Source organism: Dendropsophus ebraccatus, chromosome 7 (assembly GCF_027789765.1).
Source record: "Dendropsophus ebraccatus isolate aDenEbr1 chromosome 7, aDenEbr1.pat, whole genome shotgun sequence".
NCBI lineage: Eukaryota > Metazoa > Chordata > Amphibia > Anura > Hylidae > Dendropsophus > Dendropsophus ebraccatus.
In genome coordinates this window covers 54,922,170-55,066,348 of record NC_091460.1, presented here as the reverse complement: position 1 = coordinate 55,066,348, position 144,179 = coordinate 54,922,170, and the positions used below count along the sequence as shown (strand labels likewise).

Here is a 144,179-nt window from a genome sequence, read left to right as displayed (position 1 = left end):
GGGATACTGGGAGAGGGAGGTTTTTATGTGCGGGGGCGGGCATGCGACAACCCATGTGCAGTGCTGGTTACGTTACATTAATGATGTTTTGTTTATTTGGCAGGGGTCACCGTCCCAGTTGGGGGAGTTCATGAGTGAACTAAATAACAACGAAAAAAACATCAAACTGACATATACATGGAGTACCGAGAAAATAGAATTTTTGGACATCAAGATAGAGAAAGACATTCATGGACTACTACAGACTGATGTCCATAGGAAAGCAACTACAACTAATTCCTTGCTACATGCATCTTCAGCTCACCTAAATTCAACAATACGAGCTGTCCCAGTAGGCCAGTTCCTCCGAATGAAAAGAATTTGTTCATCGGAGGAAAGTTTTGAAAGACAGGCAACAGATTTAAAAAACAGATTTATAGAGAGAGGATACAGTAAGAAATGTATTCGAAATGTATTGATTTTGCTCGTCTGTATCCAACGGAAAGACCTGTTAAAACCAAAAATGACACGGAAAAAAAGTGAGGATATTGTAAGATTTATATCCACCTACAATTGCCGCTGGGGACAGATGCGTCGGATACTGGAGAAGCACTGGTCGGTGCTTCCGCGATTTGCTAGTGCGCAGTCATTATATAGCAAAACCAAATACAATTCCTGGCACAGGAAGACCCAGAATTGGATGTTTTCCTTGCGGTGACTGCGTAGCCTGTGAAAATGTGGTACGTGCAACGACTTTCCAAAATATAGAGGGTACGAGGGAATTTGAGATCAGAAACTATATTTCTTGTAGTTGTACCATGGTTGTATATCACGCTACATGTGGATGCGGCAAGATTTATATAGGACTCACTTCAAGAGCACTACGAATCAGAGTGAGAGAACATGTGAGGGCAATAGTGGCGTCAAAAGAAATGGATGATATCTCACAACTGAAAACAATACCGAAACATTTTAAATTGTTCCATGACAGCGATCCCAAACCTTTTAAAGTAAAGGGGATAGAGAAGGTTCACTGTGGCATCAGAGCGGAAAATGTGAGGAGGATCCTCGCACAAAAAGAAACACGATGGATAACCGTACTAAATACAGTTATGCCAAATGGTTTAAATGAACAATGTAGCTTTGCCCCATTCTTGTAAAAAAGTTTTAATTCACGGTTTTAAATGTCTGATGTACCGATTTTAATATTTGTGTATTTGTATTGTTTTAGATTGTTTAACATCATGGGGAACTTTTGAGGTATTAGAACTAAGGAAAATAGAAGACATCGTTGGTGGAGTTGCAAAGATGAAGAGCGGTGGAGACTAATTGATTGAAGTTAGCACTTTTTAATAGTATGGATTTTGGACTTATGAATTATGAATAGCATAACAATTCATTAAAAAAAACCTTTTTTCCCCTTTTTTCATGTGTTTTATATGCGTTTTGCATGCGTTTTTTGTGCGATTGTAAAATGTATTATAATAGGGTGATATGGTTATTATTAGCACGTTTGCAATTTAATTCAATCTATTTTCTGATTTTGGCACAATATCATGTATTTTATTATCATCGCATTTAGGACTATTTTTTCACTGCACCATGCACCATTATATTACCATTAGTTTGGTATCATGTTTTCGGTCTTTATAGCACTTGCACTTTAACACTGATATCAATATATAATGCACTTTAGGTCAACGATTCGGTTAATGTTTTCTTTTTGGATAAAACACAATAAATTAGTCCATATGTATCTACTATTAAACGGAACCTTTATGGTGTTATGTGAGGTACAACTTCATTTTCTGCCCCCGCTCCCGGAGTGTGCATGTAAGCGCGGGCGTCTGTCCCTCTCGGCGCCATATACTATGTGCACATAACCGGAGGTTATTAACTTCCGAGTCATCCGCCTCAGTGGATAGCCGAAGGGGGTCGGACGTGATTCCTGTGTGACCCATGCGCAGGCGTTCCGGAAATGTGGCGGACGCCATGACAGCTCTCACCATATAAAAAGACCCCTCGGAAGGTACACAGATAGCTCCTCCTGAGGAAGATACGAAACGTGCGTTGGGGTCCCTTGCGTTCACATGATGGGTAAGGTGCAATAGGAGCATACATATATGTGATGTTTTAATAACTAGGAGTTGGTGGTTGGCAGGATTGTGCATAGGAGATATTGATATTATACTACTCAGTGTTACCGTGTCTTGATATAAGCATTTTCTAATAGTATGTAATATATGTCCCCACACTATTTATTGGTTATTTTATGCTCCTTTATTTCATATGTAATTACAGTGATGTTATTTATTTAATACAGTGGTACCTTGGTTTAAGAGTAACTTGGTTTAAGAGCGTTTTGGTTTAAGAGCTCACAGTTTTTCAAAATTGTGACTTGGTGTAAGAGCATTGCTTTGGTTTAAGAGCTTCCTGTACTGGGTAGGAGCGTGAGTGGGGGAGGGGCATGGTCTGCGTAGCGGGGTCTACAGCCCTGTACTCTGACCCCGGAAGTCTCCCTCACCTTCCAAATCATGGCAGATCCACTTCAGGCTGGGGCTTACATCAGGGGACAGGACTGTGGAGGTAATCTCTTCATAGCTGTAACCCCTCTCTCCCTGGACAGAGTGCTGCTATACTGTGCCCACATCTGCCCTGCTCATTCCTTCATGCTCCCTGCAGTCTCTGTCAGCCCTTGTGTTTCCCATCCTCTCCATTACTGTACAGTAACTTATAATATCACATATTCTGCTGTTTCTGAATGTTTGTTTCATTTGTTTTTCATGTTATTCAGAATAATAAATCATTATTTTTGGGGTGTGGAACCAATTGTCTGCATATCAGTGATTTTTTTATGGGAAAATTTGCTTTGGTTTAAGAGTGGATTTGGATTACAAGCACAGTCCTGGAACCAATTATGCTCGTAATCCAAGGCACCACTGTACATATATACCCGTCACGGAAGTTATACAATCAAGTGCTGGAGTGTTGTTTCCTTTTTTATATATTTTAACAATTTTTTCTTCAATAAAATATGTGATTCTTTGGCTATGATCTGGTAGTTTATTTGGTGTAAAACTGCTGCGGATCCTGTACGTGTGAACGCAGACTTAGGATGCCTTCACACACACCGGATCTGCAGCAGATCCGCAGATTTGATGTTGTGTTCAGTTATTTAGATTGAATCAGCTGCGGATCCGCAGCAGAAAATCCACTGTGATACGGTGTGTGAAGCTACCCTAAAGGGTGTGTTCACACGAACAGGATCCACAGCAGATTTAATGGCGCAGATTTGAAGTTGCAGATTCAAGGCAAATCCAATCTGGACCACAAAATCTGCTGCGGATCTGCTGCAGATTCAAATCTGCACCATCAAATCTGCTGCAGATCCTGTACGTGTGAACGCACCCTCAAGCACCCTGTGGCACTCTAAAAGGCCCAGATACACATTATACATGTGTCTGCCCAGCATATCTTGACAGTTTACAGGTTGTCAAGGAACAGTAAAAGGGTATTGTCTGTACTGCATTATTAGACAGTCTATGGACAAGCATAGAGCTGTTTCAATGTGAAACCCTTATATTTCAGCCAACCCCTTTAATTAAATTAAAGGGGTTAATTTAGCCTTGTGTACCTTCATTATTTCCTAAGGGAAGAAAAAGACCACCCATGTCACAATTCTTGTAAACCCTCTACTCCAGAGGCGTCAAACCTGCGGCTTTCCAGCTGTTGCAAAACTACAATTCCCATCATGCCTGGACAGCCAAAGCTTTAGCTTTAGCCTTGGCTGTCTAAGCATAATTGAAATTTTAGTTTTGCAACAGCTGGAAGTTTGCGAATTTGACATCTGTGCCCTAACCAAAGAGAACAATGGGTTTACCCATGGCTTTACAGTGACTTTTTAATAACCAGAAGTTGTCATAGAGCCCTTAGTAATTCTATTTTTTCTGAAGCAATGTTTTATTTGCACATATACAATTATTAAAGATGGAGGAGTCTTTTCTTTGAGCCTGGCGAGCTGTATTTCTGCACAGCCTGCTAGCTTAACAGATGGATAGAATGAGAGCTCCATGCCAGGAGCGCAGTGTTCCATAGGGACCAGCCAGTTAGAATACTTTCCATGCTTTTTTCCGGAACAATTTGCCATCTTGAAAGTCCTGGCAGTAGTAAATCCAATCCCTGCTCTTCACTGACTATTACCAAATGTAACAACAATTGAGCAGGTGGCTTGTCATTATTACATACAAGAACAATTGACATTTTTTCTTCTTCTTTTTCAACCAAACCTCCCTTCTTCCATCAAAACACAGCTGAATGCGTACTGTCTATATATAGATCCACCCAGTAAGAGATCAACATGTACATAAAAAACAGTCGCTCCACAAATAGATATGACTATATGGGTTTGTCATGTACATTATGGTTTCCATAGAAACTCGAGTTTAAAAAAAAGAAAAAAAAGAAAAGGTATTTCAATGATATTTGTTACTGTATTCATTTTCTGTACATCACTCCTCTAAAAACATAGAGTTCATAAAGCAGAATACTGGTAGTACACCTCCCTAAAGTCTGCATGACCAGGACTCTATAGGGGATTGATTGTTTGTTAGATTTTTCTTTTTCTTTTAACGGACAAATTCACAGAACATCTAAAATAAAGTACTTTAGTAAAGGGCAGGAGATCAACTTTCAAGGTGGATACCTGACAAATACAAAATAAAGTAATACATGAGTTTCACACCTGAATGCTGTCAAGAATAAGGGCATATTACACAGCCTGTTTATCTTTAGAAGCGAGCGCCAATCTTCTAGATCGGCACTTACTTACGGAGTCCATTACATAGCTTGAGAATCGTGTGGGCAAGGGCATTGTTAGCAATGTCTGTGCAGCCCCTGGTTTATATAGAGAATAATAGATTATACTTACCTGTCCACGCTCCCTGGTGTCCTGCTGTCTGTGCCCCGCTCACTGCAACCGTCACTAAAGCTGGGGTGGGATAAAATGGCACCAGTATACTGGGAAACCTGGACAGGTAAGTATAATCTTTATTATTCTCTTTACACGTAGCGATGCACAGACTGTGTTTTCAAATATGTTGAAAGAAAATGATGAGCTGATCATCGTCTCTTTGGCTCATCCTTGTCTTGATTATACAGTGATATCTGCCTGATTCCGCAGTTAATCGCTCTGTATAATAGGGCCCTAACCATCAAATATGCTGTTGCTTATGCATTGATATATATTGTCACTCACCATTGTGTAATTATGAGCCACTTTGTGTAAATCTGCACATCCTTGAGCGTCGGCAAAAGAACGGATACCCAAGCAGTTGGAGGGGTGAAGCTGTTTCATTAAGAACTTACAGCAAGCCTCAACTACCTGCGACAACTGCAATAGACAAGCAGTGGACAGGAGACTCTCAATGTTGTCTTCTTTTAACTCCAGACGGCCTGCAGGAAGGATGCAAATATAAAGATGTGTAAAGATCAACCCATTATATCGTTCAGAAGAAATGTGTGAAGAGTAATGGCACCAAATATCTTTTGACAAAGATGGAGAGAACATTACCAATCACACCAATGGTACATCTTCTTGAGATGTCAGAACTTCTTATAGGATGTTTTTTAGGTATACGGTATATAAGTCAAGTCTTCTCCATTTGTCTTACAATTTTTATTAGGTTCCTTAGAAGTCTTGAGCTACTCTACTTGTCAAAACAACAGAACCCAATGGACTCAATTATAAGTAAATGGGATCTGTCAGGTGCTGGTAGAATTCATCCTATAAGGGATGTGGCACAGGGTTGTGGTTTTCATTATAAACTGAAACCACAATGCAGATGTGAGCAGGAGCCAAGCTCTATAGACAAGTGCAAGAACATGCAGAGAATTTTACTTCAAAGGAAAACAAATCTTACACTAGAATATTTCAAATCTTTGGCTCCGGGCACCTGATTAAGATACAACCTAAGGGCAATAAAAGCATATGAAAGTACAGTATATTTGTTTCAGGCATTCCTAGCAATTTGGGGGGGGGGGGCGGCGAGGGAGGGGGGCAGGTAACATGGTCAGGGTTTCGCTTTATATACAGCAAAAAAAAACAAAAAAAAAAACAAAAAACAACACACAAACACAAGGACTTCTCAGTTTTTCTTTGTTACTGAGCTTCCCCTAATGTCTACTGTAATGCATATTAGCATTAGAATAGACATCACAACTGGGAAAGCTATCTTTCTGAAGAGCGTTGCAGCTGTATAATAGTATGCAGTGTGAGCAGTGGAGGGAGATGAGGCCCCAAAACAGGACAGCAAAGAGTTAATTTACAGCTACATCACCCGGCTATGTTCTCTGACAGTCACCACTGACCTCTCTGAGCTCTGATTACAGCTGTCACCCAGCTCCATGCCTGTAATCCTCTGTTATCTGCTTTCTGCTGTCGGCTAACTCCCTCCTTCCTCCTCCCCCCTCCCCTCTCTATAGACCAGACAGGGTTGTGTCTGATGCAACAAGTTACAATTTCCTGATTTTTTGCAGTGGATGGAAAAGAGGAGGGAGGGGGGGACCTGGGAAAAGTCTTTTTGAATGCAGATAATGGCATATTTGCCTAATAAACCCAATTACAAAGTTTCGCCTGGACTATTGATTTCTGCAAAAAAAAAAAAAAATACGACAGTGACTCTTTAGCGGGATCAGGGCTTCTGAAGCCCTGCAATTCTTGACACAGCCACTGGTGGCAGCAGAGCAACCATGTCACCCCTTACTGCTGCCAGTCAATGAAAACATTAAAAAACTTTTTATAAAGTTAAATTACAAAGTTATCTAACTTTAACAGAGATATGTAAAAAAAAAAAAAAAAAAAAAAAAACCAAAAACTACATATTAAATAATTAAATACATTTTATTTCTCTGGAATACCCCTTTAACTACAAAATCTGATTAAGTCTGACACCATCCATTGCCTGGTTTACATTAGTTAAATATTATTCAAATTTATGCATCAAAGCAAAAGAGAATAAATTAGCTGAATCGCTGCGCAGCAACTCCAGCTCTGACTTAATGCACTTGGTCTGAGAGCAGGAGGGGGTAAAACAGGTCACATCATTAAATAGGAGAGACAAAGTCATGAAAATTCACCTTAATATTACAAGGAATTTTCAGGAAATTGCAATTTTCACAGACCTATAAGTAGCAATTTGTAATAATATGTATGTAGTTCCCACTCCCCTGCTGTGATCGGGTGCTGCCGCACAGAGGAGTAAGCAAGAGGAGGCCCAGATAGTGGCCAGGCCAATAAATATGCCCCCTGAGCGTAAAAGGGGTACTTCAACAAATATTGTTTTCTTTCAAATGAGTTGGTGTCAGAAATTGCCCAAGATTTGTAATTTACTTCTATCAAAAAATCTCAAGTCTTCCAGTACTTATCAGTTGCTGTAAGTGCTGCAGGAAGTGGTGTATTCTTTCCAGTCTGACACAGTGCTCTTTGCTGCCACCTCTGTCCATGTCAGAAACTGTCCAGAACAGTAGCAAATCCCCATAGAAAGCCTCCTCTGCTCTCCAGACTGTAAAGAATACACCACTTCCTGCAGAACATATGGCATCTGATAAGCACTGGAAGACTTGAGTTTTTTAAATAGAAGTAAATTAAAAATCTCTGGCACCAGTTGATGTGAAAGAAAAAAAAATTGTTGCTGGAGTACCCCTTTAATATGATCAATTTTCTTAATTTTTCCTATCTGGATACTAGTGATTATATTGGTGTTCATAGCAATCACAAACACACTTACAATGATATTCTATAAATGGTCCATTCTGCTCAGCAGCTGTTTTCAGCCTGGGGCCCATATATTCCCCAATCTAATTATATGCAATGGGAGACAATTCATTTGCACTGAGATTACATTCTTACAGAAGACCATACAAATATATTACCTGTGTACGAATACTGAACTAAGGCCCAAAGAGCATTTGGTTCAACACCTTCCATTTTAATTTCCTCCTGTTTGGCTTCTCTGACGTCACTGGTGAACATTGCAGCAAAGTAATCTGATACGGAGGACAGAACCAGCCTGAAAGGACATAATGAAGCTTTACATCTCACTTCTCAGTTATTCTTCACTATATAATAGTCCATTTCCTGATATATGATCGTTTCCTACAATAGTGATAGGATGTGCATTGCATGTCTGTGTATGACAACTGATTATAAATTAGAGAGGTACTCTGTCGGAAAAAAAAAAAATCTTTCAAATCAACTGGTGTCAGAAATGTATACAGATTTGTAATTTACTTCTATTTAAAAATCTCCAGTCTTCCAATACTTATCAGCTGCTGTATGTCCTGCAGGATTTACTACTGCTGTGGTAAGTTCTTGTCACGGACAGAGGTGGCAGCAGAGAGCACTGTGTCAATCTGAAAAGAATACATCACTTCCTGCAGGACATACAGCAGCTGATAAAGAATGGATATTTTCAAAAAGAAGTAAATTACAAATCTGTATAAATTTCTGACACCAGTTGATTTAAAAGATTTTTTTTTTCCGCTGGAGTACCCCTTTGAGCTGTTTTCAACTTAAAGAAGCAGTTCACAAAATTCTTTTATCTTTAGACATCACTTAAAGTATGATGGTTGTTAGACTTTTCACACGTCTGACGTTTTGATTTGTCATGTCTGGGTGCTGCGATATCCACCAATCACTAGAATGAGCAGGGGAAAGCTCTCAGCTCAGTGCTTCTCTCCCTGTTTCTCTCCTGATTGCAGGAGATGGGATACATACATTTATACAGGAGATAGGATCCATACATTTATACAGAGTTAATCTACTGAAGCGAGACTCAGTACTTACTCGCTATCTCTCTGATAACTCTCTTCTTGACCCTCTACAGTCCGGCTTCCGACCCCTTCACTCCACCGAAACTGCTCTCACCAAGGTGTCAAACGACCTCCTGAAGGCCAAGTCACAAGGAAACTACTCCTTGCTGATTCTCCTGGATCTCTCAGCAGCGTTTGACACTGTGGACCACCAGCTTCTCCTCTCCATGCTCAGCTCTCTTGGTCTTAAGGACTCTGTTCTCTCTTGGTTCTCTTCCTACCTCTCTGACCGCTCCTTCAGTGTATCCTTCTCGGGCTCTACTTCTTCTCCCTTACCTCTCTCTGTTGGGGTTCCCCAGGGATCAGTCCTGGGTCCCCTCCTCTTCTCCCTCTATACAGCCCCCATCAGACAGACCATCAGCAGGTTTGGTTTCCAATACCATCTTTATGCTGATGATACCCAGTTATATACCTCTTCCCACGACATCTCCCCTGTCTTCCTGCAAAATACAAGTGACTGCCTATCTGCTCTCTCTAACACTATGACCTCTCTGTTCCTCAAACTTAATCTCTCTAAAACTGAACTTCTTGTATTTCCTCCCTCTAACAAACCTAAACCCGACATTTCCCTCTCAGTCTGTGGTACTAGCATAACTCCTGTGCATCAGGCTCGATGTCTGGGGGTTATGCTAGACTCTGATCTATCCTTTACTCCCTATATCCAAGCTCTTACACGCTCCTGTCATCTACATCTCAAAAACATCTCCAGAATCCGTCCATTTCTCACCACTGACACTGCTCAGACTCTGACTGTCGCCCTGATCCATTCCCGTCTTGACTACTGTAACTCCCTACTAATCGGTCTTCCTTTCTCTAAGCTTTCCCCTCTCCAGTCTATCCTGAACGCAGCAGCCAGGCTCATCTTCCTCTCCAGCTGCTATACCGACGTCTTCTTTCTGTGCCAGTCACTGCACTGGTTACCCATTAAATATAGAACACAGTTCAAACTCCTAGCCCTCACCCATAAAGCTCTCCACAACTCTGCCCCTCCATACATCTCCTCCCTCATCTCCACCTACCATCCTTCCCGTGCTCTGCATTCTGCTAATGACCTCACACTAACCTCTTCTTTAATCAGAACTTCTCATTCCCGCCTCCAAGACTTCTCTCGTGCTGCACCAGTTCTCTGGAACTCTTTACCCAAAGACCTCAGACTTATTTCCAACATCCCCAGTTTTAAGCGTGCCCTAAAGACCCATCTCTTCAGGCGTGCTTATAACATTTCGTAATCTCGTCTGCCTTTGCTATCCCTTCTCCATCCTCTCTATAACTTCTTCGGTGCTAGTTACACTGTCCTTGTCATCTGAGGTTAGAAAATGGCTTGTGACTGGCTTGCCCAGCCGCCTATAGGCACTTAGAGAATCCATGTACAATGACTGGAACATTGACAAATAAAGCACTTGTTGCCTCTCGTGTTACTCCCAGTCATCCTAGCCTGTAAGCTCTTGAGAGCAGGTCACTAATTTGTTGTTGTAATTTATTCATTGTATAATTTAATATATAACCTGTAATGTATTTATATATATTTAAATAAGCGCTGCGGAATCTGTTGGCGCTATACAAATAAATATTATTATTATTATTATTATTATTATTACTTCTCCCTGATTTTAAGGTGTTTTTTTTCAGATGGCAGTAACACTTCTGATTACCTTCTTGGTATAATTTTAGAGAAGTAAGAGCTCAGATTTCTTGATGCAGAGCTCTAAATTCTATGTGTATCAATAGCGTATGCCATCACGTTATGATGGGTGAGAAGGTTGACCTCTAGGACCCCTACCAACCCCAAGTATGGAGAAGACAAAGTGCAGGTCTTGTACTGCATTTTCCCATTCATCCGCCTTCCAAGCTACCTGCAGCCCAGCCTTATCCACACTGCAGGGCCCTGAACAGGTTGGGGCCACAGTGCAAGGTAAGAATAGTAAACAGGAGGCCACACTTTACCAATGCTGCCTTCCCTTCAATCTTAAGATCAAACACAGTTCAGAGGTCCTACTCCATCAATGATAAAATGATGCCATACCTTATCTATATGAGATAAGCACACCCTTTACCCAGAAATACAAACACAAAACTGCTTAATTCCAAAAGTATTACAATTTAGCTCCATTCACTACAATAAAAAAGAGCTGCAATACCACACCCAAGCTGAGGAAAGGAGTGGCGCTGTTTTTGGAAGAAATCAGCAATGGTTACTGTAATCCTGGATAACAGCTATGTCTATGCAGCGGCTTTTGAGTTCTGTATAAAAAAAAGAAAAAAAAAAAAAGAACTGTGCTCCCTCCCTTAAAAGGATTTTAATCTATTTGAATTAAAAGATCAAAGCTAACTTCCTGCTGGCTTCATTTGAAAAGGAACAGAATTAGTTTTTTATAGCTATAGTGATGCAATATTCTATATACTCTTAACATCAATGAAAAGGAGACAAAAGGCAAGCATATTATGGAAACAGCACAATACACTGCCATATGGGAAGAGTAAGGCAAAATGACTAATTAACTATTTCTTATCTCATGTCATCCTCATTTCTTCGTAGATTGTAAGCTCTTGTGAACAAGGCCCTCACTCCCTGTGTTAATTGATCTTTGGTTTGTTACTACTGTGTTTCCCTGAAAATAAGTCTGTGTTTTGTATTAATTTCTGCTCCCAAAGATGCGCTAGGTCTTACTTTCAGGGGACGTCTTTTTGCATGAAGATGAATTCACATTTATTGTTGAACAAAAAAACAAACAAACATTATATACTGTACAGTATGGAGACAGCAACAACCTCCCACAGCAGTTCCTGGACCACTTGTAACGCAGGGATAGCGTGTACGGTATGGGTGCTTCCAGCCACCAGGGGGAGCTCACCCCAGCACACTGGTACAGCACAGCAGGGACAGAGTAGGGTATGGCGGCAGGTGACGGGATAACAGCAGACTGTGTGCAGCCTTACATCTGGTGGACAGGGATGGCAGCAGGCGACAGGCCTCTTGATGCCTTACTTGCACATTTACAAGTGACAGCTGCAAAATGGAACATTGGGTTTGGAGGCAGGTGACGGTCTTCATGTCCTGCATGCTACTCTGCAACGGACGGTGAAGGTAAGGAACACAGCTGCATGCCCTGGTGTTCTGTTCGGTGGGCATACTTCCAAACACAAAAGTTTGCCAGCTCTTACTTTCAGGGAGGCCTTATATTTAGCAATACAGCAAAACCTCTACTAGGCCTTATTCTCAGGGGATGTCTTATTTTTGGGGAAACTGGATATATAAATGTCTATGATTTTATCTGTATATGTCCCTTCTGTGTTGTGCACTTCAGTGGAATATATAATATATATTATTCCTTTGAATCTACTTCTAATAATATAAAGCACATCAGACATCTGTACAAGACCATAATCTATCCATTAGCGTGCATTAAGCCTTATTGTTAAAACGTTCCATATATAAAGTCATCTGTGTAAAATCTGCTATTATCAGCTTACCTGTGTGCGGGAATTCTCCGATCGCCAGCGATCAGGACAACATCACACAGCTGCTTGTGCCGCAAGTAGTTTTCCATCTTCTTGAAAGTCTGCTCAGCATGGTTGAGGGACTGGAAGAACTCATCTGGGGCACAGGACTCCATTGTATGGCAGGAAGATAACGTTTGGCTGCTGTTTGAGGTCCTGCTGGCAAGAAAAGAAAGATCTCAATTGGAATTAAAAGAAAGCTATATTTAGTAGGCCGGTTAAACAGTTTGATGAAAAATCATAATAAAAAGGAAGAATGTCATATTTTATGCATTACTGTGGAATTTAGTCTGATCCTGTCTGGATGGAAAAATGGAGCTGAAATTGGAGTTCATATATAATGTAAGTATGTTACCATACCCACCCTTTACAATTATTCTATATACAGTACATGGCACAAAGTTTCCTCAAAGTGTCTATATATCCTATATTAAGAAGAAGAGGTCTATATATCCAAACAGGGTTATGCACAAACAGACACATCCTATGCAAACAGAACCCATCAGAAATAGGTATATTCACATCATGCTGGCTCAGTAGTTCGCTTTGCTGCACAGGTTCTTCATTTGACTTGGTTTATTGTCCCTGTGTTTGTGTGGGTTTCCTCCAAATTCTTTGCTTTATTCCCACATCCTAAAAAGATACAGAAAGGCTGACTGGCGTCCTATGCAATTGGCCCGTGTGTATCCGGGATAGGAAATTAGGATTGTGAGATCGACTAAAGACAGAGGCTTATTAGATCTCACCGATTGATCCGATTTAAAGGACCTTTATACAGCTTGATCATCATGTGGCCAGGGCTGCACAAATGGCTACTGGATCATTCAAGCAGCACTCCACTTACAAAGTAGTTGTACCTGTTCGGCGGATATGATATATAGAATCTAAAATTCACAAATAAAAATAGCCTTCACTATGGCCGTAAATCCAGTACTGATCTCCAGGTAGACGTTCTATCCAGGTTGAGGTTTGTTAGGTTCCACTGGCTGTATCCCCTCCGAGATCGCTTAAAAAGAAACTAGCAATCCTGCTAGCTTCTTTTCACACTATCCCAGAGGGGATACAGGTAGTGGAACCTGACAAACCTCAACCTTGATAGAACGTCTACCTGGAGATCAGTACTGGATATACGGCCATAGTGTAGGGCTTTTTCAACAGTCTTTTTCAGATTCTATATATCATATGCGTGGAACAGGTACAAATACTTTGTTTTTTGTTGGTACCATTATTGAGATATTCAGGTGATCCCATCTAGTTCACACAGACAGCGCTTGAGTACACACCCACTAGTTTTCACTCTAATCTCTGTATAGTGCTGTGGAATATGCCCATGCTAAATAAACATAAATAAAATATTCAAAGTATTGTGTAATTTGATCCAGTCTTTCCGATTATTGATGAGGAAGCCCCTCCACTCAGCTGAGTGCACTGTAAATGCCTGAAAATTTCCAATGGGAGTACTGTACCACATCCTAATAAATCAATGGGTGCTAATGGTTTACCAATCATGACCGTACTTGTATGTCCTGTGGGTTATAGAATATATTGGCTTAGTATGTGCAGCCTGTACTAAACTGTAAATGGGGAACTGAGAACTATAAAAATAACAAAATGACATTGGAGTTAGGACAACCAGGTCTATATAATTGTACTGTATACATTTCTAATTTTTATATATATATTGACCACAAGGCCTCCTTAACCCCTTCCCTCCCAGGCTAATTTTCGTTTTTGCTTTTCGTTTTTTCCTCCTCGTGTTTAAAAGGCCATAGCACTTGCATTTTTCACCTACAGACCCACATTTTTTGCGCCACTAATTGCACTTTGCAATGACAGACTTAATTTTTGCATAAAACATGCTGCAAAACCAGAAAAAAAAAATTATATGTGCAGTGAAATTGAAAATAAAATGCAATATTTTTTTATTTGGGGTGGTTTTGTGTTTACACCAGTCGCCCTATGGTAAAACTGACATGTTATATATGTTCATCAAGTTAGTACAATTAAAATGATAGGCAACAGCTTTAAAAAAAAAATGTTCCTTAAAATCTATTACCGTCATTATAACGCTTTTATTTTTTGGTCTATGGGGAGGTGTTAGGTTTCATTTTTTGCGCCATGATCTGTACTTTCTATTGATACCTTACTTGCATATATGCAACTTTTTGATAATTTTTAATCACAATTGTTTTGGAGTTTGGTGTGATTTTTTTTTTTTATCAATAAAACATTTTTTTTTTACATACACATTAATTAGAAGTTCCCCTGGGGGACTTCTAATACAATTAGGGTCATTCAGACACTAAGTCCCGGCCCAGTCAGTACAACGGATTCCCCTCCGCGATCACATTGCAGGGTGGGGGGAATCCAGCCACTAGACACCAGGGATGGGGACTATAGGAGGAGTTTTTACTCACCGTAAACTCTCTTTCTCGTAGTCTTCATTGGGGGACACAGACACCGTGGGTATAGGCTGCTGCCACTAGGAGGCTGACACTAAGAAAAAACAAAACAAGTCGGCCCCTCCCAGCAGGCTATACCCGCCCACTGGCACTGAGCTAATTCAGTAGTGAAAAAGCAGTAGGAGGAGCCGAAACAACCATAAAGAAAAAACAGTCCACACTCAAAATCTGAAAAAAACACAGGCCAACAGGCAACCTTAATCAGACAACAGAGGGTGGGTGCTGTGTCCCCCAATGAAGACTACGAGAAAGAGAGTTTACGGTGAGTAAAAACTCCTCCTTTCTCGTGCGTCTTATTGGGGGACACAGACACCGTGGGACGTCCAAAAGCAGTCCCTTGGGTGGGAAGAGACAGAGTGGAGCTAAGAAGAGGAAGAAGCCACTGCTGCCTGCAAGACCATGCGGCCCAGACTCGCATCGGCCGATGCAAACGTGTCCACACGGTAAAACCTAGAAAAGGTGTGCAGCGAGGACCACGTGGCGGCCTTACAGAGTTGAAGAGCTGAGGCCCCATGACGAATGGCCCAGGAAGCCCCAACCGAACGAGTCGAGTGAGCTGCAATCCGGAACGGGGGCGACTTACCCTTACTCCGGTAAGCCTGAGCGATGGCGGAGCGGACCCAGCGAGCCAGGGTCGCCTTAGACGCTGCTGACCCCTTTCGAGGACCCTCAGGGATGACAAAGAGTGAGTCCGAGTGTCGAAGAGACTTTGTCCTGGAGAGATAGATGCGCAGGGCGCGAACCACATCCAGCTTGTGGAGCGCGCGCTCCCTTGGATGAGAGGGGGCCGGGCAGAAAGAGGGAAGAACAATATCTTCGTTGAGGTGGAAAGGCGAAACCACCTTGGGCTGAAAAGAAGCCACGGGCCTAAGTACCGCCTTGTCCTGGTGCAACACCAGCAGGGGAGGACGGCAAGAAAGGGCTGCCAATTCCGAAATCCTCCGGACAGACGTAACCGCCACCAGGAAAGCCACCTTAAAGGACAAGATGGCCAAAGGCACTTCCCGGAGGGGCTCAAACGGAGGGGACTGCATAGCATCCAGGACGAGATTCAGATCCCACGGGGGAACTGGGTGCCGATAAGGAGGTGCAATGCGCGCCACTCCTTGGAGAAAAGTCCTGACTTGAGGAACTGACGCCAATGGTCTCTGGAAAAAAACTGAAAGGGCAGAAACCTGGCCCTTAAGAGAGCTCAGAGCTAAGCCTGCGTCCAGACCTGCCTGGAGGAAGGCCAGGAGTTGCGCCAGAGAAAAGGGAAGTGGAGGCGCAGAACAGGCCTCACAGTGACGGAGGAAAGCCTTCCAACAACGATAATAAATCCTTGCCGATGCAGGCTTCCGGGCCCTGATCATGGTCCTAATGACCGCATCAGAGAAACCACGTGATTTCAGAATCCAGGTTTCAACAGCCACGCCGTCAAACGTAGCGTGGCTAAACGCGGGTGGCAGAGCGGACCTTGAGTGAGAAGATCCGGTCGGTCTGGTAGACGCCAGGGGACGTCGGCGCGAGGTTCACGAGATCCGTGTACCAGGCGCGCCGTGGCCAGTCCGGGGCCACGAGGATTACCGGAAGTCCTTCCGACTTTATCTTTCTCACCACCCGCGGCAGAAGCGGGAGAGGAGGAAAGATGTAAGGGAGGCTGAACCGACGCCAGGGAATCACCAAGGCGTCCGAGGCCAGAGCCAGAGGGTCCCTCGTCCGGCAGACGAACTTCGGCAGTCTGTGGTTGAAGCGAGACGCCATCAGATCCACATCCGGTGTCCCCCACCTGCGACAGATCTGGGAGAACACCTCGGGATGCAGGGTCCATTCCCCTGGATCCACCCGTGCACGACTCAGATAGTCGGCCATCCAGTTGTCCACACCCGGAATGTGAACAGCGGACAAGGCAAGCACGGTTTCCTCCGCCCAGGAGAGGATCAGCGCCACTTCCATCATGGCGGCCTTGCTGCGGGTCCCGCCCTGATGATTCACATAAGCCACTGCAGTGGCGTTGTCTGTCTGCACCCGAACGGGGAGACCGTGGAGCTGTGTCTGCCAGTGCAGAAGGGAGAGCCGAATCGCCCGCAGTTCGAGGATGTTGATGGGGAGGCAAGCTTCCTTGGCCGACCAGGTTCCCTGAACCGTCAGATCGTTCCAAACCCCTCCCCAGCCCCGCAGGCTGGCATCGGTGGTCACAATCTGCCAATGAACGGGAAGGAAGGAGCGACCCAGAGAGAGGCTCGGAGACCGCAACCACCACTGAAGGTCTTGGCGGAGGCGAGCCGGTAGTTTCACCCTCCGATCTAGAGAGGGGAGTGACCTGTCCCACCGTGACAGCAGGAAGAGCTGCAGGGGGCGGGAATGAAACTGGGCAAAAGGGATCGCCTCCATAGACGCCACCATCTTCCCCAGAACCCTCATACAGGAACGTATGGACACAGGGCGGTGGCTGCAAAGAGCTCTGATATTGGCCTGAAGGGACTGCAACTTGTCCTCTGGAAGGAAAACGCGGGCCTGTACTGAATCCAACCGCATCCCCAGAAAAACGATGGACTGGGCAGGGACCAGGGAGGACTTGGAACGGTTGAGCAGCCAACCGAAGCGGGAGAGCGTATCCAGGGTGATGTGGAGGCTCTCTAAATTCTGGTCCTTGGATGGGGCTTTGACGAGTATGTCGTCCAAGTAAGGAGTTACTGAGACACCTCGAGCCCGAAGAAGAGCCATGACAGCCGCCATGGTCTTCGTGAAAACCCGCGGAGCCGAAGCCAGGCCGAACGGAAGAGCCACAAACTGATAATGCTCTTCCCCTACTGCAAAACGCAGGAAACGTTGATGAGGAGGATAAATCGGCACGTGAAGATACGCGTCCTGAATATCCACCGAAGAAAGAAACTCGCCTGGCTCCAGAGATGCGATCACAGAACGCAGGGACTCCATCCGGAAGTGAGATAGTCGGACGTGACGATTCAGACGCTTGAGGTCTAGAATTGGACGCACCGAACCGTCCCTCTTCGGAACCACGAATAGGTTCGAATAGAACCCGCGGAACCGTTGAAGAGGAGGGACGCGAACAATCACTCCCTTCGAGAGGAGGGAAGGGATGGCCTGGAAAAAACCGTCCGCCAGGGCAGGGGACCTGGGAGGACGAGAAAGGAAAAAACGATCGCGGGGAACGGAAACAAACTCGATCTTGTAACCCTGTGAGATCAGTTCTCGCACCCAGGCGTCCTGAACATGAGCAAGCCAGACCTCCCGGAACAACAGGAGGCGGCCGCCCACCTGAGGAGATCCGGGTGGAGGAAAACCTTCAGGAGGAGGAGGGCTTGGAGGTGCCAGGCTTAAAGGGTGGGCGGGAGGCGGCAGATCGCGCCTGCCAGGAAGAACGGTTCTTAGAGAAACCGGACCTTTTGTTCTGAGGGGCCGCCGACTTTCCGGAGCGAGACGGCGGAAGCGACCGAAAGGAACGAAAGGAGCCTGGTTTGCGACGGGGATCCTGACGCTTGGGGCGCTGCTGGGGAAGATTGGTACTCTTCCCCCCCGTGGCATCGGAAATTATGTCATCCAGACGTTTCCCGAAGAGACGAGAGCCCGCAAAAGGAAGACTGGTGAGAGAACGCTTGGAAGCGTTGTCAGCCCGCCACTCCCGAAGCCACAAGGACCGGCGAATGGCTACAATATTGGCCGACGCAAAAGCCGAACAGGCTGCAGCGTCCAGAGAAGCCGAACAGAGGTACTGAGCCGCGTCCTGAACCTGTTGGGCGAGGTCGGCCAAGTCCTCGGCCGATACGCCAGATGTAAGGCCGTCCCTCAGTTGCTTAGCCCACACTGAAATGGACTTAGACACCCAAGTGGAAGCAAGTGTGGGAAGGAGAGAGGAGCCAGCGGCCTCAAAAGCTGACTTAGCTAAGGACTCAGTGCGTCTGTCAGTGGAATCCTTAAGAGACGACGCATTGTCCAGCGGAAGAGTCGTGACCTTGGTCAGCCGAGAGATCGGGGGATCCACAGAAGGTGGACCTGACCAGCGAGACACGAGGTCTTCGGGGAAAGGATAAAGAACCGACAAGTGTTTAGGCTTAGAGAAACGCTTGTCTGGGGTCTTCCAAAATTTGGAAAACAGGTCATCAAATTCCTTGTGACTGGGGAAAGTGCTGCGGACACGGTGGCCGCTTTTATGGAAAAAGACCTCATCAGCAGGCGATGGGTCCGGAGCATCCTTCAACTGGAAGGTATCGCGGACTGCGGCCACAAGGCTGTCCACAGTGGAAGCCGCGTGAGAAACATCTTCAGGATCAGAGTTGGAAACCGACTCTGAATCCGACAGATCTCCTGGCGAATGGGATCGCCTGTTAGGAGAGAGATGCGTGGGGGCCAGGCTAGTTCCAGGGGAGCCAGAGGAAGAGCGAGAAGAGGCACGGCGAGGACGCTTGTGGGAGCGGGCGCTGAAGAAGTAGCAGACAGGCGGTCGAGGGCGGCCGCCACAGACTGAGACAACTGAGCCATCTGCGACACTGACTGGCAGAGAGAGCGCGCCCAGGCCGGGGCAGACTCCTCAGACTCCGGTGGGGGGTCCTGAGTAGGGGACAAAGACGAACAGGACTGCATGGAGCAAGCAGCGCAGAGAGGCTGAGAGTGGCCAGAAGCAGATTTAGTGTTACAAGACGTACAGAAATAGTAGGTAACAGAGGAAGGAGGAGGATGCTGGCGGCGTGTGGATTCAGATCTTGAGTCAGACATAATGAAAAAAATAAATATATATATCTATATTAGTAAAACCAGCCAGCTAGTGAATTCCTTCAGGCAGGCAGCTGTTGGAGACTAAGAAGTAACCAAAAAGCCTGCAGAATAACAGAAAAACATACAGTGAAAAACTCAGGACAGTAATAGAAAAAACAACCAGGCATAAGAGTCCCAGAGAGGCCTTACCAGACAAATCCGGACAAAAAAAGGCCGAGGTCCGGTCAGGGCACAGGACGGCTGCTGAGGGCAAGATGAGCAGAAGAAGCTGGCCAGGAACGGCAGGCTGGGGGCTGTAGTCCCACAGAATGAGGGCTCTTGCGACCGGGGAGCTGCAGTCTGCTGTACCGACCGGGCTGCACAGGAGCGCGTCACGAGCGGAGTGACGCGTCACGTGCGTGCGTGGTGACGTCAGGCGTCGGCCCGCGCGGGAGAGAAGACCGCGCGCGGGAAATACAAAAAAAGACCGGGAAGAGCGGCGTGCGGACAGAGGAGGCCGCGAAACCGGAAGTCACGGGCCGGACCCCGGAAGTCGCGGCCCGTAGGAGAAGAGGAGGCCCCGCACCCGGCACCTACAAGACCGGCATCCCAGGACCCGACTCCCGCATGCGGTGACGGTAGTAAGACCGGAACGCCGCAAGAGGATGCGGGGGACACGGGAGCCGGAAGCGCATGTGAGGGGCCGCCGTAGGGGGCGGCGGGAGAGGGCGGCGGGCGGGGGCGGCGTCCGCTGGAGGGGACCGGGGGACCCGTACAACCCACGGGAGGGAGGGAAGAGAGAGCCGGGGAGGAACTACTTACCCCTCTGAAGCCCATAGGATCTTCTGCCGGCACTGTGCCGCGCTGCCGCGCGCAGCTTTGGGGGGCTGGGCGGGCAGGGGCTGGCGGAGCAAGTCCGCATAAGGAGCAAACAGACAGCAGGGCTAGTCTGTGTCCTGGGCGCTGGGTCCGGCCGGTGGCAACCTAGGGTAAACAGCCCCTTTCCAGTTAGGGTCTGTGCCCTGGTTGCATGAGGGGGGGATCAGGGTGAGTCTTTAAATGACCCACCGTGCCCCGACCTGTAAAAAGAAAGAGTTAAATTTACAGAAAAAAACACAAGCAGAAACTGGTCTGGAGCAACCAGACCTGCGTCTGCCTCCTACTGACACTAAGCTAAACTGAATTAGCTCAGTGCCAGTGGGCGGGTATAGCCTGCTGGGAGGGGCCGACTTGTTTTGTTTTTTCTTAGTGTCAGCCTCCTAGTGGCAGCAGCCTATACCCACGGTGTCTGTGTCCCCCAATAAGACGCACGAGAAAAAGGACATTTAAAGGATATCTGACAGTTGCATTTAACTGTCCTAATTAGCGGGTGCCGCGGTTGGCCGCACCTGCTAACAGTCGCGGTCCCGGGCTGCAGAAAGCAGCTGGGATCGCAGTGGTTTAGAGCAGGGTTGTGGTGCGACCCCTCTGAACCTTCCCACCCGCAGCAGGACGTGCTGCTACATCCTTCTGCGGAAAAACATGGCTACTTCCTTTCAGAAACAGCACCACACCTATCCTTACTTTATTGTAGATTAGTTCCATTGAAGTGAGTGGAGCACAGTTGTAATACCACGCACAAACTGAGGGCAAGAGTGGTGCTATTTGTGGAAGGCGGCAGCCATGTATTTGTAACCCTGGATAGGGGTTGAGCACAGACTTTACAGTGAAGCTACATGCAATAGGTCGGAAAAACGACTTTACATATACTACAGGTAAAGAAATTTAGCAAAACACCTTATTTCTTCACGTAGGAGGATTCATAGATATGGCACAATTCTATTTCAAAGATCAATCCTCAATCTCCCACTCATCCAGAATAAATAGATACAATACAATGGGTTTATAAATAGATGTCCTCAATCACAGAGAAAACACAGACAACCCATACTTGGTCATATCCAAAAATATCTCTGAAAACATTGTAAACAACAATCGCCTGTGTTTTAGGAGATCATTGTGGATAACAGAAATAGTGGAAGCTTTTATTCTGTTCTATTCCACAACAGGAATGGCAGGACAATAAGTGGTACTGCTAATTGTATTGGCACACCTTTTTATAGATCATCCGCTATATTATTATAGAACATATTATATGTACAGATGTACCTTGCCTACAATCTATCTGGTTGAAGGACACTGCCACAATTGTGTACAATAGAAAAAAATGTAAATATTGCGTCGAGTTACTATACAACTACAGAGAGCAATAGGAGGGCTATAGATGGGAGATTTGGGAAGAAAGGTAATGGGAGCTGGCTAATAGACATACACATAGAAAACAGAATTCTCAGATGTTTTTAGCTGATGAATCACACTGATATTACAGGTTTGCCAAACCTTATTAACGGTGTTGTCTTATCACTGATATATACATTAACCCCAGTTATAGCTGTATTCCTCCAAAACAGATCTACACTTGTCCTCAGGTGGTGTGTAATATTACAATAATTTTGCTAATACATTGCGTTAAAAAAGTTATATTACTTTGTAATATCATTAGAAAAAAATATATTGTTTTTTATTTCCATATTCACTTCTATTTATACATCTACGCAACATGCTTCACGGCTCCCTCTGCTGCCCCCTAGATCCTGCTCTGTATATAGCGCTAGAACATAGTAAGAGATTGGGAACTACAGGGCTAAGGGCCTTGCGGTTCCCGATACCAACGTTGCAGAAGAAGAGCAGGGTCGCCCCTTACTGCTGCCACTAAATAGAAGTGTATATGTAAATAAAAGCAATCCTTTTTACTATACTTTTAATTTACTTTGTAATAATATTACAGAGTAATATTACAAAGCAGTATATTGAAAAGTAATTTTTAGTCTCCGGAGTACCCCTTTAAAGAGAATCTGTCAGCTGATATTCACTTTCTAAACTGCTAACAATGTTAGAGCAAGGAGACACATGGTACCGTCCATAGATCAGACTGTGCTTCCACAACCTAGAAAAAGGTTTTAATTCTCTGATGCAAAGTGTCAAAGAAGCATTCCCAGTATCTTAAAGTGCTGAAGGTTGGAACACTTCCATGTTTCGGCCTTATAGCTCTGTTCCTGTGGTGAGGAGGTGAGGGAAAGTGAGAAGGCGTTATAGCTGTCTGCACTTTAGGGACGATCCTCAGATCATCCACCAGCCCCTCCCGCAGCTCCCCATGGCCCCTCTTGCTGTTCCCAGCTTTTGGCCAATAAAGTCAGTGGTGATCAAGATTAAGATTTTTCAACATGTTGGCTGATCATGGATTTTTAACATACGCTATTACACCAAACGATTATAATCCGGATCGGGCAGTAATCGGCTAAGTACAGCCGATAATCGTTTGGTGTAATAGGACCTTAACGTGTCTGATCAGATCTCACATAAGATCTACTGTGTTTAATACCGGCCATAAATGACACATGAACATCATATCTGTACTATGAAAGACGGAGGTTAGGTCTGAAGAATCACGTATTCCTGTACACCATGTTGATGGCCAGGTGCCATGTGTGTCATTTAACCGGGGGGGGGGGGACACTTAGTAGGACAAGTTGGCGGAGGGAATGTGATGTTTTGGACAACACTATGATACATGGAATCTTGCATTCATGCAGATTTTTTTTTTTTTTTTTTGACACGTCATCTACCTTAACATTAAAACAGAGTAAGAAGACCACTTCATGTGGTCTTATTGGCATCTAGATAATGTCCCTACCACGCTGCAAAAATTATTCAGGAATGATTTGAAGAACATGACCATCCAAGGTTAATCCAATCGAGTCTTTGGGGAAAAAAAAGTAAATTCTTGGTGACCCATCTTACAACTCAGTGGTCTTCAATGTCTCTGGGAGTTCAATGCTCGACAGGTGAAGCCTGTTTTGGTAGAACCAGTAGGTTCTACACAATGTTAGTTTTCAAGTTATGATTGAGCAGTTTATAAATGCGCTTGTGTTAATAAAGAGGATTCAGAAACAGGGGAACACTTACTAGACCTGTTTCATACTTTCACCCCACTTACTCCCTATACGTTCCCAGTCACTATAACATAAGCCTCCGGGCATCATTTTATAGCCTATGATCTTTAGCTAAAAAGAGACAATGGAATAAATGCACATTCCAACTAGAAAACAAACAAACCACAGGACAGAGTAAATTCCACCTCAAAGTCGCTAAGAATTTTAGGTGATTTCATTACATGCCGGTAATGATATTTTCCTGCTGAGATTCTATGAATACATCTAGGAAAGTATATAGTGCCAACCACAACAAAAATACCTAATAAGATGGAGTGTTAAAAAGTCTCGCCTGTATACTGCTTATGCCACCTAGAGATGTGTTACTCCTCAGCCTTATTGTCAGGATCACCCTGATGTTACACTTTATGGGGGCCTAGTCACATTTAAAAAATGTAGTTTATTAAGGAGGTATCATGTTATAGTGCAGCCTGATTCACACACACACACACATATACATATATATATATATATATATATATATATATATATATATATATATATATATATTTTGGTGCCAGGATAAATTGTCATTTATTCATGTAAATCTCTGCTCATTCTGTGCTAAGTAGTCAAGTAGGCGGTCCCACTCAGTGATTGACAGATTTCTAAATATGCACACTAAAGGCCCTATATGCCTTCAATAACAATCTCGTGCCCGTCCTCCCCACATACAGGAGCATTTGTCACCTGTGTTGTCTATGGGGTGAGGTAAGCAGCAGCGAGAGCGCTCTCGCTGAGGCATCTCTCTTTCTGAGCTATCATCTGTCGGTGGTTGATCACGGAGGGCCAATACACCATAGATTAATATGGTGTATGGGCCAACGTAAGTCTAAGGTCTATGGCCATGTGACAAGTTCCCTTTAATATCAGTTCCAAAAACTGCAGTGGACAATAAATACATTAATAGTAGATATAAATGATCTTATGGTGCATATTGCTGGCCAACGTACCCCCAAATACTGCACTGCAGAAATACTGACTTATGGGTGATTGTCTGTGAATAAGAACAAAAATGATGATTCCTCATAAACCCTGTTTCCAAATATTGCCGTGTCCCTCAGATGGTGGTTCTCTTCAGTTTGTGTCCTCCCAAAAACTTTAGTGTCAAGAAATCACACACACATATATATATATATATATATATATATATATATATATATATATATATATATATATATATATATATATTACACACACACACATGGATCTATCAAGACTTCCAGGTTATGGAATAAAATACAAATGTTCACTCCCTTTGAGAGATAGACTATATGGCTAATAACCGAAATGATATTCTGACCTGCAGGAACTGCTTTCGGAGTCAATGTCTTCCTCGCTGCCTCCTCCATCTTCAGGTTCTGGTTTGTTAAGCCAATGTCCTGCTTCCGAGGCACCTGCTGAAAGTTCAGCGGTGTTCTGCTCAGATGAAGATGCCATGGTGCAAGGAAGCAAATTTTGGAAGCCCTGACTGCTGCTGCTTCTTCTGTATTCTACTGACTGCAAGGGCAGAGGGAGGTTACCGGAGTCCAAAAACTTTCTGTCCCCGGCCACAGGGCTCTGATCGCCTCCTACAAAGTCTCCTTGCTGGACAGCGTTGACAGGTGCTGCCTGGTGACCAAACCACCTCCATCTGATTTTTAGTATCTGCTTCACATCAAAGTCTTTGCGGTTGCCAGACATTCTCTTAAAGAGCAAATGATTGTCTAGGCAACTAGGGGAGGAAGAATAAAAAAAAAAAAATACACGTCGCACACCAAAGATCTACATATTCAACCTGATAGAATGAAGGGACCAGCTGCAGACGAACACAGGATCTGAAGACAATGGGAAGATTCCTTTCCTTGGATGCTCGATATTAATCATTATCACTTGATGTCATGCAGATGCCCTGTAAGGAGATGCAGTCTATATGCCTCCAGTGTGAAAACAGAAAAAGCACAGCACTTTCCACCGCATTCTTCCTGTGTCTGTGACTATTTGCTTTCAAAAGACACTGACAGCGTTCATTAAAGTCTTTCAGATGCTCAACACCTCCCCCTTCCCCATCTCCACAAATGACAGCACCATTCACATGCTGCATCTTCTGAGGCCACAAAAAGCTCAAATGCACCAACAATTAGGTTCTGGAAAGGAGAACGAGCACATGTAGCTGGTGTTCTCAGAGCCGGACAGACTTGTTTACATCTAATGGACGGTTAATTAATATTTCAGTCTAATGGACCAGATCAATATGTTATTCAGTTCTACAACCAACTAGATGTTCGGAAACTATAGACTAGTGAAGGCCACAGTGCAGAACAGTAGCCAGGAAGAAGAGTCAAAAATCACTAAAATAAGGTGTAATGAAATGCCTACAAACAACACAATATAATTGTTACTTCAAATAAGTCATTTACTTGATCCAATAATAGTACAGTATATGTCGACTAAAGGAGAATAAAGGATTCAAGGGACAGTACTCGAGTGCAGCAGAAGTCAAAGTCCAAGAAGCCAGAGGACAAGCCACCCAACAGGGACCCCACCCGGCTACATCTGGCTATATATCAGTCTTGCTGAACCTTTGATACAGTTGTACTTGCCACCTGAACTGAAGCAGTATCACATTATCCCAGCCTGGGAGTTGTATTTTGCAACAGCTGGATAGCAAAAGTTCCCTACACCTCCATTACATGTTATATGTTCAAGACAATTGTAGTGTGAATTGATTCAGGTATATACTCAGATTTCTCATTCCAAAATGTGCCAAGATGGGGGGCTACTGGAGTATGTGCACTGTATGTAAAGTTTTGCCCCAGGTGAAGGAAAGCCTGAAGACTCACTGCAGCAATGTCCATTAGTATATACACCCAGCTACTATAATATACAAAATGCCAGGGAAAAAGACTGTATATTATACACTTTAAAAAGAGTAAGGCCTCATTCACACATCCGCAATAACTGTCCGCATTTGCAGATATGAATTTTTTTTTAAAGATAGAAGCTATGCTGTAGGAGGACTTCCTGTCTAGAATGTAGTGGTCCATCAATTGTGGACCGTAATGGAGGCACAAACTCCAGTCCACAATCGTGCGGCCGTGATTACGGACAGCTTTGTGGATGTGTGAATGAGGCCTAAGGATTGAGGACGGCATTTGTCCAAGACCCGCAATACATATATTAAAAATAATAGCTCAGGGTGAATTATGAAGCAGTCAGGGTCATTTATATTACTGGTTTCTCTATATGGCATAAAGGGACTTTTTGGGTATGGTCAGGGTCCAGGGCACAGGTGCAACTGCATCTTGTATAACTTCCACATTTTTATGGAAGCATTAGCTACATGCAATGAAATAATTTTGTATATGACCTGGTGCCTTACATTCTCTCTGCTAAACAGCAAACTTTCCAGCTTCTTATATAGACCACTCTAAAAGAAGTATGTTGGTGAGGGCCGGGGCTGTGGGGTCGGTAAGCCGCAGCTCCGACTCCCACTCTGACTCCTGAATTTTATCAGGACCAACTCAGACTCCTGCTCCTTCATAAATGTCCAGTCATATACCAGGGGAGTTATTTATCACACTGGCTCAGCAGCTTCTCCCTAATGTCCTACATGATCCTGGGGCGACTTCTGAGGGAATAAAGGAATACTGTATATAAAGCAGCTTCTCCTGTGTGTGCAGTGGATGCAGCTAGTCTCCAGCCTCCATGTCCTGAACTACTCACAACTAGACTAGATGGAGCAGGTGGTCTTTTCCTGCTGACAGTCTTCTATGTTTCTAACTTAATATTCACCGTACACACAGAAACACTGCTAACAATGCCAGATACCTGTAATATAGATGTAAGCCATAGTGATATAGAGGGGGTCATACATAGTGATATAGAGGGGTCACACATAGTGATATAGAGGGGTCACTGTGAGTGTGGGGGCACGCCACAGCGCGCGCGCGCACACACACACACACAGCTTGCTGCAGCCATAGCATAAACACACACACACACAGCCTGCTGCAGCCATAGAACACTGAAGAAAAACACCACATTGAGGACTGAGGTTACTGCTACACTACTTATGTCTTCTTCTCCTCCTCCTCTATATTACACAGGATATCTTCATATTACACTGCTGCTCATATACAGTCATCCAGGAAGAGAACAGCACAGATCTCCCCACACACAATGGACTCTTCCAGCTCAGAAACAAACTGCCAAATAGTGACTGACAACTTTTCCCCGACCACCCTTATCTAATAGGGCCAGTGTCCTATTAGAATGTTGCTCATAATATATATTGATGAGCAAACTTATAAAATTCATCTCAAAACTCAATTTTAAATAGTTCTAAGATTTTTTTTAAAGCTAGAGTCTGAGTCGGTAAATTTTTTCCGACTCCAACTCAGACTCCAGCCAAAACTAGCTACAACTCCACGACTCCAACTCCGACTCCACAGCTCTGGTAATGGCTGAATGTTATTACAGCTAAACAGGTCTATCCACAATGCTATGTGACCATTAAAGGGAACCTTTCAGCAAGATTTAGGTCCTCAAACCATAACTAACCATTTATTCAGTGTGCAATAGGTTGGCAGTGATGTTCTTGTATATTATGTTTAATGCAACATAAAGCAGAAAAAGAACTTTAGAAACTATGAGCGGTATAATAGAATTACCTGTAAAGAGTTATTAGCAAGGAAGGGGGTGCTGGTCCCTCTCCGCATAGATCGGTGCCCCTCAGGCCGGCTTACATCATCACGTAACCGCATCTGCTATATTTTTAGATAAAGGTGAGGGCAGAGCTCCTACCTTTAACCTGCTGGAGCTGGCTATGGTCACACACCTCAGCCAAGAGCGAAACCAGCCTCTCAAGTGACCCTTGAGAGAAGAGATAACTCCTTCATGGCTCTATACAGTAGTCCGATTACCTACATTCTCTTTTCAGCAGAATATACAAGGCCGTCACTGCCAACCTGGATACAGGTTGCTGGTGGTTTGGTTGGGACCACTAACAGATTCCCAGTTTCCTTTAACAAAGAAACTGTTACAACCTATATGTTGGCAAACATTTTGGCTTCATCTCAACTTGCAACATATGAACTTAAAGTGTCCCTGTCGTTATAACTTTCAAACTCTAAATCAACAGTAGATGTGATATAAAGCAAGTTATAAAGCTTAAAGCAAGTTATCATGCCTTATAACAAATCTGTACTTATCTGAAATCCAGGTCCAGTCTCCTGAAGGCAGATTTTTAGTCTTGGGCTGGTTGAAAAAATAAAAAACAGACTAAACACATGAAGTCACAACAGTACAAAGAGTCGCGGCTCAATGTGTCCATCAATCATATGACTGCCTTCTCTGTGAACGCTCTGATGGCCTGGGTCCTGGGATACATAGGACTTCCTGTGTTTAGACTCTTTGAAGGAGGGGGAAAAAAAACACAACACAGGAAGTGCCGTGTTTTCCATGCTAACTACAGAAATTTAAATACAATAATAAATGTAAATTGCAAACTTGCTTTATATCACATTTATTGTTGAGCTAGAAGGTTGTAACACTGGGGCACTTAAAAAAAAAAAAAAAAAAAAAAAAAAAAAAAATTATATATATATATATTAGTTAGTGTGTGTGTGTGTGTGTGTGTGTGGGGGGGGGGTATATAACCATATGGGTATATTTTCCATGTGGGATGATGAGAAAATCTTTATGGCTATAATGGGCCTGAGGGTATATTTACATACAGAGCTTTCTGCATTACTTGTTCTTGCGGTTATCCATGCACGAAAAACCACATCAGCAACATTTTACTTATTGGGGATTGGAATATTTTTTAAAGTCTTATTCATACTGTATTTAATGATTAGCATGGTTTGTATGAAATTAAATTATTTTCATTAATAATAAAAATAAACAATAAAATAAAAAAGCAGCTAGTTACAGGTCTGGTGAAAATCGATATATATGAATTAGGCTAAATTACTGACTATATGAGTTGAGTGCTGAGCCATGTCAGGTGCAGAGGTTACGGCTGCCAAGGGTCCATTTGCTATATAAGAGGAGTGCTGTATTATAAATGGCACGAGACTCTTCTGGAGGCCCCACTGCACTTACATATATGTTACTGTATAAATCATCAGAAAGACGTGAGGAAGCATTTAGCTATGTAGTAAGAAAGTACAATTGTGCATGCTCATCACATACGGTAAATGTCAGGTTTCCTCTAAATGTTAATCATTTTAATGGTATTATGTGACATTATTGAGGTCAGAAGTTTTCCGCTATAATCAATATTCTTTCTGAGGGTAACGTCAGACTGTCCATTTGTCACTGGAAGGTTTTCTCACAGCAGGGGAAAAAAAAACAGCAAAGACTTCATAAAATATTTAAAAGAGATTCTGCTGAAGATGAAAATGACTACTCTGAAAAATTGTTTCCTTTGGTTTTGCGGTTTCTCATGAAAATATAAAGGCACTTATAAAAGAAAACATATATTCTCTAAAACACAAGAAAAACGCAGGCATGAACAATAACAGCTAAAAGGCTTTGTACATGTGAATGTATCCATCTAGCAATGCTTGCCTAAAAATAAATAAATTAAAGCTATGATATGAGTTGTATGAATCTGCCTTGTTATTTTTGGCAAAGCCGGGGCTATTAAATAATAAATAAAATAAAAAAAATTATACTAACTTACGGACGATCACCCAACACTGTCATTCCAATGGTACTTGGTCCATGTTGCTCACCACTTCTATGTGACAGCTTGACAAGAGGAGGCAGCTGCTCTGCCAATCACTGGCTACAGCCATGACCCCCAGCCCACGCCTCAGGCACTGACTGGCTGAGGAGGTATTTCTTAATGTTTGGAGGGGAACAGAAATTTTTTTAATAGCCCAGCCTGATCATTTGAATAGAAACAGTTGAACAACCTCTAACGATTTCCTTTGGACATACTTTTTGCATTCATTTTTTTCCCTTAACTACTACACATTACAAAGTTATATAACTTTGTAAAGCGTGTTAGTCATCTGCCTCGAGGCTTTCCGCCTCTCCTCCCCTCCCCCCAAAAGCCCCCCTGGAAGTAAATAAAAATACACTTACACATTTACTGTCGACCCGTCCTCTTCTCCCGCCGCCATTTTGTGATGATGTCGTCACAAGTGGGGGCGGGCCTGGTCTTCAGCTTCTTCTTTTATAATGAATGAAAGCGAAAAGGCTGCTGCTCTGATTGGCTGAGCAAGCTGAAAGCCATGTGATGCGTCGTTGTTTAACATCCCCCCCCCCAAACACCACTAAAATAATACCAAAATACTGTATATTAATATATACACTTTTTTTGTTGCGGTTTGTCTCTTCTATTAAAAGAATTTGATAGAAAAAGCCACCTACACACAACTGCCCATCTATACACAGACTGGGTGGGGCAGCGCCTGACACTTACCCCTCCTCCTCAAAATATGGTAATTTATATTTTATATATTTTCAACATGCCCACGCATGGGGCATGAAGAATTGAAGTGAACACACCTGAAACAATAACTGCAGAAGCAGCTATCTGACCATCAAGACTTATGCACAGGTCTAGTAATAACAGTATAATCATGCAGGAGACTGAGTGCCATATGGTTTCAGCAACTTTACTAACCAGCATGTTTACTGCAATGGATGGGAATGAAGTATAAGTGTATGTTCACACAGGACGGAAATGCTGTGGATTTTCCATCTTTTTCCGACTACAGTAGAGTTAAGCTGGCTATAAGACTCTATTACACCAAGCAATTATTGTCCGTATTTGGAAGTTTACCGGCCATTCAGGCTAATAATTGTTTGGTGTAATAGCACACATTCAAAGGCAATGATCAGCCAACATGCACAATGTTGGCTGATCGTTCTCTTTCAACATGTTCAAAAAATTAATGAGAGATGGAGGGAAACCTACTTCAGAGTAATCCACAGAGCAATTTATGTTTTCAATTTCCCAGCGTCTCTACACATTTTACTGCGTGTCCAAAATGCAACGAGAGTGCCACTGACCTTTGGCACGGCCTATGGTCCTGCCCAAAATCACAGGAGTATTGGCAACACATTATACTGTATATTAAAACACACTGGACAATTGAACTAAGAGCTGAACCACAGGCCCTGATTTTTCATTCTACTGACCCCACAGAAGAGGTATGTGTTCCGGTGAAAAATATTCCCATCATAATACATGTGGTTTTATTGGCGACCAAGAGGCGTCTGCTTAACCACTGTCTGCAACCAGACATCCCATCTACAATTAAATTGGTTAACCAGCTTAAAACCTTACTTGGTATTGACAGAGTGGAGAGACATAAAAAGGGAACATCAGTCTTTTTTAAGAAATGGAGGACAATTATTCAAAGTAACTACTCGGCCTCAGAAATTCCCCACATAGTAAGGCCATTTAGTTATACCACCTGGTACTTGAAGGCAGATACAGCTGGCTCTCTGAGTCTGCTACGATTACCTCCCCCCCAACTCACAGGGGATGCAAGCAACACCCATGTGCTGATACCTCCAGATCCTAACTGAACTATGGTAGTGCAGGAGGACTCAGTGGCGCTCTCACAGGGGAAGCATAGGACAATACATGTAGACTCCTTTTTATAACTTTTACTCATACACAGAAGGTCCCCCCTGCCTCATTTCCTTCTTGTGCCCCCCCCCCCCCCCACACAGGTTTCCTAATTCCCTTTATATGTGATTTATATGCAGAGTTTTTCCTATTATGGAGCTTCTTTCCCTTGTTGGGAAGTTAAACATGCAATGGATATGCGATAAGTGTATTTTATACTGATTTATTATACTCTTTATACTCTTTGCGCTGTTTGTCTGTTAATAACAAATAAATGTTCTAAAAAAACAAATAAAAAGAATTGTAAAAAAAAAAAAGAACGACAACAATTGCGACAATCTGATGGCCGTTGCCCCGCGTAATGGGAACGGCGGCAGCAGACCGCTTGTATCTTCTATGGGCCGCCTGAACATTCTAAAGATTGTTCAAGCAGCCCCTACCACAGCTCCTTGTGGCCCCCCGCTCACTTTTGGTGCATGTAATATCACCGATAGTGCTCACTTGCTCCTTAGGCCCCTTCAATAGTTGATAGCTGTTAGCCGACAGTTATCTCTCCCATCAGGCCGCCGTGGCTTATCTGTCCCATCACACCCAACCCCTATCTCCACTCACATCATCTAACAGTGGACCGCTGGAAGAGACCCATACACCCTACACCGATGGCAGAACCCGCTGCGAGCCATACTTACAGGCCAAAGAAGTATAAGGTATATGGGGGACCTCAAGAAATTTCATCCTCTGAAGTCACCAAACGGAAAAAGAAGTATTACACAATAGCTATGTGTAGAGAAGAGCTGTGTCCTGCACAGACGGATAGAGAGATATAATTCCTATCAGATTGTTCTGTCAGCAGAGGTGTCACGCTCCGTCACTTGCCAACACACATGGTGTAAGACCACTTTGCCTAAAGTTCTTTTATTGCTCCTCATCTGGAGCATTACCGCTGTAGGATACTCGATATCGCCAGAGCCATAAAGGGGATATATTTGACACCCTGGAAAAACAAACTTCATAAAGGACTATTAACTTGTTTTTCCATTTTAAGGCTCATAAATCTTTCAAGAGACTCCGACTAGGATAGAAATCAATATTACATATTGTCCAGTGCTTTGGGGGGGGGGGGGGGGGGGGAGATAAAACATTATTGGATCAATGAATGCATATTTCAATATTCAGGTCTGTGGATTGCAGAAAAAATGTGATATATTATATCATACAGGAAGATTGTAAGGAGCCGGAGGAATATTTTCTGCAGTACATTTGTGGAAAATAGGCTTTGCGGCTGCAGCGATTATGCACACTGCAAACATATAAATGATTTATGTGCCTGTGCCCTACTTTCAGTAACCCTACAACGACGAGTTCAAGGCAGGGTTTTCTTCCCAGGAAAACTTACACAGATTCAAATTTTTATCTACTATGTATAGTGAGTCAGTATATCCTGCTACATCATGATGTCTATCCATATGGCCAGTCAGCTCCTTGTAGGCGGTTTCACGGATAAATTGAATAAATTGACTAAAAAAAGACAAAAAATAAATTTCAAAAAACCTTTACTAACCCTGCATCCACCACTGCCCCAGTGCCTCCCACTGGGTCTGTACATTGCATCATAAATACAGTTCATGCAGACCACAGCCAATCCCTAGTCTCAATGGTCCTTGTGTGCCATGTGAACAATGATTGTGACAGTAGGGGAAAAAAATAATCAAACATACTGCAACCATGACAGAAGCTTGATGAACCCCATTACGAGTCAAGGGAGACCATATGGATTCAGCAGCATCTGTCCAACAATGAATCCTCAATAGCAGTTATAACTCAACTTGAAACTTGGTACGTCCATGTTCTCAAAACGATTTTCACAGGTGATTTGATACTCAAAATAACGGATATTGTTTAACATACTATGGTGGTCGTCATTACAATGGAGCATCATTCAAAGTTAGGCTTGACATGGCTTCTTTTTAACGCTCTTTTGAGTGTGGCTATTTTAAGGCATAAGTGCTGCACATGAATAGAATGGCGCATATGCGGGAAAGCGGTCTATTACCAAGCACCGTCCCGGGCTTAAGCACTGGAGGTGGGCCGGCCCGCCCCTACTGGGACAAAACCCTCCCCTCTATGAAACGGCTCCATTGATTATGATCGTACATTCGCTTTAAAGTTCTATCAAACAAGCAAAAAAACACTCTTGCTCTGGACAGTTCCCGACACAGATAGAGGTGGCAGCAGACAGCACTGTGTAAGACAGGAAAGAACAAATCACTTCCTACAGGACATGCAGAAGCTGATAAGTATGGTAAGATATTTTTAAACAGAAGTACAAATCTGTATAACTTTTTGAGACCAGTTGATTAATGTTTTCCCCCTCCTAAGTACCGATTTAATACTGCTCCTCTCTCTGCAAGGGCAGAGTAAAGAATGAAGATTTTTACAAGTTTCTGTTCACTATGGCCTGTCTAAACTGGGCAATCACATAATATACATTTTATCACAGACCAAGAGTATGCTATAGAATAACAAATAGGCGTTTTTAGACCAACCAACCCCAATTCATCGTCCAATTTAAAAAAGGATCAGGCGCTCAATCATACATACACCCGTCTTTCCATGGTTTACAGAATGAACAAGGTCTTCTCTAATGTGACCCTTATATACTGTCCATCATCTGCACTTACAGCAAGTAGAAGAAGAACTGATGGCAGAAACTTACAGGCACTGGTACTTAACTAAGACCATCTATTTCACAGACATCTAATTTGACAGGTAGAATCTATCTCACACAGTAATGTGCAGTTAAGTAGCGCTTCTTCTCCATCAATAATTAACTCAGTAATTATGGGGTTCCACTGTAAAAACTGGATTGGGGTCTCTTAGGCCACATTTTTCGTACTGAAAATATATTTTTTAGGTTAAAAAAAAAATTGGAATGTATATGTGAGACATCCTATTGTTTTCTCTGAGTGCAACATAAAAAAAAAAAAAAAGTTTTTAATTACGTTATACGTTTTCATTTATACTGTAGGCCAAAAATACATTCAGGAAGCAGGTTATCATTATCATCAATGATCATGATGTTAATTTATTTTTTTTCTGCATCTTCTACCCTCTTACTTAGGCTCCAAAACATCTACCTTACACCCAGGGCCATATTTACCACTAAGCACCCGTGGTCTGGTGCCTAGGGCAGCACCGGGGAGAAGGAAACAACTTTTTATATTTTCTTCCAGGTCTGGTGACAGTGGCGGATTAAATGTACCCTGGGCCCCGGGCTGTCCACCCAACCTGGGCCCCCCCCCCCCCCAGTCAATTCGCCCACATTATAATCTGCTACTGCGTCCCCCCCCCACCCCCCCCCCCCCCCCACTGTCCCCAAAAAACACTGCCTGCCTCCCCTCCCTGCTGGCCCCAATAAACATAATGTTTGGTCCCTTGCTGCTACCCCCAGTAAGCATTGCCCACCCCACCTCCACTGCCCCCAATAAACATATCGCCACCTCACCTGGTCCCCTGATGTTGCCCCCCCAAGGTCACAGCAGCACAGAGGATGTCAGGAGAGGAGGCTGCTGATCTTATAGGAGAGGACCGAGCAGCACAGAGGATGTCAGGAGAGGAGGGTGTTGATCTATAGGGGAGGTCCCAGCAGCACAGAGGATGTCAGGAGAGGAGGGTGTTGATCTATAGGGGAGGTCCCAGCAGCACAGAGGATGTCAGGAGAGGAGGGTGTTGATCTATAGGGGAGGTCCCAGCAGCACAGAGGATGTCAGGAGAGGAGGGTGCTAATCCTATAGGAGATAGTCCCCCTTTATAGATGGTCTCCCTCTTTCCCCCCTCTATAGATGGTCCCCCCTCTTATAGATGGTCCCCCTCTTTCCCCCCTTATAGATGGTCCCCCTCTTTCCCCTTTATAGATGGTCCCCCTCTTTTCCCCCTTATAGATGGCCCCCCTCTTTCCCCTTTATAGATGGTCCCCCTCTTTCCCCCCCTTATAGATGGTCCCCCTCTTCCCCCCTTATAGATGGTCCCCCTCTTCCCCCCTCTATAGATGGTCCCCCTCTATAGATGGTCCCCCTCTTTCCCCCTCTTTATAGCTGGTCCCCCTCTTTCCCCCTCTATAGATGGTCCCCCTCTTCCCTCTCCCCCCTTATAGCTGGTCCTCTTTCCCCCCTTATAGCTGGTCCTCCTTTCCCCCCTTATAGCTGGTCCTCCTTTCCCCCCTTATAGATGGTCCCCCTCTTCCCCCCTTATAGATGGTCCCCCTCTCCCCCCTCCCTTATGGATAGTCCCCCTCTCCCCCCTCCCTTTATAGATGGTCCCCCTCTTTTCCCCCCTTTATAGCTGCCCCCCCTTTCCCCCCCTCCCCTTATAGATGCCCCCCTTTCCCCCCCTCCCCTTATAGATGCCCCCCAGTGAGTAAATAACACAAAAATAACAAAATATAACTCACCTACCCTGCGTTCCCCCGTCGATCCTCTCTCCGGCTGCCTCCGTCTGATGCGCGGCTGCCGGGGGTGTCCGGTCCTCTCCCCGGCAGCGCGCGCATCACACAGCTCCTAGTGCCGCCTGGGCCCTGACTTCCGGTACGTGCGCTCCCAGTACCGGAAGTCAGGGCCCCAGGCGGCACTAGGAGCTGTGTGATGTGCGCGCTGCCGGGGAGAGGACCGGACACCCCCGGCAGCCGCGCATCAGACGGAGGCAGCCGGAGACTCTTGTGACCGCAAGCGAAACAATGCTTGCGGTCACAAGAGTGCAGTGGCGAGGGGGCCTCCCGGGCGGCATTATAATGTGGGCGGCAAGGCATGGGCCCCCCCGGAGCCTCGGGCCCCGGGCGGCCGCCCAAACCACCTACATTATAATCCGCCATTGTCTGGTGGTATTGGTCAGGTCTGGTATGTCGGTGTTATTCAGTCACAGTATGGTGGTATTGGTCAGGTCTGGTGGTATTATCCAGTCACAGTATGGTGGTATTGGTCAGATCTGGTATGGCAGTGTTATCCAGTCACAGTATAGTGGTATTGGTCAGGTATGGTGTGGCGGTGTTATCCAGTCACAGTATGTCGGTATTGGTCAGGTCTGGTATGGTGGTGTTATCCAGTCACAGTATGGAGGCATGATCAGGTCTGGTGTGGCGGTGTTATCCAGTCACAGTATGGCGGTATTGATCACGTCTGGTGTGGCAGTGTTATCCAGTCGCAGTATGGTGGTATTGATCAGGTCCGGTGGTAAATGTGACGCTTGGAGCTATTACCTACGAATCCTGGGGTCCGACAATATGCAGACGTCTCTAATAATATATTTAATGTGGAAATTTGTTTATGTTTCAAGCAGTTAAAAAAACATGAAAAACGTGATGCAGACAATGTTTCTAGAGAGATACATATCTCCAAAAACCAGGCTCCCATTTTTTCCCCAGTAGTCATGTGCTGTTACCAGGATTATTGGCCATACGCCTATTGGTTACCGCATGAGGGTCTGGTTTCGGCTGCATGTGGTGATGTACAGTAAATGTGGGAACCAGAAACCAGAAAATCATTATGCTAATTGATGAGTAAAGATGGGGCGTCTTCAGGTGTAGTGCCAAGGGCAGCAGCAGCTGTTATTACGGCCCTCCTTCCACCCTATGATCAGCTTGTATTTAGGGGATTTTTTTTAACTTAAAGTAATAATTCAAACTGATTTCCAAATTCCAAAATAGATGTGTATAGACAGTACTGCAAGAGGCAAAGTCTATGCTTGGAATGAAATGGAGGCATCTGATGGACGAGTCATCAGGTATATAGATGAACAAACCGCAAGCATGCTTGGGTTTGTCTGAACCAGAATTCTCAGCATTAGATTGCTGGTGGCTGAAGAAGTTACATGCAGCCCTAAGGCTGCCTGGAAAACATAGCCGTAGGCTGTATACATGTTTTACAAGACTCCCTAGGGTTGCATCCAAATTCTTCAGCCACCGGTATTAAAATGCAGAGCGTGTCGTTTCAAATGAACCCAAGTGTGCTTGAGATTTACTCATCCCTATCCAAGACATGATGTAGTACAGCATTGAAAGAAAGGGTTCATAAAGATCCTCATGTACAGTGTTTCTGTGCTGCCTTATGTAGGTCTACAGCAGGATAATAAGACTGTCCCTTTCTCACTCACCCTCTAATATTAGAGATGACTCTGCACATCATGTACCTGTATATACAACAAAGCCGACACAAGCTCCAAAAATAGGAAGGGTTAGGCCCTTGTAGCTATGGCTTTAATACAAAGAACCTGATTTAAATATACTTCTTAAGGGTACGTTCACACTTACCGGATCTGCAGCGTATTTTCTGCTGCGGATCCGCAGCAGATTTCATTTAAATAACTGAACACAGCATCAAATCTGCAGCGGATCTGCTGCAGATCTGCTGCGGATTCTGTAGGTGTGAATGCACCCTAAGGGTACAAACACACACACCGTATACGCAGCAGATCTGCAGCAGATTTGGAGGTGCAGATTTGATGCTGTGTTCAGTTATTTAGATCTAATCTGCTGTATCGCAGCAGAAAATAAGCTGTGTATACGGTGTGTGCGTTTGTACCCTAAAATGACATTTTCTTTAAGCACATGTACAGTACACAAAGACGTGAGTGAACTACCTTTAGTAAACTGATAAGATATTTCATGAGGTTACCTTCAAATGCGGTAACACTGCTGGTAAACCTTATACAATGCAATATACCACGGGCACATCAATGCACGCCCACATCAGAACTCCCCACAGCACACAATACAGCAAGGGGCTGGAGCCGTTCGCTCTATTGTGTGAATTGACAGGGTCTTCCCTGACATGTCAGTTCTTTGCGGCGCCGCAAGGGATCCAGGCCGGAGTGTATACTATGTGTATAAGCTCCGGCCGGGATTCCATAGGCAGTAAAGTAACGTTATACAACGGCCGTGGTTTTACGAAAATATACGTTGTGTGAACATAGCCTAAACACGGACAATGTGCCAGTACTGTAGCGCAATGATTTAAACATTTTCTGAGCTCCTGTCATTATATCGAATCATGATGCGGAGAACTCCAAATTCCGTTCTGTAACTTATCGTCAGCATTTACGGACCATGTGCGGAACCCGTGACTAAGGCTGGATTAACACATCTGCGTGCAGCCCCTGATATACAGCACAAGTGCTGGCCGCATTGCCCTCACTGAACACTGTAACAGGACTCGTTGCATCATAATTCCTTCTAATGCAGTGAGATAGAGCACCAGACTGCCGAACCAACACAGCTTCGTCAGTTCAGTAGTGTACTGCTCTGGCTGTTTGTGAGCTCACTTGTATGTGTAAAAAAGTTTGAAATTTACTCTGTAGTAGAAAAAAAGTAGCCATGGTGGAGCTAACCTGCCTATGGCCAAATGGAGCTTACCCACAGAGAATCAGAAAAGAAAGGCCCGAAATGATCAGCTGATCCTAGCACTTGATAAAGGCCATGTCTTTGAAATCACCCAGCATTTACATACTCCCTTTATAGCTTGCCTTTAGGTCATTGTTACACCGTAACTTGTAGACAATATTAGCACAGAGACATTGTAACGGAAAAGAATTACCTTTAGTTGGAAAACATTGCAGTCTACAATGCCCATACCATCAGATCCGATTGTTTCGGTAGGATTTGTTGACATAGATAAGCCTTCCCTATGACAGATGAGCGCTCTGGGTTTATTTCCACAATTGGAATGCTTGTCAGGAAAGGCACATATGCAATTGGGATGGATCTGCCATGATGTGAACAATTTCCCACTGTAATACTGTACGAAGGGAAATTGTCTAAAACATTGATGATTTAGAGATGATAACTGCTAGAAGAACAACTCTCTCTCTGACTCTGGATCAGCAGTCACACAAAGTGACCATTTGGTTACTTTAAATCTGCGGAGAAAGGGGATTCTAACTATAGACTAGACAATCTTCTCCTCAAATCAAAATAGTATACTGTAGGGCAGGGGTCCTCAACTGGCGTTCCATGGTCCGAGCACGGACCGCGGGGGCTAGCTGTCCAGACCCCGGCTGCAGCTCAGTATACCTATATACTGCACAGTAACTATGAGCGCTCGTAACGAGCGCTCATAGTTACCGTGCAGTAGCAGCACTGACAGAGGCCCTCACTGGCACAGCGGTCACAAGAGGCTGCACTCTGCCTCTGGTGTTGGCGCTCGAGTGACGTCACTGCGCTGGCGCCACGACAAAGGGAGAGCGGCCTCTTGTGACTGCTGCAGTGCGGCCACAAGAGTGAAAAGAACCCAGGTGAGTAAAAGTGTTTTTTTTTAATGTTATATGCTGTATGGGAGGGGGAGCATAGGGGGGCTATATACAATTGGGGAGCACACAGCCGGGGTCTTTATAAACGGGTGAGCACAGGGGAGTCTATATACAAACGAGGGGAGCACACAGGGGGTCTATATACAAACAGGGGGAGCACACAGGGGTCTATATACAAACAGGGGGAGCACACAGGGGGTCTATATACTACTGGGGAAGCACACAGGGTTGCTATATGGGAGGGGAGCACACGGGGGTCTATATACTACTGGGGAGCACAAAGCAGGCGGCTATATACTACTGGGGGAGCACACATGGGAGCTATATACTACTAGGGAAGCGCACAGGGGGGCTATATACAACTGGGGGAGCGCACAGGGGGGCTATATACAACTGGGGGAGCGCACAGGGGGGCTATATACAACTGGGGGAGCGCACAGGGGTCTATATACTACTGGGGGCAGCACACGGAGCCCATATACTACTGGGGAGAGCACAGGGGGGCTATATACTACTGGGGGAGCGCATAGGGGGGCTATATACTACTGGGGGAGTGCACAGGGGGACTATACACTACGGGGGGAGCGCACAGGGGCACTATACACTACGGGGGAGCGCACAGGGGCACTGTATAAGGGTTGGTGATAGAGGGAAAAAAAGCCAGTTTTTTCCACTAATAAGCATCAATTCTGTATGTAATCAGTTCAACAACGTTTGTGAAACGTTAACAAAACAACACGTTTGCTACTGATGTTCAGCTCGGACCTTCACCTGACAATAGACCCCGGTAAGTGGACCTTCACTAAAAGTTGTTAAGTACCCCTGGTATAGGGTGTGCTGCTCTAAAAGGGGTTATCCAGCGGAAAAAAAAATTCTTACAAATCAACTGGTTTCGGAAAGTTATATAGCTTTGTAATTTACTGCTATCTAAAAACCTCAAGTCTTCCCATACTATTCAGCTGCTGTTTGTCCTGCAGGAAATGTTTTCTTTTCAGTCTGACACAGTGCTCTCTGCTACCACCTCTGTCTGAAACAGGAACTGTCCAGAGCAGGAGAGGTTTTCTATGGGAATTTGCTGCTGCTCTGGACTGTTTCTGTCTCGGACAGAGGTGGCAGGAGAAAGCACTGTGGCAGACTGAAAAGAAAACACCACTTCCTGCAGGACACACAGCAGCTGAACATTGTCTTTTAACATGTTCAAAAATCATTGGCCACTGGCCGCACATTGCTACATGTAATAGCGATCTACAGCTGACGGCTAAGGAATGAGTCCTTCTAGCTTCTCCCTGCAGCTGTCGCTGGCACGTCAGAGGCAATCTGTGCAGTGACAGGCCGCTCCGCCAATAACTGGCCGAGAGAGGACAGCAATGTGGCCTGTCACTCCAGAGACAGCTTCAGCAGTGCCAGCGGCGGCTGTGGTGGGCAGAGAGAAGTTAGAAGGACACGGGAAGCATGGAGAGGTAAAGTATATACTTTATTATTTACTATATACAGCAAGGCCTGCATTGCTAACGATGCAAGGGCTGCATGGCAAGCTAGTGCTGATATAGCAGATCAGCGTTTGCTTACATTAACTGTTGGGCCATCTAATACGACCCTTAGAAAGAGTAGTAGATGCTTGGAGCAAACTTCCAGCACATGTGGTTGGTAGTTCTTATTATCTAAGATAATAAAAGAAATATTACATAGGCAGACTAGTTGGACTTTTTCTGAACAACATTCGTCTTTGTATCTACGTATTTGGGGTCACACAGGGAATGGTACTCTTTGTTTCTGATAAGTGTACTACTTCCATACACTAGTAAAACTACTAAAAAACTAAGTACCGATCACTTGATCGTTCGCTGTGTTTACACAAGCTTATTTATTTATTGCTAAACTGCGAACGTTATTGCAAAAATTCAAACGATAATTGTTCCGTGTAAACACACCATTACTTAGAACTTATTAACAACCCCTCCCAGCCTAAATAAAAAAAAAAAGGCAAAAGCATGCCACCAAGTGGTGATTACTGTCATAATAATCTAGGTAAAATGAATAGGCCCTTAATGGAGATAATTCTCTACCTTTTGTGACAATGACGGCAAAATAATATTACTGCTAAATCTGCCAGTGTGAACACAGCCATAGGAGTACATCAGTACTTACACTGCTCTTCCTTCTGAATACAACTCTGTGCTGAGTGACTATGAAACTACAATTATTAACCATCAGCCTGGTTTTATAGGATCACAAGTAAATAAGTGGCAAACATCTACGCTAGCATATCCAGGGATAAAAACGTGACCTCTATACAGATACAGAACTACAAATACCAGCATACCCAGAATTTACAGCACCTCATATATGTAGTAGTTAGAGATGAGCGAACCTCGAGCATGCTCAAGTCCATCCAAACCCGAGCGTTCGACATTTGATGAGCTGGGGCTGCTGAAGTTGGATAAAGCTCTAAGGTTGTCTGGAAAACATGGATACAGCCAATGACTATATCCATGATTTCCACATAGCCTTAGGGCTTTATCCAAGTTCCGCAGCCACCGCTAATCAAATGCTGAACGATTTGCTCATCTCTATTAGTATTTTATTTTCTAAATGTCATTGAATATGCATGATTCTCATCCTAAGGCCATGTTCACATGAAGTATGACACTGACTGTTCTGTGACCCGGCCATATCACAGAACAGCCGCTGTCAGTGAAGATCATCCTGGCCGGTACTGCAGTGCCTGCCGAATGATCTTCATCTTAACCATAGCTGGCAATGGAGAGTGCAGCAGGAGCCACACACTCCATTGTGTGACCTGTCAGGCTTGTGCAGCCGCTATTTAATGAATAGCGGCAGCACAAAACTGACATGTCAGTTTTTTGTTCGGCCGCAGTGTATACACTCCGTCTGGGATTCCCTCAGCCTGCAGTGCATGTTAGTTGTGTATTAATCACAGCTGTTGTTGCAAATTGGCAACAACGGCCGTGATTAATACACAACTTACGTTGTGTGAACATTAGGGCTGGGCGATATTGGCCTAAATCAATATCGCGGTTTATCGTACATGTAGCCGCGGTAACGATAACTGGACGATAATTATGCCGCATCCCTTTTCTAAGCCACAACCCTTTTGCAAGCCACACCCACCTAGTCGTGCCAAACTGGCAATATTTTGTATCTAGAAAGTGGAGAAAAAAGGTAGCTCACTGAGCAGCAACCCGAGGCTATGGAATTTAGTCTATTTCTATTATTATTTGTCATTATTAGGGGGTCTCAGCAGAGCCCTGAATGTGTATATACAGGAATACAGCTTTATACACACTACAGAACATGTATACACAGGTATACAGCTATGTACTACAAGACGTGTATATACAGGAATACAGCCATATACACAGTACAGGACATGTATACACAAGTATGCCAACATTTGACCATTCAGGCCCCCAAGAGTACAGTTACTATACTATATTACTATATGGGGGCACAGCAGGGATGGCATTATTACTATATGGGGGCACAGCAGGGATGGCATTATTACTATATGGGGGCACAGCAGGGATGGCATTATTACTATATGGGGGCACAGCAGGGATGGCATTATTACTATATGGGGGCACAGCAGGGATGGCATTATTACTATATGGGGGCACAGCAGGGATGGCATTATTACTATATGGGGGCACAGCAGGGATGGCATTATTACTATATGGGGGCACAGCAGGGATGGCATTATTACTATATGGGGGCACAGCAGGGATGGCATTATTACTATATGGGGGCACAGCTGGGATGGCATTATTACTATATGGGGGCACAGCTGGGATGGCATTATTACTATATGGGGGCACAGCTGGGATGGCATTATTACTATATGGGGGCACAGCAGGGATGGCATTATTACTATATGGGGGCACAGCAGGGATGGCATTATTACTATATGGGGGCACAGCAGGGATTGCATTATTACTATATGGGGGCACAGCAGGGATGGCATTATTACTATATGGGGGCACAGCAGGGATGGCATTATTACTATATGGGGGCACAGCTGGGATGGCATTATTACTATATGGGGGCACAGCAGGGATGGCATTATTACTATATGGGGGCACAGCTGGGATGGCATTATTACTATATGGGGGCACAGCAGGGATGGCATTATTACTATATGGGGGCACAGCTGGGATGGCATTATTACTATATGGTGGCACAGCTGGGATGGCATTATTACTATATAGGGGCACAGCAGGGATGGCATTATTACTATATGGGGGCACAGCAGGGATGGCATTATTACTATATGGGGGCACAGCAGGGATGGCATTATTACTATATGGGCACAGCTGGGATGGCATTATTACTATATGGGGGCACAGCTGGGATGACATTATTACTATATGGGGGCACAGCTGGGATGACATTATTACTATATGAGCACAGCAGGGAAGGCATTATGGCACACTGTGGGCACTATATGGGCATCATATGGATAAAGCATGTACCACTATATATAGTAAAGCATGTACCACAGTGTGCCATAATGCCTTCCCAGCTGTGCCCCCATATAGTAATAATGCTTTTAATTGCAGAGTGAGGTTTGGAGTTATAGAGCTGGGATGACACGCTGGGGGGAGGGGGGGCCGGACGACCGCATATGCCACCCTGGCCAGCTGCCCTGGTACTTGTAGTTCCCCCGGGTGGCCCCGTTCTGCTTATACCTGAAGGAGGGAGAGGAGGTGGAGGAGGACGGGAGCACTCATCCACCGTGCATCGCGAGAGGTGCAGCATAACGGGCGGTCCGTGGGCAGTGAGGCGATGCTGGGGGGCGCCCACAACTTGTGTGGCAAAGGTGAGGTCGGTTAACCGACGTCAGGGACGGTATCCGTATTTTCACAGTATACCGCCCAGCCCTAGTGAACATAGCCTAATACTGTGACCCTACACCCAATATAGAACTACAAGCACCAGATCAGAGATGTGATAGGATCACACTATGACTGGCTGCACTTTACTGTCTGTCTCTCTCCCCATACCTTATAGATTGTAAGCCCTCGCGGGCAGGGTCCTCCTCCCCCATGTACCAGTCTGTCATTTATCTTCATGTAATGTGCTTGATTTTGTAGTGTTTGTTACCCCTATCACTTGTATAGCGCTCTGGAATTAAGGGGAGCTTTATAAATAAATAATAATAATAAATAGGAGCATAAACTATCAAGCTGAAAACTGATCATCAGTGACTATCTGTTCACACAGGGTAATGCTATCCATTCTGCAGCTTTCCATCTGATATGGAACTACAACTTTCAGCATGCCTTGACAACTAAAGGCTGTCAGAAAATGATGGGAGTTGTATTGCTGCAATCAGTGGCGGTCTTTGGCACCAAGCACCCCAAGCGATCGCTTGGGGCCCCCAACATCCAGGGGGGCCCCCACGCCCCGCTCTTGTGCTCAAGACCGCTGGACAGGGCCGCTGCCCCGCTCGCTGCCGCCATCTGAACTGTAACTATGAGCACTCGTAATGAGCGCTCATAGTTACATGCAGCAGCACTGACAGGGCGGGAGACATTGGCTCCCTTCCTGTCAGTCACTCTTGTGGCCGCAGGAAGTGTTTTCCCTACGGTCACAAGTGGCCGCTCTGTCCTTGTGGTGCCGGCGCTCCAGTGACATCACTGGAGCATCAGCGCCGGGACAAGGGGAGTGCGGCCTCTTGTGATCACAGGGAAAACCCTTCCTGCGGCCACAAGAGTGAAGAGAAGAGGAGACGCCCAGACCCAGGTGAGTATAAGTGTTTGTTTTATTGTGTTATACACTATAGGGGAGAGGGAGAACACAGGGGTCTGCTTAACTGGGGAAGCGCACATCGGGGGTCTATATAAATGGGGGGAGCACACAGGGGGGCTATACAACAGGGGGAGCACACAGGGGGGCAATAGACTACTGGGGCTTCACAGAGGGGTCTATATACTACTGGGGGCAGCACACAGGGGGTCTATATACTACTTGGGGCAGCAGAATGGGGTCTATATACAACTTGGAGAGCACACGGGAGGTCTATATCCAAATGAGGGAGCACACAGGGGGGCTATATACTACTGGGGGAGCACACAGGGGTCTATATACTACTGGTGGGGCACACAGGGGGTCTATATACTGCTGGGGGAACATACAGGGGGTTTATATACTACTTGTGAGGCACACAGGTGGTCTATATATAACTGGGGGAGCACACAGGGGTCTGTATACTACTGGGGCAGCACACAAGGGGTCTATATAATACTGGTGGGGCACACAGGGGGTCTATATACTACTGGAGGAGCACACAGGGGTCTATATCCAAGTGGGGAAGCACACAGGAGGTCTATATCCAAGTGGGGGAGCACACAGGGGGGCTATATACTAGTGTGGGAGCACAGAGGGGGCCTATATACTAGTGGGGGAGCACACAGGGGGTATATACAACTGGGGGCAGCACACAGGGGGTATATACAACTGGGGGCAGCACACAGGAGGTCTATATACTTCTGCGGGAGCAAACGGGGGGGCTATATATAACTGGGGGAACACACAGGGGTCTATATACTACTGGGGGAAGCAAACAAGGGGTATATACTACTGGAGGCAGGACACAAGGGGTATATAGTATTGGGGGCAGCACACAAGGAGTATATATTACTGGCGGTAGCGCACTAGGGGTATATACTACTGGGGGCAAAACACCGCGGTCTATTGTTTTGGAACGCGTGTCGAGGGGGGGCCCCAGACATAACTTCGCTTGGGGCCCCAGAAATGCCAAAACCGTCCCTGGCTGCAATAATAGATGTCCAAGCAGCAGCATACACAGGGTTAAGGAGCTGAAGGAAAAGCTGCCACACTGTAAACTATTATACATATCCAGAGCAGTATATAGTATATAGGGAATGGCTAGGGACACAGACACCTTGGCTCCCCAGCAGTTGTGGATCCAAAAGTATCATTGTAATCAGCATCACAAGTTACAATGCAATACAGCGCTCCCCAACCTGTGGCTGCTGGAAAACTACAACTCCCAGCATGCCCTGGGAGTTTTGCAACAGCTGGAGAGCCACAGGTTGGGCTGCAGGTAATGTATAGAGTTATGCAATGTCAGTGCTGCATCTCTGTAGAACTGCAAATGCCAGCACACCCAGCTGTGTATGTATAATGAGGTAACAAGGACAGGAGTGGCTACAAACTAGTAGTAACTCCCAGCATGACACACAGACAGTACAGATGATAGGCATCCCCCTCCCTGCTGCCCTGCTACCTGCCCAGCCTCACAGGGCTGCAGAGGAGACCGCCTCACAGGGTTCAGGGTGTCCGCCGGTCCTCCAGCCTCCATACCTCCCCTGTGTGCTCAGTTCTGGGGAACTCCATGCAGGGATCTCCCAGCACAAGCTACAGAGGGGCGGGCGGCAGTGACGTCACGGCAGGAGGAAGCGCCGCCCACTCCGCCATGCACACAGCAGTGTCACCCATAGCCGCCAATAATAGCAGGAGTCATATACAGGGTGCATCTGACAGGCTGCTGCTGGCACACCCCACACAGCAGGTTAGGCCACTTATAATGATCTGCTGTCACAACTTCATGTCTATAGCAATGACGTCAGAGATCAGGTCAGCTATGAGGAAAACTCATCTCACAAAGTCAGTTCTGTAGAATTTATATCTGTGCATTGTGTTTCTGCAAAGACCAGACTACAACTCCCAGAGTGCATTGCAGGGAGGAGCCTTGTATTCATAAGCCTTGCTGGTTTCTATTAACCCCCTACAGGCCGGAGGGTTCTATGCACTGGGCTGGAGGTCACTTTCCCTCTTTATGGTTATAATGTTGCTGGTTATTCCTGTAGTGGGTCTATCTGGGGGCGTTTTCCTATACAATAGAGGAATGTGGTTAGTTTTAGGGTCACCAGAGAGGCTTCAGCTTAAAGACTTTGAAGTTCTATTGTTTATTAAATAGAAACAGGAAGAACAAAACAAGATCTCCTGCCAAAAGGGAGAAACAAAGCCCAGTACAGCTGTGTAACCTAAAACTGAAGAAATCTAGAAGGACATTCAAAGATATGCTATGTGCCAGAGGGGGTTTCTACACATAGTGTTTGTTTTATTATTAATAATAATTTTCAACTAAAATCCCTGCAGTGATCCCCTTATGTGCCCCCCCACCAGCCGTTGCAAAACTACAACTCCCAGCATGACCTAACAGCATAATATTGCACCATGCATGATGAAATGATTTTGTCCTGTGGTTTGTATGCCACCTACTCAGTGGATTTAAGCAAATATCTAGCAACTTTTGCATATATTAAGTGTGTCTTACTACATGTAAACCATGCCAAAGTCATGTCCCTTCAGCTTCATAGCTGTACCCAGGTAATGGGATTAAAGCCATAAATTCAAATATTTTGTGACAATATGATAAATTTGAAACATCATAACTTGAGAACAGATGCAACATGCAATGTTCCAGTCAATAAAAGTGTCTATTGTACCAGTACAATCCCAGTATCACGCATGCATGCACTGATGGGTTGTCTAGTAGGCCCTCTCTACAGTACAGTGTGATTTTACATCTCCTCTTTTTAAAAAAAAAAATCTTTATTTATACATTGGGCAAATAGAGGCGAAACGGCAACATGCCCCACCGACCTCCGCAATCAACAAGGTCCATGCTCGAGTCCATCTGAACCCAAATGTTCGGCATTTGATTAGCAGTGGCTGCTGAAGTTGGATAAAGCCCTAAGACTATGTGGAACACATGGATATAGTCATTGGCTGTATCCATGTTTTCCAGACAACCTTACAGCTTTATCCAAGTTCAGCAGCCCCAGCTAATCAAATACCGAACGCTCTGGTTCGGATGGACTCGAACCCGAACCCGGTTCGCTCATCTCTAATGCATACATGATAAAAAAGCAATATGAAGAAAAAACAGAAAAAGAAACATCTGCATAACAATTCCCTGCACAAATGAACTCCAGGAGGCCCATAGGGCCATGCCAGCCCCCCCATCCATCCAACAGCTTTTATATCTTATTTAAACATGAAAATAGAAACATGATAGAAAAGAGAAAAGACCGAAGGGGCAAGAATAGGGTAAAATTGACAAGAAAAGCAATAGGGGGAAGGGGGAGGGAGAAAAAGGCGGGCAAAGAGAGAGGTTGAGGGGAGAGAGAAGGGAGAGAAAAAAAAGGGAGGGGGCGGGAGTAAGGGGAAGGTAAAAGGAGATAGCCAGTACTCTTGGTCTGACATGTCCGCGGAATATCTACAGGGTATCCCCGTGTGGACCCAAGAGCAGGGCACCATCTGTAATTTAAGGAGAACTAGAAGTGCTCAACAAGGAAACATAATCAGGTGTGTGCTTAAAGAGCATCCAGTCATACCATGTTTTGTGTTATGTATGGAGGATGACAAGTCCTCCATTTACTGCAAGTCATTGACTTTTGAGATCCAGAGAGACACATGGGGGGGGGGGGGGGGTAGTACTGTCCTTTTCCAATAAAGCGGGACGCATGTCCTGGCTGCCATCACCAAAAAACAAAGCAGTGACTTCCTGTAATCCGAGACCAAAAGGGAACAATGTTGGAGAAGAAACAACGCAGGAGTAAGAGGTACAGGTGTCTTGGTAACCTGTTTAATCACCCTTTTCACCACATCCCAAAAGGAAGACAGGGACGGGCACGACCAAAAGATGTGCAGGTGTGTTCCCTCACCGCCAACACACCGGATCAACATGAGGCCAGATAGCATGTAGTTTGGTCGGGACCATTCAAACGGATTCAAAATAAGAACGTGATGGGAAAGCTGGGTTTCTGAGCACTGGGAAGCATAGGTAGTAAGAAGGTGCGACTGACAGAGCTAGTACAAGTCAGAAGCGTAGGTCCAATGGTAGGGTGCGCACGCAAGCTTGGCAGATTAGAAGGATGTAGCCAAGGGACTCCACACAAGGGAATGGTAGTAAAGGACTGTTCTAATCTCACCCATGGTTCTGTATGCATATGTCTACACCAATCTATCGCTCTCATCAAGAGGGATGCTGTATGGTAGAGACGAACATCGGGTAATCCCACTCCACCACTTCCCTTTTGGCGACAAAGCGTTGTCCGTTTTAGTCTAGATGCTCTATTATTCCATATGAATTTAATTTGGAGGGACGTCACTTCCTTAAAGAAAGACGGGGGAATTTTGCAGGGGATGCACTGGAAGGAGTACAGCGGCTTGGGAAGGATCGAAATCCTAAAAATGGAACATCTTCCAAACCAGGAAAATTAGCCCCGAGACCATCCATCACACAGTGACCTAATTTTGGCTAATAAGGGGGGAAAATTTAAACTATATAATTATATAATTATATAGTATCGTATGGTGGTCGTTGCCCACTTAAACCGGAATGCACCTTGGAGCTGCAAAACCATCTCAATTGGGAGGCCTGCATTCAGTGCTTCAGATTTGGTAAAATTAATCTTAAAGTTGGAAAGGTGGGAGAACTTCTCCAGTTCCTTCATCAATGTGGGAAGCGAAATTAGCAGATTTGAAATTAAGAAGAGGAGATCATCAGCAAATGCCGCAACCTTATGATGTATGTGACTGACTTGGATCCCCCCAATATCAACGTTAAACCTGATCTTACACAGTAGGTGCTTCAGTGTTAGAATAAATAATTCTTGCCTCGTGCCATTTTGTATCCTAAAGTCACTGGAAAGGAGGCCATTCACCCGAACTTTCGCAAGGGGGAAGCTATAAAGGGCCAAGATCCAGTTCAAATAACCAGGTCCAAGGCCCAAGTAACACAGGGTCTCCATCATAAAGGGCCAATTGACCCTGTCATAGGCTTTTTCCGCGTCAGTGGACAAGAGCATCATGGGCAAGCCCACGGATTTCGCCTTATGGACAAGGTCAATGGCCCTAAAGGTGTTATCTTGTGCCTCTCTTTCAGACATAAATCTCACCTGATCCGGGTGAATGACCTCCACCAGTAGACGGGACAGACGCGTGGCAAGGATTTTAGTAAATATTTTAGGTCCACGTTAAGCAGAGAAATCGGTCGGTAATTGGCACATTGTGTCATGTCCTTGTCCTATTTTGGAATCACTGTAACATAGGCTCGTGTGGTATCTACTGGCAGCCCCCTTGTGTGAGAAGGTGTCTGGAAGGTTTTGTAATAGGTCAAGGGGAACCCATCAGGTCCTGGGGCTTTTCCGGTCTGTGAGTCCTTAATGGCTAGGTCTAATTCCACCAAAGAAATAGGTCACTCCAACCCCTCCAGTGCAGTGTCAGCTAATTTGGGCATACAATTTTGAAAACCATTACTGGTTGTATTGGCATTGGATGAGTCAATGGAATAGAGGGTGGCATAATATCCTCAGAATGCTTCTGCTATCTCCAAGGGCAGGTGCAGTGGGGTGTCACGTCTAGATCTAATCATAGGTATGAACGACCTCGTTTGTTGCGTGCATAGCACTCTGGCCAGTGCCCTACCTGGCTTGTTACCATGCTCGTAGTAATACCTCTTACACTTGACCAGAGTGGCTTTGGCATTGTGAAGTAAGTGTACCCTCAGTTCGTCACACTTCTGAATAAGTGCCCATGTAGTGTCCTCAATTTGGAACCGTTTGTGTTCTACTTCTAGAGACTAAAGTTGGTCCAGGAGTTTAATGGTTTTCAGGGACCTCTCTTTTTTCAAGCGAGATCCGTGTTGTACCAAAACCCCACACACTACACACTTGTGAGCCTCCCAGACGTGAGTGGGTCCATCTCTGGCGACACATTCGTTGTAAAGTAGTTTAGTAACATTTTCTCAACATCCTTCTGGACTACAACATCAAGGAGGAGGGAGGGATTAAGTTTCCACTGCTATTGCGAGCATATCCAGACACACCATTATAAGGGCGTGGTCAAAGAAAGTGATGCTATCCACAGTGGCCTCTAGCAACAAGGAAAGATCGCAATGGCGCATGAAAAAATAATCCAACCTGGAGTATACGTTGTGAGCTGGGGAATAAAATGAATACTCCCGCTCTGTCGGGTGGCAGAGACGCCAGGTGTCTACCAACCGGTGTTCGTGTAATATGTCACTAAATCATCTGATCGTGGATGCACTAAGATGTGAGGTTCCCGTGGAGGAGTCTAAGCTAGGATCTAATACTGCATTTAAATCTCCCCCCAACACTAAGGTACCTTCAACAAAGTTATCCAGGGCCTCCATCATTGAGGCAATAGCACGACCCTGACCCGTGGTTGGTATATATAAAGAGGCAAAAGAGAACAGGTGTGAGGTTATGCGGCCCTTCAGGAGGACCATCCTACCCTCATCATCAGTGCGGGTAGCGACATGTTCCCAGTGAATTTCTCTGGGTATCAGGACACTAGACTTCGAGTTTGGTGAGAGACTATGGTAGACAGAAGGAAAAGACACATTAACCAGAGAAATCATGTTGGACTCCAATAAATGTGTTTCTTGCAGGAATACTACATGCAATTTAAATTTCTTAAGGAAGTTCTTCAAAATAGAACACTTGCCTGGGTCATGGAGACCCTTCACGTTTAGGGAGCCCACGTGTACGGTCCCTGGATAAGATGCCATCGTCTCACTGGCTAAAAAACAAGGGGGAGGGTAGCTGGGGAAAGAGGGAAGGAGGGAGGAGAAACAACTAAAACAAAACAAACAAAAAAAAAAAAGGAGGGGGGGAGGAGGAAGAAAGGGAGATGAGCGGGGAAGAGAGAAAAGGAGAGGTGGTGATGGGTGGGGGGGGGGGGGGTAGTAGAAAGAAGCAGAAGAGAAAAAGAAGAGGGAGCCGCGAACAAAGGGAAGAAAAGATAAGGTGAAAAATAGAAGAGGAATAAGAATAAGACAGATGAAATGGTTGAACCCAAAAGAATCCCACTATGAAATTACCCAAGGGGTAGAAAAAGCGAGGAAGCGGAAAACCATGGAGGAGCTCCGCCACCAGATAACCGTCTTTGGTATTAACACTAGGGAACGCCCGGAGCGGCCCCTCAAAGGAGGAAACGCCGCAGGCCCCCCCAGGGCTCAAACTTAAAACAGACCATTTGGAAAATTTTTACAAAAATGCAACACAGGGATAATTATCGAACCCAACATCTGACAACATTCCTTGCCCAGTCCCACCCGCCACAGGCTACCTTCCAGGAGCAAGATAGGTTGGGAGTACCCAGCCCATCCATTAATAGCATTTAAAGGCAACCCAAAATGATAGCTCCGGAACTCATCCTGCACACCCCTCTCTGGAAGACCCTTCAGGCGTATATTATTTCTGCGACTACTGTTTTCCTGGTCATCCAGGAGCAGTGTCAGTGATTGTATGTGCTGAGTGGACCATGCGATTGCTGTTTCCAGGGTCTGCACCCGATCTGTTAATACAGTAATGGCGTCCTCAGAGGCCGTGGCATGTGAGGAGAGGGTGGTAAGGTCCTCCCTGACTGCCTCAAGTGCCTGCTGCTGTGCCAGCTCTATTCTTTGAACTGCTGTGGCTAAATCCTGCCTGGATGGGAGCGACTGTATAAGGCCACGTAGGAGCTGCAGCTTAGATTGTACAATAGCCGCCGCTGTGTGAGGCTGTGACGCAGCAGTGAGAGGTATGGTGGTGTGGGATTGCGCGCCATTGAACTCAGGTCCCCGGTCTGTGTCCAGTAGCAGGGAGGGGAAGTCATCCAGTTGGGACAAGTTTACAGAGTCACTTACCCCCGGCCTCGGGGCAGGCACAGGGTCCGAAACACCTCGGAGGATCGGGGTGGCGGACGCCATGTTGTCTTGCTGCGTGGTCTGCAGTGAGGTAGCCACGGGTCGGAAGAACTGGTCAATACCGGGTGTGGCAGTTGCGGAACAGGTCACTGGGCGGCTTACGATGTCGGTAGCGGTCCCATGACACTTAGACATCCCGGTGTAGAAGAGAGAGGTCTGCAATATGCGGTAGCTGGTGGCTGCTGGGACAGAGCTCAGAGGGAACACGTCCTTACAGCTCCATGACTAAGCCACACCCTACATCTCCTCTTTACCTGTGTCAGGATGTGTTGTTCCTTTGGGCACCAGGTAAGGGCGGCTGTATTTTTTTTCTCTGGGACCCTGAGTGATCTGTACACGACCCTAAAAACGCTCTGGTCTTTTACATACAAAGTAATTTACAGCTTCCAGTACTTGCTTTGAACTGTTGTATGTAAGGACCTACTTTATCATATTAGTTATCTGCATATTTTTCTTTAAATCTTTTTTTTTCTCATTTTTGGATGACAATTACCAGTTTTCCACAGAGTTTTCGTCCCAAGATACAATATTTTCAACATACAATGGTCGTCCTGGAACCAATTATTATTGTAACTTGTGGGACCACTGTATTGCATGTTCTCTATATTGCATTGTTCAGACATTTTCCTTCTCTATTGGGTTTGAAAAGCATTAGAAAAGCATGTTAAGCTGCAAAGATTCTTGAAATTTCTTTTTAATGATATATATATATATATATATATATATATATATATATATATATATATAAAATCTGTTGAGAGTTGAGAGAAATTGGTCGTATGGAAGAAATAGTGGCTGAGGCGCATGATCGGTCGGATAAGTTTGACCTGATCTGGCTACCTTGGCGGACGTTCATGGACTCTGAGAGATTCCTGGGTTGTGTCGGTGGTTCTGGAAATTGAGCGGATGTTTAGGGTGTTTGTTTGGGTTTCCCCCCCCCCCCCCCTTTCTCCCCCTATCCTCCCTCCCCCCTTGTGTGTGTTGTCTTGTTTGTCTTTTCTTTTCTTTTTGTTTCTTTGGCCTACACTTGGGATGGTGCGCTAGCACTTGTCATGTTATCTGTCAGACAAGAGTTTATATTTACCTTGTTTATGTTTTATAATTATACAAAAAATTGGGTTCAATATTTTATGAGATAGCTTATAGATGGATGGAATCTTTTGTCATAATATTTGAACTTTTCTGCTTAGACCATCCTGGTTGGTCCTTCTTTTTATTCTCTGTGCTGTACTTTGGAATGTTTCCATATCTGCTGTTTGTGAACCTTTCAATAAAAACAGATTGAACATATACACAGTATATATATGAAAATGCAGAAAAAGATGTGCATGAAGAAGGTTAACGAGCCCAATATACAAAGTGTTTCAGACCCTTTTTCATGAAGAAGGGCTGTCTTTTCTCATTGTCCCCTCAGTTGTTCTCAGACCCTGGGCCCTAGTGTAGTATGTGTGTATGTAGGGAGCGATTGGTCAGATCCTATGAATATGTCATAAAAATCATTCATTGGAAATCAAGTGTAATAGTCTAGACTGTGGGAAACATATGTTTATAAGTTCTAGGGCCAAAGCTATAAGGTTTGCATTTGTGTAAAGTTTATATTTCCTATATAGAAGTGTCATTTCCTGCACTAGACTAGTGTCAATGCAGCTGTGAGAAACAAAGAGCAAACACGTCTCGTAAAATATTACTTCATCTCAGATTTCTAGTATTACACCACAGTCACAAAGATGTAGATCCTAATAAGTAAGACCGTGGTATTAGGGGGACTGGATGAGGCGGGCTGCACCCCTTGTTTCAATGGCAAGTGAAACCCTGTGCAAGGGTTTAAGCATATAAGGTTGCAAAAGAAAAGCAAACAGTATATGTTTGGAAATGGACCAATCTCATAGTCACTAATCAACTAAATATTGTCTATTAGGGTACAAACCCACACACCGTATACGCAGCAGATACGCAGCAAATACGCAGCAGATTTGATGGTGCAGATTTGATGCTGTGTTCAGTTATTTAGATCTAATCTGCTGCGTATTTGCTGCGTGTTTGCTGCGTATTTGCTGCGTATCGCAGCAGTAAATACGCTGCATATACGGTGTGTGGGTTTATACCCTTAGACTCAGAATGATGCTATGGACTATTGTTCTGTTGGTATTTTGAACACCCAAACATTAAGGTTATATAATCCCACTAAATGAAAGATCGGAGTGACAATATGAGTCCACTGACTGGATGATGATTAGAAGTAATTGGGTTTATTAGGCAAATATGCCATTATCTGCATTCAAAAAGACTTTTCCCAGGCCAGCCAGGTGATGTAGCTGTAAACTAACACTTTGTTGTCCTGTTTTGGAGCTTCATCTCCCTCCATCGAAAACCATGAAGACGGGGTGGGGCTTCAAACTGCTTTTTCATGATAAAAATGCATTTTTCGGCTCATAACCCCAATTACCAAGTTTCCTAAAATCGCCTGTACTATTGATTTCTGCAAAAAAAAAAATTAGCGACAGTGACACTTTAAGAGGGTTCCTTGAAAAGAGCAGAACAGATATCTTGTGTTTTTAAATGGTATTATTATATATAAATAATAATGGTCTACGGGCTTCAGAAAATGAGAGCTGAAAATGATTTCTCAAAACATAACTCATACAAATCATAAGAACCATGTACATTTAATAACCTTAGTACAATATTTAAAGGGGAGCGATCAGCAGATTAGACAAATCTAACCTGATAGCTTCCTATTGTGCACAGGGCGCTGAGGATGACTGTTCCAGTGCTCCAAGCAGTCTTATTGGACCCAGGATTACACTACAAACTGCACGGAAGGTAAGGGACATACCATCAACCTTAGTGCTCTGTGCACAATAGGGGCATATCGGCAGGTTAGATTCAGGTTAGATTTGAGGAAGAATACAGGGACACTGGACAACTGAGTGTAGTAACTTTGTAACAAATAAATACTAGAATATTGGGGTCATAAAGATCCTCCTAAGCCTAATGATGGCTTACAATACCTCTATAATAACCAATAGAGGAGAATGAAGGTATCATGGCACAGATATGTAAAGAAACAATTTCAAGATAATAATATAAATCAAATAAGGGAAAAGAACAGGAGTGACATTGCACTTTAATTTCAAGGACTCTCATTAAGCCACTGTTCATTCTATGTCCACTGGATTACAGGACTGCAACACTCTCATGCAGCCATAGAAGGGTTGCCATCTTCGTCAACCTCATCTACACATTCTAGATCGCCTGTAACTAATCTTCCCAGGACTCATTGCCTGAGTGTCGGTCATGGTGTTGAGGCCTTGCTATACTACACCGCTCTGGCACTGGGGGTATCTGACAGACCTAGGGAATTCTCTCTCAGCCACTGCTTAGGCACTTGCCATTTGTTTCAACCTCAAGCCTACTATCCTTCTCACAATAGAGTAGCTTTTCTGGCCCCCAGTCCACTGACTCTTTCATAATGGACAAGCTGCCCTGGCCACCAGCCCACTATCCATCCAACAATTGACAGACGTTCTTCTACCCCACTCCTACCAAGATTGTTGCACAGCACAATCACCGAGCTTAATGTACAGAATTAACAGAAAATATCATGTAACATTTATGAGAATGTAGGGTGTGCCCAACCCTCCCCTCAAAAGATTAAAGAAATAAAACAACTTTTATCATGTGCACCATCTTAAGCTGAGTTAGTGGAGATTTTTTTTTTTTCTTCAGATGCAGAAAGTATTTGAAGGACACTTCCCTTTCAGACACATGTGACTTTTCTCTGTAGTTGAGTGTGATGAGAACAGAAAGCGAGCAATGGAACTCACTAAGGAAATGACTAGTAACTACATAGTGTAAGTGGGGGCAGCCTAGGATTTAGTACGTTCTTGCTGTGACACGTGTCTGCAATGACAGCTTCTTTGCTGCTTAAACTCTTTATCGGAATAACAATCCTGCTCATTGTCTGCATTCCAGAATGGTTCAAGACTAAGGAAGGTAAGCTGTGTCCATCTATATCAGGCCAAATGGCATTTAACTTGTAAGTCATATTAAGAGAACTTGATGCTAAAGAGATAACAGGCAACATGTGATGAGTACAAGTGGATTACAAGCCTATTTTTCCATTTACGATCCATTTTCTAATCATTTGAGATAGATAGATAGATAGATAGATAGATAGATAGATAGATAGATAGTTTGATAGATAGATAGATAGATAGATAGATAGATAGATAGATAGATAGATAGATAGATAGATTATTATCAATCCTAGTACACAGACAAGTGTTCTTGCTTCCTTTGCTGATGAGAATATTATACATTCCCTCTCATAGCCTCAAACACTCCATGTCCTCTTCTATAGGAAGGCAATGAAGCCAGTGTGGGAAGTCAAATAAAAATTCAAAACTAAGTAGACATTGCCCTGGAAGGTTAGGGAATCAGAAGCATTGGATTGGTGGATGAGAGGATTAGCCTCAGTATAGGTGCACATTTATAGGAGGAAGGCCACCTGGACAAATCCCAAGGCTGGGGTCAAGCCTTCACAGTCGGAAGTAGGACAGCTACAGTCTCTATCACATGGGAGATCACCAAGGCAGGTCAGGGGGTAGAAAGATGTGCAAAATTTAAGAATAAGTGGTTAGAAAAAAGTGACTTATGGTTTACTTTTCCGTAAGCCACTGCATATATAGCTGGTGGTTGAGTGGTATGTCCAGGTTATGATGACTGACAGTTTATTACATATACTTTACTTTGGCTTTTGTATACATTTCCTAGATGTGGAGAAAACTTGATTGAGATACAAGCAGATAAATAACTAGTATCTGGGGTGATTTACCTAAATGTTGTTTTGAACACCAAAATGTTGGTTTCATGTGAGACCTTTCTAGCGGCCACTGCTCACCTTCCATTCAAATCCACGACCACAGACAATTTTCGGAACCATTCAAGTGAATGTAGGCACCCCCACTGTGATCTGCTCCGTGATAGTGCAGATCGCGGCATGGATGCCCCAATGTGCCCTTCTGTCATCGCATCTGACAACTACTCATCTACTACCCCATGCTTGTCGGCTTATATGTTCACCAGAAGTGGCTTGGACTACGCTGCCTTCTTTTCCTGTGTGGTCCACACCATTTCCGGAGAATGTGTGCAAGCCGGCCGGCACCGGGGGCGTAGGTGAGTAGTTGTGATACAATGACAGGAGTGCACATTATGCGCTCCTGTCATCTCTGCTGCCGGGCGACGGGGGGCTGCACTTTTATTAGGAGACCCGTGCTGCGATCCCCTCCCTGTATACTTTTTCTCAATTCTGATACATAGGACTATGGGGACACTTATTAGTTAATCATAGGGTCACTTAACCCTAAGACAACTTTATTTAAACCCCTGGAACCCATATCTTCCTGCAGATACGTAACCAATTATTAAGTCAAGAGTCAAGGAAGCTGATAAGGAGAGAAAAGGTGACAAGCGTGTAATCACAGCCACAAATCAGAAATATAGCAGAGAATATAAAAGCCCTTGCACATTGTTTTTACATATTGTGCTTGAAAGGCTTAACAAGAAAAGTAAATTTACATGCATGCTTGTGTAATTGCAGATGTGTATTTATATAGGGAGTTATACTAACTTCAAACTGAAATCCAGGCAATCCTATCAGCCAGGAGATGGAGTCACATGCTAAGCTGTTTCAGTAAGGGTATGGTAAGACTGAGGAATCCGCACGTTTTCTCCTCACTCGCGGCCGTGCGTATCTCGGCCCATGCCATAGACTCCAGTCTATGCACAGGCAGATTCCGCCGTCCGTCCAAAGAATTAATCTGTTTGTTCTTTCGACAGATGGCAGAATCCGCCTGACCATAGAATGGAGTCTATGGCATGGGCAGAGATGCGCGTGGCCATGAGCGGTGGCGAGCGACAGAATTCGCGGGAATTTCTCTCTGTGGATCCCTCAGTCTGAACATACCCTCACATCCAGAGAGAACCATGGGCATGTGCCGCCACCTCTTTCTATATTCAAAAGGGGATCAGGTGGTGTCTGGTCTTTGGTTGGATGTGGGCCCACTCAGCTTTTCTAGACAGGCGGTTCCGTCAACCTTAATGGGTTTCTATTCAAAGGATAGGGGATAACTAGCTAATCCGGAGAATGGAGACAAAATTGTTCCCAGAAAGAATGGTGCACCCTTTACATGTACACATGGGACCGCCAACCATTGCCCAGTGCTGAGAACAGAAAGGTTTGCCAGCCACATGGAGGATGTGCAAACCATTTAATCCGGGGAAGATTTGTCTTCATTCTTATGGTAGGTGGGAGTACTAGCAGTCAGAACCCACCAACCAGCTTGTTATTTTCTATCCTATGGATAAGGCATTACCTTAAGTCCTTCCCTGACTATAGGCTGTATGTAATGAAGGAGACTGTAGATGTAAACATTATATGATATTACAGTACTGTATATTGCCTGTTCATAGTTCTCTAAAGTGTAAAGGATGGGTAAGTAACCCTCACACCTTTAGCTAGGTATCTAGTATGTGACAATACACCTAAACTACAGTATAGTGAATTCACTAATTGGTGTTGGTAACTTCAGTAAGAACATTGATGGGTGAGAAGCACAAGTCTTATGATAGTATTGCATTTCTGCTTTAGGCTATGTTCACACTATGTATGTGTGCGGCTGTATTTTTTATGCCGCTGGAAATGTGCGGCTGAAACTACGGCCGTGGGAAAAAATAGACATGCGGCTCAAAACATACGGTCATTTACTTGGAAATCTGGTTCAACTAAAAATAACAAATAAAATCTTTAGAAAGTGATGCAAACACCTCTGGATGCATCTGGGAAAGCAGGGAAACAGTTTACAGGAATCGCTATTACCGGGGTTTGCGATCCTCTGCAGTAATGCCGATGCCTCTCATGGTTAATATATTGAATTAATAAAACACATTTTCGTTGTAATAAAATCCCTTTTATTGTTCAATAATTAAATGTAAACGAATCCATCATTTTTCAATTTTTAAATAAATAAATAAAAAAAAACGCATAGGGTCCCCCCTATTTTTATAACCAGCCGGGTTAAAAACCAAGCGACAGCAGCCTGGTAACACCAGGGTGGGAAGAGCCATTGGTTTAGGCCCTCCCCAGCCTAAATCTTACCAGCCTGCTGCCGCCCGGTCCACGAGCGCCAATTTTGACGCTCCGGGACCACTGGCACCCGGCTCTTCCCAGTACCCCTGGTGGCATTGGGTACTGGGGTAATAATGGGGGGTTAGTGTTAGCCATTTTATACCGGCTAACACTAGGCCCCGACTTAGTAATGGATTCCGTCTATTAGACAGCTTCCACTACTAAGTCTATAAAGTAAAGAAATAAAGACAACACACAATTGAAAACATTTTTTTATTCAAATAAAAACACCCCCACACCCCTCATTGACCATTTTATTAAAAAAAACACCAAACAACCGCTGGTCTCCGACGTAATCCCCAGGATACCGATATCTGAAAAACAAAAAGGGAGAAACACACAAAAAACACACAAACAGGAGCACAACACCCATCATTGTGAGCGGTGTTGTGCTCCTTACAGTATGCAGCATCTTTACAGTTCGCTGCTTACAGTCTGGCCCCCAAGGGGTTAAGGGAGGATGTATTGCATCCCCCTTAACCCCTTCGGGGCCAGACTGATGTCAGACTGCACCCATCCCAGCATTGAAGGGGTTAAGTGACCCCCCTTCCTTGCTGGGAGGGGTGCAGTGCAGGGGAGGGGGTGGGGAGAGCTCTATACTCACCCCGATGTGTCCTCTTCGCTGGTCCGCAGCACAATGAAATCACTGTACTGCGGACCGGCTCATTATATGTGCGCTGAGCCGCTCAGCCAATCAGCTGAGCGCACATATAATTCTAAATGTTTCTTCTAATAATGCTATTGTGATAACATAATTAGAAGAAACATTTCATGTTTTAATTAAAGTAAAGTGATGCTCAGAATGCTCTATTGCCGGCAATATGAATTAACGGCTTAATGGAGCTTCCTGTACTAATTAATATTTAATTAATGAAACACATTTTCGTTGTAATAAAATCAGTTTCGTTGTTCAATAATTTAATTTAAACGAATCCATTATTGTGCAATTAAATATACTGTCAAAAAATAAATATATATATAAATATACATTTATTTATACATATATTTATTTTAACAGTATATTTAATTGCACAATGATGGATTCTTTAGAATTAAATTATTGAACAACGAAAGGGACTTTATTACAAAGAAAATGTGTTTTATTAATTTAATATATTAACTATTAGAGGCATTGGCATTCGGCATCATTGCCGGCTATTTTGGAAGTACTCCGTACGGACCGCCTGTCAATCCACGGCCGCATTTCCAGCCGCAAACAATGGTCTTGTTCATTTTTTACGGGTCCATTTACGATAGGGCCGTAGATTCATACATAGTGTGCACTGTGCAGCCGTATATCGTATACTTTCCAGCGTACGCATGAACCGGAAAAATCCGGCCAATGATTTACCGCCCGCAATACAGCCGCACAGATACATAGTGTGAACCTAGCCTTATATTGCATATTATAATATTTGTCCATGATAATCTCATTGTACTCCTCCATAGGTATCTCCGAAGACCTATCATGTATTGATCCCTGTATGATGGATAGCTCCTACATCTTACCGTTAATATGTAATTTGCAAGAAAACAAAAGCAAAGAGGTTGTAGAGACTGTTGCAGCACAAAATGGAACATTATCTTCCATCACACTTGGTTTTTATATGAACACGTCAGCTGTTTTCATGTGTTATCCACAAAGAAACGCAAATCCATTGTCTCAAGTAATGAGCGCACAAGGTATGAATGTAACTAGAGACATAGAAGATTGTCGGCAGAAAAAGACCACTTGGTCCATCTGGTCTTCCCTTTTAGTATTTTCTTTCTTATTATCTTAGGATAGATAGATCTTTATCCCAGGCAGGTTTACATTTAGTTATTGTAGATTTACCAACCACATCTGCTGGAAGTTTGTTCCAAGCATCTACTACACTTTCAGTAAAGTAATATTTTCTCAATTTTTTCAGATTTTTTTCCCAACTAACCTCTCACTGTGTCCTCTTGTTCTTGAGTTCAGAGTTTTTCTAAAAACATTTCCCTCCCGAACCTTATTTAGTCCTTTAACTTTAAACTTAATTTGTCTAATAAGCAGATAGTCTAATATTAAGTCCAAAACCAGAAATAATTAACTTGGAGTGTGATATTCTGATACTCATGAGCGCCAGACAGTTAGAAACAGCTTAAACTCTGTATTAGAGACAGTTCAAGAGGTTATGTAGGATTGGAAAAAAACTTAGGTTTCTTCGAAAAACAGCGCCACACCTGTCCTTAGGTTGTATGTGGTATTACAACTCAGCTCAGAAGGAAACTGAGCTATGGAGTATTATCACAAACGAAAGGCTGCTTTGGCTGTCCCTTCATCTGCAAGACAGCAAACTATACATATTCAGTATTTTAATGGCTGTACAGAGCAGTTACAGAGATCAGTATCTTGTTAGTCAAGGAAATAAATGATGACAATCTGAAACAGCTCTGTGATATGAGAGGAACATGCCAAACCACATTATAGCTCTCAGCATCCTGAACACAAATAAGGTGGCGATACACTTAAACTGTTGGCCCAGCTCCCATGTAGCCAACAGCTATAGGGATAATAGTGCACATCCAAAGCTGTTCTCCTGTTTGTCCGCAAAGATTAGTGTGCAGAGACACAGCTCATTACGGGCGGTAAAGTTGCTGAATGGGCACAAGACCAAGTCTGGATATACACTTTAAGGCTATATTCACACAACATATGTCTTGTATAAATCAAAGCCGTGTATGGGAATGAATGGAATCCTGGCCGGAGCATATACACTCCAACCAGGATGCCATCCAGCTGCGCAAAAAACTGACATGTCAGTTTTCTGCGGCCGCTATTCATTGAATAGCGGTCGCAGAGAACCTGTCAGTTTACACAATGGAGCATGCGGCTCCGGCCGCACACTCCATTGTGTGCAGCTGTGAATTCAGCATAAATGAAGTTCATACAGCCGGTACTGCAGTACCTGCCGGGATGATCTTCAGTAACGCCGGCCGTTCTGTGATCCGGCCACTGTTATACTGAGTGTGAAAATGGCCAGTCCGGGAGAAGTCCAGCTGTAGCCGACGGCTAACAGCTGGCAGGGAAAGGGGAGAAATTGAGCAATTACGGACAAATTTAGGGCCCATTGATTTCTATTGGGCTGTTTACCCTAATACAGGCCGTAATTGCAGTGAGGATTGAGTCTACGGGAGCATCCGTATTTTGCAGACATTAGGGAAGTAATATCCGCAATGTCTGCAAAAATGACAGATTACTTTAAATTAACTATCACCTTCCCATTTTTTGCAGATCCGCCAAAAAAATACGGTTTATAAATGGATTATGGATTGCAGACATAATATACGGTCTTGAAAAACTGCGGAACATGTGAATGTTGCCTAAGATGAACAATTATAAATATTAAAAATAAGCAAATTGTAAAAAAAAAATCTGTGCAGTATATTGAATATTATAAATGATGTCTACATTAAAAATAATGGAGGTTGTGAAAAGGGATGGAATGTAAAAGACACCTGGTAAATCAGGGGCATGTTGCCCTTCCCATGTTTTCCATGGGTCCAAATTTTTATCACAAAGGGTTGGTGCGCCTAAGCATCAATATTATTATGCTATGCTCACACCTATACTGGATGCATTCATAGGTTTCATTAGTTTAATGTATGTACTAGAAAATCTACTGGCAGAAACACGTTTTTACCCCAGAAAAGACCCCAAAGCAGATAAAAACACTTATCCCAAAGTATATTAAGACCTAAAATAACTACAGAAAATAAGTGAAGTGAAGACAAATGAAAAGAAGTGATACTGTGCAATGTCCATTAATCCAAGATTAGAAAAGGCACAGCTGCTTTCTTGCAAAGACAGCACCACTCCTGTTCCCCCAGGCTATGTGTGGTATTACAATTCAGCTCCATTTAATTAACGTCAGTGGAACTGAGCTGTGATGTGTATTTACAGGGCAAATGGCAGATGCTGAGAACTATACTTATCATATTGACCCATCATATAGAATACACACAAACTATACTTACTGTCCACCTCTTTCTGTTTGGAGACTTGCTTTTGGTGTGTTTCAAGGACCTTTGGATTATGCAATGTTGTCATGTGAGGCTCTTGAACTGGGTCTTCTGCAAATGTCAGGGTATGTGGGGGGTGGCTGTACATGGCCGTTCTATCCCGCATACACAGATATATGTAGGTCTGTGCATAGCCTTCCTCAGGGCGATCTGCCACCTGAGACAAGATGCTCATCTCACCTCATGACATAGAAGTTCTATTATTTAGATCATTTTGTAACTATTATTTGTTAAAAATGATTGATGGTCCGTTGGAAGTTTGCTGATGAAGGTAAAGCTTTAATCTTTTTGGCAAAATTAGTGGAGACGAGCGAAGCAGCCTTGTTTTTTCTTTTGCTTTAGCTTTTTCAGAAGTAGACCCCAGTGTACTGCTGTGTAAACATAGTAGATATAGTCACTGCTTAAAAAAATAAATATATATATGTACACACTGGATCTAAGCAATGGAATAATTTGTACATTTGTTTTAATGCAGGAAAGTTAATAAATGTCTCACTGAACGTAGAAGGAAAAAATTTTTACTACCCAGAAGTGGAATCCAACTTTGTCAAGATAGATTTTCAAGAAGATGAGTATACCTCTGTTGCTTTCTCGCTTGAGATCCACATAAGTAATTTTACAGAACATAACAGAACAATGGATCAGTTACATTATCAAGACGTGGGGCTTCATCATGATTTCATTAATGTGTCCTTATACTTTGAAAGTCGAGTTTCATGTGAGTAGCACATTTTGTCCTTCTGCTGACTACGGCATATGGATATGTATTAGTGTCAGGAACTAAAACTGCCTCCTTTCTTTCTTTGTACCAAACTTTGCATGCATCTGTGATTCCAGATGTGATAAACAGCAGTTACAATCAAGCCCCTATTACACGGGGATATCCAGAAGTCAGGCAGGTCAGCGCTCACTTGCTCCTTGTTCATCACTCGCTGCGGGGGTTGCTACTCGGATGATCAAGGGAGCCTATAGGAGATAGCGGCAGTCTACTGCCGCCGTTCCTGTTACACGGAGTGACGGCAGCAGATTGCTTCTATACTCCTCGTTTGTCTTTCAACATGTTGAAATACATTAAAAGACAACAATCAGCCGACATCGTGCATGTCAGCTGATCATTGCCTTCTATTACATGAAACGATTATTGGCCATAATGGCTGATAATCGGCCAAATACGGCCGAAAATTGTTTTGTGTAATAAGGCCTTAAGCAAGAATGGATAACCTCTCAGAGAGTTGACATTTCCTGTTGAGGTGGACCTGAAGCCTCCAAGCATGACACAGTCAACCAGTTATTTGAATTATTTTGCAGAAAACAACTTCCCCCATTAATAGCAGTTGATTGTTGGGTGTTAGGCTCTTATACCAAGATTTGCCCCACTGTTTAGGGTCCTATTACACAGGCCAAGTAAGGCCCGATCATTTTAGTAAATGAGCGTGGATCTGCTAGATCGGTGCTCGTTTACTGGACCTATTAGACAGCCCGATAATGGGGCAGTAAGGCTGCATGGATACCTTACCTCTACGTAGTCTTCTCTCCTGTGCTCCGCAGCTTTCCAGGACTGCTGCCGCCTGTGATTGGCTGAGCGGCTTGTAAACTGCAGCCACCAGGAGCACAGCAGGCAAGACCAGGAGTGGGGAGAGGTAAGGTATCTGTTGTTTGGGCAATCGTCAGCCGTTGGCCACGCATCGCTATTACATGTAACGATCTGCGATCAGTGGCCACCGATTTTAGGTCCAAACCTAAACTAACGAACAGCCGATGAGTGTTCCATCGACTGATTTTTGTCTCTATTACAGGGAGTGATAATCGGCCAAATTGGCCTAATTCAGCCAATTATCACTCCATGTAATAGGGCCATTAGAGTAAATAACCAAAGCACAAAGTACCCTCTTGGGTGGGTCGGGGTGCCTGATACAATATATGCACAACAAAACCCTCAGGCACAGCCTCAGGGGACAAATAATCCCTTTAACAACCCCTCTTTTATAAATGAAAGCTAAAAACACAATCCCTTTGTTGCTACAGCTATATAATTCTGTAGATAGGTCTAGGAAAGTACCCAGCTATACTGTAGTCTTAGCTGTCTATATGTACAATATTGTATCGCTTGTGTTGGAAGTACCCAGCTACACTGACTATTTAAGCGGACTGTGCAACAGAGAGAGATCACTGGTTAAAATACTGAAAAAGCCCCATCTACTGGTTCATCACAACAGCGACATCATCATCCTGATGACGTCGCTATTGCCACGTCCATGTTATATCTTCCATGTTTTACACAAATTGTATATTACGCAAGACCCATATGACTTTTCTGTTCATTTCCAAAAGCAGTTTACACAAGACCCCTGGGTATCGTCTGGCTGTTCCTAATCTCGCTTGTTTTTATATGTGGATTTATCATCATTATTTACAAAGTCAAACAAGAAAAAAGAACGCATCCAGTAATAAACAGTAAGTATAAAAATATGGAACATAATCAGTTGTAGTTCATGTGAAGTTTTTATTATATATATCTCTATGTGCATCGGTGATCTGTAGATCACAACGAAACATGACATCTATGGGACAATGCTGAAGATAAGGCTGGAAGGCACTGTATTTTAGAGGAAATGTACACAGCATTTTCTGAACTATGGTCAGGTATTGGATTGTACTACTCCCAAGGGCCACATTAAAACGGAGTGTCCGTTCGTCACATTATTGGACTATGTTGCCAGTATTTGTTGGGATACCAGCAAAAAGGTATTCTGACATATATCATTGCATAACCATTGACCAAATGTAGTCTACCAGTGATAAATAGCAAGTGAGTGAATATTTTAGATCTGTTTCCTGAATATTTTTTTTATAGCACTCAAGATCCTTAAAGAGGATGTACCACCAGATACATCCTCTTTAATCTGAACCCACTAATTGAACGGCTCCGGCACGGGTCTGCGGCCTGGTTCCCGTGCATGGCGCCGTTCTATGCACCGGAACCGGCCGGTGCTCAAGCACTGGAGGTAGGCTGGGCCGCCCCCAGTCGGAGGGAATTCCCTCCCCTGTATGATGCGGCTCCCTTGGAATGAACGGACCCTCGTCATACAGGGGAGGAAATTCCCTCCAACTGGGGGCAGGCCGGCCGGCCTCCAGTGCTTGAGCACCGGCCGGTTCCGGTGCATAAAACGGCGCCGTGCACGGGAACCAGGCCACGGTCCGAAAAACGGACTGTGGCATCGGCTTCCCCGTGCCGCCGCCGTTTGATCAGTGGGTTCAGATTAAAGAGGATGTACCTGGTGGTACATCCTCTCTAAAGATTTTATTCTAAGCACCTATTTGTTAGGAAGAAGTCCCTGGTGCAGGAAATATATACTAAAATTGAAACAGAAGACTGTTGGCAGAAAAAGACCAGTTGATCCATCTATTCTGCCCCTTCATTATTTCTTTTATTAGTATCTGAGGATAGATATATGTTTTTACCAGGCAGGATTACATTCAGTTATTGTAGATTTACCAACCACATCTACTACTCTTTCAGTAAAGTAATATTTTTTGATGCTGTTTCTGAACTTTTCCCCAACTAACCTCAGATTGTGTCCCCTTGTTCTTGTGTTACTTTTTCTTTTTAAAAACACTTCCCTCCTGAACCTTATTTATCCCTAACATATATAAAGGTTTCAATCATGTCCCCTCTTTCCCTTCTTTCCTCCAGACTATACAGATTCAAATCCTTAAGTCTTTCCTGATATGTTTTATGCCTGACACCCTCCACTATTTTGTAGCCCGTCTTTGGTCCCGTTCTATTCCACCAATACCTTTTTGTAGGTGAGGTCTCTAGAACTAGACACAATATTCCAGATGTGGCCTCACCAGAGCTCTAAACAGCAGGATCACAATCTCCCTCTTCCTACTGGTTATACCTCTAGCGGTACACCCCAGCATACAATTTGCTTTCCCTACAGCCTGGTTGCACTGGTTACTCATTAATTTAAAGCGACTCTGTACTCACAATCTGTCCTCCCCAAACCACTTGTACCTTCGGATAGCTGCTTTTAATCCAAGATCTGTCCTGGGGTCCGCTCGACAGCTGATGCAGTTATTGTCTTAAAAAAACAACTTTTTAATTGGCAGCCCTGTGCCCAACGGCCGTGGTCTACATTGTGTATGCATTAGGCTGGCACAACCTCTCTGTCCCTCCTCCCCTCCCTCCTCATCATTAGGAATGCCCCAGGCAGATTGTCTCCTATTCCTCACCTGTGTCAGCACAGCACATGGGCTGGATTGTTAAAGCACCTGTGCAATGTTCAGACAGGAGAAACTGTTCTAGGGGCATTCCTCATGATGAAGAGGGTGGAGAGGAGGGATGGAGGGGTAGTGTAAAGATGGGCACAGCCACGGCTGTTTGACAAAGGGCTGCCAGTTTAAAAGTTGTTTTTTAGGACAATAACTGCATCACCTGCCGAACCGACTCCAGGACAGATCTTGGATTAAAAGCATCTATTCGAAGGTGCAAGCGGTTTGGGGGGGGGGGGGTGGATTGTAGGTACAGAGTCACGTTAAGGCTGTCAGAAATCACTACCCCTGAATCCTTCTCTTCTGAAGTCTTTGCCAAAAAAGAACTGCCAATATGATAATCCGAGGATCTCTCATCAAGTGCATTATTTTACACTTGAAAGCAATAAAATGCAGTTTTGATTACTTATCTAGTAAATAGTGTATTATTTGGTGGCCATGCCAATTGATTAATTCCACTAGAGCCTGTAAGTAAAGTATGCATTAGTGAGACAATGTCCAAATTGTACATTTACAAGCTGACTTGAATCCTAATTTAGATTATCTGTCATGAGTTGTTGCCTACACAAATCTAAAAAATCTTTTGTCAGTTTCAGCATCTACAATGCATAGCTGTTTACCACTAAGTTCAGTTCCTGTTTTTGCCATATAGTCCACCTTTCGAAAACATTAACTCTAGTGCAGAAGCTTGCCTTAAAGGAGAAGGCCCCATCTAAAACCCTGGTGTAGGCAGGGGCTAGGGGGAACATAATAAACAATCTATACTTACCCATCCCCGTGCCCCAGCAGCACTGCATCAAAAGCTTACTGCTCAGCCAGTCAGTGACTGCAGCGTTGTCCTGCCCCAGTCAATGGCTGGCTGAGTGGGCATTTCTCAGTGGGGGCACAGGGATGGGTAAGTATAGATTTATTATGTTGCTCCCACCCCTTGCATGTACTGGATTTTCAGATGGGGCCTGGAGTTCGCCTTTAAGGAGACAGTGCTGTTTTACCACTGATCATCCTACTTTTCATGTTTGCAGTGTTATGTTGTTTACCCACAAATACCCACTATAAACTATGGTAATAGCTGAATGCTTTCACATCCACCTACCTATATCAGCGATAGCTGTGTTGTAACCACTTAAACCATATAAAATATCCTATTGGTTATAATAAAGTGGCTGTTAAGTGTATTGTCTTTCTTAATAGATAACCAAGAAAGATCAAGTATCCCAAGACCGAAAGAAGAGCACAGCAACGAATCATCAGAAAGAAATTGCTATGAGAATCATGATAGGTGTAAGCCGGGTAAGCGTAATTCTCACAACAGGTTAAAAAGTCAAATGCCAGATAATTATTGGTTTATTAAAAGGGATTTTGGGGGCTGTACAGAAAATAGGTTCAAGGGTTGATCTTTGGCACCATCTATCAGGCTGCATATGAGATAATCTTCAGATGCTAATATCTATTGCTAGTTATATATAACAATAGCTGTTTCAGGAAAGGACAAATGGAAAGTGCTAACAGGGAAACAACTGTTATATGCAGTGTTATGGTGCATTTACACAGGCAGATTTATCTGACAGATTTTGGAAGCCAAAGCAAGGAATGGATTTGAGAAGAGGAGAAATCTCAGTCTTTCCTTTATGAACTGTTCCCTGTTTATAGTCTGTTCCTGTCTTTAGCTTCAAAAATCTGTCAGATAAATCTGCCTGTGTAAACGCACAATTAGGTTGGGTTTACACAGAAAGATTATCTGCCAAAGATTTGAAGCCAAAGCCAGGAATGGATTTGAAAAGAGGAGAAATCTCAGGCTTTCCTTTATGACCTGATCTCTGTTTATAGTCTGTTTCTGGCTTTGGCTTCAAATCTTTGGCAGATAGTCTGTCAGATAATCTTTCTGTGTAAATGGACCCTAATGCTAAGTTTACACAAGGCGATTATTGGCCCGATCGCACAATTAACGATTTCGAAGTAACGTTTTTTTTAATAACGATCAGCGTTTAGACGGTACGATATATCGTACGGAAAAATCGTTTTGCGATCGTTTTGCAATGGCGCACCTGCAGCCCGGACCGCCCGCATAGGTGCATGGGGCTGCAGATGAGCGGGGGCCGGGCTGCGAGCGGGGGGCCGGACTTTGGGCGGCGGGACTTTCGCGCGACGACTGTTTAAACGGAACGATTGGCAAATTTTTTGCGAACAACGAACGACGATTTAAGAACAAGTTAAAAGATCAAAATGAACGATTTCTCGCTCGTCGTGCGATCGTTCGCTGTGTTTACACGTACAATTATCGTTCGAATTCGACCGTTATCGTGCAAATTCGTAAGATAATCGTTCCGTGTAAACCCAGCATTAGGGTATAGAGACATGATTAGGTATCTGTGTGGGGGATTCTTCTTTATTATCCTTTAGAAATCCAGGCAACCATGCATTACATTGTAGCCATCTTATTTTTAGCAACAGCTTTAAGGGATTTTTTTAAGGGAAGCTGTCACATAAAAGCGAGAAAAGGGACACTGAGGTTCTGGCGGCACCCCCCAACATATACCAAACTTTGTTCTAATATTAATCTTTGTTCTGGTACTGTATGTAACATACTTAGTTCTAGTAATGCATGCACTGAGCTTGATCCTAGTGCTACATATATTTATTAAGCTTGGTTCTGGTACTGTATGTAATGTACTTAATTCTAGTAATGCATGCACTGAGCTTGATCCTAGTGCTACATATATTTATTAAGCTTGGTTCTGGTACTGTATGTAATGTGCTTAAATCTAGTAATGCATGCACTGAGCTTGATCCTAGTGCTACATATGTGTATTAAGCTTAATTCTGGTATTGAGTGTACTGAACCCAGTTCTGATACTAAGTTACATGAATATATATATATTTAACCTAGTAGAGAACCCATGGTAAAAACATTATGCCACACCTGTATATGGCCATTTTGAGACACTGATGATTTATACCTTTATTACAGATGGACAGAAGAATGAGAACTTTTACTCAAGCCCATTCCTCCCTGTAATAACTGAGCAGCAAGATACTGTGTTCAAGTAATTCTTCTGATGGACCACCTCACACTAAATGTTGAAGCTGTTCATATGTCTCATGATACTTCACACAGTACAGTCTGCATTGACTTTTATAAGCCCTGTAGCACACAGACTAATGCAAAGTGGATTCTTCACCACCTGCTCCTCATGTTTGGTTGCGATTAGCCTTGCTTGGTCTCCATTGCAGAGTAATGAGGATTTCTGCTGAAGCAAGCTTAAAATTTACTTAAAGGGTTGGACCACTGACAACTGCTTCCATCATAAAAATGGGTAATGATATCTGACAGCCTTAAAACGAGTCACCAGTGCAACCAGGCGGTGGGGAAAGCAAATTGTATGCTGGGGTGTATAGCTAGAGGTATAACCAGTAGGAAGAGAGAGATTGTGATCCCGCTGTATAGAGCTCTGGTGAGACCACATCTGGAATACTGTGTCCAGTTCTGGAGACCTCATCTAAAAAAGGACATTGATAAAATAGAATGGGTCCAAAGACGAGCTACAAAAATGGTGGAGGGTGTCAGGCATAAACCATATCAGGAAAGACTTAAGAATTTGAATCTGTATAGTCTGGAGGAAAGAAGGGAAAGGGGGGACATGATTGAAACCTTTAAGTATGTTAAAGGAAAAAATAAGGTTCAAGAGGGGGGTGTTTTTAGTAAAAAACTTAGCTCACGAAAAAGAGGACACAGTGAGAGATTAGTTGAGGGAAAGATCAGAAGCAACATGAGAAAATATATTTTACTGAAAGAGTAGTAGATACCTGGAACAAACTTCCAGCAGAGGTGGTTGGTAAATCTACAATAACAGAATTTAAACACGCCTGGGATAGACATATATCTATCCTAAGATAATAAGAAAGATAATACTAAAAGGTCAGACTAGATGGACCCAGTGGTCTTTTTCTGCCGACAATCTTCTATGTTTCTATCATGAACTGACTTTCCCCTCACAGGATATAAGACATTTACATTGCTGCTATGTTGCCAGTCAAGGTACTTTTATGTATATTATTATGATAATACAGTAATTTGGGGCGGTTACCAGTGATGGTTCACATCTGCCCCAAAAAAACAGGAAATTTATAAAGGGGTGTTTAAAAATGTTTTACAGTATATATATATATATAATTTTTTTTTTTTTTTTTTTATTTCAATAAAAAAGTGGACTTCTTTATCAATTATCCATTATGGACTTCTTTATCAGTCTGTTATATGTCATACAGTAGGTGATATACAATGATAAAGAATAGTGCCTGAATATAAGACCTAATATGCAACATGACGAGTGGTCACTACAAATAATTTGTGGATAGCTACTTATTCACATAGCCAAAACCAAACATTTTAGAATTTATAAGATTTTCTTTCCTAATTGTGCATACTTAATTCAAAGAAGAGAGAAAAATAATCTAAAGCCAAAGGCAGTGTCTTTTCTAATGTAGGAACTAGCAAATTCTAATATTCCAGATCCTTCTTTCTCTGGATATTATATACAGTACATGTGATCAGTGGTCAGTTCCACAAAAAATTGGCTGTCCTGTCTATATGGACAGCTTTACTCTATGCATAGAACCCAAAATTATTAATGAACGGAAAAAAAAACCCACCATACTCACCTGCCCCTATCTCCTGCAGCTGTGGCACCAATGGTTCCTGGTCCCCGCTGCTCTCCACCATTTGCTTTGATCATTGATTGGCTAAGTGGGTAGTTTTTGCTCTGACAACACATCAGAGGAAGTAGAAGTGACTGGCTGAATGAATGGAGAGTTCCTGCAGGATTATATCAGAGGAAGCAGCAGAGAGCAGTGAGGACCGGGGACAATAGTAATGGCAGAGGCAGGGGATCTGAGCCGGAGAGTATTCTTGCTGTGTTTTTTTTTTTTTTTTTTATCACAAATTGCTTTTGATTTTTGGACTAGCCCTGTAATGAATATACTCAAAAAACACATGTACTACTCAATAAACAATACTATTTGGAAAAAAAACAACACAAAAAAGTATTTTTTTTAAACATTTTATTTGTACATATGGTGAGACAAATAGATTTTCTATTACCAATATCTTTGTCCTGCATTTGGCTATAAGACAGATGGCTGAATCAGGAGCCTCCCCCATGTGCCCTGTCTTCAGGGTGGGATAAAGAATGTGCAGCCCCACCCTCTTGTCTAAGCCCCACCCCATCAGTCTGCAGAGCTTATTAGCAGGAGATTAACCCATGTGTTCTTTGCAGGATTTCTACAAGACGCATGCAGAAAATCCTACAGAGAGGCAAACAGTGGGGGCAAAACTATATATGGTTTACATTTCATCATTTCATTCTAGATTAGAGTTTCTTTAAAGGAGAGAGGGGGCAGTGCTATACCAACATTGGACCCCCCTTCATTCTCTCAACTAATGGAAATCCAAGAAACTAGACCCTCCAACTGATCATAAAGTGTTATCATATTGTGATGAGAGATTACTTTATAAAATCAGGCTATTAAGAAAAGAGGGAGGATATGACATAAGACACATTCTTCTCCAAACAAGTACACAGATTATCAGGATAACTATATAGTCAGAGCAGACATACAAATATTCTAGGATGGCAAAAATAAATATCTTTATATACGTTTTGTTCCTTATACAGTAGGACTAGTGACTAAGATCCAATAATAGGAATAAATCAGGGGCCATCTAAAGCCAGATCCAATGAGTGTGTATGATCTATCATGGGTATGATGGGAGTGTTAGAACACCTAAACAATAATCTCTTATATAAAAGGTATTTATATAATCATGTCATTGTATTTAAAAGCAGTTTAGGTCTGTAATCTCATAAATTTATAGAAAATATTCAAGTATTTCTGTGTTACGAGTAAAATGCGGCATTGGAATGGATCTGTAATAAAGTGTACCTAAACTAACAAAATTCTAACAAATCATAAGGACATCAGTTTGGACTGGAGGGGGTCCATCTACATAGAAAGATATGCCATTAACTTATGGTTATGGTAGTCCCACCAATCAGCAGAAAAAAAAGGAGCAGTGTTAGTAGAGCACTATGGCCCTTCCCTGCAGTACCTGGCACAGCAATAACCATACAAGAGTGGCTTTGCCAGGTATTGCAGCTTGGTCCATTAAGTGAGTAAAATGGAATATTAAACGGGTTGTCCAGGCTTAGAAAAACATGGCCACTTTCTTCCAGAAACAACACCACTCTTGTCCTCAGTTTCAGTGTGATTTTGCAGTTCAGTTCCATTGATGTGAATGGAGTTGTAATACCACACACAACCTGAGGACGGGGGTGGTGCTATTTTTGCAAGAAAGTAGCTGTGCTTTTTCTAATCCTAGAGAACTCCTTTAATGTAATATCCTAGAAAACCCCTTTAACCTAGATGTTAAAGGAGACCTGTCACCCCCCCGTGCCGGGGTGACAGGCTCCCGACCCCCCGTTACAGCCCCCTATACTTACCTGATCCCGCCGGGTCCCGCTTCCTGATGCGGTCGGGTGACGGAGATATCAGCGCCCGAAGCCCGGCGCGTGCTCACAGGAGAGTCCGACGCTCATAGGGAATGAATGGGGAGTCCGATGCTCCGTCATTCTCTATGGGCATCGGACTCCCCTGTGAGCGCGCGTGCGGGGCTTCGGGCGCTGATATCTCCGTGACCCGACCGGATCAGGAAGTGGGACCCGGCAGGATCAGGGGAGTATAGGGGGCTGTAACGGGGGGTCGGGAGCCTGTCACCCCGGCACGGAGGGTGACAGGTCCTCTTTAATCACACTATGAATTTTTACACTTGACTCCATGTTACCAGATTTATTTCAATAGCGATATATATTTGAAAAAAAAAAATAAAATTCTAAGAAAAATCTACAGCAATTTTTGGTGGCAACAACTTGAACATGAGAGTGCAATCTGTCTAGTTATACTGTGGTACCCGCTGCTCACATAACAAAGCTAGTCATTCAGAAATCTGAGAAAGCTGGATGACAATCCATGTTGAACCTGATATAGGTATCAATTCATAAAAGCATAATGCAGACAGATTTTTGCCTCTGTTTTACAACCAACAGTGTCTGATGACCCAAGGTGATCATATATCACTTGTATAAGTGGTCATATTTCGTTACCAGGGAAAACCCAGAAAAAAACACATTTGCTATCATAACAAATTAGAAGAAGTTCTGGTATAAATAAACTTCTGTATTTCTCTGACCTTTCCCATGACACCAGTTCCTATTTCCTAAATTCTATTAATAACGTAATTTTATATTATTAGCCTTAAATAATTATTGAGAATTATCAATGGAGAACCTATTCTAAAACACTGGGGTTGTTTTATACATTGTGCAAAAGTAGCAGACACTGTGCCTGTTCCTAGCAGACACACAGCATAGACTGAAGTTTGTTCATTTAAAACTGGCTGGTTAAAGGGAACCTATCAGCAGGACAGGGTCTACATTGGGAGGGCTATGGAGTCAAAATTGTAGTCGTAGTCAGTTTTGGGTGGAGTCAGATACAATAAAATTTTTCAAAATAAAAGAAAATAACATTGCATAATTAATTTATTAAGTGTATGCTTTGTTAAACCTTTATAGTTACCATTTTATTGCAGTAAATTTGTTATTACTAATTATTATGCATAAGTAGTCTGAGGCCTGGTGTAAAAAACTGAAAATTTTCCTTGACTCCATAGCCCTGCCCATTTATTCAATATTCCATGAAAGGAGGCCTTTTCCTAAGATAGAAAGATCCCAAAACAGAACAGGGGATGACTAGCTGATCGGTGGAAATATAACCATGTGAATAGTGCTTCGCCATGTTCAGAAGTCAGACATGCAGGCTGCTTCATCATTCACCTAGGGGACAATTAATCTCTGTTCTCTTGATCAGTGGGGTCACAGCGATCAGCTAGTTATCTCCTATCTTGTGGATATTGGATCGCTACTAATCTTGGGAAACCCCTTTTAACTAGCCAGTTTATTTGCATCCACTAAATTATCATCTAAAGGAAGACGTAAAAGAAAAGTGAATCCTTTCTACTTGGCTTCTTAGGAGAACACCCCTTAATCCTTCTGCAGGACAAGACCTAAGCGGGCCATGTGACCTCTTTTAGCTCTACTGAGTAACTGAAAGAGCTATTAAAGTTCATAAGGTCGAGTCGAGTGGGCAGGGCCTAATGTTTTGGCTGGCACTTCAGATAGTCATTTATTGGATGCAAAATACTCACTAACTCAGCTTTAAAGGGGTTATCCAGCGCTACAAAAACATGGCCACTTTCCCCCTACTGTTGTCTCCAGATTGGGTGGGGTTTTGAAACTCAGTTCCATTGAAGTAAATGGAGCTTAATTGCAAAGCACACCTGAACTGGAGACAACAGTAGGGGGAAAAGTGGCCATGTTTTTGTAGCGCTGGATAACCCCTTTAACAGGGCTTCATCCAAATAACACAATCTAGCTGTGCACTATATGAGCTCAGATACAAATAGTAAGGCTGCTATGCTTTAGAAGAGGTAGCCTGAATGTGGGAGAACTGGAGTATAGGAAGAAGAAGGCGGAAAGCATCCTGGATGTAGGTTGTGCTGTTATTCCCCTGTAAAGTAAAGAAAAAAAAAAAACATTTCTATTCATGGATACATCATGTGCATAGATACTGTGGGCCCATGCATACAAACATATAGTGGGGAAATGGTGCAAAAACTCCCAACAAATCTACAATTTATTAAACAAGATTAGCCCGGAGCATAGATTACAAATCGACAGGGTCCCTAATAACAGCAACCAAAAGGGGTTGTCTAGCGAAATACTTTTTCTTTGAAATCAACTGGTTTTAGAAAGTTATATAGATTTTTAATTTACTTCTATTAAGAAATCTCAAGTCTTCCCTTACTTATTGTGTCAGACTGAAAAGAAAACACCACTTCCTGCGGCTAAGTATGGGAAAACTTAAGATTTCTAAATGGAAGTAAATTACAAATCTATATAACTTTCAGGAACTAGTTGATCTGAAAGAAAAACATTTTCGCTGGACAACTCCTTTAAGATGGGGTTCACATGATGTTTTCCTGTGTGCATTTTGATGCAGTGAAAAGTGTGTGCAAACAGCGTCCCATTGTTTTGAAAGCCAATAAACGTTGCAGTTCACACTAAAAAAACAATAGGATGAGGTTTGGGAATAGAATAGGCATGAATATTGGAAAAACTTGTACATGCCTGTGTGAATTAGGCCCCCTTCACACTTCAGGAAAATCCGCCCGTTTTTCTAATCAGTAATTCCTGTCAGGATTTCCTGACCCATAGGGTTGCTTTGAACACTGACACCCTTCAGGATTTTTCCCTTCAGGGTGTCCGTTCAGGACAATAGGTCAGGAAATGATAAGACGGGTGCCCCCATAGAAGTCTATGGAAGCTCAGTAAACCCTGATACTTTCCTGACACTACTGCTGGTTTCCTGAACATAAAAACTGATTACTGTCAGGAAATCCTGAAGGTTTCCTGAAGCCTTTTGGCTCTTGATCAGGATTTCCTGACAGGAAAAACTGACACTGTGGTGTGAATGGGGCCTTAGGAGGTTTTTCAGATGGACTATCAGAGTAAGCTAACATGACACAAAGTCCTAATGAAGACACCTGTATATTAATAGACTAAGCACTAGAGATGAGCGGACCTGGAGCATGCTCGAGTCCATCCGAACCTGATCGTTCGGCATTTGATTATCGGTGGCTGCTGAAGTTGGATAAAGCCCTAAGGCTATGTGGAAAACATGGATATAGTCATTGGCTGTATCCATGTTTTCCAGACAACCTTAGAGCTTTATCCAAGTTCAGCAGCCCCCGCTAATCAAATGCCGAACGATCGGGTTCGGATGGACTCGAGCATGCTCGAGGTTCACTCATCTCTACTAAGGACACAAAGTAAGTAACATACAGTATATCCAATATATATTTATAGCTCACTGCAGCAGCTTACAAGTTAAAGAGGCTTTCTTGCTAATAATATTTACCAGAGATTCACAGAATAGATTGTAAATGTTAGGTACCTGGGTACTGCATTACTACAGTACCTCAGTCCCCCCTTTCCCCTCACCAGCACCACTGGGTTCCTCCATACTGGTGAAAAGTCCCAATGAGCGCATCCCCCCACCCCCCTTCATAATGTAACAGTAGGAATCTTGCTTCGGGATAGCTAATATATGTTTTAAGTTGGAAAAACATCTTAGTAAAATAAAAGCAAAATATGGAAAATAAGGAAAAAAATTAGTGTGCTGGTCCCATAGACTTACATAGGTCTGTCACATGGCACAGAGCTGGGAGAGGGTAGTGCACAGTTTTCTGCATTCATTGTAGTAAACGGTAGGGATCCGAACACCCAGACTGCAATCAGCCCTAACTTTTTAAAACTTTGGACACATCTACATGTCAAAAGTTTTTTTTTTAAATGAAAGTGCCCCTTTAAACTAAACTTTCATTTTTCTACAGAACTGCAATTATGGAGTAATGTTAGAGCATGTTACCTCTAGTTGTATACTGTTGACCATAGGGTTTAATACTTCTGCTTTCAGCTTGCTCTGTTGAACAAATACAGTTATTTAGTTTCCAGTTTGTATTAAGTATACTGTACACATAATAAAAGTTATCACATGTGAAGCTACCCCTAGATGTCAAACGGAGCCCCCTTCTGCAAACCACTTGGAAAGCCTGGACTAAAAGTAGGCGTATACTCTCCTTAAACCCTCATTACTCCCTATTATTGACACCAACGCATAACCCTACCTTCCAAAATGGCACCTCCCTGCCTATATTCCATAGATGGCATGCAAACGGGATATCTCATCTGGCACATCTGGTAGACAAGGCCCAGAAACGACCACTCTCCTTCAATGAGCTCCGCCTGCGCAACGAGATTGTGGGTCCCCATCCCTTCTATTATCTCCAAAGTTATAGTTACATTGTTAAGGTGGTTCGACACATGTCTGGTGATGACTGAGATGACCCTTTCCTGGCTTTGACACCTTCCAAGCAATTAAACCCTAAGCAAATAACAACCTATTATATGTGGCTGACCCGCAAGTATGATTACTCCACCACCACCACAGGAATATCATACTGGACCACAGTGATAGATGACCTCACGGTGAACGATATCTTACAAGCCTTACACACTGCAGAAAAATACTTACCTTCTGCCTTCTATTGGGAAATGGCTTATAAAATTACCCATAGAGCCTATGTTTCTCCTCATAGGGGATTCCTTATTGGAAACACAACAGACCACTCCTGCCTGAAGTGCAAGGCCCCACATGCTGACCTCTTTCATTGTTTATGGGCATGCCTGTCTATACAGGCTTTTTGGAAGGTGGTTGTCACATTTGTCACCACCCGTCTTGGACTACCCTGCTCCCCCACCCCCCTTTGGTGTATATTCGGCATTCCCACAGAAGAACCCCCAATACAATTAGCCACCGACAAACAATTGCTATTTTATGTCTCTGCTGCAGCAAGGAAGTCTATTCTCCATTGCTGGATAGAACCCTCCCACCGACAAGAAGGCTCCTTCTTGAGAAACTAGTTCATCTCTTCCGTATGGACTGGGTACAGGCCTCTTTACTCAAAGAAAAGAAGGTCCAACATTTCTACCTCACATGGTCTAAGTTCCTCCCTCTCATCCCACTGCATGTAAGAGACAGACTGAAGCAATGCTTCCGCAATACGACATGGTATTTAGAACAGAATATTAGTGGTAGAGACCCGTTTGATTTTCATTGACATCAAGTCTCACTGCTGATCTCATCTCCTTCCCCGAGATGCTGCCCCTCCTCCTTTCCTCCGGGTGCCCAGAGCCCCCCCCCCCATGCCCCCTAAGTTGTCATGTTAAATGATCCTTTATAATATGCTTTATCTTTATGAGAAAAAAAAAGTAATGTGCTATCATATTTTTGTTTTGTTATTTGTTGACAATATGCTCATTGGATCGTACTCCTATATTACTTTTGACCTTCCCCCTTCCTTTCTGTACCCCTTCCCTTTTGATGCTGTTAAAAATTTTTCAATAAAAACAAGGTTTAAAAAAAAAAAAAGTTATCACATGTGAAAGTCTGATCAGAGGTACAAGTCTAAGTGCCTAAAGCGACTCTGTATCCACCAACCCACCCCACCAAACTGCTAGTACCATCTGTTTGAGAAGAGTAAATCCTCACCGGTCGTTCCTTTTAATATGCTCCTGGTGCCTTGGTTAGAGCAAAAATGATCTTTTAATTTGCAATGCTGTGTCATACTGGTGTGGCCTATAGTATCTGTGTCCCAGGTCCGAGACGCCTCTTCTTCCTTCCTCCCCACCCTCCTCATCATTAGGACCACCCTGGCAGGGTTGTCACTCATCACTTGTCTAAACTGCACCTGTGTTGCTACAGCACGGGTGCAGTTTAGACAAGTGATCATTGGAAAAATCCTGCCACAGGGTGTTCCTAATGATGAGGAGGGTGGGGAGGAAGGAAGCAGAGGCGTCTCAGACCTGGGACACAGACATACCAGTTTGAAACAGCGCTGCAGACTAAAAGATCATTTTTTGCTCTAACCAAGGCACCAGTCGCATTTTAAAAGACACTGTGAGGATTTACTCTCATCAAACAGATGGTACTAGCAGTTTGGTGGGGTGGGTTGGTGGATATAGGTTTGCTTTGAGGGCTTGGCGTTTTCGTGTGTGTGTGTGTGGGGGGGGGGGGCAATTAAATTAGGGAACCAGATAAGCCTGCTTGAAAAGATTAGTTTTGAGGGCACGTTTGAAGCTGTGGTATAATTACTACATAATATACTTACTCCAGCAGAGGTCAGAGTATCAGAAAAGCATTTTGACAAGGAGAATACTTCCTTACACATAGCACCGGTTAGCCTAGGGTATTTAAAGAATACAATTATACAGTAATACAGTTCTAAAGCAATATCAATATAACAAAATAGTTAAAAAAAGAAAAACATGACTCAAGAAGGAAAATTTATGCAAATTTTTACGGGCAAATGTAATGTACAATTATTCAGGTTGTGTACCCTGTTCAGCTACCTTTTCAATGAGCATGACATTAGTCTAGTGCTAGAGACATCATTATGTAACATGGTGACTAAAGTCCTGGTGCTCCATAACAGCTGAAACTTTCAAGTAACCATCAACTACAACTAATATTTTAGAGCAGTTACTTACATAAATAAATTAAAATAAGTAAAGTAAAAAAAATAGCCAAGATGACAGCTTTATGGTCAGAATACCCACAGATTGCCATTTTATCTTACTGTCCAAAAAGCATTTTCTCCGTAGGTCTCTGTTTAAAATGTTGCTCAGTTTCTCCTCTGCAGCCTTTACATTGTCACATATAGTGCTTCCTGACGGGCTCCATCTCCGATCTCTTTTGCTCCTCCTCTCCAGAGGGGCTGTTAGCAATGATTTATAAATCAGATCAAATCAGATCTGGTCACACCTCAGATTAGAAGAAAGTTCAGGGCAAAGAAGATAAGGGCTGGAGGTTGACGAATTTCAGTGACCCAATAAAATATCTGTCAGCATACAGGCTGTAGAAGAGAAACTGAGCAACTGAGAAATGTTATATATATATATATATATATATATATATATATATATATATATATATGTCACGAGGACGACTACTAGCACCATGCATATCTAAATTGTTTTCAGCACATTTGTAAAGCAACTTTCCTTTTTCATCAGCATTTGGAAAGTATTCTGGTTTCTATTTGTCCTGAGGTTGCTGGTGGTCATACAAGTAAGGTTAACAGCAGATCCCAGCAACATAAGTAGGCTTTGATAATGATCTCAAGATACAAGTCTGAGGTCTACTTTAGTGACAACTTTAGTACATCTCACTAAACCACAAACCACTGCAATTCGCTCACTTACTTTACAATCTACTGTAGAATTACAAAGGAATCACCTGAGAAGCCAATATTCTGTAAGTGTTCTCAACTTTTGTCCCTTTCAAACACATAAACATTTAAACTCTGTAACCTCTCTATAAATGTGTAGTGTTTTATGGTGGATTCTATGGTGGACACACTATAGCTAAGTGAATAGATAAGTTTACTTAAGAGCTACAGCTAAATTCAGAGCAACACATGAAAAAAGCTACAGGATATAAAAAAGTAAACATTGATAAACAAAAATATACTAAAATATGAAGTTGAGTTGGAATTAGAAGTGGTAAGATAAATGCACAAGTATCCCTTAATTCTATGTAGCTATGTTATGGACACTTAAAGCGACTTCATACCCACAATCTGATACCCCAAACCACTTGTACCTTCGGATAGCTGCTTTTAATCCAAGATCTGTCCTGGGGTCCGTTCAGCAGAGGATGCAGTTATTGTCATAAAAACAACTTTTAATCCAGCAGCGCTGTGTCTAACGGCCGGGGCTTACATTTGTATATGCATTAGGCTGGCACATCCTCTCTGTCCTTCCTCCCCACCCTCCTCATTATTAGGAATGCTCCAGGCAGATTGCTTCCTATTCCCCACCTGTGTGTATAATGAACATGGGCTGGATCGTTAATACACCTGTGCAAAGCTCAAACAGCAGTAAATGTTCCTGGAGCATTCCTAATGATGAGGTGGGTGGGAAGGAAGGACAGAGAGGATGTGCCAGCCTAATGCATATACAAATGTAAGCCACAACCGTTAGACACAGCGCTGCTGGATTAAAAGTTATTTTTATGACAATAACTGCATCCCCTGCTGAACGGACCCCAGGACAGATCTTGGATTAAAAGCAGCTATCTGAAGGTACAAGTGGTTTGGGGGGGGTCAGATTGTGGGTACAGAGTCGCTTTAATGTAACATTAATGATGTTACAACATGTGCAATATATTGGTAATACTATAGCATTACCATTACTTGTATTTGTCTACTCACTTGGCTAAAACAGTAGCCTGGTCTTTCACTGGCTTTTCTACATCTTGTCCATGAAGTATAAGCTCTGCCACCTTATGTAGTTGCTCAATGCATCGTGCTGTAATTTCTGCCAGACTCTCCACTGACTTCATGTATATATCCTGAAAGCAAATGGTAACAAGTCAGTATTTCTATAGTAATGGACAAATGAAATGAAAATTAACTCTTTGATCATAATTAGCATTTTAGTATCATCTATAGCTGGACCCCACAGCTCTATGGAGCCAAATTTAGATAATCATTGGGTTCTATAGTGATAAAAGATCCCAGAAAATACAGCATGCTCTGCCTATTGGGTTCTATAAAATATAACATTTTGGCCCGAACAGCTGATACACAACTTGCTATCAGATTTTAAAGCGACTCTGTACCCACAATCTGCCCCCTCAAAACGCTTGTACCGTTGGATAGCTGCTTTTAATCCAAAACCTGTCATGGGGTCCGTTTGGCAGATGATGCAGTTATTGTCCTAAAAAACAACTTTTAAACTTGCAGCCCTGTGTCAAATTGGCATGGCCTAGAGTGTGTGTGCCCTAGGACTGCACTGCCTCTAAGTCCTTCCTCCCTGCCCTCTTAATATTAGGAATGCCCCTGTGGAGGATTTCTCCTATTCATCACTTGTCTGAACACTGCACATATGCTGGATCATTAAGGCACCTGTGCAGTGTTCAGACAGGTGATGATTGGGAGAAATCCTGCTCAGGGTGTTCCTAATGAGGAGGAGGGCTATGTAAATTTGACACAGGGCTGAAAGTTTAAAAGTTGTTTTTAGAACAATAACTGTATCACCTGCCGAATGGACCCCAGGACAAATCTTGGATTAAAAGCAGCTATCCGAAGGTACAAAAGGTTTGGGGAAGGAGGAGATTGTGAGTACAGAGTTGCTTTAATTTCCAGCTCAGACTTTTATGGGAGAGAAGAACTATAAGATTTGATGCAGACTGATGCAATTTTATCATTGTATGCCAATATATCAATATAACATCTAGTGAGATTAAATGGTATCTATTCACTGTCCAGTAGTTAGATTATTAATAATAAACTGTATTAATCCCTTATAAGCAATCATAATGCCACCTATAACAACATTAAAATGCCCAATAGGCTCTTTTGCTCTGCCCAATAGGCTCTTTGTATGGAGTGGCAGTCCATATGCTTCATTCAGACAGGGGACTTGAGATTGGGTCTGAAGGGTCAGACTTCTATGATCATACTCAGGGCCGCCGATAAGGCAGTACAACTGGTACTGCCGTACGGGGCCCGGACCCTAAGAGACATGGGGGGGGGGGCCCGCCGGCCGCTGCCCTCCGTCCGCTACGCTAGGGGGGCCCGCACGGCCCCCCTTGCCACCTGTTTTTGATGGGGGGGAGCACCGGCCCACGGGTGCCTAGTCCGCGCCGGGAGGGTGGGGGGGGGGGGGGAGGGGGTGACGGAGAGGCCGGGAGAAGGATGGGCGGGCAGGCAGGCTGGTTCCCTCCCCCCATGCAGCGCCGGGGTCCGGGGCAGGTGTTGAGCTTCCGGCACACACAATGACAGAGGCCGGAAGCTCACAGCTGCAGCCCCGCGGTCCCGGATCTTGTCTCCTGCTCGGCGGCGCTCACGTGATGTGACGTCATCGCCGAGCAGGAGAGAAGATCCGGGAACGCGGGGCTGCAGCTGTGAGCTTCCGGCCTCTGTCACACTGTGTGTGCCGGAAGCTCAACACCTGCCCCGGACCCCGGACCTCGGCGCTGCATGGGGGGAGGGAACCAGCCTGCCTGCCCATCCTTCTCCCGGCCGCCCGCCCCGTCACCCCCAGCCTCTCCCCTCTGCCCGCCCCCGGCCCCCCTGCATCCTCAGCTGCTCCCCTGCTGGGGGGCAGCCTCTCCCCCTGCCCCCCAGCGTCTCCCCTGACCTCAGCCTCTCCCCTGCCCCCCCCCCCAGCCTCTCCCCTGCCCCCTCCAGCCTCTCCCCTGCCCCCCCCAGCCTCTCCCCTGCCCCCTCCAGCCTCTCCCCTGCCCCCTCCAGCCTCTCCCCTGCCCCTCCAGCCTCTCCCCTGCCTCTCCCCCTAACCCTCAGCCTCTCCCCTGCCCCCCCCCCCAGCCTCTCCCCTGCCCCCCCCAGCGTCTCCCCTGACCTCAGCCTCTCCCCTGCCCCCCCCCCAGCCTCTCCCCTGCCCCCTCCAGCCTCTCCCCTGCCCCCTCCAGCCTCTCCCCTGCCCCCCAGCCTCTCCCCTGCCTCTCCCCCTAACCCTCAGCCTCTCCCCTGCCCCCCAGCCTCTCCCCCTGCCCCCCCCAGCCTCTCCCCCTGCCCCCCCCCAGCCTCTCCCCCTGCCCCCCCAGCCTCTCCCCCTGCCCCCCCCAGCGTCTCCCCTGACCCCCCAGCCTCTCCCCTGACCCCTCAGCCTCTCCACCTAACCCTCAGCCTCTCCCCCTGCCCCCCAGCCTCTCTCCCTGCCCCCCAGCCTCTCCCCCGGTCCCCAGCCTCTCCCCCTAACCCTCAGCCTCTCCCCTGCCCCCCAGCGTCTCCCCTGACCCTCAGCCTCTCCCCTGACCCTCAGCCTCTCCCCTGCCCCCCCAGCCTCTCCCCCTAACCCCCAGCCTCTCCCCCTAACCCCCAGCCTCTCCCCTGCCCCCCCAGCCTCTCCCCCTGCCCCCCCAGCCTCTCCCCCTGCCCCCCAGCCTCTCCCCCTAACCCTCAGCCTCTCCCCCTAACCCTCAGCCTCTCCCCCTAACCCTCAGCCTCTCCCCTGCCCCCCCAGCCTCTCCCCTGCCCCCCCAGCCTCTCCCCTAACCCTCAGCCTCTCCCCCTAACCCTCAGCCTCTCCCCTACCCCACAGCCTCTCCACCTAACCCTCAGCCTCTCCCCTGCCCCCCAGCATCTCCCCTGACCCCAGACTCTCCCCCTGTCCCCCAGCCTCTCCCCCTGCCCCCCAGCCTCTCCCCCTGCCCCCCAGACTCTCCCCCTGCCCCCAGACTCTCCCCCTGCCCCCCCAGCCTCTCCCCCTGCCCCCCCCAGACTCTCCCCTGCCCCCCAGCGTCTCCCCTGATCCCTCAGCCTCTCCACCTAACCCTCAGCCTCTCCCCCTGCCCCCCAGCCTCTCCTCCCTGCATTCTCAGCCTCTCCCCTGCCCCCCAGCCTCTCCCCTGCCCCCCCAGCCTCTCCCCCTAGCCCTCAGCCTCTCCCCTGCCCCCCAGCGTCTCCCCTGACCTCAGCCTCTCCCCCCTGCATTCTCAGCCTCTCCCCTGACCCCCCAGCCTCTCCCCTGCCCCCCAGCCTCTACCTTGCCCCCCAGCCTCTCCCCTGCCCCCAGCCTCTCCCCCTAACCCTCAGCCTCTCCCCCTAACCCCCAGCCTCTCCCCTGCCCCCAGCCTCTCCCCCTAACCCTCAGCCTCTCCCCTGCCCCCCAACCTCTCCACCTAACCCTCAGCCTCTCCCCTGCCCCCCAGCATCTCCCCTGACCCCAGACTCTCCCCCTGACCCCCCCAGCCTCTCCCCGGCCCCCCAGCATCTTCCCTGACCCCAGCGTCTCCCCTGCCCCCCCAACCTCTCCACCTAACCCTCAGCCTCTCCCCTGCCCCCCAGCGTCTCCCCTGACCCCAGCCTCTCCCCCTGCATTCTCAGCCTCTCCCCTGACCCCCCAGCCTCTCCCCTGACCCCCCAGCCTCTCCCCTGACCCCCCAGCCTCTCCCCTGACCCCCTAGCCTCTTCCCCTAACCCTCAGCCTCTCCCCCTGCCCCCAGCCTCTCCCCCTGCCCCCCCAGCCTCTCCCCCCTGCCCCCAGCCTCTCCCCCCTGCATTCTCAGCTGCTCCCCTGCCTCCCAGCCCCTCCCCCCCTCCCCCTAGCTTCTCCCTCTGACCCCCAGCCTCTCCCCCTGCCCCCAGCCTCTCCCCCTGAATCCCAGCTTCTCCACTGCCTCCCTACCGCTCCCCCTGAACCCAAACCTCTCCCCATGAACCCCAGCTTCTCCCCTGCCCCCCAGCTGCTCTCCCTTTCCCCCAGCTGCTCTCCCTGGCTCCCCCAGCTGCCTCCCTTCCCCAGTCACCCCCAGCTGCCTCCCTTCCCCAGTCACCCCCAGCTGCCTCCCTTCCTCAGTCCCCCCCCCAGCTGCCTCCCTTCCTCAGTCCCCCCCCCAGCTGCCTCCCTTCCTCAGTCCCCCCCCCAGCTGCCTCCCTTCCTCAGTCCCCCCCCAGCTGCCTCCCTTCCTCAGTCCCCCCCCCAGCTGCCTCCCTTCCTCAGTCCCCCCCCCAGCTGCCTCCCTTCCTCAGTCCCCCCCCCAGCTGCCTCCCTTCCTCAGTCCCCCCCCCAGCTGCCTCCCTTCCTCAGTCCCCCCCCCCAGCTGCCTCCCTTCCCCAGTCACCCCCAGCTGCCTCCCTTCCCCAGTCACCCCAGCTGCCTCCCTTCCTCAGTCTCCCCCCAGCTGCCTCCCTTCCCCAGTCACCCCCAGCTGCCTTCCTTCCCCAGTCACCCCCAGCTGCCCTCCTGCCCCAGTCACCCCCAGCTGCCCGCCTGCAGACGAGTTATGGTCAGAGAAGTCTTCATGATGCTGCGCCAGATGGAGAAGAAAGCAAAAAGTTAGCGACAGCAATTCGAGAAGACGTCACCTGTGAGTCATTAGTAACTGCACTGTAATCACTTCTATAGTGTGCAGAGCCTGTGTACCATTGGGGTCTCAATGGGTCAGTGTATTGTTTGCGGTAGTGTACTGACACAGCCCTGCGGTCACTACAGTACACTAACCCAAACTTTTAAACTAGGACCCAACTACAAGAGCTGCAGGCACTACAACTCCCAGCATATCCTGAGGGCTGTAGACTGTCAGTAAATGCTGGGAGTTGTAGTGCCTGCAGCTGTTGTAGTTGGGTCCTAGGTGCATTATACACTGGAGGCTTTGTGGGAGATCAGAATACAGAGATCTGTGGGGGCTCAGTGCAGGGAAGTGACCCCAGAACATCACTAATAGGGGATAGAACAAAAACATCTCCCCCTATCCCCTATTAGTGCTGTTCTGGGGTCACGTCCCTGCACTGAGCCCCCACAGATCTATGTATTCTGATTTCCCACAACGCCTCCAGGACCCAACTACAACAGCTGCAGGCACTACAACTCCCAGAACAGTCTGCAGCCCTCAGGATATGCTGGGAGTTGTAGTGCCTGCAGCTGCTGTAGTTGGGTCCTAGGTGCATCATACACTGGATGCTTTGTGGCATATCAGAATACATAGATCTGTGGGGGCTCAGTGCAGGGAAGTGACCCCAGAACATCACTAATAGGGATAGGGGGAGATGTTTTTGTTCTATCCCCTATTAGTGCTGTTCTGGGGTCACTTCCCTGTACTGAGCCCCCACAGATCTATGTATTCTTATATGCCACAAAGCCTCCAGTGTATGATGCACCTAGGATCCAACTACAACAGCTGCAGGCACTACAACTCCCAGCATGTACTGACAGTCTGCAGCCCTCAGGATATGCTGGGAGTTGTAGTAAAGTAGTACAATCCTATGATAACTGCGGCTGTAGACAGATGTTTTGCAGATGTTTTGCTGGACCTTCAGGGCTGATGGTTGTCACCCACAGATTGCAGCCACCAGGAGACTCTGCACACAGTGATTTATTAAAGGGTTGTCCTCTCAGAGACTACAACTCCCAGCATACCTTGAGAGCTGTATAAATGGAGGGTGTTCTGAGATTTGTCACAGATACAGATGAATTCAGGAAAGGAGCGGGTCAGCATGTCGTGTCTCACTGGTTGTATGTTGGTGGCCCCAGGTACCCCAGTCCAACACTGGACAGAACCGGTCCCCAAACTAAGACGTCCCCGGCCTCCTTCCTTCCTCCATCACGTCTGTTTGATGAGAACAGCGGGCATCAAGCAGAGCGGCAACCAAGTGCCAGGGTATATACCATGCATGTACAGTAATGGGAGGGGGGGGGCGGGCGCCTCCGCGTGCAAAGTGCCTAGGGCAGCATGAACTCTAAATACAGGCCTGCTCACCGCCATGTATTCGCTATCACTGTCTTGGGTGAGCTAAACTAGTCTGCCTGGGGGGGGGGGTGATTTGTATATGCTCACTAACATGGAACAGCCTCATTATATTAGCCTTATCAACATTTTATGTTAGTGAGCATACCGGGGAGGGGATATTGGTGAACATATACAAATCAAACAGCACCCCCCCCCCCCCCCCCAGACCCTCATAATTCAATAACCCCAAACGGGGCATTGCCTAGTACTCAACAGCATTCTGAATACAGGGGAACCCCTACCCCACTCTTGTATAAGTTTTAGTCTCCATCATAATGAGCCCCGCTGGGCTTGAAGACACGCTATAAATTGTACGCTGCAAGGGTGAATATAATGCACTGCATACAGAGCACAAGAGACGGCTATACAAGTAAGTGTCTGTATGGTGACATTTACATTGCACCTTGTTCACATTTAGTTTCTACAATTTTATAACTGTATAACAGAGGTTACATTTTAAGCCACTGGGGAAAATGGGGTATATGAGCCAGTTCTCTAGAATTAATCTGAACCAAATTATACCTCCCAGCAAGGCGTGGGGCCAACACACAATTTATTTTATTTTTTTATTAATGTGGGGGGCCCAGACACTTTGGTTGTATGGGGCCCCGAAATTCCTGATGGCGGCCCTGATCATACTCATACATTTGTCCCATATCCTGTGGATGGGTGGTAAATGTTGTTTATGGTCCATCGTCTTCAAGGACACATAAAGAAGGTGTAGTCAGAAGATGCACAGCATATTTCTCTGACCCTGATTCAAGAAAATCCTAAGTACATAGAACTAGGGCAGGTCGTTTTGTTATAGACTATGGTTTTATCTTATCCAAAAAATCCCTTCTTATCCCTAGAAAAGGCCCTCAAAATCTGACCCCCAGGACCTACACAAATGAGAAGAGTAGGTTTATTTGAATGGGACTGAGCTGCAGTATCAGGCATTACCACACTTCCAGGTGCGAAACTGTCCCTGAGTATACATTGATCATGGGGATAGAAGGATCAGATTCCCAGCAATCAAGCACTGATAGTCCCCAAAATACTTTGATTTCTTTAATTCTGCAAAGGACTAGACTGATTTTACAATAGAGTTTTGCATAAAAAGATATTGCTTATATGTCATAAAGAAAAAATAAGGCAGGCATGTGATCAACTTACTTCAGAGCTGAGTGTTTTCTTAACCACATCTTTGCCTTCTTCTTCACTGAGCTCTGTTGGATTGTCCTTTGTGAGTTCTGTCACCTCCTGTACATTTATAGCCAGATTTTCTTTCTGTTCTTCTAGGTACATGTTCTCCGCTGACAACCAGTCGTGAGCCTTCTTCATAGCCTAAATATGTCGAACAGCAAAGGTGACAATTAGAACTCTTCTCCAAATATAATGGGAAATATCCCAGGTGTCCAAATATTTTTATATCACAGATTTATTTTATACAACTAACATAGCCATATGATAGCACATATATATATAGCTGTAAAATATAATATTATATGTAATTTATATTAAGTCTTGGCCCAACTTACCAACAGTCACCACGCGGTCATGTGTGATGCCTCTAAGCTATTCAGGTAACATTCTAGTATCAACCCAAAAATTCAAAGGGTTGGCACTCCAGTCAATTATTTGCTGCATGTGGCAACTGGGCTATTCCCAAATACTATGAAATGAGTGAAGGCCCAGCACCCATGTTTCTTCAATGCAGGTATACTTTATTCCATACAGTTGGTATAAATCAAAATGTCAGACAGAATGTGTTTCGGCCCATTCACTGTGGATTGGCCAAAATACCTCCTGAAATTTTGATGTGTATTGATTGTATGGAATAAAATATACTGTACCTGCATTGAAGTAACGTGAGTGCCGAGCCTTCTCTCATTTCAATACATTCTAATGTCAGAACCTGATAATATACAGAGGTGAGTGGTGCTGCAGAAGTCCTGTAGTTTCTGGCAATATAGTTTGAAATTGAACCTCAGTTTAATGGAGTTTTCCAGGAAATATAAATATAAAAAAAAATAAGAAAGCATCCTTGGTGCTGCAAAATAAATAAAAAAAATATATATACTCACCCACCCTGTTATCCTACAGCTGTAAATCTGGCATTTAGTTTCTCCCTGTTCATGCAAAAACTTCCCAATCAGCCAACCACTGGCTGAGGTGTGTCACTGCTGCGGTCCTCTAATGGCTGGGCAGGCAGTTTCTGCACCAATGAAAGAAGTTTAGAGCATCGGGAACTGGATGTTGTCAGAATAAAATCTTGTGGGATCAAGGTTGGGGTGAGTATGTGTGTGTGTTTTTTTTTTTTATTTTGCAGCACCCGACGTCCTTTATAATGTGAGTAGAAAATGTGTGTAAATGTTTTCACACCTGCATTTTAAGGTTAACACCACTCCAGAGGGTAAAAATAGAGTTTGAGAAAGAACCCTTGAACTCTGTATAGGTAATACCTTATTGAGCTTGTCAGGGGTAGCAGCGACATGAAGCTCAAACAGTAATTCGGTAAGCATGCGTGTAAACTCTTCAGTCTCCTCTCCTGTACAGATCAATAGAGGGAATTTACTATAATAATTAAATGCTAATATATTTGTGAGACACAAATCACAATCAAAGAATAACACAAACCTATGAAAACTCATAGAACTCAATAGTTTTTGCAATGATTTTGCTAAAATTTGTGTAAACCCATGACTTGACTACATTATGTAAAAAAAAGCTTTAATATGGTTGATAGTCTATCCACAGGATGGTGCACCAACCAATCATCAGGTTGGCCGACAGTCAGCTGATCAGCTGTTTGGTAGCCGTGTAACACAGTGATTAGGGCGGGAAACAGCTGGCTCCATCTATTTTCTAGTGGTTGGGCCTGGTTACTGCAGCTTAGCTCCTGTTTACTTGAACTAGAGCTCAGCTACACTAACACTGCCCCAACACTCCACAGTAAGCAATTGTTGGCACCCCACTGTTTTTTTCTTTTGGCATTTCGCTTTGCCACCTTTCTTGCCATTCTCCAAATAAAGTGAGCAAAGAGAAAGTTGAAAACTTTGTCACTAAAATGTTACACATCATACACATCAAAGCTGGGATTGGGTTTGTCCATTTAGCTTCCTAACTTACCCTCATTTTTTTAATTTCAGGAATGTCAGGCTTTAATAATATAGTGATCTAGACCTCTGTACGAGTCATTTGCATATGCCTACCTTTAGTATCACTTTCTTCCTCGCTGTCGATATCCTTCTGTAGAAAAATATCCTTGATGGCAATAAGATCAACTTTTAAGGTTTCCAACGTTTCATCTCCCAGCGATGATAAATAAGCCTGGACCTGCCGTGATGTATAGCAAATAGTAGAGGCAAAAATATCACATGTAATATTGTGTAAGAGTATTGGTGTTCAGATAAGGTCACAAATCAGTAGAGCGATCACCCATGTATATTACCTTTGTCTCACTTTCATTGGAGAGTATTTCCAAAGCTTCTAGATGGGACAGGCCCTGGTATTCATCAAATAACAAGCCATAGTGTGCCGTCCTCTCGTCTGATACTTGCTCTGCTAGCCTCTGCTTCTCTTTTTCTTTGGCTTCCCTCAACATCTGCACAAAGTAAATTAATGTCTGTCATCTTCAATACATATTAATATCAGTGTCCCCAGTGTTTATTAAGGAAACTGTGGAAATGGCCAAGATAGCAATTGATTGTCTTTTTTAACCCATAGATGTGAATGGGGCAGCAGCAGATAGGCCCACAGAAATGGGAGTCCATTGATTTAGTACATACTAATTCTAGAAATCTTAGCTGTAACCAATAGGGGAGTCCTTTATTAGGGAGATACATAGGTTCTGCATAGGCATATGATAAAGCTCCATATGAGTGTGGACGGTCCCCTTTACAGCAATTACAGATGAAAGACAGTGAAGCATCACATGTTTTCGGAGACTCTTGTGTCATTACCTGAGACAAAGATGCCGTTTTCTGCATAAGAGTCTTAGTTTTCTTAAATCCTGGGTCACTTTCAGCCAAGACATTCATTGTCTTTTTTCCAATAAACTCCAAGGCGTCAAGGCCACCGCTCAATACGGACTTACCCTAGACAATTTGTAGAACATTATGGGAAATTAGACTCTACAAGTAATAAAAAATAATTAAAACAAGAAAGATTAAATAAGGGATCAAAGAACCATTCCATGTCAGGGATTTACTGTAAGTAACTGCAGTGCTATATATGGAACCAACTACAGGCTGCTAATACCCCGCATATACAGTGGGGAAGGTTTACTAAACTGGTTTAATCCTTAGAGAGTGTAAACCTATAATAGACAGTTTAAGAAGGTGAGAATGTGCCAGATTTATCAAAGTGGCTTAGCATATAAATAAAATTTTGGACATTTTTATCTAACTTTACACCACCCATTGAGAGGCTAAATTTGTGCTAGTAAAGGGGAAAAGTAGAACATTTTGTCACAAAATGAGCTTTGAAGTGCAGAGTATTATGCAGACAAGGAGTGCTGACTATACCAGCACTGCTAGAGGCATGCCTCTATACCAGCACATATACAGTAGGTTTCCAGCCGCAATGGAAACCTATTGACATCCGGTTATAGTGACACCAGCTGCCAGAGCTCTGCAAGGCCATTACATACTGTAATCATAATTTGACCGTGGCATGTAATGGGTTAAACTAGTAGTATAAAGGCGTTGGCCCAGCCAGACGTCCCTTAGTGACCACTGTAAAAACATGCATGGGTGGTCACTAAGGGGTTAAATAGGCACTACTGTTTCAGCAAACTTTCCCTAGATAAACAGTACAACAAAATGTAAGAAAGTTTGTAATTTATCTTATCAGCCAAAAATGATCACTCCCCCTATTTTTTTTTTATTACTTCCGACTTGCAGCTAGCTCAGGGATCAGATTACAAACAATACAAGTCTATGGATAGGAGAGGAGGAAGATGGGAGGGGGAGTGCCTGGGAACAAACAGGAGGAGGGGGGGGGGCACAGCTCATACATATGCTCATACATATGCTTAACCACAATGACAGCCAGTACTTGTAAGATAGTAACGCAGCAATATTACAATGTATAAATGACATATACAGCTAATTCAGAACACATGATCCTAATGTAATATCATCCATCACAAGGTCCAGGACATAACTTACTGTGTTCTGTACAGCATTAGATAAAGCTGAGAATACTCCGCGACTTGCTGTAGGGGAAGTGGGCTCTGCTAGGCTCTCAACATTTTCTGCTGATACTGTAAGTGAATAGAAAAAGAGCATAACCCACTATTAATACAACAATACAATAAGATGTATCTTCTTTAGCCCAATTATGGTATTATTGGCTACGAACAGATTTTTGTACATAGTAGTGGTATCATAGTATGCAATACGTATTTACCTTCTTCTCCAGCTTCAGGTGCTCCTATATCGCTACTTGACTCAGACTCTGAAGATCGGATTCTTAATGTGGCTCCTGCTTTCTCCTTCACTGCAGATATCCCATGTCCTGGTTCAACAGAGAACACATTGCTGGTTTAACAGATGCCTCTATTGCTTTTGTGCTACCAGAGGTTTTTTTTTTTGAAGACTGATCCAAAATCCAGACTTAGGCTATGTTCCCACACAGTAATTTTGCTCAGTATTTTGCAACCCAAACCAGGAGTGGATTGAAAACACAGAAAGGCTATGTTCACACACTGTTGAAATTAAGTGGATGGCCGTCATTAATTGGCAAATAATGTCTGTTGTTCTAAAATAACAGCAATTATTTGCAATTAAATGACGGCCAGCCACTCAATTTCAACAGTGTGGGAACATAGCCTTTCTGTGTTTTCAATCCACTCCTGGTTTGGGTTGCAAAATACTAAACAAAAATACTGAGTGGGAACATAGCCTCATAAAGTATACTGCTCCAAATTCTAGACTTATACAGTATACTAGAATTCAAAGAAGGAAAGAGTCCCCAACATCCATAATGGGGGAACAGGGATTGAACACATTGTATTTTTTAACCAATATAACCTTAGTATTCCTTAGAGATGAGCATCACTACATGGTTGCTTATCATATAAATCATAGTGCAATCTGGCCCAATATCATGTCTATAGTAAGCTTTGATCTTTATTAGGGTACCTTCACACGTACCGTATCTCTGTGGATTTTCTGGTGTGGATCTGCTGTGGATGGTGCAGATTTGATGCTGTGTTCATTCATTTAGTCAAATCTGCTGCGGATCCACACCAGAAAATCCATTGCGATACGGTACATGTGAAGCTACCCTTAGGCGTTACTATGTTGTTAGGAGTACTTACCCACAGTTGCACTGGCTGATGACAGAAGAGACTTGCCCCATGTTCCCCAGGTGCTCCAAGTGCTTTCCTTGCCGAAACTCTCTGGGTCCTTAAACATACACAGTACACTTTGCTGTACAGACTGTACTTTGCAGTGAAGTCAACAACCAGCATAACACACATCATAAAAACACATACAGTAATACATACTCCAAACCAGGACTGTATAAAACAACTAAAAAAAACAGCAAAAACTGCTCCTATACATGTTAAAAGGTCAGAGGGAACAACAAATTTTTTTTTTTTTTTTTTTAATAAAGTCTTTTTTATAGAAAATTTTTGAAACAGTTTTTTCCAATACAAACAAAACCCTGAGAGGGGATACCCAGTTGACCTTCCCTACAAATTCTGCTACTGAGGAAGGAGTCTCAACAAGCCAATGTTTGGCAATGATTTTTCATGCCATGAATAAAATACAAGCCACTGCAGTGTGTTCCACAACGTCTAGAGCTAAATCTTCTACGTACCCTAATATGAAAACCAGTGGGGATTGCTGTAATTCTACAGAATAGGCCTTGCGTCACCCCTCTCCAATAGCGAAATAGTTTGGGACAATGCCAAAACATGTGTAAGAGACCCCCCTCATGAAAGTGACATCTTGGACACATTGATGTATCCCAAATATTTATAGAATTGAGTGTGAGGTAATGTGAATTGGTTTTGTAACTAATCAAGACGCTTCAGCTGTCTACCATCATACAACTGCATGATTTTCCTAAGTCTCGCATCTCTCCAGGTAGAGAACCCCTCCAAAAAATGTAGTTCCCCAAGCCATGGGCTATCCCAAATGAAAGTGTAGGGTGTGTATCCCGTAATACCATAGAGATCTCTAAGTTTCCACCACACCTTATGAAGAAGCAACAAAGTCGGAATCTGTGGAGTGAGTAATAACATTCTTTTGGCCTCTAACAATTATAAAGTCTGACTGATGCCCGATAAGGGCCTTATTCTGATCTCCTACTTCAGAAACATTCCAGCCCCGCAGGTGTTACAACTGTGCCGCCAAGAAGTATATGGCCGCTTTCGGGATTGCTAAGCCCCGTCATCTTTTGCCCTCTATAATGATTCTAGCCTGATACGCGGGTGTTAAGATCCCCACTACCGATAATGGTAGTTTACGCCAAACGGCAAGTTTCTGCTGAAATTTGGAGATTAAAAGGTACTAAATTCAGTTGCTGGAAAACAATGTTTAAAGCATCAAAAGATTTTAAAAAACCTAATGGGCTTGTTCGAATAACCCCTAAAAGGAGTGAAACAGCGATTTTAGGGTTCTCACTTATCGAGCCCCTGAGATTCCCCTCCATTGGGGGACGAGACCAGGGCTCAACTGTTTGTCAGTAGTATACAAATAGGGTTTCCTTTCCCTTACTTCTCTGGCCAGTCACAGCACATACTCCTCTCTGCTATGCCATGCACTGAATGGCTGGCACTGTACTGGGCTGATAATTTACACAGTACACTACTATAGAAGGCATGTGGAGGTAGGGGTTACTAATGATGATCTAGCTAGAGACACAGCCTATCAAACAGGCAGTGGATAGCAGACTGCAGAGAAAGGAGACACCCGGAGGCACAGACTTAGCTGCCAAAACAACTCCATCCTGATCTTAATTCACAGTAATTGCTGCCACTACAAAAGCCTTCAGACAAGAGGACTAAGCTTTAGTGTAGGTATACATACTAGATGTTTCTGCTCTTCCTCTTCAGCCTTGGAGTCAGATGCTGCTTCTAAGTTCACAGTGTCGCAGCACTCCTCTGGGTTCGGTCGGGGGGACTCCTCTGGAGATACTTTCTCCTCGGTGTTCTGGTCAGGTTCAGTCCCTGGGATGTTGGGTATTTCTGTATTTTCAGGTTTGTCTTCTGTCACAGACGCCTCATTGCTCCTGAGTACAAGGTTTGCAATTTTCTCTAGCTCAGTCTCAGTGGTCTCCTCATCTGCTTTAACCCCTTCACTTGACATTTTAACTGCTTTGAAGAGAAGAAGAACTAATGTAAGATTATAGAAATACTTTTGGGCTCCATAGAGCAACAGTGGGTGCCTATGAGTCTCAATAGGGAACAGGGAATAGTTAGCAAACACATGGTGAGCATAGCCGATGCCCTCCACCATCAATACATGACATATACAATTCATTACTGCACATTTAGAAGAATTATAAGCATAAGTATTAGGGCCCTATTACACCAACAGATTATCTGACAGATTTTTTTGAGCCAAAGCCAGGAACAGACAGTAAACAGAGAACAGGTAATAAAGGCAAGATTAAAGGGGTACTCCGACAGGGGCTATTTTGGGATCTGGCCGGGGAGGAGGTGGCTGAGGGAAATGACGTCCACTCACCTCCCCGGTTCCTGCGGCTGGTCTCCGGTGTCGGGCGACTTCCTGGTGTCTGATGGGGGCTCGAGATGTGACGTCTCAAGTCTGTCAGCCAGTCAGTGACAGGTGGGATCTGAGTGGACTTGAAACGGATCCCGCCTCTGTCACTGACTGGCTGAGCGGACTTGAGACGTCACGTCTCGAGCCCGCGTCAGACACCAGGAAGCGGGCGGGCATCGGGGACCGGAGCGTTGTTATACAGGACCCGCCGCTGGGATCGGGGAGGTGAGTGGACGTCGTTTCCCTCAGCCACCTCCTCCCCGGCCAGATCCCAAAATAGCCCCCCTGCCGGAGTACCCCTTTAAGATTTATCCTCTTTTCAAATCCATTCCTGGCTTTGGCTTAAAAAAAATCTGTCAGATAATGATGGTGTAATAGGGCCCTAAGGCAGGGATGGGAAACCTTCAACTCTCCAGCTGTTGCAAAACTACAATTCCCATCATGCCTGGACAGCCAAAGCTAAAGCTTTGGCAGCCCAGGCATGGTGGGAATTGTTGTTGTGCAGTCCCCACAAGAGTACCTTCACACACAATATTTGCTGTAAAAACTTGTCAGCAGCAAATCTACACTGAATAATATGAAACCTACATGCACTGGTAAACAAATCCTATGGGTTTGCTTTCAGAGTTGCTACAACAATGGGGTTGAATGCAGATTTCGATGTCCACATTGAAGTACCTTGGTAAATCTGTGAACAATCTGTAACAGAAATTTAGATACTGTACAATGACTTTATAACTCCACACCGGTGGTCAATTTCAACATGTCCGTCACTGATGCAGAGCCCAGAACCCCCTTACTGATGCCACTCAATGGAATAATAATAATAATACTTTTATTTATTATTTGTATCGCGCTTACTGATACCGCAGCACTTTACACAGTTTGTTAAATTTTTTGGTCCCTGTCCCCATAAGGGCTCACAATATTAGGTTAGTTGACCTAACTGCGTGTTTTGGGTGTGGGAGGAAACCCACGCAAACACAGAGAACATACAAACCCTTTGCAGATGTTGCCCTTAGTGGAATTTGAACCCAGGAAACCAGCGCTGCAAGGCTACAGTGCTAACCACTGAGAAAGTTGGTATATAAAGAAAAAAATATAGATAATATAACTTTAGTAAAGCAATGTATTAACAAAATCAATCAAACAAAAAACCTTTACTTTCTGGAGTACGCCTTTAAGGTATTAGCTCACTCCATCCAGGTGGAGTTATGAACTTTGTTATCCTCATGATGCATCGCCCTATGGTGAGGAAGTACTTGCTGTATCCTGTGGTTACCGCAATAAACAGACCTGGTTGACTGAACAATCATACAGCCTGACACCCATAAAAGAGGCAAATATAGTCACAAAGAATCAAGAAAAACCTTACATTTACTGTACAATGCACACACACTCCAGGCAGGAGAACCTTTGCTGTTGGTTTCTGTGATCAGCAAGTCACCTGCTTCTGCAAACAGGACAGTCGCAGCGCTGTTTACCATGTTAACACATTGCTGGGCACGCACTGAACCGTACAAAGTTTTTAAGAGGAAACAATGTTTGTATTTTATAGATAAAGGGGGCACATGTGAGTATATTTAGATACATTAAAAAGTATTCACCGCCCTAACTTGTCTTCTTTTATGACCGCATTGTAATCACTTATATATTGGTAACACTGATTAACATACGATTCTATATTGTATATACAGATGTAGCAGAGCTGAATGTGTTTCTAAGCTATTTCATTTGCACTTCAGTGTAGTCCTATCTAAAACCAAAATGTTGTGTCAAGTAACAAACTGGGCTCTGCTACATCTATAGGTATATATACTTAGAGATCTAATTATAAGTTTGTAGGCAATTTTATTGCACATTTATGTAATAAAGTCTTCAGTTACTGCTTATATCTATGACGTCCGCTGCTGGTACTGTTACACTTTGGCCGTATAAAACTTTCCGCAACTTCGAAAACTTTTATATCTCCAAATCCGTAACACTTTTAATCATTCTAACCAAAACCCTGTATATTTGTGATGACCAGAGAAGCGCAAGCCTTCAGTCACCTACCTCTCAGGAGCCAGATGTGTGATCACAAGCAGCTACACACTGCCACGCTGTATGCTCTCCACTTAACCCTTCCCATGCTGGATACAATCAGCTAAGATCTGGAGCCAGGGCTGAGCTTTGCCTTCACACCTCAGGATTTGTTTAACGCTCTTATAGCATGTACCACGTCTATCCTCTATGTTATCAGAAGAGTTAATTAACCGTATTGTAAAACTTCTCAATATTGTTCAGTTGTGATAGGGTTAACAACAGAGATCTCCACCCTTGAGTCTACAATTGTGACTGATAAAGTTATTGAAAAAAAAAGAAAGAAGGAAAATTCTGGACACATTTCCAGACACTAGAGGAATATCTGTCTGCAAAAACCTGTCTACAGCTGTGGGCAATCCCTCGGCCATGCTGGTTTTAGATATGCTAGGGTATAGCAGGACATGCAGTTATTTGTAGTTCCTTCATAGAGAACTGGATATTGTAACAGGAGTGACCACTTGAAGGCAGACAGCTCTCTCTATAGTGCAGTCATTTGTAAACAATGGCTTTCCTGCTTTTGCAAAACTACAACTCCCAACATGCAGTGACAATAGCAAATACCGAACTATGTGTTAGTGGGAGACTGCCATATAATATTGCCTGCTAACTGCTGCCATAGCAAATTATAGTACAATGCATGAGGCTGGATTTTTAAGAAATGCAATGAAATCAATATGTAGTTGATTTTTTTAAAATATGAATCTGCAGTTCAATGTTATAATGCCCTCCATTAAAATCAATGGGAAATTGTCCGTCAGTGCATACCTTGTATAAAATAACGGCCGTACTTGATTATGACCATTCAAAAGGCAATGTTCACACACAGTATTTCTGTCAGTTTTTTTTTTTTTTTTAACCAAAACCAGGAGTGATTTATAAACACAGAAGCTGTGCAAATCTTTCCATTATAATTTAGCCCTGTCAGTTCCACTCCTGGTTTTGGTTGAAAAAAGACTGACAGAAATACAAAGCTATATAATGAACATGCTTATTATTTACCACCTAAATTTGGCTTTTCCCCCCTGTCTGATGACACATAAAAATATGGCGATGCAAGACAAATAAAATAAAATAAATTTTTAAGTTATAAAACTATAAATGTGTATAAATTTCCATTATTGTAATAAGTGACACTATAAAGTCCTATATATTAGAAATAGACCTGTATATGAACTCACTGAGCATTGTACGGTTGGCAGCTGTACTGTGCTGCATGGACTGGGGTGCCCTCAGATAGGAGATAACTACTACAGGAACACTTTAATATTTTGTATGGGTACTATTTAAAAATACAACAAAAAAAAGCCTTTATAGATCAATGGTAAAATACAATTGTTATGGCTCTTGGGGGGTTGGGGGATAAAAAATGAAAATGCCATTGCCAAAATGACTGCTATAGGAAGGACTGAGTAAAATCAAGTGCATCAATTATTTAATGTTATGAATTAATATTTGTTTATTCTCTACTAATGATATTTATATCATAAAATAGGATCCATGTGATGCTGGACTTTGTGTTACTGTGATATTACTAGCAAATAGACGAGCATATTGTTTCATATTACTTGTGATGACCTTTACCCTGAGCTAGGGATTTCCCTCTAGTGCCTACACTGAGGCTCCAACAAGGCGCCGCTCTCTATCTGCTCTGTGCGAGGATAGTTCCTGGTATTTTTCTAATGAAATAGCGCCACCTCGCGGTAACTTTCGTGTATTGCTGGTATATCCGCTTTATTAAATTACAAGTTGGGCGACTCCTGCAATACATCACAATTCACCGAGAAGCCCGATCTGAGTGCGTTTTATCTGCTTCACCCCAGCCATGAGCTATAGAGCAGAGAGGTATGCTAAAGTATACAGTCCGGGGTCCTAATGCCTCTGTCCTGATACTACTCTATGTATATAGACACAGTGTGACGTGTGCCCAGTGCTGCACCGGTCGCTATATATATATATAAGTGAGTGCATTGTACTAGTAGCAGCTGCTGTGGGAATAACGGGGACTCCTTACCGCTCAGCTCTTCCTCCTTGCAGGGATGTGCTGCACTCACTCCTCCCTACTGCCACGTACACTCATTCACCCAGGACTCAGTCACTCCAATGCCCTGACAGTGTGCTCCAGCACAGCTCAGCTTCCTACTGTCTAGCTAAGGGGAATGTCCCTTCTCTTTCTTCTGCTCTATATTTACTTGTATTTTAGCTATTATTGTAAACAGATATTAGTTTATATTTATTTTATCCTTTGCAGCAGTTTCCCAAGTCTTGCTTTCCGGCTGTTGTAAAACTCCTACTTCCATCATAACTTTAAAGCTTTTTGATTTTCTTCTGAGCAATGTTCCTCAACCTGTTGCAGGCTTTCTGGACAGGATGATGGGCAGTGTAGTTATGCAACAGGTGGAGAGTCACAGGTAACAGGTAGAGAGTCACAGGTTGGGGAACAAAGAAGTCAGGTTTTAGTTTGTCACACATGGAGGGAGGCAATGGCTGCATCCACAATTAGAATGGAGTTGTTCTTGTTAGTACTCCAAGTCCAGGCAAAGCTGTAGTGAGGTGTCTGCATTGCACATTGGTTATACCTCTATAGTGAATTGTTGAGATTGGAGTTATTGGAGTTAAGTTCTGCCTTTAAAGGGGTACTCCAATTAATTTTTTTTTATTTAACTGGTTTCAGAAAGTACCTTCCTGCCCCAGTTCTGGGACCACCAAAAATCTGTTTTGTGTGTGTTTTGGGTCACCTCCTGTGTCGGATTATCATTGTGCTAAGCACTGCAATTCCCAGAATGCATTGCTTTTCCTCAGCGGTTCATCATAGCTGCAGCCATTGTTCTATACAGCAAACTCTGTCTCCAAATGGCAAGTCTACAAAAGCTGCTATATTCCCTGTCTGCTCCTCTGCTTGTGGCATTTTTCAGCATGCCGTTAACATTTCTCATTCTTCCCTAAATGTTCCAATAAATATATGTATATAGGGTATATGAGTTCTAGTTTAGTTATAACAGGGTGAAGAAGGTGGCAGGGAGTTCTTTCCCAACTCAGCACTCAGTCTGATTACAGGAGACAGGCTCATTATAGTATATGGGGTCCACCTCCTGGTAGTAAAGTGCACTACAATGTGCTTCACCCTGGTACTATAACATCTAAAAAATGAATTGGCAATAATGCTGTATTATGTCTCTATTTATAGCTGCCTGCACGCACAGCTATTAAACAGTATAAGGTAGTGCTGAAATCCATCATCCATCCACATGTACCAGGTCTGCTACTGAAAGGTTTTTCTGCTATTCTGCTGCTCAGTGGAGCCTGCATTCTCTGCTGCCACCAGGTAACACATAGAGATAAACACTAGGAACATGGTCATGTAAAAACCTTCACCCTGGCAGCACCCATCCAGCAGGGGGAAGAGTGCGCTACTAAATGCTATATTTCTGCTATTGTTTCTGAGGTCCAGCAAAGTCTGCTAGTAAGGTCCCCTGAGGAAACTCCTAAGAGTCCAGTGAAAGATGCCATACAGTGCCAGCTATCACCCATGGGCCATTATGTCATCCGTTAAGCATATGCATTACTATGCGGACAGCATTGTGTGGAATGGAGTAGCTTACTATGCTATTTGATACCCTTTGTGCAGTGGGCTCATGACCAGAGTCCACTCGGACTGCTGGGATATTTCCAGAGTACACGCTAAATACAAAGAAAAAAAAAAGTGTGAACTGGGGCTTACAGAATTGTTCCAGCGACAGACTGTACTGTATATAAAGGCCCTATTTTATGGAACGATTATCGGCTATTATGGTCCCTTTACACAGAGTGATAATTTGAGCAATTGAACGATTAACAATTTCGCAGTAACAAAGTTTTTTATAACGATCAGTGTTTAGATCATTTGAAAAAATCGTTATTATGACCATTTTAAGATCGCTTAAGCCCATCTCACACATACTGTAGGGTGAATCATTGAAAGACTGTTTAGACAAAGGGATCTGCAAATTTTCTGCGAACGACCAACGACGATTTTAGAACATGTTAAAAGATCAGGATGAACGATTTATAGCTTGTCGCTTGATCGTACACAGTGTTTACACGAGCCGATTATCGCTCAAATCGTTATTGCGAAAATTTGAATAATAATATCTCCGTGTAAAGGGACCATTACGGCTGATAATCGTTCAGTGGAATAGAAGGCAACGAGCAGCTGACATGAATGATGTCGGCTGATCGTTGCAGTAATTTGTCTTTCAACATGTTTAAAGACAAAAGACTTAGATAGCAGCGATCTGCTGCTGTCGTTCTGTGGAATAGGAGTGGTGGCAGCAGACCGCTGCTATCCCCTATGGGCTTCCCGGACGATCCAGCCATCACCCGGGCAGCCCCCCTCCCCCCCGCACCTCCCTACGGCCGCCCTCCCCAGACCCACCCGCTCGCTGCCGCGGCGGCAGCAGCGAGCGGGGAGCGAGGAGCAATCGAGCGCTGATAGTGCTCGTTTGCTCCTCCAGTCACCCTGTGTAATAGGGGCTTAAGTGATACATATCACTGCATGTAAACCATTAGTACTTAAGATCAGATAAATTCCTTTTAAGGTAAAAATAAATTTGAATTTTAGTAGCAAGTAATTGAGCCGCTTGGGGTGTAATATGAGAGGCTGAGTAAATGAGTGTAAATAGGTTGGAAGATGAGAGAGAGATGAGAGTGGGTGGAAATATTTGTAGATGAGTAGATGAGTTGTGATATTTGCTAGCATTGCCTGGCTGTGTCTAATGATTATTCACCTAACATAATAGCAGAATAGACTACCTATATGCCACCGCATAACTGCCCCAAGGTTTCTCCTTCTTGCTCCTTCTGTGATGGGGAGGAGGCTAAATTACCATCCAGCGGGGGTTCCAGTAGTAAAAGGGACTGTACCATCAGGCCTGGGCTGAAGCACTGGAGGCTGGCTGACCCACCCCTAGTTGGAGGAAACCTCCGCCCCTGTATGACACGGCTCCATTAGAATCAATGGAGCTGTATCATAGAGGAAGGGGGGTTTCCTCCCATTGGGGGTGGGTCAGCCCGCCTCCAGTGCTTCAGCCCAGGCTTGATGGTATAGTTCCTTTAAGATGTCTATAAATACATCTGACTCCATATATCCACTATACCCAACTGGTCAGGATTGGAGAGTATCTTATTGAGTTATTTACTGTACCCTTTATTATTGGTCCAATATTCACCATCTATAACACTTGTAGGAGGGAACAGGTAGAGAGGCCGCTTTGTATGCCCAATGACTTGCATACATTTGAAATATTCATAGGTATGACATTTGGGACCAAAGAAGTAGAATTTTTGCAGATAAACGTAAAGGGTTTGTCCAGTAAAAATCTTTTTCTTTCATATCATTTCAGAAAGTTATGTAGATTTGTAATTTACTTCTATTTAAAAATCTCAAGTCTTTCCATACTTATCAGCTGCTGTATGTCCTGCATGAAATATTGTTTTCTTTCTAGTCTGACACAGTGCTCTCTGCTGCCATCTCTGTTTGAGACAGGAACTGTCTAGAGCAGCAGAGAATTTCTACAGGGATTTACTACTACTCTGGATAATTCCTGTCTCGGCCAGAGGTGGCAGCAGGGAGCACCCACACTGAAATGAAAACACTTACTGCAGGACATACGGCAGCTGATAACTATGGGAAGACTTGATCTTTTTAAATAGAAGTAAGTTACAAATCTATATAACTTTCTGAAACTAGTTGTTTTGAAAGAAAAAGATTTTCACTGGACAACCCCTTTAATGTTTATGTAAATAGTAGAGAAATAAGCTGGAAGGTGCTGAGAACTGACTGGCTTTGTTCTACTCTGCCCAGTAGCGAAATTAGAGGGGGGCCCCCGGGCCGGTCCCCCCCAGTACACTTAAGGGCCGCAGAGGCCGGATGTTAATTAGGTCGCTCTGCCACTTTAAGGCTGGCCGGAAGTAGCGGCCGCTGCACTCAGGGCAGACACTGCAGCTTCCTGTCTGTGTATCTGCTCACTCTATACCAGGGCAGAAGAAACACAGACAGGGCCCCCTCCTCACAGCCCGGGCCCCTCCCCTGCTCCCTCACTACCTCCTCCGGCTGCTTCCTGCTCTCGGATGTCGGGACAGAAGAAGAGGAGGGGCCCAGAGTCCGACTGTGAGGAGAAGATCAGAGAGCTGCACCACATGGCCCCCTCAGAGCTTCCCTGCAATTACAGTAAGTGCTGTGTGTCCTGGGTGTATGGGATGTGTGTGTGTCCTGGGTGTATGGGATGTGTGTGTGTCCTGGGTGCATGGGATGTGTGTGTGTCCTGGGTGCATGGGATGTGTGTGTGTCCTGGGTGCATGGGATGTGTGTGTGTGTCCTGGGTGCATGGGTTGTGTGTGTGTGTGTGTGTGTGTGTGTGTGTGTGTGTGTCCCTGGGTGCATGGGATGTGTCTGTGTCCTGGGTGCATGGGATGTGTCTGTGTCCTGGGTGCATGGGATGTGTCTGTGTCCTGGGTGCATGGGATGTGTCTGTGTCCTGGGTGCATGGGATGTGTCTGTGTCCTGGGTGCATGGGATGTGTGTGTATCCTGGGTGCATGAGATGTGTGTGTGTGTGTCCTGGGTGCATGGGATGTGTTAGTGTTTAAGGCTATGTTCACACTAGATAAGTTCAGTAGTAATCATGGTCGTTGTAACAATGGCCGTGATTTCTACTGAACTTATGTAGTACTGCCTTCTGAGGAATCCCGGCCGGAGTGTATACACGTAGTATACACTCCGGCCGGGATCCCTAGCAGCGCCATAGAAAACTGACATATCCGTTTTCTGCGGCCGCTATTCAATGAATAGCGGCTGCAGAAAGCCAATGGAGCGTGTGGCTCCGGCCGCACGCTCCATTATGTGCAGTGGGGAGTTGTGATGCGGATGCACCCGCATTAGAACTCAGCGGCGCTAACTCCCATTGTACCCTGGTGGCAGGACATGATGAGAGTTGTAGTTTGGTAACAGCTAAGGAGTCACTGGTTAGGAAGTAATCATTTAGGTAGAGTTTATTTAGTAGTGTTCTCAAACCTGTGACGACTCAACTCCCATCATGCCCTTCTGGCAGGAGATAGTGGGGATTGTAGTTTAGGAACAGCAGGAGGGTCACATGTTGGAGAACACTTTACTAAATAAACTGTACCCCTAAATGATTGCTTCCTAACAGTGGCTCCTCAGCTCTTACCAAACTAAAACTGTCATCATGTCCTGCCACCAGGGTACAATGGGAGTTGTAGTTTTGCCACTGGTAGGGAAACAATAATTTAGGGGGGAGGTTTATTTAGTATAGTGTTCTCCAACATGTGACCCTTCAGTCACTACAAGACTAGAATGGTGACATAATGGAGGTTGTAGTTTAGGAACAGCTGAGGACCCACTGGTTGGAAAACAATGATTTTGGAGGTCAGTAGTAAAGTACATTAGAGAGGACAGTGGTACAGTACATTGGAGGGGACAGTGGTAGAGTACATTAGAGAGGACAGTTGTAGAGTACATTAGAGAGGACAGTGGTAGAGTACATTAGAGAGGACAGTGGTAGAGTACATTAGAGAGGACAGTGGTAGAGTACATTAGAGAGGACAGTGGTAGAGTACATTAGAGAGGACAGTGGTAGAGTACATTAGAGAGGACAGTGGTACAGTACATTAGAGAGGACAGTGGTACAGTACATTAGGGGACAGTGGTACAGTACATTAGGGGACAGTGGTACAGTACATTAGAGAGGACAGTGGTACAGTACATTAGAGGGGACAGTGGTACAGTACATTAGGGGACAGTGGTACAGTACATTAGAGGGGACAGTGGTACAGTACATCAGAGGACAGTGGTACAGTACATCAGAGGACAGTGATACAGTACATTAGAGAGGGCAGTGGTACAGTACATTAGAGGGGACAGTGGTACAGTACTTTAGAGGGGACAATGGTACAGTACATTAGAGGACAGTGGTACAGTACATTAGAGAGGACAGTGGTACAGTACATTAGAGGGGACAGTGGTACAGTACATTAGAGGGGACAGTGGTCCAGAACATTAGAGAGGACAGTGGTACCGTACATTAGAGAGGACAGTGGTACCGTACATTAGAGAGGACAGTGGTATGGTACATTAGAGAGGACAGTGGTACAGTACATTAGAGAGGACAGTGGTACAGTACATTAGAGGGGGCAGTGGTACAGTACATTGGAGGGCAGTAGTAATATAGTTTATTAGGCAGGCAGTAGTAAAATACACTGTGGGCACAGTATAATACAGGGACAGTGGCACTATTTAATATAGAAACAGTTCATAAGAGGCACAGTTTATCCAGGGGGGCAGTGGTACAGTTCATTAGGACAAAGGGGTACCATTTATTTAGCACAAAAAAGGGGGCTAACTGCAGATGGAGGCACAAAGTGGGGGCCCAACTAGTGTTGAGGGCACAAAGAGGGGGGGGGGTAACTACAGAGGGCAAAGAGAGGGAGCACAACTACAGATGGGGCATGAAGAGGATGTCTTACTACAGATGAGGACACAATGATGGATCCTAACTACAGATACAGGCATAAAGAAGGGATCTAAGTATAGAAAGAAGCACAGAAAAGGAAAATGACTACAGATTGGTCTTCACAGAGGTCTCAGTTACTGTTTAAGGGCACTATGATGGAGAGTTTGTATAGAGGTGGTTAAAGGTGCTGTAAAAGTAAGGTGCTGAAGATGTTTGTCTGGCAGATACTGCTGTGATGATTTGTGGTTGGAAGAAGTCTTCATGATGGAAAAGAAAAGGAAACCTGACCCACTCTGATCAGAGAAGACGTCACCTGTGAGTCACTGGATGTGTCTACACTGTACTTACACCTCTATTTGTTTGGGGTCTACTGAGGTTCCCTGTGGGTAACATAATAGGTTGGGGGCCCACTCAGACTCACTCGCCCCCCCTAGGCTGAACCCCTAGCTACGCCCCTGACTCTGCCAGAATGATGTTTTGTTAAGCTGTGCCCGGCAGGGATGAGGAAGCCTGCCCATTGTGGCCTGACAGGTTTCTGTGTGGGCTGTGGATGCCATGTGATTCTGAGAGTGAAAGTATGGGCAGAGGAGTGTACCCACCCTGTGGGAGTGAGAGACGGGAGAGGCACAGCTACAAGGCCAAGAAAGAAGAGAGCTCCTGGAGCATGGTTCAGGTGAGGGGAGCAGTACTGAAAGCAAGATCCAGTGTGTGTGTGGGGACTGACAGATCTGACTGCAAGGTCACAGTACAGTGAGTGCCCTTAGAGGGTTTAGGGTGAATCAAGCCTAAAAAACACCACAACCCCAGCATAACTATATTTTGTGTTTCCTTGTAAGAGCCAGCAAACATATTAAGCTTTGTGCTGTATATTTGATTCTGAGACTGCTGACCATAAAGCCTTTGCCTTGTTCAGCATTACCAATGGAAAATTGGACTGTGTATGTTTTTCTGTCTGCACCATCCTATCCGGGCAGGTGACCACCAGCACACCTTTCCCTTTACAACCACTATTATTATTATTTATTTATAGAGTACCCTTGATTCCAGAGCACTATACAAGAGATATGGGGTAACAAACAGGACCATTACAAGATCAAAACACATTACATGAAGGGAAATGGCAGACTGGTACATGGGGAAGGAGGACCCTGCCCGCGAGGGCTTACACTCTCCATACCTTCCGTCCTGCACCCCATTTAAACAACGTTTCATGTTTAGGTGTTTATGAGTAGGAATATTGCTATTCTCTTACACCCATTAAAGTTACAATGTAACTATGCTGTACTGAAAACAACTTTCTTTATCAGTGCATAAGGCTGGGTATACATCTCAGGACTCTGCAAGAGCCAAATGATCTCCTGTAAATTCTGATCAACCATTGTAAATATAATAGGAGAGAGGCAGCAAACTATAATAAACCAAACCTTTCACAGACATAGCTGAATGGAGAACAATCAGTTTCTCTGTTTGGAATAAATGGGCTTCATATAGTCAACTAGGCAGAACCCCATAGGATTCCTACCAGGTCACAAATATCTAGTAGAAAGACCCTTTGGGAAACCATGAAAGTGAACCCTTTCACCATGGAGTCATGGTAGAACATGCTGCAGTGCCTGTATTACCCATTTATTATTTTACATACAATATATACTATCCTAGATCTGGTGTGTATTGGTGCAATCTACTATCCTAGAGCTAATGTATATTGGTGCAATGTACTATCCTAGAGCTAGTGTATGTTGGTGCAATGTTTTATCCTAGAGCTAGTGTATATTGGTGCAGTGTACTATCCTAGAGCTAGTGTATATTGGTGCAATCTACTATCCTAGAGCTAATGTATATTGGTGCAATGTACTATCCTAGAGCTAGTGTATGTTGGTGCAATGTTTTATCCTAGAGCTAGTGTATATTGGTGCAGTGTACTATCCTAGAGCTAGTGTATATTGGTGCAGTGTACTATCCTAGAGCTCAGGTATATTGGTGCAATGTACTATCCTAGAGCTAGTATATATTGGTGCAATGTAGTATCCTAGAAATAGTGTATATTGGTGCAATGTACTACCCTAGTGCTAGTTTATATTGGTGCGATGTACTACCCTAGTGCTAGTTTATATTGGTGCAGTGTACTATCCTAGAGCTAGTGCATATTGGTGCAGTGTACTATCCTAGAGTTAGTGTATATTGGTGCAGTGTACTATCCTTGAGCTAGTCTATATTGGTGCAATGTACTATCCTAGAGCTCAGGTATATTGGTGCAATGTACTATCCTAGAGCTCAGGTATATTGGTGCAATGTACTATCCTAGAGCTCAGGTATATTGGTGCAATGTACTATCCTAGAGCTAGTATATATTGGTGCAATGTACTATGCTAGAGCTAGTGTATATTGGTGCAATGTACTATCCTAGAGCTAGTATATATTGGTGGAATGTACTATTTTAGAGCTGGTGTATATTGGTGCAATGTACTACCCTAGTGCTTATGTATATTGGTGCAGTGTTTCAGTTCACTAGTTAAGAGCTATTTAGACTGTATAACAACATTATCCAACAATGTCATAATCCAATTACAGCCTTTCAGTGGGTTCCCCCTACATATTTCACATGGCAAATACCAGAGGACATCAGAACCCGTAGAACAGGTTTCCTTTATATTCATAGTGATAATAAACCATATGGAGGCCACTGTAAAACAATCTAGCAATTCAAACAAGAGTACTGCAGAATAAAAGCTAATGCAGATAGCCATGTAATGGTGCCCATAGAAAATACTATAAGATCAGTTTGTACTCCTAGATTCCACTAAATATACATGGAATTCTTTTTTTTGCTCAGTTATTATTACCACCACGCATCCCGGCCTGACTCCAGGTCTGATGATACAGACTGACAGCTAGTTCACCAGAATATGGCTGGGTTGGCTGTGGCTGTATTACGCCTGTGTGTAACTGGCCCTAGATATATTAGAGTTACATGATACATGGGTTAGGGCGCCATTTCTCTTCTCTGCCTAGGGCATCATATACTTGCAGAATCCTCATACTAAAATGAGAGCCACTCCTTGTTCCGTGGTGCTCATAGGTCGAGCTGCATAATACCGATGACAGGTTCCCTTTAAGAAATAAAATCCTGTATGACATAGAATCCAAAAATCTTTGGGGCATTGTTGATTATGTTACATATTTTCCTGCCACACATAGGCCTTTGGTTGCCTCCGGACTGGTACTGTATATCTTTATTTACCATATTAAGCTGCTATCTGATGAATCATTATCATGTAACTAATATGAGAACTCCGCTAAAGATTTTATAAACCGCTTTTAATGTTTAACCACTCCTTTATACCTCTTCATTGTAGCTGCACTATTCACCAGTGTTTAGGGAGGTGACGGCAGACATTGACCTATTTTGTGTGCTGTACTCTTGGCCAGCGTTGCTATGCACTGTATAAAATAGCATACTGTTTGCTTTTTGACAAAGGGTAACACTGATCTTGTGCAAGGTTGAGATTGGGCAACAACTCAGAGACTCCAATCCATTGTCATAGACATGAAGAGATTTGGCGGGTTTCCGACAACTAAAAAAGTCTGTATACATAAATCAGCCCCTTATTGATGCCAGTAATCATTTTTGCATATTTGTTTTTCCTTCCTCGGCTTCTAAAAACCATAACCTTTTTGAGTTTCCATCCAGTGAGCTGCAGGAAGCTTTATTTTTTGCACAATATTATGAACTTTTTAACAGGATTTTTTAATTTTACCATAAAATGTAATATGAAACAAAAATCTTTGTTTGAAAAAGCAATGCAGGGCAATGTTCTTTCTGGGCGGCTGTAATTTTAGCAGCAAAAGACGTCTGTCTATTGATAATGACAGCAGCGAATAATGTTTATAATTATTATTATTTGCGGTGGTCATTATCAATAGATGGTCGTCTTTTGGTCTAGAAAGACGTCCCTCATTTTCCTGTTGTGGGAACATAGCCTAAATCTGCAATTTTGGAGTATTTTGCTGTTACACCATTCATCTCTTCAGGTTAAACTGTGGGTCAGTGGAATTACAATGGAAGAGAAAAATTCACCCTTTATGGCAGTTTTTTTTTTTTTTGCCAGTCATCATTTTGATGGGAAAAGACATCTATCTTTTCATAATGATGGCTGCAAATAATAATTATGATCATTACATGCGATCGTCTATTGGTGTAAAAAAGATGGCCGAAAAACAAAAATTGTTAGGGAGATTTATCAAAGGGTTTAACATATAGACTGGTGTAAACTGCCCAAAGCAACCAATCACAGCTCAGCTTTCATTTCACCAGAACTGTGATTGGTTGCTGTGGGTAGTTTACACCAGTCTATATTTTACACCCTTTGATAAATCTCCCCCTGTGTGAACATAGCCTTTAACATTTAAATTTTTTTTCCTCTACAGGGCTGTATGAGTCAGGGGAGTTGCAAGGTCCAAGCCCCAAACATTTAAAGCCGATCCCCAAAAGTTTAACCAGCTAAAGGAAAAAGAAGCAACTCCCCTTTCACCCACTTCAAATCAGTTCCTCTTGCGCTGCTCATTCTCCTCTTATCTTCCGGTCCAGGCAGTGTGGCATAGAGGCACTGCCATTGCTGGATGTGCCCTGCAGTCCTTCTATAATTCATCTGTGTGTGTACCTTTAAGATGCATATCTGGGGCAGTAATGGGAGGTATTGGCTGCTATGTGGGGCACTACTGGGGGGAGTAATTAGTTTATTAGGCAGTACTGGGAGGAGTTAGCTACTACATAAGGTGCTATTGGGGGGCTTACTACTATATGGGGCACAATTAGGGAATTAACTAGTATATAGGACAGTATTGGGAAGGATTACCTACTATATAGGAGAACTATTGGGAAATTAACTACTATTTGGGACAATACTGTAGGATTACCTACTCCATGGTAAAATAATGGGGTAACTTTAGGGGTGCTGTGAGACTGTCCCAGCCAATTCTATATTGCAGCAGTGGTGATCACTGCTGATTTCATGTGGGCATGGTGCGGGCATCAGTTGCAGGTTACAGATACTAGTTTGGTGATCTTAGTTGGCAACGTTATTTGGATCAAAGTTTTTCAGTCTGTTGGGTTGTTTACTCTGTGGTGTGGAAGGAGCACACGGTGTGTTGTGGGCAGAGGGTGTGTGTGTGCGCGAGTGTTGGGACCTACTTTATAAAGGTTGCCTTGAAGGGGGCTGTTAAATTTTTTTAAATCTTATAATTTTATATTCTTAATTAGTGAACTACAAACATTATAAATCTTTGTGGGTGAAATCCTAGTCAGGGAAAAGGGAATTGCTACATCTAATAAATATTTAGCTGACTCCCTGGTTGTCCAAGTCTAACATTTTACCCAACTTCTGCAGATGCAACCTTATCCTGCCCTCCTGTAACAAGGACCAGGCTACAATAAATAGCAGTATTATATTACTGAAAAAGAGGTTTATACCTAATGATGAAACATTCAGTTACAATGTAACAGTGACTCATTGGTCTCTCAGTGACAGACAGGAGCGTTGTACTGTGTACAGTGCTGTGTATATAAGTGCCTGTCCTTCCTGTTCTGCCAGAGCTGTGCCGTATTTGTCACAGATCACCACTCTGCTGCATAACACACCGCTACCACCTTGGCGTAGTCATGGCACTCTCAGACCTCTGTGAGTATTTGTGTTTTTTATTAAGTAGATTATATTCTGGAACCAGTGTCGTAGCTACAATGAAGGCAGGGAAGGCGACTGCTATGGGGCCCCTGCAGGAAGGGGGCCCGAGGAAGCCTGCCCTGCCTTCATGGTAGGTACTCCGCTCCCCCAGGGGTCCAGAGAGGAAGAGGGACCCCCACTGCACTGTTCAGCCCCCTCACTGTAGTGCCGGGTGAGCGGGCTGAACAGAGGAGCAGGACCTGCCAGACGGCACAGGAGAGGGATGAAGGACCTTTGGGTCACATGACCCAAAGGTCCTCAATACATCTATGTGAAGATCAGCCCGGACTACAGGAGGAGGAGGGGGGAAGCCTGGGAGCTGTAAGTGCTGTGTATGTGTGTCAGTGAGTGTATATATGTATCTGTGGGTATATGTATATGTCAGTGTGTGTATATATGTATCTGTGTACAGGGCCGCCAACAGGGCATTACTGGCAGTACAGGTGTATGGGGCCCGGCCTATGGGGGGGCCCGGGTCTCCCACACACTTCACTTTTATGAGAAGCCTGGTATACAGACAGTGCAGGGAGAGGGGAGAGCTCTACTTAACTAAAATCATTAGGCCCTCCTCCCCCCTGCACTGTCTGTGGACCGGGCTGCAGAATCCCCCCCTCCCTTCACAATGGACCGGCCCCCTCCTCAGCAGCTCCCAGGCTCCTGTGGAGCTGGTGACTTCCGTCCTGTGTGCTCTCCCAGGTGACAGGAAGATGCAGCGGGCCCCCTCTCCTCTCTCCTCCCTCCCCCTCCCTCCCAGCTGTGACGTCTGTTCCCTCCAGTATACAGCTCTGCAGTCGGGGCAAAGGAGGAGGGGCTGCAGGCTGCTGACTGGGAGCAGAGACTTCACTCGCTGGGGGCCTCAAGGATAAAAAGTAAGTGTGTGTGAGTGTGTATCTGAGCACTGTATCACTGGGGGCCTCAAGGATAAAAAGTGTGTGTGAGAGTGTGTGTGTGTGTGTGTGTGTTTGAGCCTCTGATCATATATCTGTGCAATCTGCATGTGTGTGATGTATATATGTCATCTGCATGTGTTTGTATCTGGGTAATCTGCATGTGTGTATCTGCATCTATGCTATGTGTCTGTGCAGAGGTATATATGGAATCTGCATGTGTGTATCTGCATCTATGCTATGTGTCTGTGTATATAGGTATATATGTAATATGCATGTGTGTATCTGTATCTATGCTGTGTGTCTGTGTATATAGGTATATATGGAATCTGCATGTGTGTGTCTGCATCTATGCTATGTGTCTGTGTAGAGGTATATATGGAATCTGCGTGTGTGTGTCTGTATCTATGCTATGTGTCTGTGTATATAGGTATATATGGAATCTGCATGTGTATATCTGCATCTATGCTATGTGTCTGTGTAGAGGTATATATATATATATATATATATATATATATATATATATATATGGAATCTGCATGTGTGTGTCTGTATCTATGCTATGTGTCTGTGTAGAGGTATATATATATATATATATATATATATATGGAATCTGCATGTGTTTGTATCTGTGTAATTTCTCTATGTTGGTATATTTGTACATCTTGTAATGTGCCTATATTTGTGTATACATGTATTGTGGATCTATATGTATCTGTGTGAGTGTGTGTGCATACATGTGTGTATCTGCCTATTTGTACAGTATGGGTTTGTGCATCTATTGTCTATATATATTAAAGGAGAAGTCAGGCAAAACATTATTGTGATTATGATGTGTCAGTATTATTTGTGGAAAAAAAACATGACATTTTTCAGCCACTCTTTTATAAAACAATAGTTATTTTTAAGGCTGAAAACATGACTTAATTGACTCGTAATTTAACACATATTATGGGCTTTAAATAGCCAAACGTATGTCCTGAGTTTTTGGATTAATGTCTTTGGTAAGGTGGGGGCCCAGACAAGTTGGCAGTATTGGGCCCTGGAATTCCTGATGGCGGCCCTGTCTGTGTATATATTTATATGTCAGTATGTGTATGTATCTGTGGCTATATATATGTGTGTGTGTGTGTGTATGTCAGCAATGTCTGTAGCAGTGGTGTATATGTGTGTGTTTATGTATGTCAGTTGTGTCTCAAGTGATTGACAGGTTTTCTCCCAAAGATGTTCTGCAGCAGCTTCTATTAATGCTGGGCTCTATTCATGGTGTATACATCAGCACTAGTGTAATCACATTACAGCGTATATATGTGTGTATGTCAGTGGCGTATGTGTATATACGTTAATGGTGCCTCTGTGTGTGTGTATATGTGCGTCATTGTCTGTGTTTGGCGGCGGGGGGGGGGGGGGGGGGGGGCGTACAGGATTCATGGATTTAACTTCAGTAGAGCACTGTAGATCTGTGCTTGTAGACTTTCCTGGGGAAGGGTCTTTGCTAAATAGAATTCTGGACATTCATGTGTGAATTTTATGTGTATTAATATTTGACTTCCTTGTGCACATTACAAATATTTTGGTTGGACGGACGACTGTCTAATGCATATTAGGGTTTCTCGACTCTACCCGGAAAGACAATGTTGGGAAAGAGAAGGGTAAAGCGTTTTGGAACTGCCTGATTCTTTATTTCTTGGTGAAAAATGTTTCTGCCAGAGGAGTCTGGCGGCGGCTTACTTTTCCTCTCCCCATTCAGAACACTTAGCCAAACCAGAAATAGCTTATGGCAAATGATATATATATATTGTGTGACATAAGAAAATAAATAGAAGCTTTTATATACTGCGGGTTATACTGTCTAAATATATCAAAAGTAGACTGTCCATACACCCAACATAAAAATACAAATCTTTTTCTGTGCAAATATAAAACTATGTGCACTGCCTCAAAGTGCATTAAAACACTCACAGGCTATGTTCACACAACGTATGAGACCGGCCGTTCTGTGACCCGGCCGAATGCAGTACCAGCCGCAGAGTTCTGATGCGGGCGCATCCGTGCGCGCCCGCATCAGAACTCTCCACTACACACTATGGAGCGTGCGGACGGTCCACAGTGTGCTCTGACAGGGTCTTCTCTGGCCGCTATTCAATGAATAGCGGCAGCAGAAAACTGACATGTCAGTTGTTTGCAGTGCCGCTAGAGATCCTGGCCGGAGCGTATGCTATGTGTATACGCTCTGGCCGGGGTCCCATAGACAGCAAGGTAACGTATATTTTCGTAACAATCATGGCCGTTCTACAACGGCCGTGGTTTTATGAAAATATACATTGTATGAACATAGCCACAGAGTGCATGCTTACCTACCTCCCTCCCTCAAAGTAACTTGCAATTTTTTTTTGCCACAAATTGGAGTAAATCTAAACTACCTTGTAACAGATCTTTAGTGTGTGACACGGGGGCAGTCTATGGTGCCCCACATCTCCCAGTGCTGTCACATCTTAGAAAACTGCAGTTTGCATTAAAAATATCATATAAAACGCTGGTCTTAGTGAAGTATTTGTAGTCTAAGGGTATGTGCACACGCTGTATAAACAACGGCCATTATTTGGCACTCAAAACTCTGGCAATTGTTTTAAATGTAAATTGCATTGAAGTCTTGGGACAATGGGCGGTAATAATTGATATGAACGATATCTTGACGTCTATAGCAAACAACTGCCAGTGTTTAACCCCTAGACGACCCAGGGCGTATAGTTACGCCATGGAAGTCTGTCCCCAGACGACCTAGGGCGTAACTGTACGCCCTGGGTGTTTCTCCCGCTATGAAGCGTGCTCCGGAGCGGAGCGCGCTTCACAGCAGGTGGGGGCCGGCTGCAATAAGCAGCCGGGACCTCACCGGCAATGACACGCTGCAGCGATCGCGCTGCCGCATGTCATTAACTCCTTAAACGCCGCTCAACCGCGGCGTTTAAGTGTAAGTGACAGGGGGAGTCCCCTGTCACTTACCGATCGGAACCCCCGCAGTGTGACTGCGGGGGTCCCGATCGGTAAAACGGGCCGCCGGAGGTCTCTCACCTGCCTCTGTGCGGTCCGATCGGCGATCTGCTACACTGAGCCTGCACAGGCAGGCTCAATGAGCAGATCACCGATAACACTGATCAATGCTATGCCTATGGCATAGCATTCATCAGTGTAGAAATCAAACTAATCTATGTAAAAGTCCCCCAAAGGGACTTCAAATGTGTAAAAAAAAAAAAGTTAAAAACACTAACACACTACCCCAAAACCCCTCCCCCAATAAAAGTTGAAATCACCCCCCTTTCCCATTATATAAATAAAACATATAAAAATAAATAAACAAATAAACATATAATATAACGTAGCGTGCGTAATTGTCCGATCTATTAAAATATAACAAGCGTCATTGCGAACGGTAAACGGCGTACACGAAAAGAGGGGAAAAAGTGCGCGGATTACCGATTTTATGTTACATTATATATAAAAAAAAATTTATAAAAAGTGATCAAAACGTCCGATCTTCACAAATATGGTATTAATAAAAACTAGAGATCATGGCGGAAAAAATGACACCCTATACAGCCCCGTAGGTGAAAAAATAAAACCGTTATAAGCGTCACAATAGTCCCATTTTATTTATAATTAATTGCCAAAAAAAAGGATTTCATTTAAAAAAAATATATAACATTAGAGAATCTGTGTAACCTGCATATGGTTGTGTTCGGGCTGACCTATAGAATAATAGTATCATGTCGCTGTTACCATATAGTGCATTACGTAGACACAGGAACCCCCCAAACTTTACCATATTGCATTCTTTTTTGCGATTTCACCAATTTATATCTTCATAAATAATATATTTGGGATTCCATCATACATGTAATGGTAAAATGAATGACGCCATTACAAAGTACAACTATTCCTGTAACAAATAAGCCCTTACATGGCCCTGTAGATAGAAAACTGAGAGTGCTAGAGCTCTTAGAAGAAGAGGAGGGAAAAACGGAAACACTAAGATCAAAATTTGCGCGGTCCACTGGGTCATTTTGGGCCTGGTCCTCAAAGGGTTAATACATTGTGTGAACAACAGCCGTTGTTTGCATTGACTTCATTACAAATTATTTCATTATGAAAAGAACATCCGTTGTATAAATTGAAAACAAAGGCCATTCTTTTCATAAAAATATGTTCGTTGTGTGAACATAGTCTTAAGTCCAAGTCAATTGGTATGCTACTTCTAGCTGCACTGCTCTTTTGGTGAAAATTAAACCAAATAAAAAGGGTGCTGGATCCCTTACATGCAAGAAACCCAAGGGGATACATGTATAAAAGACCCCATTGACTTCAAATGGGTCTGTCAGGTTTCCCTAGTATTGCCAAACTAAATAAATCTGCATCCTATCCTATATTATCTTGTATTTTATTAGAATCTGTATTGGAGGCACCTTGATGCAGATGTGAATTAAAGGGGTATTCTGGCCAAATGTAAAAATTAAATGCGTGTGGGGGGTTGGTAGGGGGGGCATAATAGATAAGTTATACTTACTTGTCTCCATGCCCCTGCAGCACACCTCCGCCAGTCACTTCTAAGTCCTCTGACATCATAACCCGGCTCTGAAATACCCTCTCAGCCAGTCAGTGACTGAGGCAGGAAATCTCTGCAGTCACTGTCTTAGCAGGTAGGGTGACAGGTAAATATAACTTTATTATAATGTCCCCACCACCACCTGTCTGGCCTAGATATTTATAGTTGGTCAGAGTACCCCTTTAAGCTCAAATTGTTTTGAGAAAACAACAGTATTGTTCCTTATTCTGTGTTAGATAAATACTAGGAAAATTGCATAATACCTAATGATATGTTTTAATTTGCAGTGTAAGATCACACTTTAAAAAGAAGGAAGGACAACTGTGGGACTATGGCCACCATTCTCATTCTCGCCCTGGCTTCTATCTTCAGGCTCTCCCTTGGTGATCAACATCCAGTGATCGAAAGCAATGACGTCATTGCTAATTTTTCCTATAGTACATGGACCAGCGTACCCAAAAACCTGTCCGTACATACAACTATACTGGATCTATCACACAATTTTATCCAAAAACTCCAAACCAAAGACTTTGACTTTTTGTTGGATCTCAGAGTCCTCATTATATCTTATAACCAAATCACTGAGATGGACTCGCATGTTTTCGATGATAACATTTATCTAGAATACTTGGATTTATCCAACAATAGGCTTGAAAACATATCTAACACTTTTCCTGGTAACCTTCGTCATCTGGATGTTTCCTCCAATAATTTCACGACATTGTCTGTTTGTAGAGGTGTCACAAATCTTCTCCAGCTGGAATATCTCGGTCTTGGAGCAGCTAATATTCTGAAATCAGATCTGGAATCCGTTTCTCACTTACAATTGCAGCAGGTATTCATCGACTTGAATGGATTATATAAATATGAAAATTCTAGCCTCTTAGTGTTGAATACAAACAGCTTACATCTATCCTCACTGTATGATCAGAAAGACCTTTTCAGCGTACTTTTTGATGCTGTCAAAACCTCAACAGTTTTGGAACTATCCAATTTTGGTAAATGGGAGCTAGGAAAAGTCTACGATGATTATATTTCGGCAATAGTTAACAACTCTCGGGTTACCCATTTAACCTTGAGGAATCTTGGCCTACAATGGATTAATCTTGTCCACATTCTTCAGAAAATATGGTACTCCACTTTGGAGGGCTTATATGTATACAATTTCATTATTCAGGGGTTTATTACTCACATGCCTTTTGACTATTGTAAAACTACTATGAAAGAACTTTTATTTGACCATGTTGCTGTTCAAGGGTTTCTATTCAATCAATCAGACTTGTATAGCGTGTTCTCTGAAATGAACATCAAGAATCTTACAATCACCAATTCCAATTTACTTTTTATGCCATGTCCTTCAAAACCTAGCACCTTCGAGTACATAGACCTTTCCAGGAACGCAGTTACCGACAGTATTTTTCAGGGCTGTTCAATGCTAACAAAGTTAAAAACTTTAAAACTGTCCGGAAATAAGTTAGAAAAGTTGTCTAAAGTAAGCCTCATAACAGAGAAGATGGTGTCCTTACAACATCTAGATGTCAGCCAGAATCCTTTAGATTACATGGAAGAAGATTGCCACTGGTCGGCAAGCATAAGAAAATTAGATATGACATATTGTTCATTATCCAGCTCTGTGTTTCGTTGCTTACCAAAAAATGCCACAATGGTTGATTTACGTAAAAATGATATTTTAGAAGTCCCGTTGGAAATTACTTATTTGTTAAATTTAGAAAACCTTGATCTTGGATATAATAGACTCTCTGATCTACCAGACTGCACATTATTTCCTCGTCTTTCGATTTTAAGTGTTGAGTATAACCTCTTACCCTACCCATCCAACGAGGCTCTCAAGAACTGCTCAGGCCTAAAACACATTAACATGGGAAACAATCCATTCCATTGTTTTTGTGAGATGAATAGGTTCATAAATGAGAGAATAAAGTCCCCAGGGAAATTTCTTGGTTGGCCAGATGACTATGTTTGTGAAAGGCCTGATAATCTAAAAGGAATTAAGTTGAAGGACTTTTACCTGCCTGAAATGTATTGTAACGTTTTTATAATGGTTCCAGTTATTGTTGTACCAATCATTGTTGGCTTAATTCTAGTTTTTTGTCTGTGTAAGTATTTGGATATACCTTGGTTTTGTAAAATGGTTTGGCAATTGGTTAGGACAAAACATCGGTCAAGGAGTTCCAAGAAAGGCTACCAGGAATTGAGGAGAGAATTCTCCTTCCACGCATTTGTCTCCTATAGTGAAAATGATGCATCGTGGGTAAGGAATACTTTGTTGCCTAGCATTCAGAGCATGAATGATATACGTATCTGTCAGCATGAGAGAAATTTTACCCCAGGCAAAACCATAGTGGAAAACATCATAAACTGCATAGACAATAGCTACAAGTCAATCTTTGTGTTGTCTCCGCACTTTGTTCAGAGCGAGTGGTGTCATTATGAACTGTATTTTGCTCACCACAAGCTTTATTCTGAGAGCACAGACAACCTTATCCTTATTCTACTAGAACCGATCCCGCAATATCTTATTCCTTCCCGGTATTTCAAACTTAAAGCTCTCATGAAACAAAGAACCTATCTGGAATGGCCAAAGGAGAAGAGTAAGCATGCTCTTTTCTGGGCAAATTTAAGGGCAGCGATCAGCATTAATTTGTCAGAACTAGAACAAGAGAGTCCAGCTCCTGTCCCAAGTGTAAGTACATAAATGATAGGCGGGATTCACTTAGCTGCAATACCTGACATGGCCCATGGAAAAAGTGGCGTTATTTTCACACACAACGCATTTTGATTGTGATCATTAAACCAGAAACACTAACAGATTTTTTTTTTTTGAGACCATTGCCTACATGTCAACAACCAATATGTTACTCTATTGCCAGCAAATCTAAAATAGGTCCTATCCAGTGCTCCGTTACAAACAATCTTTGGTAATACAAGCTACTTGCCATTGTTATTGCAATTTAATTTCAATAAATAGTGAGGTCAGTGGTTGAATCTGTAATGCATTATAGTCAAACAACGTTATTACAGGTAACGGTGTATGAGCACGTTATATACCATTTCAATCTGTTTTAGTTTCTAATGGACCCTGTACCACTAACTATACTGTACTATGTCACTATGTGGCACTGTAATAGATATCATAATACAGCCTCAAAGGGGTTCTCTGCTTTGAGTAATCCCAGCTTGTTGTAGGGTCATTTGACAAAATATTACACAATATTGCCCATTCAAATCAATGAGCTGTACATGTATGCTCTTCCAGTAAGACAGAGAAAGAGAGACGTTTTTTTGTAACCACTCTGATGAGGATGAGGATCCTGAACTGAGAAAACTTTCTATTATCTAATAAACCCAGACTAGGATTTTTGAAAGTGGACAACCCCTTTTTGCAGCCCCTGGGGTGATCAGCTGGTCTCACTCCCAGCACCCATGATACATAGTTGTAGATGAATGGTTCTCCATGCAAGGTTAGATGATTCTACCAGAACAGAGGCTGTTGGTGCAAACTGGTTCTTGGTTATGGCTCATAGAGGTGGGTTCTAGTGTTATGGATGCCCCATGGCATCTATGATGGCCATATGTCCTAGTAGGATAAAGGTTGTCTTTATAAGATAAACTCTTTAACAATGATGTAACATAGCTAAATGTATATTGTGTTAGTAATGTTCTATGCTCTCTGTTTTTGATACGTTTATTAACTTTATTTTTGTATGTATATTTAAGAAGATGTTTTTTTAATGGCTTGTGGGTCTCTGTGTGTGAATACGGAGCTATTACCTAAAGTCCATTGTTTTAGGAACTTTATCTCTTTGTGTTGTTTCTGCATCATCATATTTCACATTAATAGTTCTAGTTTCTAGTTCTCCCTAGTGGCAGAAATAATTCCGCATTTTGCAGGGTTTTGCCAGGATGTGTTTTCTGACCATTTCTGTATACAACTGTGCGAGAATCTAATAGTCTGCATAATTCTGGGGGCAGTGGATTGAAGCTCTTACCACTGATCTTATTAAAGAGAACGTAGTCAGAAAAGAAAAATAAAAAAATTTTTTTTATACCATTTTGTAGCCATGTGTGTGTTTGCTGATTCCAGTGCTGTATGATCTACTGCAGAAACCAGAGATTGGCTGAAGTAGTTTTGTGTATGATGGATGTAATGTCATCACTTGCCAGGAACCTTGGGGGGCAACACTCGAGTAACAGGTGATTTACTTTGTAAGTAATGTCTCCATTTAGCAACCCCAGGTGTGCCTCACTTTACTAACTTTCTGCACCTCACTTTATTGGTGCCAGTGCCAAGAGTTTAATCCTGAAGACACTGTGGTTAGTAGTGACCATGGCCCTTACAGGGTTGACAAGGAACACTGGCTTAGCTAGTTGGCAACCCTACAGTACAGTTGCGGGGTTCCAGTGGTTGCCATGGTAAAGGGTGTTTACACCGAAAGACTAGTGAACGATTAACATGCGATCAGCGACACATGAACATTTTCTCCTTTAATCAGTTGATCATTGCTGCGTTTACACCAGAAGATTACTTAAATTCGAACTATCCCAGATTCCAAAAAAGGATATTAGGAGGCACTCACCATATAAAACATCTTCTTTATTGATAAATCTTCATAAAAACATTTGGAGTGTGTAGCAGTCGGCGGGGACGCCGCTCAGCTGTTTCCCGCGCGCATGCGTGCTTCCTCAGACACTCGAACTAATTTAAATTCTAACTATATAACAATTTATTATTCGGTAATCGACCCAGTACAGAAACACTGCAGTGTAGCATAACAGAGATCGGATAATGGCAGCTTCAGGGATTCTAAAGGAACAAAAAAAAGAAGTGCAAGAAAGAAAATAGGTGTTTTAGAAAAAATAAATAAATAATATAATATAGAGTTTAAAGAGGATGTACCACCAGGTACATCCTCTTGAATTTAACACACCGATAGAACGACGCCTTCATGGGGAAGCCGGTGCTGTGCTGAAGCACTGGAGGTCGGCCGGCCCACTCCCAGTGGGAGGGAATTCCCTTCCTTCTATGACGCAGATCCATTGATTCCTTTGCAAACACAATATGGTACCTAAATAAAAACATTCAAACAAAAAAGAAGGTCCCAAAATACATGAGGAAATGTGCTAGGGCCATACACAGAATATTTCTAAAAGCCAAAGATTTGGCGTAATAAATATTGAGCTGAATTTTACCTGCAGTGTTACAGAAAATTACAGATTACAATTGAAAAATGTATTGACCTTCATGTCCACTTTGCTTTAATTTCTGTGAACGACCTGAAGGGTTAACAAAGTTCCCAGTTTTTAAAATAGGGTGATTTATGGGCTTGTTTTTTTGTTTTTTTTTTAACATACATCCCTCTCAAATCCCCTTCAGGAATGAATTGGTCCCTTAAAAAAATCAGTGTTTAAAAAATCAGCCCTCCTTTACGTAAGGCCATGTTCACACACAGTATGTCCATCAGTCTTTTGGTCAGTCTTTTTTCAACCAAAATCAGGAGTGGAACTGACAGGGCAAAATTATAATGGAAAGATTTGCCCAATTTTTGTGTTTTTAACCCATTTCTGGTTTTGGTTGATAAAAAAAACAGACAGAAATACTGTGTGAACATACCCTAAGAGGACGCAAATAATACCAACATAAAGTAGACAAATTGTAAATGGAACTCTTTTATCTGGCATGAGTGTATCTTTTTTTTACAACCAAAGATTTAACATTTTTGGAAATTCATAATTGCTGAATGTGTAAACTAAAATAATCTCAGAATCACTAGTATATGTTGAATAATGTATTACTATCACATAAAATAAGACAGGATAGATGTGAAAAATGGAGCATCTATAAGTTGTTAAAGGAGTTCTCCACTTTTTTCAGTGAAATGTGCTCAGGTTGGTGTAAAACATTAAAAAGTGTACTCAACTGCAAAAAGGATTCTAGATGGACATCCTCTTTCAAGAAAAAAATTCCCTATTGGCCCAAAGAAGACTAAGCCCAACGTATGTTGTTCTGCTAAGTGGGCTAAGCAAAAACTAGAAAGAAAACATACACCCCAGTATGATACTGTCCATAGTTGGAAAACATTTTTTAGATACTACACAAGTGGTATAAAGTTTATAGTTAATATGTGATTTTTACAACATGAAATGTGATATAGAGAATATATTTACTGAAGAACATGTGATTCATGTCATATTTACTGAGATAAATAGAGAGACATTGGGAAGTAGAATGGAGAAGTGAAAGCAGAGTGAAGTTTTACTTTGATGACAAAAATGCAAAAATCTTGGTTCTGTCTCATATGTATCCTTTCCGTATACAAAGGTTTTACATTATGTCTCAGTAATTTGCTGGTTTATACTGTGACTTGATGAAAGAGCAATACTGGGGGAAACAGGTGTAGCAGCTATATGTATTATTATAATTATTATTATATGTATTATTATATATTTTATTTTAGTATGGGTTGTAGGAATCTGGACAGGACTTTTGATCTTCACAAGAAAAATGAAGGGAAATGGACCCTAAGTTTATTCCAGACATAAAATATTAGAATAAAGATGTGAAAAAAACATCTGGCAGCCTCCTGTAAAAGTCATGGATGTCTTACTGCCTTGAAATTGCGTCAGTCAAAGCAAGCATAACACATAATACAGTATAAAAACTCTTTACCCCTTCTATCCACTACTATTGTTCTTTGGTAAAAAAGTACAGAATACTCCAAATGTGATTATAAATTGAATGTTCACCACTAAATACTATCTTGTTGTGTAAATGATGCAATGTTATACAGTGAAATAAAAAATATTAATTAACACTAAATTTGACCCTATAGACAACATAGTAAACTCACTTTACTAGGTCTTTGAATATACACAGTCATTGTTAGTTTCTATAATAGACCACACAGACATTAACTTCTGCTTTAAGCTTCCGCCTGTAATTGGATAATAAAGAAGTAAAAGGAGCTGCACGGTATATTTAATGTGAAACTGGTCTGTTGCAAAGCTCCCAGCCGAATGCAGGACAGACCGTAAGACTGTCATTTCTACCATCCTGCTGTATAAAAAGTACATTACAAAGTATAGTAAGCCACGCATAGGGCACTACCTCGCTTCTTGGATTCTAACGCTAAGGACAAATAATACCTTTACTGAGTTTTTTCACAAAACTCTGGCTCCCATTGAGCTTATTTAAGTCCTATCTGGACAAAGTACCTCTAGGTGGTCCACAGAACACTCGCTTCTGTAGGCATGAGAAAATATAAGCTATACTTTGTTAAACCCTTCACGTCAGCAATACGTACATATACGTTCCTGCTGCACATACCCCATGCAGCAAGAATGTATATGAATGTTCCTGTCAGAGGGGTGTGATGTGTATGGGAAAACTGCAGTGAGAGTGGCCCCGCACACATCAGTGTGCCGGGAGCCGAGGATAATGACAGGCAGCTGCGATCCTGTAGCTGCCAGTGATTAACCCCTTAAATGCTGCAAGCGATTGTGCCGTTTAAGGTAGTCAGTGACAGGGCAAGCTCCTGTCACTGACTGATCGGGACCCACGCAGCCATCATTTCTACCGATGGACGGGGGTAAGCCACTTACCTCCATCCTGTCGGATCAGCTTTCTATGAATAGTCTGCTCTCAGGCAGGCTCTATGCATAGATTGCCGATAAAACTGATCTATGCTATACTATGGCATAGCATTCATCAGTATAAGCAATCCAATGATTGTATGTTTTACAGTGAATAAAAGTGTTTAAAAAAAGTGTACTAAAAAAAGTTTTTAAAAGTGTAGAAAAAACCCTTATAAACCCTACCCCCCAAATAAAAGTTTCATATACCTCCTTGCACATTATAAAAAAAATAGAAATAAACATATTATATATTGTAGCGTGCGGAATTGTTCAATTGTTCCCGCAAATGGAAAAAAAACAAAAAACACCAGGATTGCGGATTTTTAAAAATTATATATCAGAAAAAAATTCCTAAAAACAATAAAAAATTTTCTTTTACACTAATATGATATTAATAACAACTAGAGCTCATGGTGCGAAAAATGACACCTCAACCAGCCCTGTAGGTGGAAAAATAAAAGCACTATGGCTCTTAGAAAATGGGGAGGAACTTTGCATTAAAGGGGTAGTGCGGTACTACACATTTATTCACTAAATAACACACATTATTGCGCATGGGCATTGTTTTGGCCACACACAATGACTGAGAGTAAAGGCTATTATCTTACAGATTTTTTCAGCCAAAGCCAGGAATGGATTTGAAAAGAGGAGAAATCTCTTATCTTCACGACCTGTTCTCTGTTTATAGCCCGTTTCTGACTTTGGCTGAAAAAATCTGTCAGTTAATCCGTCTGACATCTTTTGTGCAATAGGGCCCTTAGATGTCCCTCCACGTTTTGGAAGAGATACTTCTGAGATGTGAAATGAGAGAAAGGAAGTGCTTGGGAGCGAAAGGCTTCAGTCCTCTTTTGGTCCCTCCACAACTCCTTTAAGGATAGCTTCACACGTACCGGATCCGCAGCGGATTTTACGCGAGATCCGCTGCGGATCCAGTCCCATTCAACTCTATTGACAATACATACTCGCAGTGGGATTGACAAGCCACTGCGAGTATGCAAAGTAACCCCCCCCCCGACGGCTGGGCCGTAACACTGACAGCGGCCGGAGCGTACTGACAGTGGCACATATCCACCTGCACAGCACGGCTCTCTCCTCACGGCTCGGGACAATGCAGGCACCGCTCCAGCTTGTTTCGGGGGGGGGGGGGGGTCGGGGACGTGCAGCGTCCCGAGCCGTGAGGAGAGCTATGCCCGGCAGCAGCAGAAGCACAGTGGAGGGGAGCCTGCATGATCGGTGTCAGTACGCTCCGGCCGCTGTCAGTGTTACGGCCCAGCCGTCGGGGGGGGGGGGGTTAATTTACATACTCGCAGCGGCTTGTCAATCCCACTGCGAGTATGTATTGTCAATAGGGCCGCTGTCAGTGTTATGGTCCGGCCGCCGGGGGGGGGGGGGGGGGGTTAATTTACATACTCGCAGCGGGATGTCATTATGTATGTATTGTCAATACAGTTGAATGGGACTGGATCCACAGCAGATCTCGCTGCAAATCCGCAGTGTGAAATCTGCTGCGGATCCGGTAGGTGTGAAGGCACCCTAATAAAGACTATGGCCCAGATTTATCAAACTGTGGAAAACAGAAACTGGTGTAAACTACCCACAGCATCTATCACAGCTCAGCTTTCATTTTACCAGAGCTCATGGGTGAGCTGTGATTGGCTGCCACGGGCAGTGTACACCAGTTATTGTTTTCCAAAGTTTGATAAAGCTGGGCCTATGTAATTCATTCCAGATTGGTTGAATAAAAAAAAACAAACCTAAACCAAGGCCTTTCCATGTCTTTATTCAATCTGATCTCCAATTCACTAGAAGGAAAACATTTTTTTAGGAGCCCATGGTAGGTTTTCAGAGTGTGCCCTTTAGTGCTGAGGGTCAGTCTAGTTATATAGACAAATGTAATTGTATCCTGAAGAGAAGTGCGTGCTCATCATTCCTGCATAGTCCAGCGTTTGTAGTCCTAAGTGATGGTCTCTACTCTGTCTCATTGATGATGCATGTGCCATGGTCTGCAGCCACGAGATACAAACTCTTTCATGACTGTACAAGGTTTTTTTAAAAAAAAATATTCCATCTTACTTCACATGCTTTAAGAGTTAACCAGTTCTCGCTTGCTCTATGATCTTAGTATTGTCATGCCTCCATTATAAAGGTCCATAAGCTATTCGATAAAATAAACCAAATGTTGATGAAGAAGATGTGTGAAGAACCTCACCAGGATTGTTAAGCAGAAGTGATGCCATATCATAGCAGGTTAATCCTTATAAGATTGTCATTTCTTTTCCATCTCTTGTAGGCTAGGTTAACACAATAGGGGAGATTTATCAAACATGGTGTGAAGTGAAACTGGCTCAGTTGCCCCTAGCAACCTATCAGATTCCACTTTTCATTTTCCAAAGCGTCTGTGAGGAATGAAAGGTGGAATCTGATTGGTTGCTAGGGGCAACTGAACAAGTTTCACTTTACACCATGTTTGATAAATCTCCGCCAACGTCTTTTGGGCTGTTCAAAGGCCGTCTTTTTGGAAGTCCGGCATTTTGAGGTTGAATAGTGTCTCTTGTTTTACAATGACATCTGTGATTTCAAAATAACAGGCGTTATTTGGCCTCAAAATGCCGGATATCCAAAAAGACGGCCATCGGACAGCTAAAAAAAGATGTTGTGTGAACCTAGTGAAGTCATTGGTAAATGACTCCTTATTATCTCTTGCAGACAGTTCCTTAGATACCCCCAATCTTGCACATTACTATGTATGGAAATACTGTAGGTTCCCCATAATAGACTCAAGCAAGCACAAATATTTCTTCCTCTTCCAAAGGAATATTTGTTTGAATGGCTTCTCTGAGATTGGCCCAAAATAGCCCGTGTTTACCTTTCTCCTTTGGCCACTCCATGTAAGTCCTGTGTTTCATGATGGCTTTTAGTTTACTGTATTTGTTGGGTATAAGATACTGGGGTATTGGCTCTAATAAAATGAGAATTAAATTGTCCGAATTCTTGCCAAATAGGGAGTGCTGTGCAAAATACAGCTCATAATGGCACCATTCACTTTGGATGAAATTCGGAGAGAGCACAAAGATAGACTTGAAACTTTTTTCGATGCAGGCGATGATATTTTCCACTATTGATTTCCCCGGAATAAAATGTCTTTCATGTTGGCAGATTCTTATGGAGTTATCATTTTTTTCAAGATTTGGAATCAGTAAGTTTTTCACCCACTCGCCATCTTCTTGACTGTATGAGACAAATGCGTGAAAACGTTTACCGGTCATGGCTTCTTCACGGTAGCTATTTTTTACTTTGTACTTTCTTCGAAGCCATTCGAAAATCATTCGAACATACCACGGCAGATCAAAATGTTTGCACAAAAAAAACATGACAATGAGAAGGAGCACCAAGCTGCCAACAATGAGGCCTATTAAAATGAAGATATTGCAGGATATTTCAGAAGGATTAAAATCTTTAAGCTTAACACCTCTGAGTTCTTCCGGATACTCACACGTGAAGGATTGAGGCCATCCTATGAGGTTCTCCTGTAAGATTTCCGCAGTGCTAATGAATGATCTCAGCTCACAATTACATTGATATTTATTATTTCCAGCGATTATCTCCTTAACATTTTGACAATTGATAAGTTGTTCCTTGGATGGGGAATGTATTAAGTTTTCTTCTATGTTCAAGTATATCAAGCTCTTACTTATGTAGCCGCAGTCAGGTATATGGCTTAGTTGGTTTGATGACAAGTATAGCTCTTTTAAAGATTTTAAATGGTCAATTTCTTTGTGAACACTTGATAGTTGGTTGCTGGACAGATCAAGTACCTCCAGATTGGTGGGTAAACAATTGAAGACGGAATCGGTGATCTTGTTTCTCGAGATGTTTAGAACAAGAAGACTTTGTGACCATTCACACCTGGCATTGAAATCACAGTAAAGTCTATTACCGCTGATATCTAAATGCGTTAGAGATGGCATGGTGGAGGTCATAGAAGTTATATATGATAATCTCTCTAATATGTTATTTTGAAGGCTAAGAAACTGAACACTGGCCAGAGTTGCACAGGCCACAAAGATCTCGTCTGTGATTTTGTTATTGGTCAACACTAGAGAACGAAATATGCTTGGCCATGGGGGACAAGGCAAATGTGTGATTTCAGCATTAGATATAGTCAGGTTCTCTACAAACATTTCTGAAAATATGGTTACAGGATGTTTTCTGGAACTATGGAGGAAGACTTGTGGAATAACATTTTCAAATTCCAAAACCTTTACTGAACCCTTGGAAAAGTTGATAGGCTCATAACTAAACAGTCTTACTAGTGTAAACCTATAGATAGACAGATATTCAACAGTTGAACGCCAGGCTATTTGCAGAATTGTGGCCATTTCAGGCCAGGACACGGTGATGTTGCTGAAAATAAGTTTGGACACCTTGGATTTTTGGATCACGTAACTAATATGCCTGATTGTATCATAACAGGCTTCTTCACATAGTACATTGGAGATTTCCAGAGTTGTAGTGATGTTAAGGTCATCGTATAATAGAAGAGCAGAGTATGTCAACGTCTTAGGTAAAACAACATGTAGCTTTTCTGTATTTAATAACTGGAGGCTACCAGCTTCATATTGCTGCAGATCTTCAAGACCCAAAAATACAGTGTCCAGTTTTTGATGTTTAATATTCATAAAATCATTGTGATCAATCTTCGTTGCGCTCAATCCAAGATATCTTAATTTTGTTAAGGTGGCAAATTCCTTGCATAGGAACAGAGTTTCGAAAGGATTATAAGACATATTCAGATGAGTGATACCTCTGATATATTGTAGGCCGCTGCAGTTCACAGTCCTCAGTTTGTTGTGCGAGATGTCTAATTTTTGTAGAACATTGTGAAACTGGAACATCGAGAAGTCCCATTCTTCAAGTGCATTATAGGAAAGATCCAAGATCTGTAAGCTAAGATATGTACGAAGTGTACTTGGTTCCAGTCTAGTTATATCGCAGCGACTTAAATCCAACTTTGTGCTTTGGAGGGAAAGTCTATTCGGCAGTTCTTGAGAGCTAAAGCAGCCTTCCCCAAAGACAGTTTCCATCATGGCAGATAGCAGTAGGACGTTCAGCCAGACTTGATGACGTGAATCTAACATTTTCTACTCCCTTAAAACCTGTAAATAAGCAGAATCATGAAATATTTTGGTCAGTTTATTGAAAATTGACAATTCAGCATTTTTTTTTTTTAATTTTTACTTTTTAAATAAGTAGCAACACTTGTAAGGCAGAGCCATACTAGGTTTCTAGTAATGCAGTAAACTTCTATAAAAAGCTTCATTTAATCTAATATAATTATATTTAAAGAGAAGACCCTCAAATAAATAATAACCAACTATAGTTAGCTACTCTGTGGGTCAATGTCCAACCCATAAACAGCCTTGAAACACGACTAGGCATTAGAAGACGAATATAAAAACAGCTTGGTGACCTTCCCAAGGAGTCACTTTACCTTCTTATGCCCAACGTCCTCTCACCCAGTAAGCCAACACCCTGCTTTGTCTACAGAATGGCACTCTACCTTTTGGAGAAGATTCAGTTTATTATGAATTAATTTAGCTACAAATTTACTGAAAAATCTTTGTCAAAATTATTTTGAATTAGTTTTGGATGAATTTCAATGTATAGATTCCTATGAAAGCTAGAAATTTCTGACCCTGTACTCTGTGGCAGGCCTCACTATTTAGTACATACAGGAGCAAAGACTTTCACAGGAGTCTCTGCTCCTCTAGGCTCCAAATTAAATTTTATGGCCAATTAGTGCCAAGAGATTCTCTCATCTCTTCTCTACTTCCAGGGTGCCTATCTCCAGTAGATGGCGCTTGTGAGCCAGGTTGTTTTCTTCTAGAAGAGAGCTAATATGAATACTTTTTCACCCCCAGGGAGCATTGCCTGGTCTATACGACATATCACTTTGGCAGTCTCCACAAGGAAACACTTAAGTGCTTTTTATAGATGTGCAATAGGCACTGTAAACAGGAAGACATGTAAAAAGTAAGCCTGTATGAGTCTGTAAATGTAGCGTGTTCATTTGTTTTAGTCTTTGATTTAGTGTTGAAGGAAAAGTAGTCATGTTGTTATTATAAATATTAACACTAGAACAGGTGACATAGCTTTAAACCCTAACATACCTAGTTATTGTAGCCTAACCATCACCATCACTGCAAGGGTTAAGCAGAGTCTCTTGCTTTTAAGTTGTTGCTATACAGGTTTTTATTCTCAGAGGAGTTTATTTGCATATTTATTACAAAGTGCAGCTTATATTGTAATTGTTATAGATTTACTTCCGTGTTCTACCCTTTATAATAGGGATCATGTTAGTGTGCATGGCTGAGCCTGAATCATACATAGTCCTATCTGTTGAGTGCCACTGGATTGTCATCTATGTGGTAAATTACATCTTCAGATCTATTACATGCTATGGTCATGATTTGTCCGTGGCATGTAAGGCATTAATCTGCCAGTTCTCCAGTTCTGTAAGTCAGTGCAGGGCTCGGCTGTCCCACTTATAGTAAAGCTTCTGTGAACCTGGCATAGGTACCCTGCATTGGGCTGCTAGGCTATCCTAAGGCCCCTTTGTAACAGACATAAAAATTTGCAGGGCAGTCAATAAGTTGTTAAAGGGGTATTCCACTCAAATATAACTTTTTATATGTTGCTGCCCAAGGTGTGACTTGGGGTCCTAATAGACAAAGCGATTTTTAATGATTGATGATAAACGATTGCAAACGAGATTGTTTATTGTTACCCTGAAATTGTTCACCATATTACACAGAACGATAATCGTTATTTACAACTGTTACAATGATCATTACTATGATGGTTTACTCCATCTGATCCCAGCAAAAGTGGGATCGATTTGGAATTACACTGAACGATTAGTGACCGAACGCAGCGGACGAATGTGGAATTACAGCGAACAATTCGTGATGATTTTAGGGTCAAATGTAAATCAACGATTACCAACATAGGAACGATTTTCCATTCGTTACCTGCAATTACACAGGGCGATTATTATTTAAATTCAAATGATATAGTAATGTGATAGGGCCCTAACAATTTATTCCATACTATTCAGCCTTCTTCTGTCAGTTCTTAGCTGCTGCTGTGTGCTAAAGACACAAAAACTGTGTGTTAGCTTGTCTCTACATCTCCTCCTCCTGAGACAGATGATGGACCCCACCCTTCTGAGACAGATGATGGAAACAAGTCCCCATCTGCAACTTTGTAGCAACTTTGTAATGCTGGAGGGTTATGCTGCGTTTACACGGAACGATTATCGTGCGAATTCACACGATAACGGTCGAATTCGAATGATAATCCTACGTGTAAACGCAGCGAACGATCAAACGACGAACGAGAAATCGTTCATTTTGATCTTTCAACATGTTCTTAAATCGTCGTTGATCGTTCGCAAAAAATTCGCAGATCGTTTGGTCTTTGGCACCAAGCACCCCAAGCGATCGCTTGGGGCCCCCAACATCCAGGGGGGCCCCCACGCCCTGCTCTTGTGCTCAAGACCGCTGGACAGGGCCGCTGCCCCGCTCACTGCTGCCATCTGAACTGTAACTATGAGCACTCGTAATGAGCGCTCATCGTTACATGCAGCAGCACTGACAGGGCGGGAGACATTGGCTCTCTTCCTGTCAGTCACTCTTGTGGCCGCAGGAAGGGTTTTCCCTGCAGTCACAAGTGGCAGCTTTGTCCTTGTGGTGCCGGCGCTCCAGTGACATCACTGGAGCATCGGCTCCAGGACAAGGGGAGTGCGGCCTCTTGTGATTGTGAAGAGATTGTGAGTGAAGAGAAGAGAAGACGCCCGGACCCAGGTGAGTATAAGTGTTTATTTTATTGTGTTATATACTATATGGGAGGGGGAGCACACAGGGGTCTGTTTAACTGGGGGAGCGCACATCGGGGGTCTATATAACAGGGGGAACACACAGGGGGGCTATAGACTACTGGGGCTCCACAGAGGGGTCTACATACTACTGGGGGCAGCACACAGGGGGTCTATATACTACTTGGGGCAGCAGAATGGGGTCTATATACAACTTTGAGAGCACACAGGAGGTCTATATCCAAGTGGGGGAGCACACAGGGGGGTTATATACTACTGGGGGAGCACACAGGGGTCTATATACTACTGGTGGGGCACACAGGGGGTCTATATATTACTGGGGGAACATACAGGGGGTCTATATACTACTTGTGAGGCACACAGGTGGTCTATATATAACTGGGGAGCACACAGGGGTCTGTACTACTGGGGCAGCACACAAGGGGTCTATATAATACTGGTGGGGCACACAGGGGGTTTATATACTACTGGAGGAGCACACAGGGGTCTATATCCAAGTGGGGGAGCACACAGGAGGTCTATATCCAAGTGGAGGAGCACACAGGGGGGCTAAATACCCCTGAGGGAGCACACAGGGGGCCTATATACTAGTGGGGGAGCACACAGGGGGTATATACAACTGGGGGCAGCACAGAGGGGGTCTATATACAACTGGGGCAACACACAGGAGGTCTATATACTTCTGGGGGAGCACACGGGGGGCTATATATAACTGGGGAACACACAGGGGTCTATATACTACTGGGGGAAGCAAACAAGGGGTATATACTACTGGGGGCAGGACACAAGGGGTATATACTATTGGGGGCAGCACACAAGGAGTATATATTACTGGCGGTAGCGCACAAGGGGTATATACTACTGGGGGCAACACACAGCGGTCTATTGTTTTGGAACTAGTGTCGAGGGGGGGGGCCCCAGACATAACTTTGCTTGGGGCCCCAGAAATGCCAAGACCGCCCCTGAGCATTAATCACAGTGAGTTTATTAGCAGCTTGACCTCAGATTAACCCTTCCAGTATTAAAAAGAAGCTGCAAACATGCAGATAAAGCCTGCCAGGGACTTGTTTACATCTGCCATCTCGAAAGGAAGGAGGGGAGGAAGGGAAGATGGAGGAAAAAGCTCACACACAAAGAGTCTTCAACAAAAAGCAGCAGCTTAGAACTGGGAAAAGGAGACGGAGTAAATAATAATAAGTATAGAATGAATTGGAAGGGTCCTTTTCAAATGAAGCGATTTTTCATTTCCACCAATTAATAAACGATTGCAAAAGAGCCCTACATACACCGAAAGACTTTCAAACAATTATCCAATGGTTAACAATGATTATAGGGTCAGCTCAAAAGATGTGATCAGTGACATCCAAACAAATTTCCATTAGTCCTTTGATCGTTCTCTGCATACATATTGCTTAAATTCAAGCAATATGATGATTTTTCACATGATAATCTTTCTGTGTAATAGGGCCCTTAGTATCACCATGGGCAAAAACATTGGAAAACTTATATACCCCTTTAAGAATTAGATTTTTAGAAGATTGTAAATTCTACAGCTATATATAAAGCTTCAAAGTCTATGAAAAAAATCTTTCATTCTGCTACTGTTTAGTTATGTGTACTTATTATAGAACTAGTTATACATTGTGAGGCCATGTTCACACAACGTAAGTAAAGTATTAATCAAGGCCGTTGTTGCCGATTTGCAACACAGCCATGATTAATACTTACATTGTTCTGCAGCTAGAGGGAATCCCGCCTGGAGTATATACACAGTCATTGAATAGCGGCCACAGTTCACACAATGGAGTGTACGGCTTTGGACGCACGCTCTATTATGTGCAGCTGGGAATTTGGATGCACACAGGTGCGCCCGCATCCGAGTTCAGCAGAAGTAAAGATCATTCGTCCGCTACTGCAGTACTGGCTGGGATGATCTTCAGTAACACTGGCCGTTCTGTGATCCAGCCGGGTCACAGTACATCCGGTGTTATATTAAATGTGAACATGGCCTGAGCATGCATCTACATCTCATTCTACCTAACATTCTGCCAAATAGAATGCTTTGAACAATATCAAATATCAGACGACATCCTCATTCCACCATTAGTAGTTATGTGAGTTATGTACCTGGTACCTTGTTGTAGTGTCCTCTGGTTGTCACATGGTTAACTCTTGGCATTCCAGTGTCTTTAGCAGGAGACTGTTCGCTGTGTAGTTTCGATTTCTGCTGGTGTGTTACTTCTGCTGCTGTGACTCTTCCCCTTTTTCCTCCTTACAGATTTCCTCTTCAACAAAGCTGGTATTCTCCGCCCTGAAACTCCCTCCCTGATTCCATCTGATTTCTTTTAGTAGAACCAAAAAGCAGCACCTTCATGTTATTATGCAAGACCTCTGCTACACCGCATGACCAAGAGCTTAAAGGGATTTCCCTGTTTTAAACACTTTCATAGCAACGGATACTTTATATGCAATTATGCATGGATTTCACATTCACAGTAATACTGTGTCACGTTCCTTTACTCATACATACAGATATTAGGCTACCATAATATTGCATCTGTATACAGGGAGACAATACTATTTGCACTCTTTGGGGGAGATTTATCAAACTGGTGTAAGGGTATGTGCACAATGAGTAATTTTGGCTGAACTCTGTTGCGGAATTCTCAGTTCGCCCCACTCGCGGTCTGCGGCGGGCGCGAGCGTCTCTGCCCGTGTCATAGACTCCATTGTATGCACGGGCAAATTCTTTCATCATCCAAAGAATGATCTAGTTCATTCTTTGGAAGAATGAAAGAATCCGCCTGTGCATAGAGAGTCCATGACATGGGCGGAGACACGCACATCCACCGCAGTCCGCAAGTGGGCGCAAACTGAGAATTCCGCAACAAGGTTTCCGTCAAAATTACTCAGTGTGCACATACCCTAAAGTAGAACTGGCTTAGTTGCCTCTAGCAACCAATCAGAGTACACTTTTCATTTTTCAAAGAATCTGTAAGGAATGAAAGGTGAAATCTGATTGGTTGCTAGGGGCAAGTAAGATAATTTTACTTTACCACTTTAATAAGTTCCCCTCCCCCGTGTATTATTGATCTTTTTCATCTCAATAAGTGATGGCATATTGCTACATGCAATTTATTCATGTGATTTATTAGTGGTGGATGTTTTTTTAATTAAAAAATATATTAATAATAATATTAATTATTTCTATTTATAATAGAAAATAATATTATTAATTATTTATATTTGAATAAACTCAAGCCTTACGGTCCCAGCTGCTGTATGCCCTGCAGGAAGTGGTGTATTCTTACTAGTCTGACACAGTGCTTTCTCTGCTGCCACCTCTGTCTGTGTCAGTGTATCCAGAGTAGTAGCAAATCCCTAAAGGAAAGCTCTACAGCACCCCTTCTGGCACCAGAAAGTATCACAACTGTACTGCCTGGAAGATCCACGCCACCTAACCTATGGATCCTTATCATTACCTTGCATTACACCCACCTAACCTCTCAAGCAATACCCCTCCCCATCAGCCTTGAGCTCTCAGGTGCCCTTTATTCCCCCTCCACTAGACCACAGCTCCCCCCTTTAACTGTGGTTCATTGACATGGATTCTGTTTTCTGTTCATTGTTTAATTGTATCACTGTTTCTTCATGTAACATTGTTCATTTTTCAATGATATTTTTGCTTCCCAACACTCATTGTTGTACCACTTTATTTTCAGGACAGTTCACTGTCCAGACTATTCACACTGTTTTAGATGTTTGTTTTTTTTACCTTTTCATATTATTAAAACAAATTACATTTTTTTTTTTAAAGAAAGAATGGAATACTCAACTGCTCAGGACTGTTCCTGACACACACAAAGGTGGCAGCAGAGAGCACTGTGTTAGATTGGAAAGAAAACTTCACTTCCTGTAGAACATACAGCAGCTGAAAGGTCCTGGAAGACCAGAAATTTCTTAGCTGAAATAAATTACAAATCAGTCTAACTTTATGACACCAATTGATTTAAAAAAAATTTTTTTAAACTCTGGAGTACCCCTTTAACTAGGATAAAAGCAAAATTGCTAATAAAGGTACCAGCAGTCGGTGAAGGAACTGGTATAGTTATTTTAAACAATGAAAATTACCTGATTGGGGCCAATTTTATAATATAGAATATTATAAGCCAATCTATTATAACTAGAGATGAGCGAGCTGGGTTCGTGTTGGAGTCCATCCGAACCCGAACGTTCGGCATTTGATTAGCTGGGGCTGCTGAACTTGGATAAAGCTCTAAGGTTGTCTGGAAAACAAGGATACAGCCAATGACTATATCCATGTTTTCCACATAGCCTAAGAGCTTTATCCAACTTCAACAGGCACCGCTAATCAAATGCCGAAAGTTCGGGATCGGATGGACTCCAGCATGCTCGAGGTTTGCTTATCTCTAATTATAACCTTATCTGAAAGCCAAGGCCACACTTAAAGGGATATTACAGTATCAAAGACCCACTTTACTACCTCTCAAATTATCCACTGGGTTCAACCCACTACTCCCTGAACTGTAGCAACTTGGTGTACAACCCAGGTCCCACTATCTAGGCCAGTGCTTCTCAATTCCAGTCCTCAGGCCTCACCAACAGGTCATGTTTTGAGGATATCTCATAGAAAGAACACCTGTGATGATACCTGATGCACTGAGTATAATGATATCACCTGTGACATCCTAAGGAAATCTTCAAAACATGACCTGGAATTGAGAAGCATTGATCTAGGCCATGTTTCAGGCTAAAACATCTAGGCCTCTCCATAGACCTGCAAGACAGCCAAATACTTCTGCAAGTATCTACCAGCCCACCAGGATACTCTTTTTAGGTGTTAGTCAGAACTCAACTGCAACCCACTCTCCGTCTGCAAAGGCAGCCTGTATCATTATAAATACACTAAAGGAATCATGTACTTTTATAATAGTGACAGTGACATTTAGATGATAGATTCTCTTTAAATCTTCACGCTATTGTACTGACACAGTGCAATGTTTGAATGCTTGAAATAAAGTTTTAATTTATAGAGAAGTTTTATTTTTAAACTCAGAAACACCATTTACCGTGCTATACAAAGAAATAATAAGTATAGTAATGCTGACACCTAGTGGTAATAATATTCATTGACAGTGGTAAAGTGAGATCAGATACACTTTAACATATGCATGGTAAGGATGTGTAATTATGTCCATGTTACAGACTCACGTTCTAGCACTGGTGTCGGTATTCCTAAGCTCCAGTGCCCGGTGGAGACCTGGAACGTGTTGTGCCAGTAATGTAGTGTATAAGCGATTAACTGCCATTACCACCATACTGTTACTGAATAAGACCCTATACTAAGACCACTATCCCCCTATATGGTGACCATATACTAGTAGATGCCAGTGTGGTACTCGGCCAAAGCTGTGATGTTACTTGTGATGCCAGTTCAGTGGTATTGTACAGGTTTGATGTTGGTACCTGTGCTGGTCGGTTTGTTGTCCTAAAATCGTCGGTAACCTCTGGCATTGTTGAGGGTCCCTTGGGCACTTGTCACTGTAACCTGGAGTGGTAGTAGACCCAGATGGGATGTTGGTACCGCCACCAAAAGAAAGGAGAAAAATAACCCAAGGTAAATGGTGGTGCTGTGTGTGGGCACAGGTAGATAAGACAGAGTCTCATGCGTTTAATATAAAAATAGAACACTTTACTGAACAACGTTGAAAGTGAACTATGCACTTAATATAGGTAGTGCAAATCTTGACAGATATAGTTGCTGACAGTAGAGTAAGACCAGTGCTTTGTAGAAGTAGGTGCTTGTAGTAGTAAGTGCTTTGTAAGAGAAGGAAGAGGAGAGGAGTTGCTAGAGGAGTCCTGACCAATGTAGGATATATGTACTCTGCCGGAACTGAAGTATAGATAAGAAGAAAAGGGTGATACTATAGTCTGACCACCTTCTGTCCCTTAGTTGCGTAGAACCCATCCTAGGTGGATAGCACGAGCCCCAGTAGTTGGTTATGTGGGTGTAGCAGACTTCTAACATTACCCGGTCATCCTGCGCTGTGCAGTAGCATACGTAGACTTACTCTGGTTGCTTTGTCCTACTGGGGTCAGTTCCTCTTTCAGGGGACCACCCTGCATGTTTTAGAAGGGTTCCTTGTGTGGGCTAGGGTTATCCTGGGTGGCTTCTCTCCCCTAAGGTGAGCTTAGCACTGCACAACTGTGTTAGTTGCTTGCATAAAGAAAGTCCTCTGTTACTGTCTTTGGTCCCTGGCTTAACTTCTGCAGGAACTGTGTCTCTTTGTGTCCTCTCACTCTGGAAACTAATTAGAGACTGACTCACATTCTCCAAGTAAACTCCTCCTACTGGGGTGAATCTAAACCCTCCTTGAGTGGTGGGGCTGAGTGTGGGTGAGAGAAAGGAAGGACAGGATAGGATAGGAAAGAAGAGCGTCTGTGACTGGTCAGCATAGCATAGAACAGTTAACCCTTTGACTCTACAGTCGTGCATAGAAGACATAAAAGCAGTAGAGACACCTAGCGGGGAAAATAAGGTACTAAATCTCCCACTGGTTAACCTGAGTGAAAGCTTTATACATGTGCCAAGGAACAGCACCCTTCTCTGGAACACCACATCAGCTCTACACAGGCTCTGAAACTGGAGACAGGCGTCTGTCAGTGAGCTGCTGACCCTGTGCTGCGGGGGCTCAGGGACAGATAAGCATAGCTTCTTTATTATGTTCTCTCACACCTCAAAACAAAAAAAAATTCTCCCCTGAAAAAACAATCATATATACAGCTATGTTGATGGAACACTAAAAAAGGAATGGAGAAAAAACACAGAAAATGTGTCACAAAAAAAAACTGTGACGGGAAGGAATTAAAGTCCCACTAAGACTAAAATCAGCAGGCAGGTGGGGGTCAAAATAATAAACATGTAAACTCACTCCTCTTCGTGCCTCTGTATTGCCGCTCCAGGGTCCCGATGTTGGCTGTTAGATGACATCTGTCGCTGGAAGTTGGGTACGTCACATACCCTGCTCTTCCAGCAACAACGTCACAGTCCGGCTGAGCTATTGCTCGCTCAGCCAGTCAGTGACTGGGGTGGTGTCCAGCCCCAGTCACTTATTGGCTGGGTGGGCAATCACTCAGCCGGGGTTGTGACGTTGCAGCTAGCAGAGCTGCAGGACCCCGACTGCGGTGAATGGGACTTGGGAGTGGTGCTACGAGGCACAAGGAGGGCTGAGTTTACATGTTTATTATTTTCACCCCAACCCACTGGCCACCTGGCAGATTTTAATCTTAGTGGGACTTCTCCTAAAGGGCTTTTAACTAATAGAAAAAGTTTTTATATCACTAGAATATGCCCTTTTTTATTTATAGGAGTCCAACTGTTGGCACCCCACTGATTCTGCAGTACAAGTGGTTGAGAGTGTCCCAG

The 144,179-nt window shown here is 43.6% G+C and overlaps 5 protein-coding genes and 1 long non-coding RNA gene across 19 annotated transcripts in view; 3 read left to right on the top strand and 3 right to left on the bottom strand.

Annotated features, from left to right (window-relative positions):
* Positions 1-1,358, top strand: part of LOC138797416 (uncharacterized) — a 25,859-nt gene extending 24,501 nt beyond the window's left edge. Inside the window, exon 4 of the long non-coding RNA XR_011363933.1 lies at positions 1,211-1,358. This is a non-coding gene — a long non-coding RNA (uncharacterized lncRNA). The remainder of the gene's footprint in view (positions 1-1,210) is intronic.
* The window catches only part of KLHL5 (kelch like family member 5), a 65,229-nt gene extending 17,420 nt beyond the window's left edge, over positions 1-47,809 (bottom strand). Inside the window, exons 1-4 of one of the 7 annotated variants that reach the window (XM_069977529.1) lie at positions 47,688-47,809; positions 12,319-12,504; positions 7,909-8,045; positions 5,234-5,430 (exon numbers count right to left, since the gene is read on the bottom strand). In XM_069977529.1, coding sequence (XP_069833630.1) covers positions 5,234-5,430; positions 7,909-8,045; positions 12,319-12,461 — 477 coding nt within the window. In that variant the 5' untranslated portion in view covers positions 12,462-12,504; positions 47,688-47,809. Of the gene's footprint in view, positions 1-5,233; positions 5,431-7,908; positions 8,046-12,318; positions 12,505-12,867; positions 13,106-24,836; positions 25,494-39,691; positions 39,715-47,673 lie in introns of those variants that run through there. The other 6 variants (XM_069977526.1, XM_069977525.1, XM_069977527.1 and 3 more) reach the window with 6 other exon arrangements.
* Positions 47,810-58,076: 10,267 nt separating this feature from the next.
* Positions 58,077-73,877, top strand: TMEM156 (transmembrane protein 156). Its single transcript, XM_069976156.1, has 6 exons — positions 58,077-58,164; positions 62,807-63,040; positions 65,877-66,119; positions 67,733-67,855; positions 70,868-70,966; positions 72,645-73,877. Exons 1-6 carry the CDS (start codon positions 58,077-58,079, stop codon positions 72,722-72,724), a joined length of 867 nt encoding a protein of 288 aa, XP_069832257.1. The 3' UTR covers positions 72,725-73,877.
* Positions 73,878-76,410: 2,533 nt separating this feature from the next.
* Positions 76,411-103,553, bottom strand: FAM114A1 (family with sequence similarity 114 member A1). 2 transcript variants are annotated; one of them, XM_069977521.1, is made up of 14 exons: positions 103,484-103,553; positions 98,692-98,978; positions 96,972-97,059; positions 96,059-96,166; positions 95,818-95,912; positions 94,609-94,743; positions 94,098-94,250; positions 93,859-93,982; positions 93,109-93,194; positions 91,820-91,990; positions 84,621-84,760; positions 82,518-82,590; positions 80,216-80,269; positions 76,411-78,295 (listed from the first exon to the last, which is right to left on the bottom strand). In XM_069977521.1, exons 2-14 carry the CDS (start codon positions 98,968-98,970, stop codon positions 78,200-78,202), a joined length of 1,602 nt encoding a protein of 533 aa, XP_069833622.1. In that variant the 5' UTR covers positions 98,971-98,978; positions 103,484-103,553; the 3' UTR covers positions 76,411-78,199. The 2 variants fall into 2 exon arrangements, with proteins under 2 accessions (XP_069833622.1, XP_069833623.1); XM_069977522.1 differs by lacking the exon at positions 103,484-103,553 and adding an exon at positions 101,443-101,521.
* On the top strand, positions 103,235-127,988 carry LOC138797411 (toll-like receptor 1). Of its 6 annotated transcripts, none has more exons than XM_069977517.1 (2): positions 103,235-103,314; positions 121,470-127,988. In XM_069977517.1, exon 2 carries the CDS (start codon positions 121,514-121,516, stop codon positions 123,896-123,898), a length of 2,385 nt encoding a protein of 794 aa, XP_069833618.1. In that variant the 5' UTR covers positions 103,235-103,314; positions 121,470-121,513; the 3' UTR covers positions 123,899-127,988. The 6 variants fall into 6 exon arrangements, with proteins under 6 accessions (XP_069833618.1, XP_069833617.1, XP_069833621.1 ...); XM_069977516.1 differs by lacking the exon at positions 103,235-103,314 and adding an exon at positions 110,563-110,648; XM_069977520.1 differs by lacking the exon at positions 103,235-103,314 and adding an exon at positions 113,537-113,558.
* LOC138797410 (toll-like receptor 6) lies at positions 125,756-142,301 on the bottom strand. Of its 2 annotated transcripts, none has more exons than XM_069977512.1 (5): positions 142,220-142,301; positions 138,860-139,074; positions 131,702-133,991; positions 126,132-126,269; positions 125,756-126,007 (listed from the first exon to the last, which is right to left on the bottom strand). In XM_069977512.1, exons 3-4 carry the CDS (start codon positions 133,971-133,973, stop codon positions 126,148-126,150), a joined length of 2,394 nt encoding a protein of 797 aa, XP_069833613.1. In that variant the 5' UTR covers positions 133,974-133,991; positions 138,860-139,074; positions 142,220-142,301; the 3' UTR covers positions 125,756-126,007; positions 126,132-126,147. The 2 variants fall into 2 exon arrangements, with proteins under 2 accessions (XP_069833613.1, XP_069833614.1); XM_069977513.1 differs by having other exon boundaries at positions 138,867-139,074.
* Positions 142,302-144,179: the final 1,878 nt, after the last annotated feature.

Bases quoted from the DNA above. Each gene is read 5' to 3' on its own strand.
- TMEM156 (XM_069976156.1), top strand. From the start codon at position 58,077: ATGACAGCTTCTTTGCTGCTTAAACTCTTTATCGGAATAACAATCCTG. The intron at 66,120-67,732 runs GTGAGTAGCACA...CATTTCCAAAAG, and splicing joins CTTTGAAAGTCGAGTTTCAT to CAGTTTACACAAGACCCCTG. The intron at 70,967-72,644 runs GTAAGCGTAATT...CCTTTATTACAG, and splicing joins TCATGATAGGTGTAAGCCGG to ATGGACAGAAGAATGAGAAC.
- FAM114A1 (XM_069977521.1), bottom strand. From the start codon at position 98,970: ATGTCAAGTGAAGGGGTTAAAGCAGATGAGGAGACCACTGAGACTGAG. The intron at 94,744-95,817 runs GTAAGTTATGTC...CAAATTGTCTAG, and splicing joins CTAATGCTGTACAGAACACA to GGTAAGTCCGTATTGAGCGG. The intron at 84,761-91,819 runs GTAAGTTGATCA...ATTTGCTTTCAG, and splicing joins AGAAAACACTCAGCTCTGAA to GATATATACATGAAGTCAGT.
- LOC138797411 (XM_069977517.1), top strand. From the start codon at position 121,514: ATGGCCACCATTCTCATTCTCGCCCTGGCTTCTATCTTCAGGCTCTCC.
- LOC138797410 (XM_069977512.1), bottom strand. From the start codon at position 133,973: ATGTTAGATTCACGTCATCAAGTCTGGCTGAACGTCCTACTGCTATCT. The intron at 126,270-131,701 runs GTAAACACGGGC...GTTTTTATTTAG, and splicing joins GGAGTGGCCAAAGGAGAAAG to GTACCATATTGTGTTTGCAA.